This window comes from Lissotriton vulgaris, chromosome 2_1, assembly GCF_964263255.1.
Source record: "Lissotriton vulgaris chromosome 2_1, aLisVul1.2, whole genome shotgun sequence".
In the NCBI taxonomy this organism is placed as follows: Eukaryota; Metazoa; Chordata; class Amphibia; order Caudata; family Salamandridae; genus Lissotriton; species Lissotriton vulgaris.
In genome coordinates this window covers 668,045,818-668,189,996 of record NC_141687.1, presented here as the reverse complement: position 1 = coordinate 668,189,996, position 144,179 = coordinate 668,045,818, and the positions used below count along the sequence as shown (strand labels likewise).

The following is a 144,179-nucleotide window of genomic DNA, read 5'->3' as shown; positions in this document are numbered from 1 at the left end:
CCAAGCTCCAATGAATCGACCCTTCTTGTTACAGTAATCGATAGTGATGACCAACAAATTGTGATCTGCACTTCGTGCTACAGTGACGACAATCTGAGTTGACCGCCAACGTGAAGCTCCATCAACGACCGTCTGTGATGCCCGAGAGGATCTTCTTGCTATAGCAATGACCATCCGTGACGCTCTCCTTGAGGTCTCCTTACCCCATGAACTGGACTCTTCCTGCTGGACTTTGAGACAGTAACTTTTTCAGCAGGACTAACCTGGTTCCTGTATCTAGCCATCTCTCCATTGTGGTCAGAATGAACTGGTGACATTGCCCCGTTCTAGCATGACTAATGACCGTGGGTGGCGATTCGTGCTTTTGGCTATACTTCTCTAAATTTTTTAAATTGTATGTCTCCAGTTCTACTGATTAGACTTTTTTGCTCTCAAATTATGTATTAAAGTGTTCTATTTTTTTTCTAAATTGGTATGGAATTTTTCTTGCGTTTTGTTTTCCTCTTATTACTGTTTGTGTGTTGCATAAAGACTTAACACATTCCCTCTAAGTTAAACATGCCTGCTTTTGTGGCAAGCTACCAGCGGGTTAAGCACAGGGTGATTTACTGACTGTTAAGGTTCGCACTGACAGTAATTGTAGTTGTTGCTTGAAAAGGGTATTCAACCCCCTCAATCAATATCCCATTTTCCTGCATTGGTGCTCAGTGGTGGGATTCAGTACTTGTATTTGTTCAGTGCCACTCAGTGATAACGGGTAACACAAACATCTAAAAAATAATCTGACATCAAATCCGGTAGTAACTTAATTGTCTTTATTCGATCTTCCAAAGGTAGATCATAAAAGATACACAAGCGAGGTCATACAATAAAAACATTAAAATTAGAATTCCTTCAATAAAAACTTTTGGCAACATTCATATAAAAGAATAAAAAAATACATAAAACTTAATTCAGAAATCTCAATTATGAAGGTGGCAACATTTTTGTGCAGAAATACCTGCACCCCCCAGTAGCAGCCTTAGGGAATTTAAAGTGCATATGGCCAACTGCAGCATCATAATAAAAATAAAACCAGCAATTCATTATACAGGAGGGTATATAGATTATTGTTAAAAATTCATGCTACTTCTTTGTGCTAGAATGCACTTCAGAAAACTAGTAACTGAAAAACGTGTCACAATCATTGAGTTGCTGTAAAAAGAATAGAGCGTCGTTACACTTCGAAAATGTATACCTACGCAACAACGGTAATAAAAACCTCCTTGTATAAGGCTGATAATATTTGCAGAAAATATAAAATGTAATAAAGTTTGACTAGATTGCTCGTCACATGGGCAATTGCTAATGCAAGTAGAGGAGTATTTGAAAGCATATAAGCCAGCGGATGGAACCTAACCTAAATCTGGCTAATAAGGTTCTCTCATACACGTTTGTCACATATAAAAGATATGGGGCAATCTTTGGTGCCATCTGGATAATGCAATAATCCCTAACCAGGCATTGTCCACTTCTGTTAACTCCCTTGTGGAATGTCTATGCTTGACAAAACTATCCTGTATCCAGTATTCATCCTTTTTCAAAATAGTCTCAGGGTGCTCAAGCAGATGTAATCAACCAATGGCCAGTAAGCAGTCTTTCATGTATATTAGCCAAGAGATTGCCAAACCACGGACACAAAGTGGGCAATCTCTAATAACTGCCCAGTTGAGATCAGCTATCTTGCTTGCCCATATTGCACACCAGAGGGCCAAAGGAGCGGCATTAATAGTATCCTGCACATAATACATGCCTATCTCCTGGTGCAGGGAAAAGTGCAGGGTCGAGGGGGAACGCCCAGTAACCGAGGGCAGAATCAATTTTGCTCCTTCTGCATAACCCCCACATCCGTGCATCCCAAATACCGATCCCATAGGTTAAGATTGGCAGACATTTCAGATTATATATCTCTAGAATTGGTGCAATAAGTTTTTTGCCAATAATAATAGCGAGCAAAGAGGTAGTGCTTACTGCTCGTGTGTAGCAAGTTATCCTATTTTTGATGCAAGTTGACCAGGTGCACCTGTCTTTCTTTCATGCACCTGTCATCAAACCACATACCAATGTTTTAGCAATGCTAGTCTCCAAATCCAGATCTCTCATAAAACCTAACATAGCTTAAAATCAGGCTCTTAAGGACAGGAGAACCTCATCGTCTGTATATAAAAGCACGGGCAAGGGATTTTGCCCGACACAAGGAGCATCCATCCCAACGGAAGCCATTGACCTGTCCAGCCTGTTTGTGTATAACTGTTTAACAGAAAGAGAATCGTGGCATGAACACATTCCTGATGCACCCCACACTCAACTATGAAGGAATCTGTGCATTCACCAGCATTACTGAATCTTACTACTCCTTTAAGATCATAGTGTAGGAGACTTCAGAATGCAACCGGTGCTCAGACATAATATCGAGTCCAAAATATAGATTGAACAAAATATCGACAGGACAGAATATAGATATTCAAAATATCGTTTTTAAGGTAAGTGATGTAATATCGACTGTTAAAAATATAGAAAGTTAAAATATCGAAGTATATAATATATATAGTTAAAAATATCGATTTTTTAATAATATCTAATTTTTTATAGTGTTTTTTATGTTATAATATGTGTGAAAAGTGTGTATTTATGTTATAATTAATTTTAATTAATGATTTTTGTTTTTATAATTATTGCATAATTTAACTCTGTAGCGGGTTGTGGGTTTATAGGGGAATAGGGTGGGAAGTAATTTAATTATAATTAATTAAATATGTAAATTTATTTATTGGTAGTAATTTTTAATTAATTGTTAATTAATTTATATTTGTTAATTAATTACATTTTAATTGGTAATTCATTTTAAATAATTGATTAATTGGTAATTATGTACATTTTACTAATTTATTTTCTGTAGCGGGTTGTGAGTTTATAGGGGAATTGGGTGGGAAGTAATTAAATTATAATTATTAAATATGTAAAATTATTTATTGGTATTTATTTAGAATTAATTATTAATTACGTTTTTATGGGTAATTATTAACATTTTATTTGCCAATTAATTTAATTTAATTGATTAATTGCTAATTATGTTAATTTTAATAATTTATTTTCTGTAGCGGGTTGTGGGTTTATAGGGGAATAGGGTGGGAAGTAATTTATTAATAATTAATTAAATAATAAAATGTATTTAATTGTATTTAATTCGAAATAATTGTTAATTAATTTTTAATTATTAAATAATTAATTATTAATTTGTAATTAATTTGTATTAATAGGTAACTAATTGAAATAATTAATGTTAATTAGTCATTTTAATATATTAATTATTATATTATAATAAATTGTTAATTATTTTTAAATAATTTTTTATAGATATTAATTTATAATTTGTTTAATAATATATGAAGTATTTACTTTCCCTAATGTTGTATTCTCTGGAGTGGGAATAGTAATTTTAACCCTTACGCTATCCAAAGCTTTCCCTACTGTTGCACCCATTGGAGTGGGAATAGTCTATTTTACCTCTACGCTATCCAACGCTTTCCCTACTGTTCCACCCACTGGAGTGGGAATCGTAATTTTAACCCCTACGCTATCCAACCCTTTCCCTACTGTTGCACCCACTGGAGTGGGAATAGTAAATTTTACCTCTACGCTATCCAACACTTTCCCTACTGTTGCACCCACTGGAGTGGAAATAGTAATTTTAACCCCTACGCTATCCAACCCTTTCCCTACTGTTGCCCTCTTTGGAGTGGGAATAGTAATTTTTACCCTTACGCTGTCCAACGCTTTCCCTACTGTTGCACCCACTGGAGTGGGAATAGTAATTTTAACCCCTACGCTATGCAACGCTTTCCCTACTGTTGCACTCTTTGGAGTGGGAATAGTAATTTTTACCCTTACGCTATCCAACGCTTTCCCTACTGTTGCACCCACTGGAGTGGGAATGGTAAATTTTACCTCTACGCTATCCAACGTTTTCCCCTACTGTTGCACCCACTGGAGTGGGAATAGTAAATTGTACTTCTACGTTATCCATCGCTTTCCCTACTGTTGCACCCACTGGAGTGGGAATAGTAATTTTAACCCCTACGCTATCCAACGCTTTCCCTACTGTTGCACTCTTTGGAGTGGGAATAGTAATTTTTACCCTTACGCTATCCAACACTTTCCCTACTGTTGCACCCACTGGAGTGGGAATATTCATTTTTACCCCTGCGCTATCCAACGCTTTCCCTACTGTTGCACCAACTGGAGTGGGAATAGTAATTTTAACCCCTACGCTATCCAACGCTTTCCCTACGATTGCACTCTTTGGAGTGGGAACAGTAATTTTTACACTTTTATTATTGTACGTTAATAATATTGGATATTATTTAATTATATTTTGTTACTATATATATATATGTTTTAACAAATATGAATTACATTTTTTTTATAACTTTCATTAATTATTTAATTATTATAAGTTAATTTAAGTATTTTTAAATGTATTTTAGTAATTAATTTTTAATATTAATTTAATTTAACATTGTTTTTAGTAAAGTCGATATTTTTATAAACTCTATTTTAGTAAATGATATTTTTAACTCGATATTTTAGTACTTACCTGTTTGTAGATAGAAACTCGATATTCTGTCTGTCGATATCTTTTCAACGATATTTTTGATGGTCGATATTCTGTCCCTCTATATTATGTCAGTGATACAATGCAACCAGCCCCCATCAACACCTATACTCTCTAAAATAGACCATAGCTTGGATCTGCATACATAATCAAAAGCACTCAACAGATCCATAAACGCCAGGTGTGTAGAGATACCCTTGGGGTATTTATATTTTGCCACGATTAGATGGAGAGTGAGGCACTGTTTGATGGTCCCGAGCCCCTTTCTGAACCCATATAGGGCTTGGGAGAGGATATTGTTTTTATTTATCCAAAGTAAAAGCGATCAAATTCAGTTTTTTAAAATTTCTCCTTGATTGGCATGAGGTATGCTCCCATGAAGGCCAATTTACTCACGAAGGTTGGGCTGACCCCTGAAAAATATCGCATCAGGTTCAGGGACAGGCAGAAGTTGTCAAACCTGTCTTGGGTGGATTTCGTAGACAAGCGCCAAGATGCTCCTTCCGGAGCGAAAGTTTGCGCTTTACAAATACCCACAAATATCAAATATCAGTATTTCACCAAGGTATTGAGAGGTTGAGCAAAAGGCCTTAAAGTAGGTGATTACAAGAGGCTGTATGACCTAAATCTGAGACAGCACATGCTCAGTACTTGCTTTACAGAGTTGCACCAATACCTGATTGAAAGCTTGCTCACTTCACCTAGGGAGCTTGCACAGGAAGTAGACGTCTGGGTCAGCATCAGATTGTCCAAGAAGGTATCCAGGAGTGATCCCAAAAAGGGTGATTCAGGTTACCCCCAGCATAGTGAGGGGGAGGTTAAAAGTGACACAAACCAGTGCCAGAATCAGATCCGATGAAAGGGTTCCCATGCACCTTCTGAGAATCCTGGAAGAGATTCTGGCTGGCAGTACTGTAGTTGGGAGATACCCTCAGAGAGTGAGCTTGTGATCCCTGAAGGTAGGAGGTTGTCACTTCCACCATGTCACGGTAAATGGGAACTCTGTCACTCCTTTAAGGAATATTGATGCTGGTAACCCTGGAATGTAGTGGGGAGGTGACCCAAAGGAGGGTTGTAGTCAGTCCTCAGATGCCCATTGATTGCATGCTGGGGAATTAACTACCACCGGTATTGGAGGGGCTCCTGCCCAGGGTGCCCTAAAAGCTCAGGTTTCTCAGGATACCAGTTTCAAACAGAGGGTACAGAAGCCCAGGTGGAAGGGTAAGGGGGGGGGTCCTCTGTCCAGCCTCAGGTTGGGGACAGACGTCTGATCCAGGTGGTGGAACGGGCCACAATACTTGTTTGGCCACCTTGGTACTGTCTGTCTACTGCTGAAATTAGCATTAAAAACTTCACAGATGGGGGTCCACAGGGGAGGTGAAGTGTTCACCGTGGGTCAGTCCAGTGGCTCAGGAGTGTGTTGACAGAGGGACCAACTGTTCTTAGAAGGGCATAAAACAGACAAGGGTCTCTGCAGTATAGCGCCATTGTCCATGTTCTATCACCTAAGCACATGGCACTTTAAAAAATGCAAAAAAGTGAATTGTTCAGAGAAATTGCAAATTACCACCAACTTGAAGTTGGTGGTAATTTCGATTCCTTAAGGCCTAATTGCACTTTTTCTGTGCTTCCTACATTGCATTTAAGGAATAGCAATTTTCGATTCCTTAAGTGCAATCACCAAATAAGGAATCACAGATTTTGCGATTCCTTCTTTTGCGAGGCAGTTTTTCTTTTATACATATCACTGAGCCGAATTGCGATCGCAAACGCTGAAATTCTGTGAATTTCAGCATTTGCGATGGCAATTTGGAATGATACATATGGCCCTCGATAGTTATTTTCAAGCATTATTCGCTAATATTCAGTCCTGGGTATCTGGATTCGAATTTCAATTGCAAATTAAAATGCAAACGCCTCTATTGCGATCAACTCTGTCATTACAAATATCGTTTCTTCAAAATTATAAATGACAATGATCGATCAATCCGCATCAACTTTAAAAGATTTGCTTGGGTCAATATATTCTCTGATATAAACGGTAAGTTTAGTAAAACGCAATACGGGTCACAAAATAAACAAATCCCCAGCATTAAATGCACATTAAGAATCCATTAAGAATTATGTTTGTAAAAAGCATGTATTTTGGATATGACATAGTGGTGTTAACAGGGAAGTGGATGCAAATATAATTTAAACTAAACAGAAAACCCAAACCAAAAATCCTAAACCAACAAGAGCTAACTTGCACAGGAGCATTCTATATCCATCTCGTCTCCAAGCAGTATATACCCTAGCAAATGCATAACAAAGATTGCACAACACAGCCTACTTTGCCAGGATTAAGGGTTGAGTTCAGTGCCGTTGAGCTGAAACTGCAAGTGCTCGCTTTCAGGGGCCCAGCATCCACTCCAGATTATAATGACAAACAGGCCCTACATAGAAAATCTGGATTTTTTTGAATGGGTATTAAATTTATGAAGGCAGATTATGGAGTGGAATTTGAAACTTAAAACTACACCCTTATCTGGACAGCTCACTACAGACAGAGGGTCAGCTTTCCATGGTCTCAAGAGCAAAATTTGAGATCGTGAAAATTTTGAAAATTGACGATGTCTGAAAGCAGAATAAATTGAGTAGGTTCATACTTGCCCATATGATGGGCAAGTATGAACCTACTCAATTTATTTCATTTCCCATGATACCCGAAACCAGATAATTTGTTGATGTCTTCATCTCAACTGGAATAGGTTGAGGAAGAACAGTACTTGTCATACATACTATTACACCACTATGCAATGATGGTGACTAGACTACTGCTTCAAAGGGAATTGAGAGCGTTTTGGTGATTTTCCTAAGGTGCTCTCCAATGTTCAGTATTCAAACGAGATATTGAAAGATCCAAAACACTATTTTGAGACTAAACTCAGGATTAGTGACTGGATGAACCACAATCTGGGATGAGTTTAAGGCTTCATCTGGAGGATGTGTGTCTGTAGGCAAACTGGGATAGTCAAATTTATCTGTAGAAGATTAGATAGGTCAGAGATTAAACTCAGGTTTAGAGGATCAATTTTGTAACAAAAGTGAGAATTCAACACTAGCTGAAATGATATACTTATGGTGAGGTGCAACTGAAAGACTAATGGCTAGCCCTTAAAGATCCAATACAGCTATCTGGGATTTACTCAGCTAAAGATTGGCTGACTTCTGGGAAGGCACCTGGCTACGACAGCCTAATTGCTGAAGTTATTTTGTAAGGCATATAAGACTTTGTTGGGTCCATAACTGTTGGCGCTGTAAGAGAAATACTTGAAAGTGTGGTGATCCCTGCCCCCCACCAAAAAGGCATCTGTCATAGTGCTCTTGAAAACTGAGAACAATAAATTGCCATGCCAATCTAGCCTATGCCTGCTATTAATTAACCCAGATAGTAACGTTTTAGTATTTGGCCAACACATTGTAACCATTTTTGAGGCAGATGGTGATGCATGTACAATTCAGATTTATACTTTTAATATCGTCATACAATGTCTGGGGCCTTTTCCCTGTGATGCACCAAATAAAGCCAAATATATCAGCACCCTCAATATTTGTGGATATAGAGAGGTCATTTGAGTATTTTGCAGAGGCCTTTTCGTAGAATGGTTAAGAGAATTGCAGTGGGTGCCGCCTTTTTACTCCTTATCAATCTGTTATATGCCAAACTCACTGCTAAAATAAGGATCAATGGTTATTTACTCTCCCCAGTAGCAGCTGGTAAGATATGCCAATTATTCTTGCTCCTTATTTCCAAACAATTGAGCCATTAGAATGCAAGGTTCATTAACTCTATTCCCACCCACAGGGGTATAACATTCTTCACTCATTGCCTGTTAATTTCTATGTACACAGTTGACATTATGCCAGTCGCTAAACAACCTCCCTCACTAATTTGAGATATAAAAGTTGTAATTTATTCTAGAATTTGTATCAACTTGGGCAAATATCCCCAGTGACTGAAGCTAAAAAAAAACAGTAAACACTCAATATCAACTAAGATAGTGCACTGGCTCTGTTAAGTAACTCGGGGTGAACATCCACAGATTGCTAGAACTGGTTGCTGCTGATATTTTTGGGCTGGTAATGGAAAAACTATGCAAATTGATAGATGGATAGAGCTTCCACTATCGATAGTGAACAGGATGTCTATTATAAAAAGATATTTGGCAAGGATGTTTATTACTAGAATCATCCCATTCACAAGTAGGTTTTTTGCTGCACTTAGTTCGCAGATGATTAGATTGTTGTAGGGTTCCCATTTGGTGGGGGTATTTACTGTCCAGGTGTTAGAACGATATCTTTATGTAGCGCGACCCTCTTTGTAATCTTTTGTTGTCACCCTGTACCAGGAACACCGTATATCGTGGGAACATGGTAGAATGGAAAGTAGAATTCTGCAGACGATATTGGCTACCCAAACACCTCTCAAAAGGAGATTTAGAGACCACTGGGATCTAGGAATTGGGCTTAGTACAAATTCACCAGACTGTACATGCAACCCTTCTGCATCTGGGTAGTACTCCAATAATTCCACTTACTTTTGTGGTGCTATTTGAAAGTTCACTACTAAAATTAGAGTTTATACATATAGGGCAATTGCATCAGCAGGGTGCCTCTATAAGTTTAAACCCATTTAAAGAGGAGGGAGGTTCCAATCCTCTAGACTTAGTCAGATATCCCTCGGGATCTGGTTCGCTGTATAAAACTCAATAAAATAAAAATTAAAAATAAAATATAGTTCTGTACATACAACACATTACCCACTTGCTGTTCTCCCTCAGATGATCAGATACTAGACTCAAGGCTCTTAGTGACCAAATTGGATAAAATGACTATCACTCCATGGACAGACATAGCGATGAGAGACCAGAAACAATGGAAACCAACCTTAGCATAGTTGCCAACTGTCTTGTTTTTGCCGGGACAGTCCCGGCAGGTTGGCTAACGACCCGGATAATTCACTATCCTGGGACAGTCTTGGCAATTGCATTTCCAGCCCTGCCAATTGTCTTGCAGGGAATTGCGATGTGAATTTCAGACTTTAGGCCAAAGTAGCCAAGTTGGAAAAAGTCTCCAATGCAGCTTAATGGGAGAATTTTTCCAGCTCAGCTACTATGACCTTAGGTTAGAAATTCCTGTCTCTATTCCCTGCAATTCTCTATTTATTGAGTAGACAATATAATCTGCACTATGATAAGTAGTAACTTTTTCGAGTGCCTGGAGACCAAGTGAGGCAACACTTTGGGGCAAAACTCACCGGCAGAAGGTCCAACAGCAGCCCGTCTCCCTCCCGCCGCAGCCATTCAAACGCGGCCGCAGTGCGGAGGGGGACTACATTACCCAGCTTCCCTTGCGGCAGAAGAGGAAGCCGCCTGCCGCATTCTCGCGCCAGGAGGCGCTATAAAAGACCCAGAGACCCGGTGGAGCGGGGGAACTTTTTCGAGAGCCTGGAGACCAAGTGAGGCAACACTTTGGGGCAAAACTCACCGGCAGAAGGTCCAACAGCAGCCTGTCTCCCTCCCACCGCCGCCATTCAAACGCAGCCGCAGTGCGGAGGGGGACTACATTACCCAGCCCTTGCGGCGGAAGAGGAAGCCGCCTGCCGCATTCTCGCGCCTGGAGGCGCTATAAAAGACCCAGAGACCCGGTGGAGCGGGGGAACTTTTTCGAGTTTCTGGAGACCAAGTGAGGAAACACTTTGGGGCAAAACTCACCGGCAGAAGGTCCAACAGCAGCCCGCCTCCCTCCCGCCGCCGCCATTCAAACGCGGCCGCAGTGCGTAGGGGGACTACATTACCCAGCGTCACTTGCGACGGAAGAGGAAGCCGCCTGCCGCATTCTCGCGCCTGGAGGTGCTATAAAAGACCCAGAGACCCCGCGTCGCGGGACGCGCCCGGGCGAAGCCCGGGCCAAGGGCGGGCCCTTTTGAGCCCGTTAGAGGCCGTTTGTGACAGGACCGGGCTTCCCACCCCCCTTGGGGTTGACCTATGCACCCCTTTGCCAAAAGGAAAGACAGTTGGTCCCTGTATGGTGCTGTCCTACCTGGGCATTGAGTTGGATTATGTGGCATGGAAGCCCAGTTACTGTTGAAAGGGAAGCTAACAAGGTAGTGATATCGGACACCATGTCGGCTAAACACAAGGTTCTGGCAAAGAGGGGCAAACTTTCTGGGACATTATACATTTCAAAAGAAAGTTCTATTTCATATGGATGAAATAGCAGTGGGGCCGGTCGCCATGCTGGTTACACACAAGTTTCTGTCAAAGACGGACAAAGTTTCTGAGACGGCTAAATTTCACAAGAAAGTTTTATTTCACATTATTAACATAGCGGTGTGGTAGTTGGAATCAACAGTCTATAACGTATGTGCAGGAGCTGAAATTATTGCGGGTTTGGTGTGAAGATTTTGACATTTGAGGGCATGTTAAGAGAACGGCATGTGGCGGGGAGGACAAGAACATCACAGATGCTTTCTCTTGTTCACAGTGGGTGATGTTCTATAGGAAGCCCACTGTTACAGAGGATACAGGGGAGGTCCTGCCTAGTAGGGAGCAAAGGAGCCAAAAGGCCGGATGAAGGATTGAAAATGGGAACAGTAAAGTAACCCCCGACGAGACCAATGAGGATTTGGACTTAGGAAGCATAGAGACCCACACCACAGAGGGGGATACACGTAATTGCTGCGAAGCAACTAGTAATTTGTTAGCAAAAATTGGGGAACTCTTTAGATTTTACATTTCCCCAATAGAGACTAGACTCTCAAATATAGAGAAACAATTGGCTGGGTTGAATGCTCCGTCCAAAAATATTCCTAAGACCGCCACGAACACATCTAACCCTGGGCCCACTCCAACGGGCGGGAATAAGATTAGAAATAACAACACTGTAGACCCAGGTGCTAAGAAGATGATAGCACAAGTGTTGAACACTACCGCAACAACAAAGACACCAGCAGCCCAAGCAAACAAAAACTCAATTAAACCGACAAACGACTCTGCACCTCCCCAACCCACTAAACAAACAGTAAGCCAACCCAAGACAACTCCAACGCTCCCCGATAAAGATCAGAAGAGGGGAGAAAAAGAGCATAGATGCACGGTTAATCTCCCTCCAGAGGCAAGTTCACTGGTAGTAGTCATGACTGGGGTTCCAGAGGTGGCAGATCATATTGTCGAAACTAGTTGGTCCCTGAAAAATAAAGTACAACACTGGCTCAATGTCAACCGCCCCTTACCATTACACTGTACAAGTAGGATTCTAACAGTGCGCAGAGTACCCTGGATAGGAAAAGAGCGTAAAACTATCCAGGGTGACTGTGTCATAATCAATTTCGAGGACCCCGGTACTGTAGACTATATATGCTCCTGGAACACACAAGGCTCCTACAAACATATAGAAACAAAACAACTCTCTTTTTTTCTATCCCCCCAGGAGTCGTGTCTGGCCAAGTCATGACAGGAACTGGAGTAGACCGGGCTATCAAGATTGGGGTGAAGAATGGGGAAGTTGGGGAGGGAACATGGGAAGCTGGGGAGGAAACATGGGAAGAGATGTAGGTCTCATGGACAATTTCATGGTGGTTCTGACCTATAATAGATACAGCTGTCTAGAGATAGGCGATTGACTGTCATCAGCCATCAATCCTCATAAAGAACAGGGAGGCTCTAGTAATCACGATAGGGGAAATAATTATCTGTTTAATGGCCACCAGCCGTCCAATCCGACTGTAAAGGAAACAGATGGAATAGTATCCCCAATAAAGGGACTGCCGTCCCCTACACGGATATATAACAGACGGGAGACGATAGTACCAACTATAAGTAGTTGAGAGGGTACAGATAGCCCGCTACCCGCAAGGAAAATCTCCTTTGAGGGGACTGCAACCATTGAAAGTACTATAAACGCCAGATCTAACATACTTAATGCACCAACTAAATTTAATTCTGACCTTGCGATCCTCAGCTGGAATGTGGCTGGACTGGAGCCAAGATTATCCGATCCAAACTGGTTAAAAAATTTCTCCGACATAGATATAATCATGTTCCAGGAAACATGGGCCACCATCAACTTGCACATTGAAGGTTTCCACTGCAATAGTATAACTGCAGTCAAACCTGATTTTGGCAGACCGATGGGTGGACTGCTAATTGGCATCAGGATCACTGCAGGTGGTAGTATTAGGGTAATTCCCACTAAAAGCCCAAATATCCAGATCATCGAATACAGAAGAAAGGTTCCCTTTTATGTAATTAACTTTTATAATAACGACTTCTATTCAATCCCAAACAAAAATTTGACCGAACTTTCCAAAATTCTGAGCGATATAATTGAACCCCCAGAAAACAATACAAGCAAAAGGATTATCTTAGCTGGGGATTTTAACGCAAAAATTTCCAATTCGGATCAACCAGGGTTAATCACCCGAAGCGACCGTGCAGAAAAAAGGGGACAAGAATTGGACTTGCTTATCCGTGAACATATGTTAACTAACATCATGGATGCAAGCCCCACCCCCAATGATAATTATGTTCCTACATTCAGAGGTAGAGAATATTCCTCAACCGTAGATTACATTTTTATGTCACCCGAACTCATTGACAGTCTCACGGTGGCTAAGGTTATTGAGACTGCATTTGGGGATCACAATGCACTGGTTGCAAACATCAAATTAGGGCCCATGCCAGTATTTAAAAGCACTGTGGGGGCCAGAGATATAACCCCTGCCACAAATAATTTAAGATTGAAATGGAGGAGGGTGGACAGTGTTAGCATAACTAATCAGCTCACAACCGAACATCAAAATTTAATAGATTCATGTACACTAGTTGATGGGAATCACCAAAGGGTGATCTCAGATTTTACTAATCTGTGCAATGTTGTAAAAACACTTTTAACAGTTCCTAATCGCAAATCCAACACGGACCCTAAGTGGTTCGATAACAATTGTTCAGTTGCAAACAGGGCTCTACGTAAGGCACTGAATGCTAAGCCTAGATGCCAAATTAAGAACAGGGAGGCAAGAAAGAGGTATAAATCCGTAATAGGGAAACGTAAGGCAATTATTTTGTCTGAACGCTGGGAGGAGTTATCAGACTCAGCTTCAGGGAAAAAAGGTATACCTTTTTGGGCTGCAGTAAAAAATATGCGTAACATGGAAACACAAATGTCAGTAATAAGCTGTACCATCTCCAGCCGCCAGTGGGAAGACCATTTTTCCAAAGTGTATGCAACACCATCAAATGTCAATAACAACTTTGCCCCAGGCGATTTGCGCCCTTTGGAGATCAGCCTAGGAGAGGTTAGCGCGGGCATTAAACAAAGCCTCGGTAAAAAAGCCCCTGGGCCAGATGGCCTCCCAATAGATATTATTAAATGGAAGCCTGAACTTTGGGCACCCATTCTGACAAACGTATTTAACAGCCTACCTCTAGTGCCAATACCCGATACATGGTCCACAAGCATAATAGTGCCCATATATATAAAAGGAGAGAGAACAGACCCAATAAACTACAGACCCATCTCGCTGCTGGATAATACCCTCAAAATTCTGGGACGAGTATTATATAACAGAATCAATGAGTGGGTAGACGATACAGAGATCTTAGATTCCTGCCAAATGGGGTTCAGGAGCAAGGTTGGAACAATCGAGCAGTGTTTAAATTTAAATTTAGTAATCGGCAAATACACCATTGCTCGGTCTGCACCACCCTACCTAGCATTTATGGACTTATCGTCCGCATTTGACCTAGTAAATAGGTCTAAATTCTGGACAATCCTCCTGGAATATGGTTTAGACAAACCACTTGTACACTTTCTTGCGTATTTGCACACTGACACAAGGGCACAAGTAAGGATCGGGATGGGGGGAAGTGTCAGATCCAATAAAGGTAGAAAGAGGAGTCAGGCAGGGGTGCGTTTTAGCACCCCTGTTATTTATTATCCATATAAATGGATTAAACAAATCTTTGAAATTGGCAACGACAGACGTCCCGAAAATAAGGGGGGGATTGCTACCGACTCTGCTTTATGCAGATGACGCGGTGCTTATGGGCCTAACCCCGAACGCTTTGCGCAGCTTGGTAAAAGACTTTGCCCAATATATGGAAAAGCTTGATCTTAAAGTAAATAAAAAAAAATCTTTTATTTTGTCTTGTGGCCCGGGTAAGAGACAACTAAGTGTTATTTCAGTGGGTTCTGATAAACTCTATTGCACTAACACTTTTCCCTACCTAGGAATAGTTTTTGCTGCGAGCGGCTCGTGGAGTGGACATTTGGTCCACGCCACGAGCAAGTTCTCAAAATCCATTAATTCTATTCTTAGCCTTCCACGGCCTAAGAAAGTAGATGCCACAAAAGCTATTAAAATTTTTTTTTATCACAATGTGTGCCAGTAGCTACTTATGGGGCAGAGATCTGGGGTCTGGGAAAAACACTGAGCATTCAGACTGAGGAAAACCGCTTCTGCAGAAATATTCTCGGAGCACCTATTTCCTCCTCAGAATACATTTGCCATTGCGAACTGAATCTCCACTACATATCAGATTTTATTGCCTTTAGGCCGGCAATGTTCTGGCTCGCTAGATGGAAGAATAACATGGCTGGACTAACTCAGGACATTATAAGAGACTGCCCTTACTGCGAAAAAGGGATGTTAATCCCCTGGCTTTCTGGAGTTTTTAAAAAATTGAGTAGCTTAGGCAAAGGACACCTTTTCCTTGACCCTTGTAAAATCGGACCTAAAGACAAAATTAATTTTAAATCTGCACTGTACGCACTTTATAGTGAAGAAAGACTGGCAAAGGAATTAATCGAACCAACAATCCAGGCATATGCGAACAAAGATCTGCACACACAGTCAATCCCATTGTACCTTACGCTGCCAATGACAAATTGGAAAAGCTCCCTACTTTTTCGCCTTAGGGCAGGGACTGTTAGATTTCTATTATGTTTTCCATTAGGTTACTCATCCCTAAAATCTGGAAATAATTTGTGCCCATGTGAAGACATGAGCTCGCAAACTGACTTACACTTCTTTTTCTTTTGTAAATTCTATCAAAAATATTTTAAATGGTGTTTAGCACTGTATTTTAAAAAGCACAGACCACTTTCTTTGGAGGAATCGAATTTGATGTTGTTAACTATGAATAATGAAGAGCTGATATTCCGCATTAGCACTTTTCTAAGAGTTATTACCCATGTCCGAAAAACAATGGAGCACACTTAGCAAATTTGCGAATTTTTACTGATAATTGATTTTATCCAATGATGTGTTGCTTTTAAATGATTGTAATCATGTTAATTTGACTTGGGATTGTTTGAATTGCTTTTATGAATTTGCAAAAATTCAAATAAAGGTTTTGAATTGAATTAAAATTGATAAGTAGGCAGACTTAAATTATGCTAATTATGTGTGTTGGGAAGAGATTTTGGGCAGTGGTTTTGTACATTTTCAAGTAAGTAATTGATAGCTGTGCTGCAAAATGTCCCTGGAAATTCTTTCAAATTGTCGCGACACATAGGATGTCACAACGTGGACTACGAAGGAGTGTTTAGATGAAGATGATCAGCAGGAGGTGCAGAATGGGTGGGGTGGGGGGGAAATCTCAACATTTTGTTCATGACATTTTTCTGGGTACTACAGTCGGCAGTCGGCAACAGGAAGGGCAGTGGCTCAGGACAGCCGTGGAGGGCCCGACAGGAGGAGAACAAGGGGGCCAAATGGTGGGCTACAGAATGGACACCGGTTCTAGCACCAGGTAAAAAGAGCAGCTACATTATCAAGGTGGCATCAATGGTGTCAATGGGTATGGATGCTAGGGAATAGCACGCTGGGGTTTGCGAAGCGGCTGTGTAGGGGATGGCAGGTATCAGACATAATAGATGACAAGGACAAGTCGGGCTTAGTTGAGGAAGGAGCCTCGGTGCCAGAGAGCAAGATTGGGTTAAGGTACAAGGTAAGGAGAGTGCTGAAACAGGAAGAGGTTAATGGCGGTGCATGCGGGAGCTTTAATACCGGAGGCTGCACCAGGGAATTTTGTGGGTAGGCATGCAGGTTTAAAGGCCCCAGAAGTACATCATCCTTACCAATTTTTACAGCAGAAGCCACCAGCCTAGTCTTACAACTGGGTAGCTGCAACAGCAGCAGGTGTCTGCAGGAACACAGCAGCACCAGCAGGCGTATGGGCTAGAGGGGGAGGCGGAAGGGAGAGGATTTGGAGCAAAAATTCATACGCCTTAGTAACCTTAACCTTCAAATAATTTGGAGTGTTGATGTCTAATAACAAAGATGACGTCTACTACTGAGGAAAGAGGTATACGTGGTTTCTGGCTAGGGTACAAAGTACGAACATAAGGAGATGGAGCTGAGGATATGAAAGCAGTTAGTGCAGCAGACCATTTGGTTAAGAGAAACAGCGTGGGATTCCCAAGAAAAGAAAAGGTCATTATTGGTTTCACCTCCAATTGTATTGAGCAGGGGTTAGCTCGCTTAACAGCGTCGTACTGGAGGAAGAGGCCTTCTTTGCTTATTCTTCAGTGTAAGTTTTAAAGAGGACAGGGCATTTGGAGGTGACACGCTAACTTGGAGAAATTTTCGTTGGAGGGCAGCCAGTTTCTGCGGAATGCCAGAGGAGGCTGGATAGTTTAGGGCACTCATGGGGGAATTTGGGTGCACTCGTGGCATCAGAGCAGACATCCAGTTTCTGCGGAATGCCAGAGGAGGCTGGAAAGTTTAGAGCACTCATGTGGCATTTGGGTGTACCTTTGGCAACAAAGCAGATAGCTGGACCCATCAAAGGGGCGGTCATTCTAGGACAGTGAGATTGATTCTGTTGCCATTTAGGCCTGGTTACCATAGTGATATAGAAAACCCGAATGGGGATCATAGGTGATTTGGTGTACTGTGGGCACCAGAACAGACCGCTGGACCCAGGTCGGGGGCTGTCAATCCACGGCAGTGTGAATGATCCTGTAACCATTGCGGACTGGTTACCAATGGTGATAAAGCAAATACGCATAGTTCCAAGGGCTGCCAGAGGATGATGGGCATTTACGAGGAGCACTAGGTTGACCTTGGGTAGCTCCGGCAACATAGAAGACATTTTACCCAGAACGGCACTGGCACCCTTGGGGATCATCATTGATCCTTTGGCCATGGAGGCACGGTTTACTGATGGTGATTAGAGCTGACAAGCCCATTACTCGGACTGCCAGAGGATGCTGGGCAGCATAGAAGACAGCTTGATTAGCATGGCACTGTCATTCCTGGGGATTGCCATTGATTTTGTGACCATGGAGGCCCTGTTTATGGATGAGGATTTAAGCTGACAACCCGGTTCCATAGACTGCCAAAGGAGGCTAGACAGTTCTGGGAGCTCAGGGGTGAACTGAGAGTACCTTTGGCAACAAAGAAGGCAGCTGGACCCTGCACGGTGCTGCCACTCCTGGGCATTGTGATTGATTCTGTGGCCAAGGAGGCCTAGTTACCGATGAGATAAATCTAACAAGCCCATTTCCATGGACTGCCAGAGGGTGCTGGACAATTGTTGGTAGCTCGGGGTTGACCTATGTACCCCTTTGCCAAAAGGAAAGACAGTTGGTCCCTGTATGGTGCTGTCCTACCTGGGCATTGAGTTGGATTATGTGGCATGGAAGCCCAGTTACTGTTGAAAGGGAAGCTAACAAGGCAGTGATATGGGACACCATGTCGGCTAAACACAAGGTTCTGGCAAAGAGGGGCAAACTTTCTGGGACATTATACATTTCAAAAGAAAGTTCTATTTCATATGGATGAAATAGCAGTGGGGCCGGTCGCCATGCTGGTTACACACAAGTTTCTGTCAAAGACGGACAAAGTTTCTGAGACGGCTAAATTTCACAAGAAAGTTTTATTTCACATTATTAACATAGCGGTGTGGTAGTTGGAATCAACAGTCTATAACGTATGTGCAGGAGCTGAAATTATTGCGGGTTTGGTGTGAAGATTTTAAAATTTGAGGGCATGTTAAGAGAACGGAATGTGGCGGGAGGACAAGAACATCACAGATGCTTTCTCTTGTTCACAGTGGGTGAGGTTCTATGGGAAGCCCACTGTTACAGAGGATACAGGGGAGGTCCTGCCTAGTAGGGAGCAAAGGAGACAAAAGGATTGAAGATGTGGTACAATTTACTTTGCAGCTGATTGAACAGGGTCAGTCTAGGCTTTAGAGAAGATATGCCCTAATGGCAGACAAGTGTTGTCCAGGAATTTGGGGGATTGAGTTAGGGAATCTAAGAGTGGGATCCCCACTCTGACGTCTGACTCTGGGGGGCTAATTTCAGAGGTTATTAGACATGTATCCGTGATATGCTCTAGAGAGCAAGGAAATGTGCTGTTCTTGACCCTCACGACTGGGATGTTTTGGGGACAATTTTTAGGATGTGAATTATTGGGTGTAAAAGGATAGTTTGGGGGAAGTCTGTCCGGAGCAGCAGATATACAGATTTGGTTGCGCAAGTCTAGGACAGATCAGAGGGGTCTTGGCCGTACTGTTTTGCATAGGTACCCAGTTTCAAATGTTGCCGTGTAAAGTGAGCCACTTCTTTGGGAGAAGAGTTGCACAGCGCAGGGGTCTGTTGTTATGTCACAGTTGTGGGACACAAGGGACAGCTTTTTTACTGTTGGTGGTAGTTCTGGGGAGCTGCTGACACACAAGGTCTTGGGAGGCATGCCTGTTGTATAGACAGGACCCCGGAAGAAGGGAAATGGGGACGAAGCATGGCGGACATGAGGGGCTTTGGGGAGAGGGGCATGAAAATGCTTTTAGCGATATGCGTAGGTCAGGGTGGAGGCTTGCTAAGATATTTTTTTTTCTAAAATGTTATTGTCGTTTTTCAGTTTCAGCTCTAAGTTTGTGTCTGTTTGGATAATTGAGTATTCATTAGTACAAAGGGATGGACAACAGACAAATAGGAGCAGACTCTGGGTCACTTTGGGTTCAACCCCTTAATTCTTTCACCTCTGATCGTATAGTTAAAGGGGGCCTGGATAGCAAGCACCTGCAACACTCTTGGAATAGGTTATTAGTGGGGGGTGAGGGAGTAGATGTCAGTAATTCACTATTATACCAAAGTGCCAATTATATAGCGGGGAAAAGAGGGTATTTTGCTCAGAGCAATGTACGAGGACTTGCAGGGGAGTTACGCCAATGGTCAAGCGCCTGGCTAGATGGACTGAGTTTATTCCCTGGAGGAAGTACCATGGGGCTGTGAAGATTGTGGCAATAGGATAGCAGGGATTGGTCAATGGAGACAGGAAGTTTTTTTGAAGAGTCAATGGATCTGGCTTTAAAATGTGACACAGTGGAATCTTTAGGGGGTTGGCTTCTTTTTTGCCACATGGAGTCATATTTGTGTCAATTTCAGGTTCCCCTTGCAAAGGCTCTGAAGATGCCTTAGGTTTTGGGAGGGGGCAGAAAAAGTTGTAGTTACCCCTTTTTCTGAGTGGCGGTTGGTAGTCAAAGTGGCATGTTTAAGCCAATGTTATTTGTTGTTGACAGAGGCAATCCAGGCTAAAAGGGAACTGGTAGACATGTACACGAGGTAGGATCTTTAAGGTGCATTAGGAAGTTAGGTTAGTTGCAGGTTAATAGTCATAAAGGTTAAAGTTCAAAGGTGAAACGGTAAAATTCAAAGGTGAACAGTCAAAGGTTAAAGTTCAAAGGTGAAAGGGTAAAAGGTCAGAGTAGGAGGTACTGAATTGCAGGTTCAAAAGGTTGTATGGGAAGCCTTAGGGGTGAGGGTAGTTTAACATAGGTAACATCTTGTATAGTGAGGTTGCAGTTTTGTAAGGCATCAGGCCAAGGGCTGTTAATTGTGATGTGCACCTGTTTCAATAAAAGCTGCCTTTTTCACACTATTCTGGTGTCAGTGGTTTGTGCTGCGCCCCATATTCCCCAATAGTCACCAGTCGGCAGTCTCCTCCTTCAGAGGGATGCTGAACACCTCAATCGCTCTGGAGCAGCTAATCGTTGTAGGGCTAAATTCCCTGCTTCATCGGGCCATGTATATTGCCCGTAGGGACAGAATGATGCAGGATAAGGCGATCGGGAGTTGGAGCTCCCTAAATGTGCGTCCTGGCCATGCCCCCCAGGTTTTCGTATTAATGATTTATACTTACTATGTGGTATGCTTTTGTGTATTGGCAAAATGTTGGCATGATATGACTATTACAGGACTTTAGAAACTGACCTTTAATGTTGGGTTATATCATGGACCCGTGGACTTTTGATCATACTAACTGCTGATATATTACATAGATCTCAAAGTAACCATAAACATAGCATGGCCAATAGCTGTACAGAAGTTGTGTGTGTGATTTTCTTGTAACATCGTATTTCTAAATTGTACTTGTTTTCACAATCTAAAATAAAGTTGTAAAAATGTCATATAATAATAAATCTCCTACAACATATGAGGATTAGTTACTTCCTTGTAATTCTACATCTGTGTTGTTGGAAACATTCTGTTGCCACTAGCATCCCAACCTGAATTTGGCCATAGGATGGTAAAATAAAGTATCAGAGTAGTCAAAAAAATTGGGACTCTAGAGCAAATGTCAGTACAAGACATAATGGGGATGTGTAAACTGCTGCTTCTATAAAGGAGCAGTGCCAGATTTCAGTTTTCCACAGTTGTGTGCTTGGCCACATTTACTTAATTTCCTACATATGTTGTCTTTTCATTTAGGTGGGAAAGTTAGGGTAATGCTATAACGGTGTAAGCATTATTTTAATGTTTAATTAGGCATATTTTTGTGAAGTAACGCGTACATATTAAGGAATAGTTTTCCTTAGATCTTCTTATGTGTTTCTTGTTGAAAATTAAAATGCCAGTTTGTTTCCATTTAAATGTAGTTTTATATACTGTCCCCACATGTGTGGCTCATTCTTGAGTTTGATTTCAATGAACGTTTCTACACTGCAGATCTAGGATTGCAAGCAAGTTTTCCATCCACTCAAATCCATATAAATCGTATAAGAAATACATATGGAAATAAATACAAGGAAAACATGGAAAATACGAACTCATTAAAATCAATAATGTAACTGAAAAATATGTAATTTTTGATGTCTAATTAACCAACTAACAACATTTTTGTATTTCTCTCAACTTTATTTTCTGTGTGCAATCAAGTTACAGGCAAAGATATGTGCAATGGAAGAAGAAAAGGTAGATCAATTTAATAGATCAAATTTATTACAAATTAACATAGTTCATCACATAAATCTTACTGTAACATGTAATGTGATAGAAAGATATGAAAGCTTTAGTTTCAGGCTTTGATATGCAACGAAAATATGAACAATATGTGTTTAAATGGAATTCCATTATGTATACTTTTTACTAATATTTACGATATCATTAAAGAAAAATTTGACGAGTGGGGTTATATAAATCCAATATTTGATTTTATCTTTAGGATTCAGAATAGAAAAGTTAAATACATGAAATGTCAACAAGCCAGTTCAACAACAAGGCATTCCAAAAGTTGAAAGTATATCTATTTGAAAGTTAGTAGAGTTTGCTCGGCTCGGGCTAATGAAATGTGCAGTCTCCCTGTCTCGTTTAGACTTGGGGAACAAACAGATTTCCTATAGCTCTGTCACAGGAAAGTCTTTACCAATACTCCGTCCACTACATGACTGTTGGCTCCAGTATGTCAGAAGGCCCACCCATTTTACAGCAGGCCTTACAACTCTGCCTTTTTAGGTCTGGCTTGATATCAGAGTTGTTGCCAGACATGGCTCTTAGAAGCACTACCAGGATAGGGCTTCGGCTCTGCTCACACTAGGAGTACGTTTTGGTTGAGCAGAACTTGTGTGCTTTCATAAAAAAGTGCTTGCCCTTCATGCACCTCTGATCATTTTGTTTATTTATCCAGCTGCCTGAGGTTGAACTTTCAGGGAAACACACATGAAATTGTAATACTTTTAACGTGTTTTAGATAAATAGATAATTCATGTTGTTCATTTTTTTCTGGTAGCATCACAGATGGGGGGTGACTGTCATTATCATTAGACTTCAGTTTTTTGTTTGAGAGCCAAGTGCTACATTCATCTACATGAATGTTTAGTTGTAGCTTGACAGTGCAACTGTCCATCTGAAAAAAGACTTTTCAGCAAGAGTCTACTGAGAGAGATGCTCCACCATATGTCAGTTGTCATGAGTACAGGATTTGATTGGGTCTAATTTATCTGCTTCCACTTTAAAGACTACTTGCATTGCACTTTTTGGCTTGTTTCCAAGTATATTCTCAACACAGTAGGACAGAGTTGGTTGTGAGGGAAAGCTAATGGTCATGGCAATAGGCCTGATATGTTTATTATGAAATGCCATGCTATAGGTACTGTGCCTGACATAGTTAATGTAAAAAGCATATGTTGTAGTCAGTAGACATTTAAGGATGGATTATTATTACACAATATTTACGCCTACATATAGATATTTTGGTTACATGGAATCTAACAGATTACCATAGCAGGTATCATGTTTGCTGTTGTGCACCTGTTTGACAAACTATAGATATAGAAGATTTGTTTTTGAGATTCCTGTGGTGATAGCCTATATATCTGTTTGAAAACGTTATGTACGATACCACAGGTCTGGTCTACATATTATAAATTATTATGACAAAGGCAGCTGGTCTAGCTTATTAATTGTTAAAAGCATATCTTAAAGTCAGTAAACCTTTAAATGTTATGTGTTATTCCATTGTGATACAGGCTATTGATAGGTATTTTGTTACATTTAATCTCACAGATTACTGTAGTAGGCAAGGGTTTAGTTTGCTTCCTACTCTGACAAATCCTCTGCGGTTTCCCTGTGATGATACTTGTTAGTCCCTTTTGAGAGAGGCTGTATATTATTTTAGCTATATTTGTCTACATATTTGTAATGTTGTCACTGTATGCATAATGGTTACTAGTTTATGCACTTAAATAGGCAGATGTTGGGTAGTTTGTAGCCAGTACTAATAGTCAATTGGGTAAAGCCGTGCCAGATTTAATAAGGTTGATCTGTTTCTTATGAAATGTTATGACAAAGCCATTAGGCCTGAGCTACTTATTGTGAAAAACGTGTTAAAAACAATAGGCTTCTAAGGATGGATTTTTATTACACTGTGCTAAAGCTTGTAGGCAGGTATTATGTTATACGGAACTCCCCAAATTACTGTAGTAGACAAAGGTTTCGGGGTTCCTGTTCTCCCGAACAAACCGTAGGGATGAAAGGTATGTCCTACAATAATCCTTGTTAGGCTGTTTCGGGAGAGATAGTATTTTTCTTGCCAAAAGTAATATTGCATGTCTGTACTTTTATGACTATAAGCCGGATGGTTGCCTATGAAAAGTTATAATAAAAGCAGTAAGCCTGAGATATTGATTCTGAAAAGCATTTTTTTTGGTGTTTTTTATATTGTGATCTAGACCCGATACATCGGGTATCAGAGCGCTTTACATGAACATCACTTTCGTTATAGATGGACACATTCATTTTTGTTAGGCACAGTGAAATTAAGTGATTTGCCAGAATCACAGGATGTTGAGGATCGTTGCCAAGACTTGAACCCGTTCCCCAGCTTTGAGGTCGATCGCTGTATCCATAAGTCTACATCCTCTCTCCTGTCCTATGTTATCAATAGGCATTTAAGGCCGGATTGTTATTCTCAATTGAAGCCTACAGATTGTTTTTTTGTTACATGGAGTATCATACAGTAACTTAGTCCTCAAGAGTTTTTCTTGTTAGTTACCCCACTAACAATCCATAGATATAGACGTTTTGCACTGTGAGAATCGTTATTAAGCCCTGTTAGGAGAGAAATAGTATTTTGCTTTATGACTACATACATGATGTTTGCCTTGTGCAAAGCTTAGGCTCAGTAAAATAGGTCTGAACTGGTTATGGTGACAAGCTAATGATCAAAGATGTAGGCTTTACTGGTGTCCAGGTACTTTCTATGCCTGGATTTATAGGTCTGGCTTGTTTGTTATGAACTTATTACAAAGGCAGTAGGCCTGGCTTATGTATTGTGAAAAAGCCATAGGCCTCTGACAGTGCATTGTTATTGCATTATGTTACAGGCCGTAGAAGGGCTTTTCGGTTACACGTAATTTGACAGACCCTTGGAGTTCAGACACAGCACAAAAAGGGGGAAAGTGACCAGACCATACAAGTATCACTCCCAAAACTTGAAGAAGCTCAGTGCCTGAGAGTAGCCTGTGATGATTGTTGTTATGCTCTTTTGAGAGGAGTTGTATGTTGTTTTGTAACTGTTAGTGCATATTTGTAATTTTATAAATGTATGCCTGATTGTTGCCAGTTTAAGAGAGCTTTACTATACCTGGATTGTATATTGTGTCAAGCCATTGGTAAAGACTAGATGCCTCATCGGTTTACTCAGAAAAGTCTGATTCCTTAGGTGTGATATATTTATAATGAAACGTTACGACAGAGCAAGTAATCCTTATTTATTGTGATGCATGTGTTAAAGACAACACCACTATAGTATTACCTTTATTCACTGTCTACACTCTGTAGTAAAAGACTCACTACAGTGACGGTCCAAGTATGTTTATATTATCTATCCATAACTGGACCCACGGCCCGCACAGGTAACTGGCCAGCTCAGTTAGTCCTACCCTGATCAGGCCAGCATCACTATCCACTCTGACCTCCTCTTCCATCTATCCATAATCATATCATAGGCACTCATCCAGCCACTTACACAACACACACATCTCCATATTCTCCTACAAGTTAGCAAATAATTCAGTGTAACAAACTTAACATGCATACCTATTTAACAACACATCCACATTCCCTTTGTGGCTTTCACCAACATGTCACCATGGCAGCACCCAGCATTAACCTTTATGAGGTTTGCATCGCATAGCAAGTTGATCAGTTATGTATCTCTGTGCGACTAATACCCGCAGCTACGTTTGAGCGTCTTCTTATTACTGACTTTCCTTAGGATTATTTCAGATGTCTTGTGCTTCTACTAAACTGCATTGTTTACCACAGATCTTCGACTGAAATACCATGACCTGTGCTTTTGCCAAAGGCAAATTATACTAATGTTGCTCTAAGAATAATTCACTTCTAACACCATCTACATGCCACGTGTTTGCCTAGTTAACATAATGATTATATCATACTGTGTCTATGGTATTGTCATTTTATATTTGGCGATTACATTCAGTTTTTTTTATTATGCTGCCTTAGCAGAGAGACCTTTCCTTTCTCCATTGATTTTTGGGTTCCAACCATAAGTCCAGTGTATGTAATGGAGAACCTTAGTGTCTCCCATGGGGAAGAGTGGAGGGGGATATAAGAGAGGGAAAGGTGAACTCTATGTGGCTTCCTATTTTCTTCAAATAATATCCACTTAATCCGACACAATATTACATTACTTAAGCTATCCTTCCCCTACCCCTCATCGCATGTCCTTCTCAAGGCAAACACTATATCTGTATGGCAGGTGCCGCCTACCACTTGTGTTTTGCTGCAATGCCTCAAGGTAGTAGAAAATCATATTCCCTGGTTGACTTCTAAACTGCTCAAGTATCCACAGTAGATCAAAGATAAACTTCAGAGGTCACATAGATCAATAGGCCTCTTCATAAAATATACATACACACTCCCACCACATATATAAATACCCTTAATCCTTATTGACAAATGACAAATGTTATCAACATTGTTTCCTTAGACATAAAAGGTCTCAATCGCTCTTTAAAAAATGACGTTATTAGACTATTATGCAAAACTGAAAGCCGACTTAGCCTTTCTTCACTAATCCAAAATTAAATATCATGAGGCTTGGCTATGAGGACAGATTGGGTAAGCGATATATATGTGTCTCTGACGCCAAGAGTAAAAGAAATGAGGTGTTTACATTAATTTCCAAGAGCTCCATATAAACTATCTTCTCTTCAGAGAGTGACGAAGGAGGGAGATGATAAATTACAATACAAAATATAGTTTTTCATAATTGTTTATGCTCTGAAAGCCGAGTGTCCGCAAGTGTCCGCAATCCAATTCAAAACTCTGGCTATCTAGATCACACACAAACAGATGCACAACTTATGATCATCATATAAATGTAGTGATGTCTGGAGATGTCGCAACCATACCTGCAGTGAATCTACCTTCTTTTTAGTCCCACATTATGCATTAATTATCTTTTTGTTGCCCCCAGACAACTAAATGTTGTAACAGAGACAACAATTACAAAGTAAAGAGGAGCACTCAAATTTATAACAATTTAGCAAAATGAACTAAGGGTGCAAACTGCTAGACTATGTTGGCTACATAGTACCAAAACAGTGACTGGAAATGCAAGCAGAGCCTACACGCAGGATGCACTGTTCCTGGGAGAAAATTATTCTCACAAAGTAAACATATATACTAATGAATCAAAAGATCTATACCTGGATATTACCAACATAAATTTTATTTTTCACGGTGATTATTCAGTAATAATACTGTGTTTTCAACTCATCTTGCTGATCATGCAATGAAGTCTTTACATGAATCTATGTGGTTCATAACAAGAGCCAAATACAAATATATGTGTGACTTTATAAGCCACTATGCTTCAAGTTAATCCATTTGAAGAAATAACATTAAATGTAGTTTCTTGTTGTCGCCCGATGCATTTCGGGAAGCCCTGTTCCCTTCTTCAGGGGCGAATACCTAGAGCAAATATAATACAAAGAAATGTATGTATCAAAAACAATTCAACTTTATGTTGGTAATATCCAGGTATAGATCTTTTGATTCATTAGTATATATGTTTACTTTGTGAGAATAATTTTCTCCCAGGAACAGTGCATCCTGCGTGTAGGCTCTGCTTGCATTTCCAGTAACAGAGACAACAGCAGAACCCATTCTAATCACAGATGATCATACATGTGTCACCCTGTTCATCCAAAATACACAGAACAATCCACGTAAGAGTTCATGGTGTATGAACCCAGAATTGCTAGAGGATGAATCCATCACCATGAATATAAAATATGAAATACACACGTTCATCAGAAATAATAAAGACTTGGTCTCCTCCCCTGCAATAATCGGGGGTATCCTAAAATAATATACAAAAGGTCTAATAAAAATCCTCATAGCACAGAAAAACAGAGATCAAATCCAAATTAGTTAAACTTGCCAAAGATGTAAGTGACAGAACAGAAACATTGGCATTCCAAAAACAAAACCCACCTAGACACGTTCAAAATATTTTTTTTAAATAAAAATATTTTTTTTATTCGCATTTTGTTTATTGTACAAGTTACGTCAGGATGATCATCTCACATACAATAACCATTTGAATTACATGTATTGTACGCAATAAAATGTTAAATAGGGAGAGCAGAGGAAAGAAAAAACTGACATCTTCTAATACCTGCAAATGAATGCACTGCTGACACTGTCAAAAATGTTAAATATTAATAGAATAAGATTGTCAGAAATATAGCCCATTTATGGACACAAGCTCAAAAATAAGAAAAAAGTATGCCAATTCAGTGGAGCTGGAAACACCCTTGCAGCCTATGTAAAAATAAGAATCAAAATCCAATCTAGAATTTTGTGGCTAAAGATACAAACGTAATAAAGGTAAGGCCAATAGCCTCATAATTAAAAAAGAAAGCCAGGAGTTTCTAAGCAAGATCAAACCTTTAGAATCTGAATAAACCCTTTGATAAAAGTAAATATTAGACTCTGTCAAAGCTATTCCCTCAGGTAAAGTGCTAGGGCCTGACAGCTTCTCAATAAGTTTCTAGAGGACACAATCATTTACCATTTACCCTTTAGAAGCCACCCTCACACACTTTGCATTTTAGGGTAAAATCTCAGGCACAGCAGCTGAAGTGACCATCATAGTCATACCAAAAGAGTATAAGGACTACCAAGATCCCTGAAAATTAAGCCTATATCCCTAATCAATATTGCAGGATGAACCACAAAAAGTCACTAAATTAACCTGCACCTAACCCGGGGTGGATTGGCACAAAAACCAGTCATGCTTAAATTAGAGGCGATGTGTAAATCTTTTACGCAGTACTCAAGCAGTAATACGTGAAAACACAACACAAGAAAAATCCCAACCAATTAAAAAAAATAGAGTACATTGTAATATATTATTTGAAACCAAAATTACAAACATTTATTCAGTAGAACTGGAGTTATGAATTTTTAAAGTCTTTAGTAAAAACGAGTGTATAAAAGATTAAAACGCCAACCACAGACATCTGGTTACGCGAGACCGAGTCAAGGAAGGCTCCGGACAGCAAAGCTGTTATTCCAGGTACAGTAACAGTCTGACAGAGTGCACAGCAGCAGGCAGCTCTAGTAGTGAAATGAAGAGTGGGTCTGAAGGCCCTATTTTTATAGCCTGGTGCCCTTCTTCTGGAAGGTCGGAGAAGCTTCTTGGAAGGTTCTTTGAAGTGAACGGAATTTCCAAGCTGGCTGCAGTGGCAATACAGGGTTATTAGACCTTTTGTGTTAAGGCAGAGCATAGGCTATTCAGGTGTAAGTGTGAGAGTGCTCAGCTCCTCCCCCCATTCTGCCAGCAGATGGCCCATTGAGGCACACCTAATCTTCTGTTTTGTGACTGCCTGGGAGGAATTCACAAAGTCTGTCAGCTACACGCAGGCATGTGACCCAAGACAGGCAAAAATGGCTAGGGGGGCCGGAGCATGACAACTTTCTAAAACTGGCATTTTCAAAATTGTAATGAAAAATCTGACTTTACCATTAAAGAGGGGTTATCATTCCAATTTCATAGGTACCATACATGATATATCCACCTGCTCTCAATTTGGAATTACAGCTTATTAAATATAATAGGGAATCCTCACGTTAGGGGGAGGCCTCACAGTGGTTAAAAACGAATTTAGTTATTTTTCTAATTCAAGGACATGTCAAACTTAAACGTACATGTCCAACCTTTTAATTACACAGCACCTTACCCTCTAGGCTACCTTAGGGGTGGCTTATATGTAATAAAAGGGGTGCTTTAGACTTAGCATGGGGTTTTAAATGCAAATTAGACATGGCAATTTGAAACTGCACTCAGGTTGCCATTGCTGTACTGGGGCATGCTTTAGGGTTCTACGCAAGTGGATGTCACAATAAGTGCTGCAAACTCACTGGTAGCATTTAATTTACAGCGTATATGATATACCACCGTACAAGGGACTAATAAGTAAATTATAAGTGTCAATTAGGTATATGCCGATCAAACAATGTCTAAGGGAGGGATCACAAACACTTTAGCTATGGTTAGGTGCATGGAGTTCTAAGGCCAAGAATGAAGAATTTCAGCAAAAATTTAAGGTAAGTAGGAAAAACGTTTGGGGGAAGACCACCATAAGACAGACAGGTCTAGCAAATATGGGCACAAAAGTATACAGAAAAAGTCTTAGCAAGAAGCCTAGAGAAAATAATTACCAAACTCATCCATATAAGTACGTGGAAGGTATACAGATGCACAAAGGAAGGTATTATATGTAGATTAAAGATGCATTAAATAAACTCCCCCTCTCAAGTGTTGTTGTACTTTAAATTACTTTCATTTATTTGTTTGTAATTCAGTGGTGGAGAAGTTGTAGATAAATAGTTATGATAAACAACTTACTTATTTATGCAGTCGCTTACATACATGTTAAAAACATAGAATACTGTAACTATCAGTAATATGTTAATTTGCTAAGCAGGACCAATAGATATGTTTATATATTTTTTGTACACAATTATTCTACACATTTATACAGAGCAATACACATATATAGGTACATATCTATAGTACAAATAAATGCTTATATACAGAGGGTTATGCAGTATATTTTTGTTTGCGTATGGTGGTTATGTGGGGAAGAGCAAATTCTTGAGTAGTTTTCTGATGATAAGGTAGTTAACCGTGGATCTTATGTTGGGGGGTAAATAGTTCCATTGTTTGGGTTTTTGAACAGAGAAGGATGTGTCTCCCATGGTTTTTTTCTTGTTTGTTGGGATGTTGAGGCAAGGTGCCACTCTAGAGCGGAGGTTCCTTTGTTGAATGTGTTTGGGGATTTTATTCCTGATAAAGAGGGGTCCTGTTCCATGTATCAATTTGTGAGTGTTACAGATCTGCTTGAATGTGGAATTCTGGTAGCCAGTAACCAATTCAGTGCTTTCAAGGCAGGGAAGATGTGTTCTTGCGGTTTTATATGTAAGCGTAGTCTGGCAGCCGAGTTCTGAATCTGTTGTAGACTTTTCATGGTCGTTAAAAATGATCTATGGTAAAGGCTATTGGCGTAAACGAGTTTGGACAGAACAAGGGAGATGATAGCCTGGACCTTGTGGGGAAATCCCAAATGGGGGAAGGTTTGTCGCTGAGTTTTTATATTAACAAAGATTGATCTTGCTAGTTTGTTCACTTGGGCATTCATTGATAGCTTGGAGTCCATGGTCATTCTGAGGTTTCTTACTTCCTTTGATACTTTAGGCTGTGTTCCCCGAACATCAGTCCACAAGGTGAGCGGGTCATAATGTTTCCAATCGGCACACATGAGTATTTCCATTTTGGAAGTATTCAATTTGAGATTGCTCCACGTCATCCATTGAGCCACAGCTCTGAGACAACTGAAAATTGGCAAGTTTTCAATGTCTTTCGGGCATTCCAGTTGAAGGAGTATTTGTGTGTAATCTGCATAGTATAGCACGTGGTGTGAAATTGATTGATCATTGCCGGTAATGACTTCATGTAGATGTCAAAAAGCATGGGCCAGATGATAGAGCCTTGAGGGACCACTGCTTTTGTAAAGTGCGATTTGGAAGAGAAAGGGGGATATGAATGACATTAGTTCTGTTGTGAAGATAAGATGTGATCTAGTCTACAGCAATCCCCTTTATGCCGGCTTCGTAGAGTTTGTGTATCAGAGTGTGAATGGTCAACCGAGAAGTCCAAGAGAAGTTGCGCAGCAACCCCGTTGCGGTCAGCTGTGTTCTTCAGGTAATCCCAGATGGCAAGGAGGGCAGATTCTGTGCCTCTTCATGGACGGAATCCCGTTTGGAAGTCTGAAAGTATGGAATTATTTTCAATGAATTGTTACATCTGGGCGAATGCTGCTCTTTTTATCATTTTGCCCAAGAAAGGTCCATTTGTAATCGGTCTGTAGTTGTCAGGTTTCAGCGGGTTTTCTTCAGTAAGGGGCGTATTTATGACTTTTTGAGTTTTTCTGGTAATATTGCGGTAGTTAAGGAGTTGTTGATGATTCTTCTTACTGGAGTGGCAGCAGAGGTTGTCTTAAAGGTTTGCGGTGGACATGGGTCAGAAGGGCTGCCAGCCTGCTTGCTTTGACCAGGTCCATAAATTCATCATGCAACATATGTTGGAAGGAATGGAGAGGCTGGGTTAAAGTATTCTTGGACTGTTGTATTGGAAAAGGGTCAGCACTGGTGCTTTGTATTTGTTTTAAGTATGAGTCCTACGTGTCTGCTTTGGCTGCGTAAGGATTTGCCAGTTCGTCTGTAAAATCTTGAGTAGTTGATGAGCTTCTTCTAGGCAATTTAGTTTACAAAATTCATTGAGGATTTTTCAGAATTCTTTATTTGCACATTTAGCATTTTTAATTCTGTCTGATTAGTATTTTATATTAGCTTTTTGATAGCTGACTAGTATAATCTGTTAATTTTCTGTAGGCAAAGTTTGTCTTGATTGGTGTTTGTTTTGAGTCAGCATGTTGCAATTTTCTAATTTGATGGTTTATCTCTTGTTCTGTTGTGTGTTTTTTAGTGAAAGTTTCCTGCAGCCACTCAAATAGTTTTTGAACAGAATTTGTGTCTATATCTGTACAGGACGTTAGTTGTGTTTATAAGTGTTCAAAATTGAGTTTGTTCCATGTTCCATAGGTAGATGCACGTCAGGTGGTTTTAGGTGCATCAGTTAGTGTTGTTTCGTGTTTGAAAGCAAGCAAATGGTGATCTGACCATGTGACAGGAGTCATTGTTTGAAAGGTAACTAGTTTTGTATTTGCAAAAATTACATCTAGGATGTGTCCAACTTTTGTTTGTGGCCGATCTGATGCAGGTTCGGTGCATCTAGGCCAGCGATTATTGCTTTCGGGTGGGGCATATTGGGTTTGTCAAACCAAATGTTGAGGTCACCCAGAACACATAGGTTTAAGTGTTGTGTTACCAGGTTTAGAAAAAAGAATATTGAGCAGAGAAAGTCACAGAAAATAAAGTACTGCATTATGATCAGAACCAACGAGATGTTATACATTAACTTGAAGACTGGAAACTAATCATACAAAACGAAGAGGAGAGACAAAAGGGAGGGGAGATAATCCAATTAATACATTTTTCTATGATTTAACAGTGGACACTGCATTGTGAATATGATTTTACACTTTAAAATAGATTCTATATTATAAGGTGAAGGTGTGCTAAAGTGCTATTGCAAGAAGATGAGAGAATAAATACATTATTAGGTGAATACTTTATTTTTCCTTGTTGAATTGAGTTGAAAGGATTGCATGAGTTATCCTACGTTATCATTGGATTTTGAAAGTTATGAATAGTAAAATTACTTTTATTAGTATTAAGCGGAACTACACTAAAGTGTTATGGATTTATGTTTGCCCCCGCACTCCCCCTCGCCTCCTCCTTAGTTTCCTTCTCCCTCCCTTCCCCCCCTCCACTTCTCTTTGCCTTTTATCCCTTGCATAGGAATTTATTTCGATGGGCTTGAGTTAAAGTCATCTTTCTATTATAGCGAAGTCCTGAGGCAAATATAAAGTGCAGTGCTTGTCTCTTGAGGACCGGTATAGAAACCTTGTAAAATAGTCTATTCCTGGTGCTGAAAGCCCTTTATCTAAAGCATAATTGAAGACTTTTCTTTTTCTTTTCAAGAATAAGATTCATGATAAGCTTAACCTTTTACATAAAGTCTACAAACATACTTAAGAAATATCATTGTGACAATAAAAGGGGTGGGGGAATGTTATATCCTGTTTTCTTTTTTACCCCCCGTTGTTGTTTTCTCCCCTACAAGCTGTTATAAATTGATCTGAGTCGACCAGCAGCCCAGAAGTAGTTGCTCACACCCTTCCCTGCTGAGTGCCAGTATTGCCAAATGTTGTTACACGTTGTTAAACGTATTTAAAGCCCCTATGCGTTTGGCATAGGCCTCTTCGAAATTCATAGTGTGGAACATTTAATTCCTCCATGCAGCTAACAATTTTTTGTTTCCAGATATCCAAATGTAAAGAATAAGGGGGTGAGCGATGGATAGAGCTACTGAAACAAAATATTATTGGGCTTGTGTTAATAATTGACTGGCTTTAGAAGCACCAAATAAAACTAACATGTCTTCGGGCAGAATAGGTGTGCACAAGTAAAAAACGTATGAAGCCAACCACCTTTGCCTGCTTGAAATCAGCTATTTGGTACCATGGAATACATTTTATGGAAATTCCCCAGTGTATAGTAGGATAGCCATCTAGAAAGGAATGCGATTCTTTTATAGTTAGCCGCCCAAATTGATTTATTTCCTAGCTCCGAAATTACTTGCCAGTCACTTACTGAGACCTACATTCAATTTTTTCAAATACCCTCGATAGACAAGCAGGTACATCCGGCTCCGCAGCAAGATTCTGGAGAAACCTGTATTAAATGCCAAATCCAAATAATGGGATTATTACAAGTACTCTACTTATCGATTGAGTCGCTGGATTTACATCATTGCATTAAACCTGGAGAAAATGTGTGATCTTAATAAAGCTTAAAAAATTTTGTACACATTGTGGGCCGGCCTGTGCTTGTAGTTCCTTCCATGAAATAATTTTTGCTTGTCTAAAGATGTCAGCGAACGTTTTGAAACCTACGGAGTTACAATATCTAATGTCCTTCTCTTCGAGGGGCAGACCCATATCTATACTGTCCTGAAGCTGGACTAGGAAACATTAAAAGGAGTTTCATAGACTTTTCCCAGTGCATGCATGCGCCCACAGATATCTCGAAGAACTTTGAGTCTAGTATCATTCTCTCTAAAAAATACTTGTGTGCCAGGTGGCCTGATTTAAATTGGATGAAAGTACATCAAATAGTGCTGCCTGATAATAAATATGAATATTGGGGCACGCCAATCCACCTTGTGATTTATCAAGTTGTAAGACCGATAGCCTAAACCTCAGCAATTTTTTATTCCATATAGAGCTCTTCATTACTGAATCTAGTGCCTGAAAAGCTGTTAGGAATTTTTATCGGAACATTAGAGAATAACAAAATTTATAACGGAAGAATCAAAATTTTGAGCATTGATATACGCCCTATTATAGCCAAGGGGAGAAGAGCCCATTTATCAAGCAAGCCCTTGATTTGATATAATATTTTAATGTAATTCAACTGAAAAAGTCTAGAGAAGTTATTCGTAACGGATATGCCAAGGTATCTGATTGGGAGCCTTGCCTTAGGGCGAGACTGTAGTGATGGAGGTAGAGCATCCAATGCAACGTTAAATAGCAAAAGTTCTGTATCTGAAAGAAACACGTAGTGATAGATTCCTTACCTTAGAATTACCCCCATGCGTTGTTATAAACAAAATTGAGGCCTTAACATAGGTACTGTCTCAGAGGCACAAATCCTTTGTGTCACAGAGACAAGCAGGCCCTTTCACAGAGACAGGCAGGCCCTTTGACCTAGATTAGCCCTCATTTCACAATAACGAGCAACAGAGAGGCTATCCCCTTATCTGATCACTGTGTGCTCTGTGCACAGAAGTCGGTCCATCCTAAATACGTACTCTCCATGTCCAACAGGGACTAACCTACATCACAACAAATTCTTGGAAACAGACCAAGACACATCTTCCTCTGACTAACATTACCTCAATCCAAGACACCTTTCCAGTATAAGTATACCTCCCTTTGCCCAAGCAAACCAGAGAAGACAGAGACTTCCAGGGCGACACTCTGCCCGAGGCACTGCAACCTGCGTCATGCCACAGCTCCAGTTGGCAGAGGTCCATCACCCATCTGTGGGTGTCCAGCTCAAGATCAGGATGAAGTCCCACTAAGGTAAAGGGGTTAGACTAACTCCTAGGGGGATTCTTTGCTCTCTAAGACCTACACACATGCTAGGTACACTTAGGTACATCTAGTTAGGCATCATAGGGGTATAGGCTTTATCTTAATGCATTCTGTATTTCATGTATTTGTTCATTACTATTGCAAAATGGTAGAACTATACAAAGCCTTTTTATTTAACTGCACTGCTGGCCATAATTCTCTGCTACTGTCCAACAGTTGTGCAGCACATATAACCAGTACTAGAATAACAACTGTGCAATACATTTTATTGTAAACACACCAACTGTTTCTTCTATGTACTTCTCTGAGATGAGTGACTGAATGAAAAGTAATATATTGTTTCCATGATCCTGAGGGATGTGGGTTTTATGTTATGTGGTTGCCAGAAGCTATTCCCTTCTTGTCTTCAAGTAGTTTCTAGTGGCCTCTGAGCTAGCTGGTACACAGTAATTAAGTTTAATATACATAATGGGGGCATACAGACCTCAGTCCTATGCCAAGCATATCGTGTATGTTATTCCAATGCGCAGAACCTATAAGGGAAATAGGAACTACACTACAGCGTCAGGCTGGATCCGGAATGTTTTCATCCACAGTCTCCGTGCGCATCGGTAGGTGGCGTTGTGCGGCTCTGTGTCTGTCGTTGGTGTTGTGGTCGCCGAGATGACGTCGCGGCAACCTACTTAGACACCGTCCTCGCGCGCTGACGTCACTTCTTTCTTTTTCCACACCAGCAAGCGCAGATCCGGAGGGAGCGGTACGGTACCCCTAAGTTACTTTTTGACTGAGTTTTTTCAAGGCTTTTTGTCTCTTTTTTTTGAGTCAATCGAATCCTGGTGCAGCAGGGATGCCTAGCTTCAAGTCCTGCGGGACTGTCATCGAATGATGTCGGTGAAGTACCCGCACCGCGTCTGTCTTTACTGCCTGGAGTTCGACCACGACCCCAAGTCGTGCTCCGACTGCTGGGCGATGGCGCCGAAGACTTTGCGGGAGCGGTCCCAAAAGTTGCTGGAAGTCCGGCAGTCGACCTCCCATGCAGCTCAAGGTCCTGGTCCTGTGGGAGGTCGAGGGACTAGTTGTGGAGCCGCCACCACCGTTCGTTGAGTTCGAAGTCTTCGTACTCGGGGTCAGGTAAGACAAAGCATTCCAAGAAGTCCAAGAAGCGCCATCGCTCTCCGACTTCTCCTCGCTAGTTGCGCAACACGGCTGATTGTGCGGGTGATGTCTCATCCGCAGCTCCGGCGGAGCCTACGCAGTTGCTGCCAGCCTACCCGCCCTTCAGCGGGTAGGCCGGCAGCAACTCCCGCCATCAGCGACTCCCGCCCAGCTGCAGGAATTTCTGGCAGCCATGGCTCGCCTGTTTGGGCCTTCGGCCCCGCCGGTGCGCCTTCGGGCCTCGTGGGCCCGACTGGTGGTCCTGGCTCTTTACTGCCAGCGGCTCCGGCATCACCGTCGGCTCCGGCTCTGGCGCCGCCGAATCCCCATGGATCTAGGCTCGGATCCTGGTCGATGCCGGTTGACCTTGTGAATCCTCCATCAACGTCAACCCCACTGGTACCACCTCCGTCGTTACCCAGCCCTCCAGAGGAGGTCGACCCCGGTTTCAGCCCCCACCGGCGTCCCTCAATGCCGATTCCGATGCTGATTCCGATGCCGACGGGGGATTTCCTTCCCTATGTCTAGCCTTCTTATTTTCTGCCTGTTCATTAGCCTTCGGAGTAAGGGGAGGACTGGGAGGGGTCTGAGGACCCTCTCATAGCACAATGTGAGCTTGACCCGGACTGGGTAGAGGAGTGGGGGGATGCCAGTTGTCTTGCTACCTCTCCTGACCTTGGCATACTAACTCCACCTATGGAGGAGGTTACAAGTTATGCAGTGGTGTTGCATAGGGCGGCCGAGGCCCTGCGCCTTGGGCTCCCTACAGTGGCCGTCAGGACTATCCTCCTGACAGAAATGATTCAGCCGGCAGCTAACTTTATGGAGCCACTACTGCCTTTTAACGAAGCGCTTTCAGAAGTTCTTTTGTGCACTTGGTCAAGGCCCAACACTTGGGCTCCTGTGGCTAGGAACACCCCACTCCTGAGAGCTTGGTTGTCCAAGCCTCTACGTCCCAGAGCGCATTCCCTACCGCACCTCCGGACAGGGAATCCAAGAAACTGCAGCAGTTCGGTAAAAAAAAAATTTCTTCCGCCAGTTCAGGGCTGCGTGCGGTGAACACATCATGCCTTTTGGGCATTTATTCCCACTCTATGTGGGATACAGTGGCACATGTGCTGCCTCAATGTCCGGAAGAGGTCCCGACAGTGCTCTCTCAAGCTATTGCTGAAGAGAGGGATGCAGCCAAGTTCACTATCCGTTTATTTATTTTATTTATTTAATTTGTATAGCGCTACAGCTACCCACCAAGGGGTTTCCCGGCGCTAGTAGTTCAGAAATGCGTATTTTGCCAGTCAATATCAGATGTTAAAAAGCCACGTTTTTAATGCTTTCCTAAACTTCACATGGCTGACTTCCGAACGTAAGGAATGAGGCATCTTGTTCCAGAGGGATGGGCCTAAGAAGGCAAAGGATCTTCCCCCCATCCGTGATAATTTGATTTTGGGAATAATGAAATTGTTAGCGGTTGCTGATCTAAGGACTCTCGAAGGTAAGTAAGGATGCACAAGGTTCCGCAGATATTTAGGAGCAGTTCCAGTTGAAATTTTGTGCATAAAGCATAAGGATTAGAACCTAATCCTTATTTTCAATTTTCAACCAATGGAGGTCACGGATGTATTTAGTAGTGGGGCAGGACATAGGGATTTTGAAAAGAAGTCTCGCCGCTGCATTTTGTACTAATTGCAGCCTTCTGATTGTAGCTTTCTTTGCCCCTAGGTACAGCACATTACTATAATCTAGCCTTGAAGTAATCAAGGCATTGATGACAGTTTTTTTGGTGCCATCAAGGAGCATCCAGCAGATCTTCTTTAGCCATTTTAAGACTGCAAAACATGTAGCAGAAGTCTTAACGGCTTGCTGGTGCATATCTAAAGATTCGTCAATGATGACTCCCAAGTTACGTGCCTGTGAAACAGGTATAGGAAGAGGGCCCATTTCAGGTGGCCAGTGTTGTGGTCCCCAGGCCTCTCTATTTTTTCCAAGAATAATTAGCTCCGTTTTCTCGCCGTTAAGCTTAAGAAAATTATCCTGCATCCATCCAGCGATCTTACCTAACCCTAATTTTAGCATGGAAGGATGGTTACTTTCGGCTGAAGAAAGAGAGAAAAGGAGCTGTGAGTCGTCAGCATATGAAAACATATTCAAACCTGTCTCCTCAACTAATCTCGCAAGAGGACTCATATACAAATTAAAAAGCAGTGGACTTAAAATTGAGCCCTGTGGTACTCCATGTTTAAGAAGTAAAGTCTCAGAGCAGGCAGACTGAGAAAAAACTTGAAACGTACGATTGCTTAACAGTGACTCAATCCAATTTATGGCTGCGCCATGAATACCTATGGAGGAGAGTGTTCGTAACAGCACCACATGTGAAACAGTGTCGAACGCGGCACTCAGGTCTAATAATATGAGTGCCACAGTTTCTCCTCTATCTATCATGGAGCGGATGTTTTCTGTCACTCCAAGCAACGTCATTTCCGTAGAAAAACCTACACGGAATCCAGATTGTTGTAAAGGAAGGAGATCGTGTGTTTTTATGAATTCCGACAGCACCTGATGCACGTGCTTTTCCAAGATTTTTGAAAAGATAGGCAGAAGGGATATTGGTCTAAAGTTGGAGGGCATATTTGGATCTGCTCCAGCCTTCTTCAACAATGGGTGGACCATAGCATGCTTCCATTCTGCTGGAACGTATGCTTCCTGAAGAGAGGCATTAAGTAGATCTGTAATGGACGTCAATACATTTCTATTCAATTGTTTTAGGACAGAGCAGGGTAAGGGGTCCTTCGGTGAGCCGGATTTGATCGTATTTAGTAAATTGACAACCATGTCAGCATTTAGCGGTGGCCAACATTCTAAGGTTGCATGTCTTTTGTCAATGGCACAAGAGTCCAACTCTTTGGAAGCATCGCCAACTTCCATAATTGGATCACCAGGAATGATCGTATTAAGCTGGTGTTGATCTTTTTGTGCGAGCTCTATGCCCTTATGAATTTTGTCCACTTTGTTGACAAAGAAGGAAGCTAACTGATCACACTGTTTTTTGTTTAAATCGGGTGGTTTTTGAACAGTGTTAGATCCTGCAAGCTCTTTTACAACATTAAACAATGTTTTTGATTTGTTTAACGCCTCCGTAATTGTCATACAGACATAGTCTGTTTTTGCTCTTCTACATAACATCTGATAGTGCGTCAATTTAGATTTATAAGTTTGTTTGGCTTCCAGGGAATAGGTTTTCCGCCAATTGCGCTCCGCACTTTTGCATTTAGTTTTTTCTTCCTTTAGAGTGTCATTAAACCAAGGGGCAGGAGGATGACGGGTATGGCCTCTTAATTTTGTTTTAGGTAGGCAAGAATCAATGGCTGTCATGAGCCAATTCTGTACTGAAAGAGAAAGGCTTTTAATGTCTGATTTTGTACATGGGCCATTAGTTTCAAGAAAGGCATTTAAAGTATTAATGTCCAGCTTTTTTCACTTCCTAATATATTGAGCAATAGTTGATATATTTTCGTTTTTACCTAAATTAGTTTGAATGGAAAATTTTACTAGGAAGTGATCAGACCATGGGATGGGAAGGGCAGGGAATGTAATCATATCCAGGATATTGGAGAAAATGGGATCCAATAAGTGCCCTGCACGATGCGTGGGTCCAGTATTTTTCAAGATTAAATTGAGGGAGGCAAAATCAGAGATAAAGTCAGTTGCGATTGTACAGTTGGCATTAAAATAAATGCAAGGAGCTGGGGAGGTATGCTGAGTGCTAACAGTGTGGAAATAACAATTTAGACAAGTTTTAAAAGTTTTCAAAATCGGCAATTAAAATGCAATTTTAAACGATGGTAATTCCTAGTATCAGCTAAAGTAAGCAGCGTTTCTAAGGGAGCGAGTAGAATACTGTGCAATGCTGGCAAAACGCTTTCTAAATCACGAGCCTGCTTCCTAGGGGCTCCTTAAGTAGTGGAGAGCTAGAGCCTAGACATCACCGACTCGCTGGGCTGAGCGATTTCCACGACAGTGGCGCTCCGTCGCTACTCCTGGCTGCGGACAACTGGTTTTTCTGGGGATGTCCAAAACTCTCTGATGGACATGCACTTTGATGGCATTCGCAACAAAGCAGATAGTGTGTTGTAGCGCTTTAAGGACTCGCGGGCTATGCCCAAGTCCTTGGGCCTTTCCGCCACACGCCCTCCACTGCCTTCTACTTTTCTCTCCTTTTGTGGCCATGGAAGGGGCGGCCAACACTATCCCTTCAGAGCCACAGGCCTGCCCAACAACAGTGTCAGCGTGGCCTCGGAAGTGAGACCAGCTGGGTCAGGGGGCCAGCGGATGGGTCAGTCCACATCCACCCCGGCCACCACTGCCTCCAAACCTTCCTAGTCAAAAACAGCAGTTGATGGACAGAACGCAGAACAATGTTATACATTCACCCCAGTACAGAGATCTGGGCTTAAATCGATCTTTTTTTTCCTCACCATGCCATTCCTGTTTGAACCCAGCCATATGCAAATCAGTCTTGACCCTGTGCCCTATATGGAAAAGGGGCTTACCAACCACCCTGAATTGAAGGTGTGCGGTCGGAGGCCCGTTCAATCAGGAAGCGGCCGCAATCCTTGGTCCCTTGAAGTCCCACAACTATACCGCGCTCCCAATTGGAGCCTACCCCTCACCCTCCGCAAAATTCCAGATCGCCGCCACCTTGATGCACAATCTACCTTCTAATTGAACGGGCCTCCGACCGCACACCTTCAATTCAGGGTGGTTGGTAAGCCCCTTTTCCATTGTGCTCCCTTGGTCCAACCTTAATCCAACCATCCCTATTCTCATACATGGTTGTCCCTACACAGGTCCACGCCTCAGCCAACTGTGGCAGCTAGCTGTGAATCAGCCCTCCCCGACCAACCGGACACAGCGCAGCAGACCTGCCATTCTCGCGCTGATGTAATTATTTCCCCATCAATTCCTCAACGGAATACTCCCTTACCACTCACCAGGCTTTATTTCAGGCAGACAATAGTTGTCCTGATGATGATCCACTACCTCTGACTGGATCGAAACGCCGTCGACATGATATGTGGGCTTAATACTAGTTCACTATTATGTGCCTTAATTTGTTTTGTTCCCCACATATGTGAAGCAAGTGCATTGTAGAGTTTCTCCTTCTTGCTCCACTTTTTTACATGCCTGAAACACCCTATATGTTTGTATTGTTTTAATGTATGTATAGCATTGTGGATACAGGATTGTGTCCCACTGTTTTACTGTTTTCTTCATATTAATATACTTAACTATTGAATAAATTATAAGTCCGGCTGGACTTTTCTGTGGTCATTATAGTGCACAGTGTTGCCTATAATTATTGTAACCGTCAATTTCTATGTCAAGGACCATTGTCTTCTTTGCTATAGGAACAGTCCAGCCCGAACTGCCAAGCCAGGTCCTCCCTGGACTGGAAACAAGCATCCTAGGATTGGTTTCGGGCTTTCCCATGAGGCACAGGGTCAGACTGATTTGCATATGGCCATGTCTGACCTGGGGTGGCGGAGTGAGCTAAAGAATGATGATGGCTTAAACTCAGATCAGTTGACTGGGGGTGAGTGCTTGCAATGTTCAACACTCTGTCCATTATCCCCTTTGGTTTTGCTTTGTTTGCCCTAAGTTGGCAGGGTATGCCCAGACGTGGGTCCCTTGCTCACTTTGCCACTGGATTCAAGCTAGCCTGACTGATGATGGCTGATTAGCCAGAAACCGGTCCCAGGATGCGTGTTTCGGGTCCAGGGAGGGCAAGGCTTGGCAGTTCGGGCTGGACTGTTCCCATGAGACACAGGGTCAGACTGATTTGCATATGGCTATTTCTGAACTTGGGTGGCAGAGTGAGCTAAAGAATGATGATGGATTAAACCCAGATCAGTTGACTGGGGGTGAGTGCTTGCAATGTTCAACACTTCTTCCATCATCCCCTTTGGTTTTGCTTTGTTTGCCCTAAGTTGGCAGGGTATGTCCAGACTTGGGTCCCTTGCTCACTTTGCCACTGGATTCAAGCTAGCCTGGCTGATGACTGCTGATTAGCCAGAAACCGCTCCCAGGATGCTAGTTCCGGTCCAGGGAAGACATGGTTTGGCAGTTCCGGCTGGAGTGCTCCCATGCGGCACAGGGTCAGACTGATTTGCATATGGCCATGTCTGAACAGGGGTGACGGAGTGAGCTAAAGAATGATGATGGATTAAACCCAGATCAGTTGAATGGGGGTGAGTGCTTGCAATGTTCAACATTCCATCCATCATCCCCTTTCGTTTTGCTTTCCAAACATTCGTAGTCTGTTTTTTCAGGCCCATCAAATGCCAGTGGGTGGCAAGATTCGCCATCACCTCCCCCACTGGCTCACCTTCACTTTGGACAGGTTGGTTGTACAAATAGTCCAAAGGGGGTACTCCATCCCCTTCGAGACAACCCCTCTAGCCATGCTACCCCAGTACCACCGCATGCCAGGGATCACTTGGCTTTTCTTAAACAGGAAGTCGCTGCCCTCTTGGCCAAGGGGGCCCTCGAGCGCGCTCCTGCGCCAGAAGTGGGACGTGGTTGTTACTCCTACTACTTTCTAGTGCCACAGAAGGACAAGGGCCTGTGTCCTATCTTGGACCGCAGGGACGTCAATCGCTTCCTCTGGAAGAAGAATTTCAAGAAGTTAATTCTGGCTCAGGTCTTGTCTGCCCTCAACCCTGGAGACTGGATGGTAGTGCATATTTTCACAATCCCGTCCTACCGGCCCACCGGAGTTACCTGTGGTTTATGGTAGGCCACAAGCACTTTGTTTACCTTGCTCCCCTATGGCCTAAGCAGTGCCCCTCGGGTGTTCACGAAAGTGATGGCCGTGGTCGCAGCTCATCTGTGCAGATCATGGGTTCTAGTCTTCCCCTATCTCGACGACTGGCTGTTGAAGGCAGGCTCGCCCCGGACAGTCGTCTCCCACCTCCAGACTACGGCCAACCTCCTGCATTTGCTGGGGTTCTCCATCAATGTGCCAAAGTCACACCTGATTCCCTCTCAGAAGCTCCTTTTCATAGGAGCGGTTCTGGACACGGCGCAGTTTCTGGTCTATCCTCCTAAACAGCGAGTCCGGCACATCCGAGCTATGATTCCGATCTTTCAGCCCTTGTCCTGGGTTTCGGTCAGAATGACCCTGAGGCTGCTGGGCCTCATGGCCTCCTTCATACTGTTGATCAATCATGCCAGTTGGCATATGCAGGCTCTTCAGTGGAACCTGAAGTTCCAGTGGGCGCAGCATCAAGGGAACCTGTCAGATTACACCCAGATCTTGCAGGGCACTGCACAACAATTGCAGTGGTAGCTCACGAACCGGCATTGGGTCAATGGCAGATCCCTCTCCCTTCCTCAACCGGAGCACACAGTGGTGACGGATGCATCCCTCGTGGGATGGGGAGGCCACATGGGAGAGGCGGAGATCAGAGACCTCCCTATGTTAGGCGGCTCTGCACCTCTGGACATGTCTGGACAATAAGGGCATTTTCCTGGTGGTTTATCACCTGGCAGGTTCACTGAACGCCAGAGCGGACAAACTCAGCTGCCGGTGCATGATGGATCACGAATGGCGTCTTCACTCGGAGGTGGCGCAAGGTCTCTGTCAACGGTGGGAAGAGCGTTTGTTAGATCTATTCGCCGCCGAAAAGAACGTGCACTGTCAGCAGTTCTGCGCGCTGGAATTTCCAAGGCGCCAGCCGCTATGCAGCAGTTTTCGTCGCGAGTGGAGTCGCGGTCTGTTGTACGTCTTTCCGCCTATGCCTCTTTTGCCCGGAGTGCTGAAGAAGATCAAGCTCGACGGGGCCCAAGCTATTCTTATGGCTCCAGACTGGGCACAGAGAGTTTGGTATCCCGAGCTACTCAGTATGACCATGATTCCCACGATCCGTCTGCCTCTTCAGGAGAATCTTCTGTCGCAGCAGCAGGGGACGGTCCTCCACCTGAACCTCTCCAGTCTCCACCTCTTTGCATGGAGATTGAGTGCCGAAAGTTGATTCCTTTCAACTTGCCTCCTGAAGTCTGTGATGCCATTCTGGCAGCTAGGCGTCCCTCCACTAAGTTGGTATACGCCTGCAGGTGGAACAACTTTGTGGCATGGTGCACAGCAAAGGCTGTGGATCCCCTTTCTGCCTCTTTCAGAATTCCTTTTGTTCCTTCTTTCTCTGGCCCGCCAGTGTTCTGCTCTGGGCACTATCAAGGGCTACCTTTCTGCTATTTCAGCCTTTCTTAGGCTTCCTGATCAGCCCTCTCTTTTCAAGTCCCCTGTTGTAAATAGATTCCTCAAAGCATTACTCATCCTTTTCCGCCTATTCCCTTCGTAATGCCTCAGTGGGATTTGAACCTGGTTCTCACATATTTAACGTGCGTTCCCTTTGAGCCTCTTCACAACTGTCCTTTTCGTCTGTTAACTTTGAAGACTACTTTCCTGGTTGCCATCACCTCTGCCAGGAGAGTGAGTGAGCTCAAACCTCTTTCTTGTAAACCTCCTTTTCTGTCAGTTTTTTTGCCCTCCCCAGCATTGAAGCTTTTAAATTTGCCCGAATGCGAATTTGTATTGCAAGTGGTTCTATAAAAAAAATAATAAAAGCGGGGAAAAGGGGGCACCCATGACGTGTGCCTCTTTTGATCTTAATTAGACCTGCTACCCTGGAATTAACCACCAGCTTTGCTTGGGTGCCGTTATATTAGTTGGTTAGCATTGAAATCACCGGGGAGACCGAATTTTCCTAAGCAGAAAAAAAGGTTGACCCAATTTACCAGATTGAATGCCTTCTCTGCATCGATCATCATCATTACCTGATTTACTAAAAAATAATCTGTGGCCTGGATCAGAAACTTAGTATTGGAAGACCTTAAACGCCCTACAACAAATCCAGTCTGATGTGGATGTAATATTTGTTGTGCTGCTGGAGAAACACGGATCGCACAAAACTTCATTTGTAATTTATAGTCTGTATTAAGCAGGCTAATTGGCTTGTAGGAATGCAGAGATTTTGGGTTCTTATACTTTTTAAGAAATGATACTATAATTGCTTCTGAAAAGGTCGAGTGGATCTTGCCCCCACTTTTAATAAAATGAAATAGAGCAACTAAAAATGGAAGAAGTTCATTTGAAAATGTTTAGAAAAATTATGTAGGTAGCCCATCATTACTGCAAGCTTTTGCATTGAAGATTCAACAAGCTTTAAATTGAATGCCCTAGAGAGTTATTGGCTGCAACATCGCCTAATGATTCGATTCACATAGAAGAGGCAAAGTCAATGAGGTGTAGTACTGACTGATAAGGCTCTCAGGTACTGTATATTGACTGGTAAATTTTAGAATAATGTTGAATTTTTTTTTATTTCATCCTGGTCTGTAATGTTCTGGCCTGTGATTGGGTGTTCTAAAGAAATTACTAATTCCTTCTCTTTGTTTAGTCAGTTGACCAGGTAAGAAAATTGCTGATGTGTTGATTCTCCTCAAATATTTTTTGTTGGTGAATGCTTGACTTTTTGATTTCTTCAAGAGTAAAGAAGCCCCAAAGATTTTGTTTTGCAGTGGCAATTGATCCTGGCTCTATCTCGTGCCCATTATTTTTTTTCCCTTATTCTAACTGCATTTTCCAGAGTGGCCTGCTATCTGCTTAATACGTTCCTTATGTTTTCTTGATTATATTGTCATGATCCTTCCCCTTAAGGTTGCTTTAAAATGCCTCCCAAGTAGAGAATAACCGAGCTGTATGGAATTGAGGGTAAAAAAACTCTAAAATAACCAGCTTTGTCTCCTCCACCCAGTCAGGATCTGACAGCAAGGATCTATCAAATTGCCATCTAGATCCATCACTATCTTTTGGGCGAATTTCAACCTCTAAAGAAACAAGGGACTGACCTGAAAATGCATTGGATAGGATCTCTGTTTAGTCCCTGTTTAATGATTTCAATATCAGAAAAAAATCAATTTGTGACCCAGTTTTAACTCCTTGGACACTCATGACGAGCTCAGCTCGTCATGATGTATACCTCCGTACACTCATGACGAGCTGAGCTCGTCATGAACAATGGTAATCCTGAGAAGTCAGCACAGCAGGAAAATAACGCTAGCATTGATGTGGTTAAATTTGAACAAAGAACATGTAAACTGTCTACCTTCTGGGTAATCCTCTCTCCAGGGTTCATTCAGCTGGAAGCTGGCCTTTAATACTTCTAATATATTTTTGCTTTTGGTCTTGAGCTGCTTTTTGTTTTTGTTGGAGGTGGCTTTAACAAGATGTTGTATAAAATGTAAGTCTCCCCAGCAAATCAAAGGACCTACAGCTCCGAGAGCAAGATTGAAAATCCTGACAAGGGTATCTGTTTTGTCACTAATAGGACCATAGTAGTTTATAAAATTAACATTTTGCCCGTTAATTAATACTTTGAGCTATAGCCACCTCCCATGTATGTCTCAAATGTCTTTTCTCACCTACCAGTCGACTTTTCTACTTAAATATATGGTGACTCCCCAAACTGCAGAACTTGCTGACACAAAAATGCATGTGAGCACAAATGTGGGATTCGCAATTTTGGTGTATTACTCTTTAAATGGGTCTCTTGAAAATAGATAACAGCAGGTGTAAGGGAAGCTAGCCCGCTCATCACACTAGCATATTTTCACTTATTGGCTATCCCATTAATATTGCATGACAAAATCCGAATAGTACTTTCTAAAGATAGGCACATTTAAAAAGAAAGACTTTTTTTCCTTGCACTTCGCTTCGTCACCCTTCTTCTTCACTTCACTTATGTTTTGTTTTATAAAATCCAGTAATTGTTTTCTGATTTCCTTCCATCTGCTCATTTTACCACCTAAAAAGTGCTCCCCCCACCACCCTGGTTGTGTCCCCTGAAAACCCAGAGTGCACCCCAAATATGGAGGGGAGAGCCCGTCTCGCTCCCCTCCCTGTGATGTTAAAGCTGTCGGGCCTTGGTTTGGCACTTGTGTCATCACATCAATAGTGACCACCATAACTTGATTCGCCGTCAACAAAAAAAAAATCAACTTACATTTTACATCCTCATCCCAGCCTCACCCCCCGCCTCCCCAATTACTATTTCAGTTTTTTTGTTGGAGAGTCTCTTTCACCTGTTCCACTGAATTTGAAGAATTTGAAACTGTCCTTTGACACGTATTTGGGATCACTGAAATAATATTGAGGGACAGAATATCGACCATCAAGAATATCGTTGAAAAAATATCGACAGTCAAAATATCGAGTTTCTATCTACAAACAAGTAAGTACAAAAATATCAAGTTAAAAATATCGTTTACTGAAATATATTTTTGAAAAATATCGACTTTACTAAAAACAATGTTAAATTAAATTAATATTAAAAATGTATTACTAATATATACTTAAAAATACTTAAATTAACTTATAATAATTAAATAATTAATGAAAGTAAAACATTTTTTATTTCATATTTGTTAAAACATATATATATAGTAACAAAACATAATTAAATAATAGCCAATATTATTAACGTACAATAACAAAAGTGTACCAATTACTATTCCCACTCCAAAGAGTGCAAGCATAGGGAAAGCGTTGGATAGCGTAGGGGTTAAAATTACTATTCCCACTCCAGTGGGTGCAACACTAGGGAAAACGTTGGATAGCGTAGAGGTAAAATTTACTATTCCCACTCCAGTGGGTGCAACAGTAGGGAAAGCGTTGGATAGCGTAAGGGTAAAAATTACTATTCCCACTCCAAAGAGTGCAACAGTAGGGAAAGTGTTGGAGAGCGTAAGGGTAAAAATTACTATTTCCACTCCAAATAGTGCAACAGTAGGGAAAGCATTGGATAGCGTAGGGGTAAAAATTACTATTCCCACTCCAGTGGGTGCAACAGTAGGGAAAGCGTTGGATAGCGTAGGGGTTAAAATTACTATTCCAACTCCAAAGCGTGCTACAATAGGGAAAGCGTAGGATAGCGTAGGGGTTAAAATTACTATTCCCACTCCAGTGGGTGCAACAGTAGGGAAAGCGTTGGATAGCGTAGGGGTTAAAATTACTATTCCCACTCCAGCGGGTGCAACAGTAGGGAAAACGTTGGATACCGTAGAGGTAAAATTTACTATTCCCACTCCAGTGGGTGCAACAGTAGGGAAAGCGTTGGATAGCGTAAGGGTAAAAATTACTATTCCCACTCCAAAGAGTGCAACAGTAGGGAAAGCGTTGGATAGCGTAAGGGTAAAAATTACTATTCCCCGTCCAAAGAGTGCAACAGTAGGGAAAGCATTGGATAGCGTAGGGGTAAAAATTACTATTCCCACTTCAGTGGGTGCAACAGTAGGGAAAGCGTTGGATAGCGTAGGGGCTAAAATTACTATTCCCACTCCAAAGAGTGCAACAATAGGGAAAGCGTTGGATAGCGTAGGGGTTAAAATTACTATTCCCACTCCAGTGGGTGCAACAGTAGGGAAAGCGTTGGATAGCGTAGGGGTTAAAATTACTATTCCCACTCCAAAGAGTGCAACAGTAGGGAAAGCGTTGGATAGCCTAGGGGTTAAAATTACTATTCCCACTCCAGTGGGTGCAACAGTAGGGAAAGCGTTGGATAGCGTAGGGGTTAAAATTACTATTCCCACTCCAAAGAGTGCAACAGTAGGGAAAGCGTTGGATAGCGTAGGGGTTAAAATTACTATTCCCACTCAAAGAGTGCAACAGTAGGGAAAGCGTTGGATAGCGTAGGGGTTAAAATTACTATTTCCACTCCAGTGGGTGCAACAGTAGGGAAAACGTTGGATAGCGTAAGGGTTAAATTACTATTCCCACTCCAGAGAATACAACATTAGGGAAAGTAAATACTTCATATATTATTTAATAATTTAAAAATGAATGTCTATTAATAATTAATTAAAAATAAATAACAAATTTATATATTATAATAATTAATATATTACAATTAATAATTAACAATAATTTTTTCAATTGATCACCTATTAATACAAATTAATTCAAAATTAACAATTAATTATTTAATAATTAAAAATTATTTAACAAATATTTCCAATTAAATAAATTTAAATAAATTAAATTATTTAATTAATTATTAATAAATTACTTCCCACCCTATTCCCCTATAAACCCACAACCCGCTACAGAAAATAAATTAGTAAAATTTACATCATTACCAATTAATCAATTAATTAAAATTAATTACCAATTAAAATTTAATTAATTAACAGATATAAATTCATTAAAAATTACTATCAATAAATAAATTTACATAGGTAATTAATTATAATTAAATTACTTCCCACCCTATTCCCCTATAAACCCACAACTCGCTACAGAATTAAATTACGCAATAATTATAAAAACAAAATTCATTAATTAAAATTAATTATAACATAAATACACACTTTTCACACATATTATAACATAAAAATACACTATAAAAAATTAGATATTATAAAAAAATCGATATTTTTAACTATCTATATTATATACTTCGATATTTTAACTTTCTATATTTTTATCAGTCGATATTAAATCACTTACCTTAAAAACGATATTTTGGTTATCAATATTCTGTCCTGTCGATATTTTGTCCAGTCTATATTTACTATTCGATATTATGTCCAAACGATATTTTGGAGTCGATATTATGTCTGTGCATCACGTATTTGGACTACAGATGCCTGGGATAATTGATTCTTTAATTCATTCAGCTTTGTTCTGAAATCACGTCATCGTCTTTCAGCTGCAGCGGACATGTCGGAATAGATGTTAAACCTAAATGTATCTTCTGTTTGAAATCCCTTCATTTTGTTGTCGGCAGCTAGAATGGACTCCTTTATACAATAGTCGCCAAAATTGACAAGGAATGTGCGTGGATATTTGGTGTTAGGCTGTTGATGGACTGGGACACAATGAGCTCTCATGATCAAGTGAAAGTCACTACTGGACTGTTCACCTGGGATCTCATACTTTTGAATGAGATCTGAAACAAATTCAATGGGCTCTTGCCCAGTTTTCTGTCCATGCGGGATACCCACAAAACTAAATTTTGGCCTCCTTGATCTGTTCTCAAACTCTTTGAACTTAATCTGGATTTCCTCGAGCTCACTATAATGTTTTGATTGACCAAGGTTCAAGTTTTTTCTGGACGTCCTCGAGATCAGAGATTCACTGCTGTGCAAGGGCTAGTTTCTCCTTTAGCTGCGAGATATTTTCATTGATCTTTTCTAGCTAGCCCTTGACTTCTTTGTGGGCTTTTTTCTGTGCATTCCTTAATTGCCTTATTTCCTGCAAAATTTCGCTCAGTGTTACTTGTGATTGGAGGTTATCTATGACTTCTTTTGTCAGGCATTCCTTATTTCTCCCTCACTCCAATTGTACATTTTCTTTGCCTTGTACTCTTGGGTTAGAAATTTATTTTCGAGATTATGGATGCCCCTTAGAAATGTCCTGTGCATTGGTTCCAAACATGGAGACATTGCTTGCCTTGGGCAATGGACTCGATGGAAGAAATTTAGCTAGCAGTTGTACATCTTGGACCTCTGCCGGAGGTTCAGCCACTACCTGTGCTGCTATCTATACCACTTTCTGCCCAAACAGCGGATATGAGGGTTTGGATCCGAAGTTATTGGTTAGTAGTATCACTGGTGCCTCTGGAGAGCAACTATTAACTCAAGCTACAACCTCCTGCAAAGAAGGTCTTTCTAGAAATTTGAGAGCTCCTTGTCTTGACTCGGCGAGCAGCCTGCCTCTCCCGACTGAGGTGAGGCCAGGAGTCTGTAGCGCGAGACGCTGAGATTAGGACTCTTGTTACTCTTCCCTGTATTGGCTTCCAGATTCTCTGGGCCTAATGGGCTTAATGTTTCCATCTGTTTTTAGTCACCCTGTTTTTTCGGTGCTTTGTTAGTCTTGGGATTCTTGGCTGGCCCACCACGTGCAGTCAGCCGCTTCATAATGCCTGCACATGACTAGGTTGAAACTTGTATCAGACTGCTGCTCTAAAGCACTAGAGGGTAACAGAGAGGGGCTGTGAGCAGAGGGGTAGCAAACTGCACTCAAAACCTACGAGGGGCTACCTCCGCTACTAATCTGGCTCGCTGCCCACACTAAGAACTGGAGATATATAGTGCTTTCAAGCCAGCTTCCAGCAGATCTCCCCCAAAAATGCACCAAAAAATAAACCACCTCCTACCTCACCGTCTGAACTGCTAAGTCCAGTCCCAGGCAGATTGTAACTCGAAGCAGCTTCTGAGGTCATAGTAGCAGGACTGTATGACATCTGTAGCAGGAGCCTAGATCTGAATGGATTTTCTCCTCTCCACAAGTGCTCCATAGCCCCGGGTGAAAAAATATGTGGAGGCAGCCAGCACTCTTGAGGCTTAATAGCAAGAACTAAGTGGATGTTGCGCCGCAGTAGGGAATGCCAGAAGTGGCGGCATGAAATAGTGAGAGTACGAGCCCACCTCAGCCCGACTCTGTCTCTATCCATACTCTATCAATACACAGCGAAAAATGAGACTGCTTCCTGTAATTCCTATGACCTCGACAGCACCCGCAGCTTCGTATCTGCAGCCTGATGAGGGATTCCACTGCTCCACTTCGAGCAAACGCGGCGGTCAGCACCGGATGTGGCATGACCACTAGCCAAAGAGCGTGGCAGATCGCTCTTTCCGGTTTGAAACCTTATCTAGAAGTGTGTCTGGGAATGTTGCATTGCTAGGTGGAGGTCTGTAAAGGAGCAGGAATTACCAGGAGGAAGATGATGTAGGATTGCATCTGGTGAAAAGGTCCTCACAATCTTTAATGAAGATGTCGTCTACTTTAGTGATGTGTAATATTTGTCTGAACACAACAGCTAGGCCACCTCCTTTTTTGCCCATACAATTTTTGGTGAATGTTTGATAGCCCATAGTGGAACAGCTTTATGCAGGACTGGAGACAAATATCCCAGCCATGATTCAGTTATGAAGAGTAGACAGTTTAGAGAATATACTTTGGCGATACCGTGACTTTGATTTGTAGAAGAGTGAGCAGTATTTTGTGGCCTTGCAGCAGGAGTGTCCCTAGTGTTACTATTAGCTGTATGAGGATAGCAATTGTGTAGCTTGTCTGTATCGTGTTCGTCGTCCAGCAGGCTAAGAAGGCATTTTGATGGGTCTGCCTGTGTAGATGGTGGAGACAGTGGTTGAGAGTGAGTTGGCGTGCTGTTGTTTTTGTAGTGTATCCTTGTTGTGCAGTAGACATGGAGAAGTGAAGTTGGGAGGTGTGGCACATTGCTTATTTGGTTTGTGTCTGTTTAGGGTTAAAGGTGTATGAGTTAGAGGTTATGGTGCAGCATATGGATCATGTAGTACGGTTCTAAATTGTCCAATTGATGAGAGGCTGTTAAAAGAGAATTGCTGTGTTGCTGTATATGTGTTAGGTGGGGTAGACGAGAGAAAGCTTGGCATGGTGTATTGCTTTTTAAAATCTACCATTGTTAGAAGTTACAGGTGAAAATGTCAGCACAAATTGCTGTTTTTTTCCAACTCAGTTTCAATATTTTTTATTTCAACTGTTACTTTATATAGTAACACCTTAAAGGATCTACACCAATGACCCCTTGCTGAGTTCAGAATTGTGTCTACTTGCATAGCTTTGAGGAATCTACCATCGGTTTCACACCCATTGCTACCACTAACTTGAATCTGGTTGGAAGCATAGAAAATAGGAAAATGTTGAAAAATTAGGTTATTTTACAAAGGTCTGCCTGTTCCTGGAAGCTGGGAAGATGGTGATTGCAGCACCACAAACCCTTGGTGTATACCATTTGCAGGGGGGAGGGGGGAACGACACATCCTGCGACAGCACCCTTTTCCGATTTTCCCCCCAAAACCCACATTATAGAAAATGGACTATCACCAAGAGTTGGTACGGTCATATTCGTGATAGAGGCACATGAGTATCGGCAGACAGAGGTGTTCTACACATGGATACATTTTCCAGCAGCACACGCTGTGACAAAAGATTTCCACTATTACAAAATAGAGGAACCTCCGGATATATACACACCTTTCGAGGACTTTGAAATCCCACTAACTTACCAAGAGCACCTGCTCTGGTTTAATGGCGCCCTAAAACATCAAAATTACATCTACCATCGGTTTCACACCCATTGCTACCACTAACTTGAATCTGGTTGGAAGCATAGAAAATAGGAAAATGTTGAAAAATTAGGTTATTTTACAAAGGTCTGCCTGTTCCTGGAAGCTGGGAAGATGGTGATTGCAGCACCACAAACCCTTGGTGTATACCATTTGCAGGGGGGAGGGGGGAACGACACATCCTGCGACAGCACCCTTTTCCGATTTTCCCCCCAAAACCCACATTATAGAAAATGGACTATCACCAAGAGTTGGTACGGTCATATTCGTGATAGAGGCACATGAGTATCGGCAGACAGAGGTGTTCTACACATGGATACATTTTCCAGCAGCACACGCTGTGACAAAAGATTTCCACTATTACAAAATAGAGGAACCTCCGGATATATACACACCTTTCGAGGACTTTGAAATCCCACTAACTTACCAAGAGCACCTGCTCTGGTTTAATGGCGCCCTAAAACATCAAAATTACATCACCAGGCACGGTCCACTAGGTAGACCAGGAGCCACGTTGCCGGTTCTAGCCAGCTACACAGCACACCCAGACATTGAAACAATGTCAAGCAAAGAACTCTTAGTTAAAATAAAAGAATTAACAAAAGCATATAGAGATTTAGTTCAAATCACACTTGACAGTACAAACTACAGATTAGAACAACTAATTGAAAACCCTGAAAAAACGTTTATCAAAAAAAATCTCAATTCTCAAAAAAAGAAATGGGAGGGTAATAAACAAACTACTCCCAGAGAAAAAACAATTTCAGTCCAGAGGAAGGTCTCCCCAAAGGAGAAATAAATCTCCAGGAGGAGGGGACAAGTCTCCCCAAAGGGAGCCCTCTGAAAAAAGATATAACCTTAGAGATAGGGATAAATTGAGAAAACCTGATAGATATCAAGATATTGATACACGTCCTTCTCGATCTTTTCAGACTTCCTCACAGAAATCGGAAAGAAGAGGACGGCCAGAACACAAGGAAGAGCACGTCAAGTCCAAAGAAAAAGAACCTGCTCATCAAAGTAAAAAATCACAATTTCCCAGGGCGCTAGAGGGCGCACTAGCAGCATGGCCGCACTAATGTGAGGCTCCTGGAGCCTGGAGACCTTATCCGTCATTAATCCTACTTTACCACCATCTGTGCTTACTTTGTCCGTGAATCCTGCTAGAGGCTGGCCTGATACGCCTTCGGTTCAACTTTCATCCATTTTCGACGTTCCTGGCCGAAGTTACAGCCGGTAGAAGATCTGACCGGGCGGTGACCTGGAGACGCCTGCTGCTGCTGGCCGGGCTGCCGATCTACTTGAGACCGCGGCGCACCACGAGGCTCGGTGCTGCCCTGGGCGCTTATCGCCGGAGCGAGTGGACGACTGACAAGGATCCTTCCTCTGCGTTTGGTGAGACGCTGTTCTGCAGTGCAGTGACTATTGCCTATAGAGCCGCGTCGCTGCATGTGGCTCCGGCGGCCGTGTGGAGCGGCGGCCATTGTGTGAGTCAGGTGAGGCGGGGTATTTTACCTGCTCGTGCCCCTGGTTGCTGTGGGCTTTCACCGCTCCCCCTGTTTGCTGGCTGGCCCGCGACTGCCGGCATTGGTTTCCTTGACATTTGATGCGGCGCTGAGTTTGTGTGCAGTCCCTGTACGGGCCTGCTTTACCCTGGTGCACCTATCCTTGTGGTCTGCGTGGGACCGAGGACGTTCAACTTGGAGGGTGCTGTCCTCGGCCTCAATTGCCGGAGCTAACGGGGGGCACTGCTGGCATATGGTGGAGAGATCATTCTGCTATATTTTTATTTTCTCCCAACTCGGGGGTGATGCAACAGCGCTGCGAGGCATTTTTCCGCCTGTTGTGCCTGCTGAACGAAATGCTGTTGATTGTGCTATACATCCAATAACTCTGGGATTTACATTCCTGCCACCTGGAGAGTGGGCTGCGGCGGGGGATTGGCAGGCTCGGTGCACATCTAATTAGCTACAGTGCTGGTGGTCTGCTTCTGAGGTTGGGGGTGTGCGCACGGAGGAGACTGCTGCTGTTGATTGCGACCCCCCTCCTTTGCTGCCCTTGGACTGAACTGTGGATTGGGTGCTCCGTCTATGGTGTTGGTGTCACATGCGTGCTGCGATATCCCTTAAGCCTCCTACGGACAGTGAGTGCTAAGCAGACGAGGGGGAGTCTTTGGCCTGCGTTGCCCTGTGACTGCTGGCCGCTTTGTGTACCGTCAGTGTCCCAGTGCTTGCTTTGGGCGGTCGTAGGCAATTGGGCATGGGTAAACTGGACAATAAACAGCCAAAGCTGTCCTTTGACTCATTGGCGGCCAAGAGAGGATCGCGAAATGCGCAGGACGCGGGGGGCTCCCGCTCCCCCCCCTGCTGTATCCGACGCTGTCCCCCAACATGTTGCCCCTGACTTTCAGCAAATGATGCAGGAAATGAGGCAGAGGTTTGCCACTATAGTGGACAAGGTGGATAAACTGTCATCACGGATGGATGCTGTGGTGCAAAAAAATGGACGTTCATGAGGAGCGTATTACAGCGGCAGAGCAGCGTATTTCTGACCATGATGACACGACGGCTACCCACACAACACAACTGGCGCGTATGGACAATGTGCTCCGGGTCATAGCTGCAAAGAATGAGGAGTTGGAGGCCAGAAGTCGTCGCAATAATATACGCGTGGTAGGTGTGCCGGAGACGACCAATGTGGGTAGGATGGAGACTTATGTGGAAAAGATTCTGCTTGAAGCAATCGGCTCGGAGGCCTTCTCTAAGCAATTTATCGTGGAGAGGGAGCACCGTTCCCTTGGGCCGCGACCTGCTACCGGAACCCCGCCGCGGCCGATTATCGCCCGTCTCCTGAACTATCGGGATCGAGACACGGCTCTTCGTGCGGCTCGCACCACCCGCACACTCTCTTGTGACGGGGTAAACTTTTCCATCTATCCGGACTTCACGCCTGTGGTACAGGAACAGAGCCGTAAGTTCCTGGATGTCAAGAAGAAGCTTAGAGAGCTGCAGGTGGACTATGCTCTATTGTACCCTGCAAAATTAAGAGTGACGCACCAGGCGAAGCAACACTTCTTTACAAACCCGCAACAGGCGGAGGACTTTGTGAAGCAGCTTAAGAGGGAGCGTTCAGCGGGTCGACGAAATGGGGATGATGGGTAGGAGGGGTTCCACTCGGCCAACGAAGATGAGTGATGCTGAACACTGACTGGTCGGTGTCTGTAAATTGACCTTCTGTGGTTCCGCCATAATACCCGCTTTTCCCTCTCCTTTTTGTTGTCTGATCCCGCTGCGGAGGACTGCGGGATGGCTTTATCGCGTACTGCCAGAGGACACTGGAAGAGCGCTGGACTACGGTGGTAATGTACTCCAGCGCCGCCCCCCACACTACCTGGGCCGTGCCTACTGTGACGTGAGGGTCAAAGGCGAGGTGTGGGGGGTGGTTATATGCGCCTCTAGATTACACCCTGAAGGCTATTCCCCATTGAACTTGGCGTTTCTGATGCAAATGTTGGGTTGGAGGGGTTTTGCTGCGGGAGGGAGGGGGGACAAGGGGTCCTGGCAGGTTGGGGTTGCTCAGGTGGGTGGTGGGAGGATGCACTTGTACTGAAGTGCGATGGTCCCTTGGGACTGTTTTTTATTGTTTTACTGTTTTCTACACTGCTATGATCATGACTGCCCCTCTGGACCGGGGGCTTCGACATACTTGTACCATGACAGTCCTCTCTTGTTATGTCATGCTGTGGGATGGTCTTGTGCCTTGCACTCGGATCCGACCCTGCTACCAGTGGGTGGTAGGATGCTGCTGGGTGATTGCTAGGTGGTGTGTTGTGGGTACTTGCCTTAGGCACCCTACATTGCTTGCACTGTTCTTGTTTATGGCCTTGTCTTCTGCGGTAGTGTGTAGCTGGTGTGTGCTGGTTGGGGGTTATCGAGTTGAGGGGGGGATCATGAGGTGTGTTTGTGGTGCAGATTGGGTGCGGATGCGATTGCATAATGTTTCTTTGCTAAGTTGTTCTTCGCCTCGGAGCCGACTTTGGCGCATGAGTGGGTCTGTGTTGATGGTCTGCTACATGGATAATGGCTGACGGCGCGCTGGATAAATTATCAATCATGTAGGCATGGGCGGAAAATCCGTTCCGCTCGCGGATTTTGCGGATTTTCGGGAAATCCGCAATCCGCGAGATTTGCGAATTTCCTGAAAAATCCGCAAATCCGCGAGCAGCGGATTTTGCTCGCACTGCTCGCACTGTTCGCGTGAGTTCGCGCCCCGCGAATAAGTGCGAAATTGCAGAAATATGATCTAAGCAAAACTGAAAGTAACTACTTACCAGGTTCAAAAGTTCAGGCACATCATTAGTAGCCATTTCCTGTAGTGCTTCCTGAGGGGCCCCTCCAGAGTTCAGTTGCCAGTTGCAACTATTATGTGACCCTGCTCTGAACCTCAGAATAGTTACACATATGCCACAAAGGTCCTGAATTACAGCTAAGGGAGACAAGCAGGAGCCAGGCTGGAAGTTAAAATCCATTAATCAGCCCCTAATTCATTATTGTCAGTTGGGGCAGGGCAGGTGTTGTAACTAATTTTGCAACAATGAAAGCACTTAGCAAGTGCAAAAGATCACTAATCAGGGCGCACTAAGGAAGCAGGTGCCAGCTAAAAAAATATTCTGTGACACATTAATCAGCCCCAAATTAATTCAGGTCACTTGAGGCAGGGAAGGTGTGCTTTGCTTTGCCGAAAATAATGTACACTGGACAACCAGAGGGTGTGGTGATGAAACAGAGGGTGGCATGGGTGGGCCAGAGGGTGGCATGAGTAGTCAGAGAGTGGCAGTGGTGACAGAGAGTGGCAGTGATGAAGAAGAGTGTCCCAAACAGGTTGGACACGTAGAAACAACAAGTTCGCAAAACTTGCGACCCGACAGGTAAGTTCGCAAATTGCGAAATTGTAAAAACCCTCGCGAACTGGCAGAAACACGGGCGAACACAAAAAAAAAAAAAATCCGCAAATTCGCGGGAATTCGCGGATTTTGCGGATTGCGAGTTTGCAAATCCGCAAATTCGCGGATTGCCAATCCGCAAAATCCGCTCATGCCTACAATCATGTCCTGGAACGTGCGGGGTCTTAACGATGCCAGAAAGTGTAGGAATGTGTTGGCGTACTTGGATAGACATCAGGTGCAGATCGCTTTCTTACAAGAAACACATCTCCGCCCAGGGATTGACCCTAAATTTGCTAGTCATTGGGCCCTCATTCGGAAATTTTCATCATATTCGTCCTATGCTCGAGGGACTGCTGTGTTGATTAAAAAAATGCTTAATTTCCAGGAGCTGGGGGTGCGGTTGGATCCTGGTGGGCGATATGTGATATTGTGGGGTAGACTTGGTTCAGATACTGTTGTGCTTGTGAACTGTTATGCCCCCAACGTTGACTCTCCTGACTTCTTTATTACCCTCTGGGGCCACGTCGTTGCCATAGATGCCACACATATTATATGGAGCGGTGATTTTAACATAGCGCTTAGGCCTGTGGCGGATAGGTCTGACGGGAGCAACCAATATAACACTCAAGCGAGGGACGTTTTACGGGGCATACTAGAGGAGGCTGGGTTGGAGGATAGTTGGAGGTTTACACATCCTGACAGCAGGGAGGGCACGCACTTCACAACACACGCACGCACTTGGGCGCGATTGGACTATTGTTTTCTGTCACGGGGGCTTAGCGTGGGAATACACAAGGTGGAGCACCTCTCCAGAACTTACTCAGATCACTGCCCAGTTAGGGTTGTTGTGACGATGCCGGGTCTCACTAGACCGCGACCCCCCTGGAGGTTGTTCCCCTCAGTACTGTTAGATCCCATTTTCAAGGCAGAGCTTGGGGAGGAGATAGAGGCGTTCTTTCCCAGGAATAAGGGGTCAGTGGATAGTGTGGAAATGATTTGGGAGGCATTTAAAGTGACAAGTCGGGGGTTAAGATCTTTAAAAGCTGTGGGATACTCAGAGATATTGTTAAGACCATAACGAAATTGGAAGCAGACTTAAAAGCCCTAGAGAACAGGATGATCAGTGATTCGGACCCGGAGCTCAGTCATACGTTTAGAGGCAAGCTATCGGACTTTGAAGAAGAGGCTGCTAGGGAAGTGAAATATAGAGGGAAGTATTGGACTGCTAGGAAATACTGTGAAGGTGAAAGACCGGGTAAAGTGCTCGCTGCCCTCACAAGACACCCACGTTTTAGCACTGGGGTCCTAGAACTAGCACTGAAAGATGGCACCCGGTGTTAGGATGCGATAGGGATCCAGAAGGCCTTCATGCACCACTATGAACAGCTGTACTCTACACAACAGACGGGGGAGGTCAGATATGGGGGCTTCCTTGACGATCTTGCATTGTGTTGACTTTCTGATGGCCATAGGGCCTTTCTCGGAGGGCCCCTGGAAGTGGAGGAAATAAGGGACGCCATAATGTCTCTGAGTAATGGAAAGGCGACAGGTTTGGATGGACTCCCTGCCGAGTTCTATAAATGTTATGTTGATGTTATGGCCCCGGTGCTTAAGGAGGTCTTTGAGGAGTCTCTGGAGGTAGGGATTCTGCCGGGATCGAGGAGGGAAGTGGCAATTACGTCCCTACTAAAACCTGGCAAGGCCCTCTGGACACAGATTCCTACCGTCCCCTGTCGCTGCTTAATTGCGACGCAAAAATTTTAGCGAAAGTACTAGCGTCGCGGCTGTCTTTGCTTATGCCCACTATAGTGCTTCCGGATCAGTCCGGCTTCGTGCCGGGGCGTGCGACCACCCATAATCTTCGTACTCTCTTCTCTTTACTTCCGACTATAGATCCTGAGCTCCCTGTTGCCGCAGTTTTTCTGGATTTTCAGTGGAGAAGCGTGGCTCAGTGGTTAGAGGCGGCAGACCCGGAAGCTGAGTCGGCCGTGGACCAGGGTTCGATTCCCCGCCTCGGCGGGTCTCGGGCTCAAAAATTCCACGGAGTCGACAATTCTCGCTCCGGTGCCTACTCGACTCACGGGGTCACACTCTGCGACTCTGGGCAATAGCTTGCTTAATCTCCACTACGGCCCCTCGCGGCGGGATGCCTGGCTTTCACCTTGTGGATACCCGGCTGGGATATCTCACAGGGGAATACCAGGACGGGTTCCCTAAGCAAGCGCCTTGGGACCCCTGGGTTAAAGTGCGCTATATAAATCGAAAGACATTTACATTTACATTTACATGCTACGAAAGCATTCGATTCGGTGGAATGGAATTACCTCGTCGATATATTGTGTAGAATGGGCTTTCCTAAAATATTTATTGCATGGGTGAAATTACTGTACACCCAACCTGTGGCCAGAGTGATAGTTAACGGAACTCTATCCCCTCAATTGCCTATAACGAGAGGTACTAGACAGGGCTGTCCTCTTTCCCCACTTTTATTTGCCATCGCCATAGAGCCACTAGCGTGTCGAATCAGGCAATTGCATAAACACAGTGCGTTTAATTGCTTTCAATGCCAAATAGGTGTGTCACTTTATGCGGACGACATCACCTTGTATGTGAAGGACCCGCAGGTGAATCTAAATCCGATACTGAGGGAGCTTCTTGTTTTTGGCAGAATATCCGGTGTGCACATGAACTGGAAAAAATCACAATTCTTCCCGCTTACGGCGGCTGTTGAGAGATTCCAGCTGGATTACCCCCTAGAGTGGTGCGATACCGATCTCCGCTATTTAGGTATAGTGATCTCACTTGATAGAGAAGAGACGATTAGGCTCAATTACGTAGTCGCTATCACTAAGTTGGCTGACAATGTCACGTGGCGGATGTCCTTGCCGCTCTCTATGGCGGGCAGAGCTTCACTGGTGAAAATGGTGGTACTCCCACGCTTCTTGTATCTGTTTCAGAATGTCCCATATCACCCCGGCGCCTATTTTTTTAAAAGCCTTTGGTCGGAACTCCTTAGATTGTTCTGGGGGGGCAAGCAACTGAGGTTGAAGTGGTCCACTTTAACATTGCCGTATGACAAAGGGGGGTTTGATGTACCGGATTTTGAGGTATATTATCTGAGCGCTCAGGCGCACTATGCCTATCACTGGATGCGGCCCACGCCCTTTATGCCGCAGATAGCAGCTGAGGAATGGATTGTGCATCCCCTCTCACTTGGTGGTATGGTACTGGGGAGAGTCAGTGATGTGGAAACGCAGTCCACCACGGTGACGTGCACAATAGATGCATGGACTCGTATTGCAAAGGCTCTGGGAACCATGTTGCTTTACTCACCGGCGTTGCCACTTGCGTATCACCCTAAATTGTCACTGCTGCAGGAAACGGGGTTTCAAACTATGTGCAAACTGAACAAGATATCCACGTGGGGTGACCTATTTCTCGAAGGTACTCTTCGTACGAGAGATCAATTCTTCCGTGAGGAACGGCCCTCCCCCTTAGACGTTTTTTATTACGTACGGCTTCCGCAGGGGCTCCGTGCTTTGCTGCCACAGTTTCCTGATGAGCCTGGGGTAGCCTTGCCACTGCATGCTCAGCTGGTGTCTGATGGTCGACATCTGGTCTCGAAGTTGTACAACACCATTAGGACGCAGCGAGAGACTCCGACTAGTCATGCGCGTGAACAGTGGACTCTTGAATTGGGCGTCGATATCACTGATGAGCAATGGGTCTATTGTTGTGGCGTCACTGCCAATATTTCATTTAGCTGCCGGCTAAAGATAATACACTATAAATTTGTTCCGAGATTTTACTACACTCCAGCTAGGAAATTCAGATTTTGCCTGGCAGAGGATGATAGATGCGCTCGGTGCCGGGCGGAGGGGGCTGGCTTTCTTCATTTGGCATGGGAGTGCAATGCGATACGTGACTATTGGGTCCAGGTTCACGATGCACTGCAAATCATGACTGAGGAGGCTATGACATTTGATCCCCTGGTTATGCTGTTGGGATACACGAAGGAAGTTCCGGTGCCTTACCGCAGGTTTGCAGATGTGGCTTTATTACTAGCGAAAAGAAGGATAGCCTGTAGGTGGGGAAGAGGCAGGGCTCCGAAATTTAAGGACTGGCTGGATGATATGGTGTATTGTCAGGATCAATATAATGTATATGCTGACTTGATGCCTGTGCGGTGTAGGCCTAAGGACTTCTGGAGCCCACTGCAGGTTTACTGGCTGACAAAAGCTGCACAAAGTGCGGACTCGGATAGTGATAACCAGGGTGGCGTGCTGTGAGGGTTGTCCTCTTTGCTGAATCTGCACTGCCGTGATTGAATGGCATGATCTATTAATATGCGCATTATCTACACCGGAATGCCGTGATGGATGTGTGGCGGCTGCTGACTTCTGATACCTGAAGAGGTGCTGGCTGCTGTTGTCCGCTGTGTTACTAATAACATGTGCCTTCCTAGGATTCTTGCTGACTGATAGGGGTTGTCGATATTTACTGTTGCTGTACATTATGTGGTACACTATGCTGGGATCCTATCGGCTGTACTATTCCCCCCTTTTCTGTACCTTGGTCCTGCTGTACAGTGCTAATTGCCTTATATGTTGACCCGTACTCCCAATTGTAATATGTACTGCCCAATGTGAAGAACGTTCTCCTTTATTTTTTGACTCTAACATTGTGCCTTCTATTCTTGTACCCAATCTGTATGTGCACTACTGTATGGTTTTTGCTCTAATAAAGGTTTAAAAAAAAAAAATCACAATTTCTCAGAAAGAAGGTAGCAAGTATTAAAATTAAACATGCTGAGGATTCTGAGGACACAACTGAAAAACGGAGAGTGGGCCCAGACAATGCTAGACAGTGCAGCAGAAGTGACCATAGCTCGCAAGATCCTGATGAATCTTCTGGAGACAGTGGACACAAATGAATACATTCAGTTGGAAACTGCAGACACACGAGTTAGTGTGCCCCATAAACTATATGAAATAACACTACGTATAGAGGGAGATAAAACTAGGAAAATAAAAGGTCTCTTTTTGGAGAAACTTTCTAAAGGCTATGACATCCTGTTAGCTGAAAAAGACTGGCCACCAGAGCTTGTCAGGAAGTGCCCTCATGGCGAAGAAATGATTATGCCTGCCTTCTCAAATCATATTCCAATTCATAAAAAATACACATATGCAAGAATTAGGGCAGTGACCCAAGCTCCTGCTTTATATAAGAATCATGTAGGATGGGATGAGGAGTCTCCTCCACACAAAATCCAGTTAAAAAGTCAACCCACTGCAGTACCCAGTTAAACAAGAAGCTAAAAAGCAAGTCAGGGAGATCTTAGATCAACTTGAATATCAAGGGGTGATTGAAACATGCACCTCACAAATGAACAATCCTTTGTTTCCTGTCTCCAAGCCAGAAGATTCATATCGCCTAGTTTTGGACTACATACATTTAAACTCCTGCTGCAGAACTTTTGCAGTACAAAACTCCCACAGTGCAGCACTAATGAATAACATTGTGCGCAAAAAATATAAAACAACATTAGATATCTCTAATAGATTCTTCTGTCAAAACATTGCACCTGAAAGCAGGTATTTGACCGCTTTCTCAATAATGGGGTCGCAAAAACAATGTTGCCGACTCCCACAGGGATTCAAGAATAGCCCAGGATTATTCTCAGCAAGGGTAATAGAGTTACTACAAATATATGATGATGAGGCATTATCATATGTCGATGACATCTATCTTACAGACGATGACCTGGAGACTCACTAAAAAAGAGTGAACACCATAATACTTAGCTTCGCATCAGAGGGTTACAAATTCAACTTTAAAAAGTCAAGAATTGCCCATCTAACAGACCTATTTTTAAGATATGAATTATCAGGTGAAGTCAAAAGCCTGGCAGACAACTTCCTAGAGAAGTGTGCAGTACTCCAAGCACCAAAAACGCTGAAAAATTTACAACCAATACTAGGCTTCCTGAATTTCGGTAGAACATACATTCTAAATTATGCAGAGAGGGTTAAACCTCTCTATGAATTAATAAAACTTAATTTCAATCCAATAAATTGGACTCAGAAACACACAGAAATCTTAAGATCACTACAAACAGACATGTTAGCTAAAACAAAATTGCAAACTCGCGACAACGTACGCAACCTTGTAATCCGAGTCATCCCAGGAAGATGCGGATTCACATACCTGACCTCTAGTGAGGGAGAAACGGTACCTATAGCTTACAAATCACACGTGTACACTCAAGCTGAAATTAAATTCAGTTCTACAGAAAAAATTCTGACTGCGGTTCAAAATGCTGTAGCAAAAGAAAGAGCCCTAGCCCAAGGCAAGAGAATAACTGTTTATACAGCAGAATCAGCCCATGAGGCATTAACAAGTCCACGCAATCTGAATACAGTGGCATTAGATCCAAAATGGATACAATGGGAAAATTCTCTTGCTACAGAAGACGTGAAATACTATTTTGACCCGAAATTGAAAAAACTAGATGATCTAGAATATGAACAAGAATATCCTCTGCCAATTGAAATTCTTCCTCTCGAACAATATACCTGCGTAATCTATATGGACAGATTCGCACAACACTACGATGTAGATAAAAAATCCTTCAATGCAGCGTGCGCGATTGTTAAAGGTCGCTGGCGCTCTGGTGAATTCAGACCTATGATTACCAAAACTGAATCACTCAGAAACTGTTCAGCTGAACGAGCTGAAAACAGATCTTTGAAGATGGCGCTTGAAAATGCCGATCGCGAATTCCCCACACTAATAGTGTGCGATTCGCATTACTGCGTCAAGTCATACAACAGTGACATGCAGACATGGAGCAAAAACTGTTACAAAGATGACACAGGTGCCACAATAAAGCATAAAACGCTTTGGAAACAAGTAGTTATTTTACAGAAAGAACTACAAAAGACTCACGTGATACATACACTGAGTCATCAACGTGATGGCGTTCACGTTGCAGGGAATTCATTGGCTAACAGAGCCGCAGCAGAAGCGGTTCAACTGGCTTCCGTAGCCACAAAAAAGCGTTCTAAAAAACACATCGATGGAGAAACCATGCTGGCGGTAAAAGCCTCATTAAAAGGCGATTATGCAGCATTACCTCTCAACTATCCACTCAGTAATACATACATAATTGATGCAAACTTCGTTCCTTTTGCTCAAATCCCTGGAGTGGGGGATAGAGTAATTCCAAACACAAACCGGAGAGTTTTCTTGATTGAAGACGCACACATGGGACTGGGTCCGAGGCACCAAGAGATCTTGAAATCTCTAATAGAATGACAATCAGAATACTGGTGGCCGGGGATGAGCTTGCAAATTTACAAATTTGCAATGGATTGTCCAGACTGCAACAGAGATCACAGTTGTGAACCGGACCAGACTATTGCCAGGATACCTTTATTAGAAAGCATCAGGCGATCTATACGCAGAAATCCAGCCGGAGAAATGCGTCCCCATAATTATGAAGACAAAATTCACTTGAAAATGTAGACCCCAGCGCTCGGCTGACGCCAGAACTGTTATAAAAGATTTGCGAGTCTTTATCGGCACATACGCAATTGGCATGCTACATTCTGACCAGGGTCCTGCTTTGCTCTCGAGCTTACAAAGAGGCCATGACCAGCATGGGCATTGCATTGCGGTACTCTTCTTTTTTCCATCCTGAGGGAAATGCGGTAGTGGAAAGAAAAAACTGTGACATAAAGCAATCTATAACGGCGAGGGTATTAGGTTCGGGTGATGGGTGGGTCAAACATTTAATAAGTGTCCAACGTAGTCTTAATAACAGGCCAAGAAATTCTCTAGGAGGTATAAGTCCGTATGAACTTTTGTTTGGTACTAGAATGATTATCCAGGATCTGGATCGTCAAATTTCAGTGGTGGAAGAAAAAACCTTTGATATCAAAGATCGTTTGGCTGTTTTACAGGACTTGAATGAAACAAGAAAGAGTCTAAGATACACCAATCTACAACGATGTAGCATCAGAATGTACAAATGTAACAAAAGAAAATGCAAAGATCAATGGAAATCCGAAAGCAATCCCACCAATTGACAGAACAGCATCTGGCTATTTTATCAACTTTGATGAATTTTCCGATGATCCAAGTGAACATGGGGACAAGCCAGCAACAAAAACTTTCAAAGAAAAAATAACTGAACTTTTTCACCAACTAAAAGAAACATATCTGATTTCACCATGGATTGAATTTTGGACTGTGTTAGGTGTACTTTTCCTCCTGCTTTTGGCTCATCATAGTTTTATACTTGGGTAGATTCATTGATGGAAAATATAGTACAATGGACACTGCAAGTCAGAACATCAACTTGGTCCTAAAGTCTCACAGATCCTCTCACATCGAGAAAAGAGAACTATCATCAGTGAACATCACAGCCAACCCAAAACCTGGAGGTATAGCATGGGACAAAACTGACTATGATATGTATGGCCTGATTGAGCTCTTAAAGTATCCACACCAGTTTAAGGTTTCCTTAAGTGACTTTGTGATACCAAGTAGTTTCTCTGATAATTGGGACTTTGAAAATATTAATAATATGATGGCAGATTTAGTAATGTCAGCTAAATTCACAGAACATGATTATTTACAGGGTTCATCAAATTATGAAGAATTATACTGTTACAATCACTATGGTCATCACTATTTGCATAAATCTTCTCTACCTAGAAATGTTTTTAATTATAATCAATGGGAACATTTTCCAACTCCGCCAAAAGGCAGCTCGAAGACATTCTATGAGAAATTTCCATACTTCTCAGGGTTTAACAATAGTGATCCAGAAACGTTTTATTTTAAAATGTTAAACAAAACAGGAATGAAAACAATGTTGACAAATACTAAATTGATTTATTCTGAAAAATTTTATGACAAAATGTCTACATTTGGTTTTGAGTTCTGGAAAAATAACATTGAAACAAAAACCATCTGGGGTACAAAAGATTGGCAGGTACAAGTTCTAGAATCATTATCAACAAACTACTTGTCTTGGCTTAGCTAAGATAAAAGACTTAAACAAACCGTCTATTCCGAAGCCCATACCTGATAGTAATAGCACTACGGATGTGGAAATAGACGTATCCCATATTTTTCACCAAAATAGAACAAATCCTGATTAGAAAAAAAGGTTGATCTGGCCCACAGACACAAATTACTGTCAAGATAGATTACTGAACAAAAAACAGGGGTTCAAACTGACCAGGCCAGACCCAAGATACTCCCAGAGACAACATCCAGGGATAGTTACAACATACAGTTTAGGGAAATTATGACTACAGAAATCCACACTGGCTGAAATTAAGCAACACTTGACTTTACTTAAAGAAGGTGCTGACTTGCGAGATTTCATAATGGGACCTTGCAAACAGCGTCAAAAACGTTTCATAGCGGCCGGTATATACGCTGCATACAACGAAGCTTGGAAAGTAATGCAAATTGAAACAGCAGAAAAAATACGAGAAATTGATTGTATAAATTTGGAAAAATATTTTTCTGTAGTGGACAATGGGTTAACGACTCTGTCTTCCAGAATATATTCACTGGACAGTATTGTATATTCTGCCTTTGATATAATAGAGCAAGACTTGCTGATGTTACAACATGGTCAGTCCCAATTGCGTTCTATTGTACAGCTAGGCTGGACGTTGCAAAACCTACATTCAGGCTACGTGCCATGGCATCTAATCAACATTACGTCATTATTTTCTATCTTTAACCTTACTGATAAACAAATCAGTTTGGCACAAAAAGGAGCAGATTATATGATTCTGAGCATTGAAAAACTTGAGAGATTACCATTGACAATGTCAGAGAGACCTGTCATTGAATGGATAATACATGGAACAATTACAATTCCGATAACAACTTTCCAGTTTAAATATTGCCAAGAATATATACCAGCTGGCCAGTATGAAAGGTTGGGTAAAGGATACATCAAATCAACCTGGGATTTACCTTACACACACAAATGTTATAGTGAAGGGAAAAATGAGGTATTCCTTAGTGGCAATAATTGTAAAAAATCACTAAGCGGTACACTTCTGTGTCAAGATATTAACTTGCATTGAGCTTGCGAAGGGTCTTCAAATAACCTTTCATGTCACCTGCAAGGCACTCCTGCAACAGAGATAGAAACATTCTTCAGACAGCTTTCCAACGGGAGCTACGTTTTAATAAATGACCACAGCTGTTGTGGAATGGTGCCAGGAGAATGCTATCTCGTAACTGTTACTTCCAGGGTTGTTTGCTGTATGCAAGTATTGTATCCAAACAGCAATCCAGACATGGAGGCGGCAATATGGCCTTATGTGAATATCTCTTCTATTTGAATTGATACTTTAAGCAGAATGAAGTCTATTCTTTTACAGACTACAGTACCTCTGACCTCGTCCAAAGAAACGTATGATCTGCAAATTGCAAAGACAGCAGCAGAGATAAATACCCTTTTATCGATAAATTGCCCAGTGCATTTCGTAGAAATGTTAAGTCAAATCTTAAACATGTCTGATACCAGTGGCATCGCACATGTATTTAAGACAGTTTTTTCGGGACTGTTAGCACCCTTTGAAACAGTTCTAGGCATCTCCCGAATTTTGTCCATTCTGTCTTTGGCGGCCTACCTTTAATTTTGGGACTCGTAGCAGGAAGTTTATTTTTGTTCCTTCTGCTCCGGTATGGCAAGCCAGTCCACAGACAAGACTCCAGCAACAATGGAAGAAATGATCCTAGCAATACGATACCGAGACCGTATCACTAAGGTCCTCGGATTGGACCGGCTAAGAGATCTGAGTACAACCTGGTTTCTTTCATTCAGACCAATCTGGCAGGATTGCATTTTACCTGTGCTTCGATGTCTGCTATGCGGAGAAGACTGCGTGTAGGACGTCTGTCTTACACTACCATCAGCAGTACCAACAGATATCGACGCTTTGCTTTGTCCAGTAACGATTCATGCAACGTGTTGTCCCCAGCGGCTACCTATTCTGATGACGGCATTCGTTGATACTTCACCATTACGAGTAAGTGGCGGTGAAGTACGAGAAGAAAGCAGCACCAAACAGGTACAACCTTCTGTGAGCATTGCTGATCCAAACATCGATGATAGCAATCACGCACAGAACTGCACAGTTACAGTATTTTCAAACTTGGTCGAACTTTCACCTGATGTTGTAGACCAATTTTTTGCGAGTCTGTCTGATATGATGTTCTCTCCTAACAACGAGAATAACCTTTAAAAACAATGAGCACACAGCGTTCCCTGAACTCTGAATTCGGCCTTCAGTTTTGATAAACAACGCTACTGAAAACATTTGGAACAAATTTTTCCCCAGAAAGCAAAATCATTTTTCCACTCCAAAATATTTACTTTTTTTGGCACATGGTACTCTGCTTAAAGTAGAACTATTCTTAGAGAACAGAGCTTCTATTTTTAGAGACGTTAGAGACAATATTTACCTCAGCCTCTAGCACATGTACAATATCGTATAAATATGTGATGAAATAGTCTCGACCTTTGTTTTTGTATGTAGAGCCATTTCATGTGTAATTTTCGCAATTAATTCAGCTGATATATATATGCATTTAACTGAATGATAACCCTCCTTGAAAAGCGTACAGTACCAATACTCATTTACGTGTATAAACCATACACCAGTTCAAATGCAATTTATGTATTTTGGAGTGTGTTGGAAAACACACATGCATTGTTATATGTTTATATTGCTTATTATTTAGTAATGATGGACATTAATACGTGGAGTGGGTGTTGTTTTTCTATCTAGGACCCTAATTCGATATTCCCGATTCATGCCCTTATGTGGTTTTAACAAATAATATCCTTATAAAGGCATAAGAATCATATCCATATTTAGTAATCGCCCATGCAGTCCAAAACATGGCAAGGCTACTTCCATAGACTCCTAGAAAGCAAAACGCGTTCTTTAAACAAACCAAGCCTCCAGCAGCCCGGGAAAACCCCCTGCTTTTGTTTTGATTTGCACAAGAACTCCTGAAGTCCAGAAAGAACTGTTAGTTCTTAGTGACGTCTTATGTCCAACCTTACGTCAAACCCGGCACCTTTCAGGTATAAATATACCAACGTTGCCTTAAGCAAACACACGGTGGTTGGGAGCAGAACGACGTTCTACTTGCCCGGAAGCCCAGCTGTTATGAGAGCCGAAGGAAACCGCCCCTCCCCTTGACGCACTGAGAGAGACGCTGTCTTTTTCTCCAGCCGAGAAAATCCAGCTCCGGTGTTCCCAAGTCACCCTCGCGGGTTGCTGGGAGATCGAGTCCTGAGAAGCGAGATACAAGACCTCCTTCATTCTATAACCAAGGTACGGAGCTGATTAAAACCTTAGAGAGAATTCTTGATTCCGATACTTGGCAAAAACTTAACTTAAAACTGCAAATTTACTTACTCCTTCCCACGTATTAGGCTTAGGTCAGGTACACCGGGGTAGGCGTATTTAGAAGCACCAGTTGAGTTCGTTAGTGAATGTTTTTATGTATGTATATATTTTATCCATTTTAAAGTATCATAAGGCTAAGAAACCATATCAATGCTTTTACAGTATTATTTCATAATACTACTTTTACTGTACGCACTTTACTTTATAATAAGTATTGCAATTGTGGCAATTCATTTCTCTTGCATGAGAAGAAGACTGCTCAATAAAATGACACCTTTTTATTGAAAACCCCCATCTCTCTATTTCTCTGCACTCTGGTGGAACTAAGCATGCACGATTGACTGAGTGAAATAGCTGTCTATTGTTTTCACACGACTCTAGAGATACACTCTTTATTCTGGGGGAGCAAAGTTGTCATGTTTTTGCGGTTGTCAGAAACTAATCCCTTCTTGTCTAAATCAGGACGGTTAACCCTTTCCTGAACATACGAGAAAGTTTCTAGTGACCTCTGAGCTAGGTGGCAAAACTAATTAAGTCTAACATAGTCAGTAGAGACCTAGATGACCTCAGTCCTACGTCTACACTGCTGTTTATGTTATTCTAATGCGCAGAGCCTATTGGGAATATAGGAACCACACTACACAACGAACTCCCGGTCAAACCTATGGAAGTCCAACCTCCGGAGCTTTCCAGTGGTACTAGCTAGGGATGCAGGCTGGCACACAGTTGATGGTGGGTGGCTTGGCTCTCATGGTTGGCCCCGGTGACCTTTTCTAAGTTCGGAATTAGAAATGCTTGCAGAGCTTTTTCTTGCTGGGTCCCTCAATGCTTTTCACTAGGCTGGATTTGGTGTTGGTTTGCCAGCTTGGGTTTCCGCCTATGCCCAATCAAACTCTGGAAGTCGGACCCCTGGAGCTTTTCAGCCGGAGGAACCTGGACAGCAGGCCAACTCATGGTTATTGGTTGTCGGCTTGGATGGCCAGAGTGAGTCGGTCCACTTATGGAGCTTTTTACCAAAGTTGCTCCAAACTTCTCCAAACCTCGGGAACTTCTTCCTGAAGTTTTCCAAAGGGTCTCAAAGTGTCCATAAATTACTCCAAAGGTCTGGAACCTCCAAGATGGTCCTTGAAATGGACTTCAGTTACCACAATCCACTTGGACAAACCCTTTCAAATTCACTGGTAGTTCTCCAGGCTGGGTATTGTTGGTGGTCCAGGTGTGCTCTGTTAACCTTCAGCTTGCAGGGAGTCCACTGTTTAGTTCTTTTGAAGCAAGGTAGTCCATAGAACTGTAATTCCAGATTGTACAACAGGCACAATCTTCAGTCCAGGGCCTGGTTGGTTCAAATCAAATTCCTCAGCAGGGACCCTTCTTCTCCCAAGTTTGAAGCAGCATAATCTGAGAGGTTTGTCCCTTTCAGATACTTATTCCAAGTTCTCTGGGTCAAGAAGGAAGACACTCCTGTCCAATGAGGTGCAGGGCAATGCTCCAGGGTATGACTACATCCTCTAAAGTGTGGCATTATTTTCCCAAAGAGAGCTCAATTTCTCCAAAATTCATCATGGCTGACTTTCCAGCAGAGGGAGCAGAACGAACTAAACCAGCCTACAGGATGGCTTCATCTACCTAGGTCTACTCCCCTTACATCTGGGAATTCCTCCTTAATCCCCCAATCCGGCTGTGGGAGAGGTGTAAATGAAAGTGATTTTACCAGCTTGTCTCCTTCTCTAGAAGAGCATTGTTTACTACCCCTCCTCCTGGCTCTGGCATTCCTATGCCCAGCAACCTCTACTCCCAGACAGGCCTCCTAACTCCAGGGATATTTACAACAAGGGGTGGTGAGGGACAGAGTCTCTGAATTAAACAGAATACTCTCACCCCGTCAAGAGATCAGGGCTAGATCCAACACCGTTTTTTAGCTCACTGCACCATCCCAGTTTCAGAACCTGGCTGTATGCAAATTAGTCTGTTCCTGTCCCAGTGCATGATGGGAACAGGGCAAAACAAACTACAAAAGCCAATTCTTACACTGGGAAGGAAACAAGCTACCGGGGACCGGTTTCTGGCATTTCAGCCTCTTCGGCCCGGCTTGCTTGAATCCTGATGGTGCAATGAGCAAGGGACTCACATCTGAGTATACCCTTCCACGCTTAGGGTGGATAAAAATATTTACAACAAGGGGTGGTGAGGGACAGAGTCTCTGAATTAAACAGAATACTCTCACCCCGTCAAGAGATCAGGGCTAGATCCAACACCGTTTTTTAGCTCACTGCACCATCCCAGTTTCAGAACCTGGCTGTATGCAAATTAGTCTGTTCCTGTCCCAGTGCATGATGGGAACAGGGCAAACCAAACTACAAAAGCCAATTCTTACACTGGGAAGGAAACAAGCTACCGGGGACCGGTTTCTGGCATTTCAGCCTCTTCGGCCCGGCTTGCTTGAATCCTGATGGTGCAATGAGCAAGGGACTCACATCTGAGTATACCCTTCCACGCTTAGGGTGGACAAAAATATTTACAACAAGGGGTGGTGAGGGACAGAGTCTCTGAATTAAACAGAATACTCTCACCCCGTCAAGAGATCAGGGCTAGATCCAACACCGTTTTTTAGCTCACTGCACCATCCCAGTTTCAGAACCTGGCTGTATGCAAATTAGTCTGTTCCTGTCCCAGTGCATGATGGGAACAGGTGATGGATCAAGCCCTGATCTTTGGACTGGGTAAGAGTGGTCTGCTCAATTCAGACACTCTGTTCATCACCACCCCCTTTTGTAAATCGATTTTGGCCACTATAGGTGTGGCAGGGTATACTCAGACATGAGTCCCTTTCTCACTGCTCCATCAGGATTCAAGCAAGCCGGGCCGAAGAGGCTGAAATGCCAGAAACCGGTCCCCGGTAGCTTGTCTCCTTTCTGGTAAAGAATTGGCTTGGTAGTTTAGTCTGCCCTGTTCCCATGATGCACTGGGCCAGGGACAGACTGATTTGCATATAGCCAGGTTCTGAGCTGGGATGGGGCAGTGAGATAAATAACGGTGATGGATCAAGCCCTGATCTTTGGACTGGGTAAGAGTGGTCTGCTCAATTCAGACACTCTGTTCATCACCACCCCCTTTTGTAAATCGATTTTGGCCACTATAGGTGTGGCAGGGTATACTCAGACATGAGTCCCTTTCTCACTGCTCCATCAGGATTCAAGCAAGCCGGGCCGAAGAGGCTGAAATGCCAGAAACCGGTCCCCGGTAGCTTGTCTCCTTTCTGGTAAAGAATTGGCTTGGTAGTTTAGTCTGCCCTGTTCCCATGATGCACTGGGCCAGGGACAGACTGATTTGCATATAGCCAGGTTCTGAGCTGGGATGGGGCAGTGAGATAAATAACGGTGATGGATCAAGCCCTGATCTTTGGACTGGGTAAGAGTGGTCTGCTCAATTCAGACACTCTGTTCATCACCACCCCCTTTTGTAAATCGATTTTGGCCACTATAGGTGTGGCAGGGTATACTCAGACATGAGTCCCTTTCTCACTGCTCCATCAGGATTCAAGCAAGCCGGGCCGAAGAGGCTGAAATGCCAGAAACCAGTCCCCGGTAGCTTGTCTCCTTTCTGGTAAAGAATTGGCTTGGTAGTTTAGTCTGCCCTGTTCCCATGATGCACTGGGCCAGGGACAGACTGATTTGCATATAGCCAGGTTCTGAGCTGGGATGGGGCAGTGAGATAAATAACGGTGATGGATCAAGCCCTGATCTTTGGACTGGGTAAGAGTGGTCTGCTCAATTCAGACACTCTGTTCATCACCACCCCCTTTTGTAAATCCTAACTCCAGGGGTCATTTATCACCTCTTCAAACAGCCAGTCCAATCCACTTACCTCTGACAAATCAAGGCAGGGCACTAGAGGGCTGAATTGTGGCTTGCAGACAAGAAAGTCGTATAACTTCTTGTCTGTACATTTTAGAATAAATTCAACAATACCACATTGTTGCATTTATAATTAACATTCTTCTGAGTCCTTTAATCCTAGTTGTATGGCTTTCGTTTCTCCAGTTAATAATTAATAACCTCTTGCAATGTTAACCTATGGGCTAGGGGTCTGCAATGGAAAAAATACCTGGCCAATTTCTCCAATAACAGGGCCTACATAAGGATCCTCCTTATACCTACAGGACCCCCCACCCCTAGGATACATAGGACAGACTTTAGGGTTTCTGATTACATCAAAATATTGCAGATCCTCACTTCACAGTGCTCCTAGCACAAAAGCCAATTTTGAGAAGCACTATACTAAAATGTAGGCGGTGAAATGTGCAATTTCACTAAACCCAGGGCATGTAACACTCATTTTAAAAGGGTCCTCCTTGTAGATGCCTGACCTCTAACCCCTGGGACACCTAGGGGAATCCCTGGGGATACCTAATGTGGCCCAACATTGTAGTTGATCAATTTGTAAGTGCCCTAAACCCAAAAGTCAAGATCGGGCACAATTTGCATTTTAAAAGCAGTCCTCCAACACAGGCCTGCTTTTACACTGACCTCAGGCTACAACAGTGCACACATGCAAGTGCAGGAAGGGCTGCTGGCCTCTAAACCACTATGCCCTAATATATACTAGGGACTTAGTTTCAATCCCCATGCCCTATTATGTACTAGGGCCGTATAGGAGAGGTCATGTCAATCATGGAGGTGCCCTAACCCATGGTGCACCCTAGTGTATGTAGGTATTGTTACTGTATTTGTAAGTGTCTCTTTCAACATAACACTGGCCCTGGGCCTGGTTAGTCAGAGGCCAGGGTAGGTCAGAGTCAGGTACCACCAGTACCAGTCAGCAAAAAGTTGGAGAGTGCCCAGGGCACAGATGGCTTTGCAACACTAGAGAAGCACAAACCCAGAATTTAAAACATAACACCATGGTTGGGGGTTCTCTTTAATAATCAGAATTGATTTCCATCCTAATGAGTCCATTTCCCAACCTTAGGAAAATGAAAGACTTGGTAAAAATCATAAGGTTCTAATCTATACCTTGCAGTTTTCATGCGGCTCTTTGACGACGGTTAATAGCTCACTGTTCAATGTTAGGATTTTTACTTATAAACTGCAAATAGCAAAAGAATCTCAGACAAAAGCAGCAACTCATTGACCTATTCTCATTATATGCATTTTGTGATCTGAGTGGTACACGTTCTTTGCAACAGGCATACCTTACCATGAGTCAAAACCTCCAGTAGCCAGACCCCTGATCTCTCTCAATAAAGATCATTAATCACCAAAGTTACCGTCACATTTTTATTGTTGCCTGAAAATTGCTGGAGACCAGGAATGCAGCAGCAGGTACTTTTCAAACCATAATGCACTTACAAACATGACACCCTCACCCGAAGTCAGCGACCTTTTTTGCTTGGTGCATGAAGATGCAAGATTCATATACATGTTTTTTTACATTTGGTCTGATTACTATGTGAATGTAAATAACAATAAAGCATACATGCAACTGTGACTACATGCCTGCTTTTCTTAATATTTCACCTCAAAACTATGCGACTGTATTTGTTTAACGGGCGGTGATTTGTATAGGTACAAAGCTTTATTTCGATATAAAATATCTTAAAAAGCACTTTTGCAGTTAAAAATACAATTCATTTTTTTAAAAAACATTAAGGGAGCACTTAAACAGGAATACAACAATAAAAAATCATTAAACCAATTACAGCTTTGAACAAGGTTAAAAAATGGTCGCCTTATAAGATTAACGTAAGTCTTTCAGTCTGATCACCCACGCCCAGCTAAGGAATTTAGCCACCCCACAAGCTAGGGTGGTGTTAGGATCTGTCTGCAAAATTCTAAGGGCAGAAGAGTGATTCTTGGTCTCAAGCTGGCGGCAAACAGGTTTTAACCATTTTGACCTAGATTTATTATAAGCACGACATACAAAGAAAAAGTGTGGGATAGTTTCAGGTTCATCGGTACAGAACGGGCAATCGACAGATTTTGGTTGGGCGCTTTCCACTAACAAGTGCGTTCATGAACCGGAAGAGTTCCCAGTCTGAACTGGATGTAAAGTGCCCTGTCTCTGGGTTTCCTAATGAAATCCAGGTAGGGTTCAAGACGATGTACTGTCTTGTGTAAGCGGAACTCATCTGTCAGTCTGCCCAGGTTGGTATCTCTATAATCTTGGGCATCAACCCATCTCCAATAAGCTCTCTTAATTTCCAGTTTTGACACCGATACACCTGACCCCCATGCAATATTAAAACCGATAGCCAATAAAAGCTTCTTTACCCTAGTAAGCCAAACAATTTTATGGGACCCCTGCATATTCATGACTTCTCTTAGTCCATCTGTATAGCTAGATAGCTCGGATGTGCGCCACAATAGGCCCAGTAGAGAAGTGGGTGCAAAGTAATAAGATCTTTAATTGATCGGCGTCCCATATCGCACTGGAGAGGCTTGGTTGGAGTACCCCTAGGTAATGAAACGAGCTCTCTAAAAAACTTATTTTCAGCTGTAACAAGGGGATCAACATTGTTGAAACTCCAGAGCTCAGCTCCATACAATGCACTACCTACTGCTTTTGCAGCATAAATCTCCAATGCAGGTGCTATGGGTCTAGATAATGAGGCTCTGTGATCCCTCCCAATGACTCCCAGAACACGCTTGTGATTTAAGGCCATTTTCTCAATGTATGGGTGCCATTTCAATTGATCTGATATCCTTATCCCTAGATAGTCAAATATTTTAACACGCTCTAGGGGCACCTCATCAAGTATAAGCGTAGATTTGGCTTTCCTACTAGGGTTAAAATAAAGGAGCTTGGTTTTAGTTGTATTAATTACCAAGCCCCTTAGGTTACAAAAAGTACAGAAACGATTTAAGAGCTTCTGGAGCCCCATTGGTGTTTTAGATACCAATAACGTATCGTCCGCAAAGAGCATGGCAGGGACTTTGACACCAGCCAGAGTGGGCGCGTCAGCGTCGATTTCAGATAAAAATGAAACAACCCCATTAACACACAACGAAAAGAGGGTCGGCGCCAGGACGCATCCCTGGCGGACACCTCTGTTTACTGGGATTTTATCCGTTTTCTGCTCCTGTGTACCCCACCAGATGCATGCATAATTTCTACGGGTGGGCGGGAAGCTACGCTCCGTGCACGGAGTGTGCGTAGTGCCGGCTTCTACGCATTTTGCGTAGCAGGCATAGAATTCTGCACTACGCACTCTCCTCAGACGGAGCGTAGCTGGCCGCTACCCGCCTCCCTCCCGCCCTCCCTAAATACTTTAAATTAAACATGTAAAAGAATTAAAAAGGCACTTACCTTGCCCGCCGCTGCCCGCCGCGTCCCCGGGGCTCGCTCTCTTCATTGCTGCCGTCTTGTGTACTAATGCGCATGCGCGGGCGGCCGCGCATGCGCATTTTTTGTGAGAAATGCGCATGCGCGGCCGCCCGCGCATGCGCATTAGTACACAAGACGGCGGCGATGAAGAGAGGGTGCCCCGGAGACGCGGCGGGCAGCGGCGGGCAAGGTAAGTGCCTTTTAATTCTTTTACACGTTTAATTTAAAGTATTTAGGGAGGGCGGGAGGGAGGCCTGCGGTGCGTAGTGGGGCTACGCGGAGTGCGGAGGTGGGCGTAGTTTCTCGCCCACTTCACGTAGCTCCGCGAAGCCCCACTACGCCCACTACGCCCAGGGTTAATAATTTCCATCATGCATACGGGCCAACAGATTCAAAATGGACAAGGGGAACCCCATCTCCCGCAAAACTGTCCACAGGTGCTCTCTGGGAACCAGGTCAAACGCGGTCTTTAAGTCTATAAAGGCCAAATACAGACCGCCCTTGCCAATCGTTACTATCTTCCAGTGCAACAAAACCAGCCTAAATGCCTGGTTGGCAGTGCTTGTGCACGCCCTGAAGCCTGCCTGGAATTGGGAGATGATGTTGTTCTCTCTCCCCCATGAAAGGATCCTCTCCAAAAGAACCCCGTCAACCACCTTCTGACCGGCATCAATTAGGCTGATTGGACCATAGTTGGCAGGGTCTCCCCTTGATCCCTTCTTATAAATTGGGATCACCTCGGACCCTTTCCAAGAACTCGGAACCGGAGACCCCTGAAGAAGGGCATTAATCATAAGGGAGAAGAACTTAGCCCATTGATCGATATTGGCACGGAATAGATCGCCTGGAATGCCGTCCTGGCCCGGTGCCTTCCCAGATACAATTTTATTAATGGCTGCCTCAACCTCTTTTTGCCCTACAGGGTCAATGAAGGATGAAATGTTTGTCATGGGTGAAGGGTCATATTCAAAGAGCCCACTTTTATCTACTACCCCAGCCCCTTCCTACAGTCTCCTGAAGTGGTCAAACCATTCCCCATCAGTAATATGATTGGGTATTGGATCAGTGTCGCCACCTTTTGAACTTCTGACCATAGCCCAAAACCGCTCACCATTCTTAGACTGACTAGCCAACTTCAACTCCTCCAAGTGAGTGTCATCCCAAGCCCTCTTTGCCACCAATAATACTCGCCTATACTGGAATCGGGCTAAGCGAACCTCAACGGCATCGCGAGTTTTAATGGCTGATATTAATTTTGATTTTGCCCCCCTGCAATCCTGATTGTACCACTTGGCTGCAGGTTTCCTGCTCCTGGGTTGGCTTGTAACCAGTGCTGCGTCGCGGGGGCCCCGGCCCGGAGGCCCGGCACTAGCACCGCTGGTGCCCCGGGGTAGGGGTCCCGCCGCGCGTTGCTGCATGTTGCTGGCCCGTCCCTCACGTCCTGTTTCTGCTCCTGCGCATCCTGCCCCGGAGAGGGAACCTCTCCGTGGGGATCGCTAGGCCTGCGGCCGAATGGAACCTGGCGGAACGGACTCAATGTGGCCCTTCCTTGCGGATGGTAATGGCGGAAGCTGCGGCGCTTCATGCGATGGTGAGGGCCCAGGTCAATCATTGGCTGTCGGCAACAGATGGAATCATAAGACCGGGAACGAGCCCTGACTTGCTCTTTGAGACCCGGCAGCCGACTTGCCCCCTGTTGGAAGCCCTACTGGTGTGTTTGGACCCAGTGCTGGAAGCTGTGCCTGCCCCCGAAGAAACGGAATTCATCGTGTGTGCTGAGATTGGTGACTCTCTTAAGTTCTCGGAAACATCGGTCCTACAGTTATCGGAGCATTTCACTGCTTCCCCCATCCTGGACACTTTTGGCCCACACTTTGATCTGTGTCGGAACGAGTCGCACCCCCTCCCCAATCGGTCTCCCAATATGGCGGATGGAACGATGCTTGGCTTCGGGGACGGGGAGGGACATCGTTGGTGCAAGCTGTGTGCTTTGGGACCTGCTATTCCTCTCCTAATTGCTGACTCAAGCTCCGGCTGCTTCTGTGTGAACTTTGACTTTCCGGGGATGTGGCTTTTCTTATCCGAGGGACACGGCAACTTTGTTAGACGGGGCCAAGGCTGAGATTGTGGGTTGAATCGTTTACGATGGATCTATTGGTAACGGGACTGCTTCATCAACAGACGGATTCCGGGGCGGGGGGTTTGTGGTTCCCCCCGGGGTATTTTTGTATGGTGGACAACTCTACTTATGTTGGCTTTGGGGGGCCCTTTGATAGGGCGGGGGGGAGAGACCGGGAGCGCATATGTAATGTAATGTAATGTAATATAAAAATGTAATGTAAAAAGGATTTGTAGAGCGCTGCGTTCACCGGACGGTTTCTTGGCGCTGATCACTAACCCAGGGGGAGGCAGAGGGGGGACAAAGAGGAACCTTATGTATAAGCACCGCGGAAAAGGTGAGTTTTTAGGAGGGACCTAAAGTGAGGGTAGGAAGAGGAGAGTCTGAGGTCCAAGGTAGAGAGTTCCAGAGTGAGGGGGCCAGAAAGGAGAATCTAAGGCCTCCGTGCTTTTTACGCCTAAACCTTGGTGTCTTGAGGAGAGCGTGATGGTAGGAACGGAGGAGTCTGGGGGGGGCGTACGGGTGGAGAAGAGAGGAGATGAAAGAGGGGCCGATGCCGGCCAGGGATTTATGGGTAAGGCAGCCAAGTTTAAACTTGCAGCGTTCCGACACAGGGAGCCAATGAAGGGCTTTGAGGAGGGGACGGACGTGGTGATGTTTTGGTTGACGATAGATTAGGTGGGCGGCCTGATTCTGAATTAACTGAAGTCTCCTAATTTGGTATTGCGGAATGCCTGCGTATAGGGCGTTGGCGTAGTCGATCCGGGAGATGACTAACGCCAACAACGCCAGGGTGAGAGCTTCAGTGGTCAGGAAGTGAGCTATTTTTCGGATTTTTCTGAGCTGATGGAAGCAGGAGGATACTGTGGCGCTGACCTGATGATTCATGGAAAGATCCTGTGAGATATAGACCCCCAGGCTTTTTACTTTATCAGCGGGACTAGGGGGGGGGCCAAGGGAAAGGGGCCAGAAGGTAGAGTTCCAGGGATTGGCTGGGCCTCCGACAAGAACGAGCTCCGTCTTGTCGGGGTTAAGCTTGAGGTGGTGAGCGCCCATCCAGTCGCTGATATGACAAAGGGTGGACTGGAAATCCTGGGCCGCTTCCTGCGAGTCAAGGTTGAAGACAAGCTGAATGTCATCTGCATAGTTAAATGCAGTGACATTCCTTCCCCGGAGGGAGCGGATCAGGGGGGTAAGGTACAAATTAAAAAGGAGAGGAGACAAAGACGTGCCCTGCGGGACTCCGCAGGTGAGTTTCATCCTATCTGCCGAGAACTGGGAGATTCGAACAGATTGGTGGCGGTTCGTCAGGAAGGAACGAACCCAGTCAAGGGCTGTCCCTCCAGTACCAGCCTCCTTGACACGATCGACCAAGATGGATGTGGTCGACCGTGTCAAAGGCTGCCGACAAGTCCAAGAGGATTAAGGCTTGGCTGGTGTTAGAGTCAGCGCCTCTGCGGAGTTCCTCCATTACAGAGAGAATGACCGCCTCGGTTGAGTGGGCTGGTCTAAACCCAGCCTGTTGAGGGTCCAGGAAGTTGGAGTCCTCAATAAAGGAGCTGAGGATGCTGGTGACATATGACTCAAGTACTTTGCTAAGGTAGGGAAGGAGGGAGATGGGACGGAAGTTGGCCATGATTGTAGGGTCGGCGCTGGGTTTCTTCAGGATAGGTACTACTTCCGCATTCTTAAACTGACTGGGAACCTCACCGAGCAGAAGGGAGTTGTTCAGGAGGGCCAGTGGAAGGGTGGGGCAGGCTGAAAAGGCAGCCCGGAGAATCGCGGGGGGGGCAGCAGTCTGTGGGGGAACCAGAGGAGACTTTATTAAGTAGAGTGATGAAGACTTCTTCTGATATGGGGGGAACTGAGTCAGGAGATGAGGGTTAATAGAAGGTGCCGCCTCAATGAGGGGTATAGCCGGGGGAGTGGAGGAAATGCTATTTTTGATTTTGATAATTTGTTCTATAAAAAAACAGTTGAGGGAGTCGCAGAGTGCTTGAGACGGAAGAGGTTTGAGGGTTACCCTGTCCGGGTGTGAGAGCTCATCTACGATTGCAAAGATATCTTTAGATTTCTGCGCAGAGTTGAGGATTTTGGTGGAAAAGTAGGCGGTTTTAGCGGCTGATATTGCTAATTTGTACTCTCCCAGTAGTTTTAGAAAAAGTGGTTTCTTTGAGGGATCGTAGCTTCTGCGCCAGCGGCGCTCGGCCTGGCGGAGACCAAGTTTTAAGGTTTTGAGACTGTCGGAAAACCAACGATGTGCGTCGTGGGGGCGCTTAGATCTAATTAATTTAAGGGGGGCAACCTTGTCGCTGGCATGTTCTGGCCATTCGACGAGTGCAGCTTCTTGGGAGTCAATGGGGCCAAGACTGGCCGATACCGAAGATGTTAAAGAGGTGATGAATAGATCAAGGTCTGCTTTGTTCCAGTTGCGAGCATGGAGGCTGGGGCCTCGGCTGCGAGGGGGGGGGGGGAGGGACCAGAAGGAAAAAAGAAATTAAGTGGTGGTCGGACCAGTGGCAGGGTGAGATCGTGAGCGACTTAATTTCGAGGTTATAGGTCCACACCTGATCAAGGATATGGCCCTTAGAGTGAGTGGGTAGATGAACGTGTTGGATACCATTAAGCCCAGTTAGTAGATCAGTGAAAGCCAGGGATTGGGGGCTTTCATGGGTATCTGACAGCCAATAATTAAAGTCTCCCAGGACTAGGAGTTTAGAATTGTTGATGGTAAGTTGAGAGAGCAGGTCACCAAAATTCGAATAGAAATTAGGCATGGATTGAGGGGGACGGTATACCAGAACACAGGTAAGGGGGGAGACAGAAGATTCGAGTCTAATTCCCAGACAGTCCACCTGAGGGATGGTGAGGAGGGAAAGGGAAGTGAACCTGAGGGAGAGATTGATAATGGCAGCTACGCCGCCTCCTAGTTTGCCAGCAGGCCTATTGGCATGGAGTATGTAGTACCCCGTAGGGATGGCTGCTAGAATGTCGGGGGAGGAATCATCATTCAGCCAAGTCTCAGTTAAGAGAAGAACGTCGGGTTGGTCTGAGTCTAGGAGGTGGAAGATGTCAAGTTGGTGTCTGACAAGTGAGCGAGTATTAAGGTAGATAACTGCTAATTCCATATTAGCGGGTACCTGAGCGAGTGGGGGTTTAGGAGGAGGAGGAAAAACTGAGGGTTCAGAAGTGAGAAAGGACGGGAGGGACTGTAGCTCAGGAAAGGTACTGCGAGCTTGATAAATACCTAGTTGTTGCAGGCGTGTGGAACTGGTGGTGTCCAGTGACCGAAGTGAGTGCAGTGCAATCAGGTCCCTGGGAGTGAAGGTGGTAGTTTGGGCAGAGTGACATGGCCCGGGCCCCGTCCGGCCGCGGACGGGCGCAGACGGGCTTGTCTTAGGCGCGCCCGCTGCGCACGTCCGCTGCGCTTCCGGTATGGACACATCTATATGGAAGTGAGAGGGAGGTTGGAAAGGTGCGTGGCCTAAATAAGTGGGCGTGGCCTGATCACGCGAGAGAGGCGGCAATTATGATCAAGGCTGGCCTCGCCCGCCCGCTGCAGCGCTGAATCGGCTGTTTAGGGGGTCTGGGAGTGGCCAAGATGAGTCCTTCGTTTTAAGCAGGCAGGTAAACAGTGTATTCAAATCACACAAGCAACAGTTTTAAAAAGAACAAAGTAACGTGGCTCCCGGCTGTGCCTCAGGAGTGAAAGTGAATCAAGCGAGCGCTAGTTCTCAGCGCTTAAATGCGCTTGCGAAAGGGGCGTGGCCTAAATAAGTGGGCGTGGCCTGATCACGCGAGAGAGGCGGCAATTATGATCAAGGCTGGCCTCGCCCGCCCGCTGCAGCGCTGAATCGGCTGTTTAGGGGGTCTGGGAATGGCCAAGATGACCCCTCCTCCGCTTCCCCGTTAGGTGGGGTTTCCTTTCTTTCTCTTTTTTCTCTTCTTCTTCTATATTTCGGGTTTGGTTCTCGGGCGACAGGCACACTGCTGGGGGGGGCGCCGTAGTCATCTGCAGGGGTGCAGGGTGGAGGGTTGGGGGAGGGGATCTTTCGTTTTTTAATGTTTGCTTCTATCGCCTTTTTTCTCTTCTCTTATCTTTCTTTGTCTTTTTCTTTTCTGGGTCAGTGCAGTGGGTTTCCTTTGGTATCAATCCCTGCTTTTTCATCTGTGCCTCAATTTTCGTGGTGTTTTTTGGGTCTTAGGGCAGGTAACTGCAGGCGCGAATTGACCGTAATATTTTTTCGCATCCTGACCTCTTGTTTCAGCGCCATTGATTTGATCGATTACTGTTTATTGTCGATACGTTTACTATTCTGCCTGCCATTTTCGCTGCGGGGAAATTGTTCGGCACCTGATCCTCCATCTTATATTATAAAATGAAAACCTCATATATACTGTTTTTCTAATTGTGCTGTTCAGTGGCCAAGAGTACGCTAGCATGGAGATTCTGCTCCCCGAGGTGCTGCATGTGATTAAAATTGCTCCCTGTTAATCTAACTGCTTAGCGGCCGGCCCCCGGGGTTGTAGGCCCATACTTGTATTTGGTTTAAATGTCAATAAAAGAACAGAAGTGAAAACATTTAACATCTTTTTATGACATTTGTAATAAAGCTTGAAACATTGACAGAAAATATTTGAACCAGTTGTTGTTGAATGGTTGCACAGATTGATGCTGTGGTGGCGCTGAGTGATGTTGTTTTGGGGACAAGTGATGCTGTGGCGTTCAGTGATGCTGTTGTAGTGCATAGCGATGTTGTGGTGCCCCTGAGTGATGCTGTAGTGGTGCTGAGTGGTGCTGTGGTGGTGCTGAGTGGTGCTGTGGTGGAAGTGTGCGCTGCCGGCTGGTGGTGTGTGTGCCTGGTGGAAGCGTGCACTGACAGCTGGTGGTGTGTGTGCCTGGTGAAAGCGTGCACTGACGCTGGTCGTGTGTGCCTGGTGAAAGCGTGCACCGACGGCTGGTGGTGTGTGTGTGACTGGTGAAAGCGTGCACTGATGGCTGGTGGTGTGTGTGTGCCTGGTGGAAGTGTGCACTGACAGCTGGTGGTGTTTGTGCCCGCCGAAAGCGTGCACTGATGGCTGGTGGTGTGTGTGTGGCTGGTGAAAGCGTGCACTGATGGCTGGTGGTGTGTGTGTGTGGCTGGTGAAAGCGTGCACTGATGGCTGGTGGTGGTGTGTGTGCCTGGTGAAAGCGTGCACTGACGACTGGTGGTGTGTGCCTGGTGAAAGCGTGCACTGACAGCTGGTGTTGGTTGTGCCCAGTGAAAGTGTGCACTGACAGCTGGTGGTGTTTGTGCCCGGTGAAAGCATGCACTGACGACTGATGGTGTGAAACTGTGTACTGACGGTGTGGTTGTGGGTGTGGTTGCATGTGTGGTTGTGCTTGTGTGTGTGGTTGTGTGTGGTTGTGTGTATGGTTGTGTGTGTGGTTGGGAGTGTGGTTGTGGGTGTAGCTGTGCTTGTAGTTGTGCATGTGGTTGTGTGTGTGGTTGTGTGTGTGTGGTTGTGTGTGTTGTGCTTGTGGTTGTGTGTGTGTGCTTGTGTGTGTGTGGTTGGGGGTGTGGTTGTGTGTGTTTGTATGGTTGTGTATGTGTGTGTGGTTGTGTATGTGGTTGTGTGTGTGGTTGTGTGTGTGTGTGGTTGTGTGTGTGGTTGTGTGTGTGTTTATAAAGACGTTTTAGCTTTCAGAAGTAAGCAGCTCCAAGGCAGAACGCCTTTCTGTATAACAACTGTATCACATGTTGGATATTGAACAGCGCAGGGTGTCACATATCTAATATCAACAAGCATGCCTTTGATCGCATTAATTAATGTATTTAATGCAAGGCACAGGCAGTCACAGAGTTCTATATTAACGTCAACACAACACGGCTGTCCGATAGCAAGGTCCGAGGAAATGTGTTCAAACTAGTGGATGTGGAGACAAACAGGGAATGATGCGTGTTATCACCAATTTAAATGGCACTTACCTGTGGAAGGCACCTCGCGAATGGTGTAATCACTGTGAGTGCTGTGGGTCTTGCGTATCAAAGTGTACAAGATATCTATCTAAGTCTTCAGCTACAAAAGCAAACTAGAATAGGAAACCCGTAAAAAATGGTAAATTGCTGTCCCATTAGCTAGCATTCTTTTGTTTTCTGTAATGAGGAATAACGAGAGCACAAGATGACTATATATACAAGCTACTTTCACCCGATGTTAAAGATCGGGGCCTTTGAGAGTCAGCATTTTTAATGATCGGTATGCTATGATAACAGTTAAGGCAGTGGTAGGATGCACCAAAATCGATTCGCCAACGCCACAATTGTAAGGTAATTTAAAAATCCAAAAAGACAGTAAAGCTATTATACAATTATGCTTACATTTACCATGTGTTTTCCATTTCTTGACATCAATGCATGTGTTGCGGTGTGCAGCAGCGGTCCTGTAGAATGTATTGTTTGCATGTATTTGCTGTTGGCCATATTAAGTGTGTCGTAAGTCACTCGGGTGCCTTTGTGTTACCAGAAGCCATTACGATCTACGACCTACGATCGCTGGGTGTGGTGGGCACTGGCAATTTCCTTGGCTCACCTTTGGGTCGTATTACCACCCATCGCTGATGCTCAGTGGTGTGAGTAGGTGTGTGCGCTGGGAAGACGAGGCAGGGACGCGCTTCTGGCACATTGCTGCACAAGAGAAACTAGGGTTTGCACCATTAAAGCGCTGTGAAGATATACCCCGGAAGTCCACTCCCGCCCTGACATTAGGACTGGCTGAGTGGGCGGCTGTCAAAACGATAACGTAAAGAACACTGTCTGTGGAGCAGGGGGCGGCGCCCCAGCATAATGCGTGGAATGTTTACATCGATAAACTGCAGGCTAAAACACACGAGAGACCCCCTGAGAGCTAGCTTGGTGACAGTATGGAGTGCTGGCAGAAGTGAACAGCACAAGCAATATGGCCGCATACAATGCAGCGATCGTAGTGCGTAGCGTATGCCACTCTTGTGTACATGACGGAGCAACAGGTCAGCAGTTTCAGTGGGTGATGGGTAAAGCACTCACTTGGATATAGCCTTTCTCTTTACGTAATGTGACTTTGAGCGAGTTAAACTAACAGTACTTAGTAGCAGAATTAGGGTGGCAGAATAAGCCTGTTTAGAAAGTCTTAAGGGCATTCTTGTTTAAAGCAAGGTCATTGAGTAACATTCCGTCAAACAAGACATGCATGGGAAGTGGGGGGCGGCCGGGAAACTGAAAGTACGGCCGGCCGGCCGGCCATGAATAATCTTGGGAGGAGAAGCCGCAGAGCACGGCCGGCCGGCCGGCCGGCCATGAGTACTTAGGGGAGGAGAAGCCGCAGAGCGCACGCTGGGAGAAGCCCTTTGATGTGGAACAAATGCAAGAATAGAGAACAAATGGGAGGGGTGGGGGGGGGGAGCAGGAGGTGAGCCTGAGAGTGGCTGAAGCAACATTGGAGGGCAGAAGTAAATGTTTACCAGAAGCTAGAGAACAATATAGATGGTGCAGGGAGAGCAAACATGCAATAGCAAGGTGGAGCTTGAGAAGGACGCAGACATAAAGCAGCGTGGGTTGGGGGAGCACACTAGGGAGAGCGCATCATGGAAGGGCGCAGGGGAGAGCCACACGGGCGAGACAAGGCAGGGAGGAAGAGAAGCCTTACTAGGTAGGCAGATGAAGTAAACCTGCGCTTTGGCGAGCTAAAACAAACAGAAACATGCACTGGAATTTTGTGCAAAGCATCGCAGACTGTCAAAAAATAACCACTGTGCACATTATGTGGTGGGGCAAGCTCGTATGTGGTGTGCGAGGCGGGCAGAAAGGACGGCCGTGGGAGGTGGGAGGGGGAAAGATGCTGATGTCAGATTAGCTGCGGAGCGGATCTCTTTCAAGTAGCTCATGGCGTTGAGGCCGTGAAAGTTAAAGCAATTAGGGGGGAGGTGGGAGGGAGGCTGATAGGCAGAAGGCTCGGGCAAGCTCGTGCAAGAGGACGTCCACTTCTCGAAAACCGCTTGTTGGGAACCTTTAAACCGCAGAGCGCACGCTGGGAGAAGCCCTTTGATGTGGTGTCACAGCCTGGCGGCGGTGAACAAATGCAAGAATAGAGAACAAATGGGAGGGGTGGGCGGGGTGCACGCGCATTTTGAGAGGGGGAGCAGGAGGTGAGCCTGAGAGTGGCTGAAGCAACATTGGAGGGCAGAAGTAAATGGGTACCAGAAGATAGAAAACAATATAGATGGTGCAGGGAAAGCAAACATGCAATCGCAAGGTGGAGCTTGAGAAGGACGCAGACATGAAAGCAGCGTGGGTTGGGGGAGAACACTAGGGAGAGCGCATCATGGAAGGGCACAGGGGAGAGCCAAACGGGCGAGACAAGGCAGGGAGGAAGAGAAGCATTACTAGGTAGGCAGATAAAGAAAACGTGCGCTTTGGCGAGCTAAAACAAACAGAAACATGCACTGGAATACGGTGCACATTATGTGGTGGGGCAAGCTCATATGTGGTGTGCGAGCCGGGCAGAAAGGACGGCCGTGGGAGGTGGGAGGGGCAGAGATGCTGATGTCAGATTAGCTGCGGAGCGGATCTCTAGCTAAAACAAACAGAAACATGCACTGGAATATTGTGCAAAGCATCGCACACTGTCAAAAAATAACCACGGTGCACATTATGTGGTGGGGCAAGCTTGTATGTGGTGTGCGAGGCAGGCAGAAAGGACGGCCGTTGGAGGTGGGAGGGGGAGAGATGCTGAAGTCAGATTAGCTGCGGAGCGGATCTCTTTCAAGTAGCTCACGGCCTCGAGGCTGTGAAAGTTAAAGCAATTAGGGGGAGGTGGGAGGGAGGCTGATAGGCAGAAGGCTCGGGCAAGCTCGTGCACGAGGACGTGCACTTCTCGAAATCCGCTTTTTGGGAGCCTTTTGAGAGCCTTGGGGTTAAGTAGTGGTTTAGCTGCATTGGACTCGCATACTCATTCCTGCGGAGTGGAGTAGGCGAGACCTAAAAAGAAATAAGTGCGTACTGACATTTATGTTGTGCAGATCTGTAGAGCACACTATCACCAGGGAGGGTAGCCTAACGCTAAACAGCTGCATGGCAACCAAAACTAATAAGATACACGTGCACCACGAGGGTTGTAATAAGCAATTGATGTGTGATGCTTAAAAATGGGATGCTACTGGTGCAAATGTCTACTTTATTTTCAATTGTTTGCTGTTCTATGTAGCGTAAACTCAGCCCAGGGGCATTGGAACAGTTTACAAGACAACCCAGTAACATTAAACTTAAACAATGCCAGAATTTTTTTGGGGGGGGTGAATTAAGTGATTTGCCCACAATCGAACCTGATTACTCAGTTGCAAAGTCTGCAACTCCAGTCTCACCACCACATCCTCTCCCCAGTTGACATCTGACAAAATGTATACAGCATTGCAATATATATATATATATATATATATATATATATATATATATATATATATATATATATATATATATATATATATATATATCTATTGGTACTAGTACTTCAAGGCCTCAGACAAGTGCAGCGTACAGATGTCCACACAGGAGACTTTTCTTTTTCCTCACCCCTCACAGTGTGGAGAGTTATCACCAAAGTCACGTTAATGTTTCTAAACGGAAAGTCACTTAAGTGAAAATTGACTTGTTCTTTTCTAACCTACGTTTTTTACCCTACCTCTAGGTCGCCTAAATAGAGCAGGACCCCTTGGCCCTCTTTTTCATCGACCCAGAGAGGTTGTATTTGCCTTCTTCAAAGTGAATGAGCATGTGTTATTGTGTAGTACTTTGTTGAGGTCCTGACGAATCGCCGGTTGGCGAGAAACATGTTGACCACATCAGGGGGTTGAGTTAGTCTGCTGTATATTTATACGGTCTTTAGCTCCCCTCTCACCCCTTTTAACCAGGGAATCAGCCACGTTAATAAAAGTCAGTGTGGACTGATTACCCTTTTTAACTTCCATCCACACTTGCACAGACTACACTTCTTTCATCCTCACACACACCCACTGTCGGCAAGGAACAAAAGAACCCCGCCAAAAGAGTGCCTCCGGGTGCTCCGACAGACATTGCAGCGCCGGTCTGTCGAGGGGCAGTGAGTCGATGATGACACTGGACACCCTCCAGTTAGGGTGTGTTTCACACCTAATACTCTGGGTGTGTGAGGCTCTCTAAGTTCCGACAAGGGATCCCTTCCAGTCACCTCACTTTTGATACCAACTCCTCCCTCCTTGTTGTCACACTTTTCCTGGGGAACTTTGTACTCTACTGTTTGCACACAGGAGACTACAATGCAGATGAAAGCTTGTTGGAATGTATTACAAACAGTTGTGAGGATACAAGGGTGCTTGAATGATGAAGTTGCAGTCTACTTAAAATAGAGGGCCTCATACTAAAACAATGGAGACGGAAAGCTGCAGTTGCACTTTCCCAACAGATGTCACCACGGAAGAGTGCAATGGGGTAATATCCCTTCCTGAGTGCATCCTTACACTTCGGCAGCACAAGTTATGCAAACGAGAGCATTGGAATCTTGAAAAAACTCACACAACACTGCTTTGCACCTAGGTCCAAGTTTTCCTCAATAAGTGCAATAAACAAACATTAACTTCTGCAAGATCACATTTGCCATGATTAACTTCCACTATCAAACTTTTTTAGGCATTCGGATGATCACCACAATGGAGAATGCCAATTACACAACTATTACAGAATGACTAACATCCTGGAATTTTTGCACCCAGTGAATACATACAACTGCAACACACGTGTATAGGAAAGCGAAAGGGCTGAAAAGCTACTGTGGTTCCTCAAACTGGGACATGGGTCTCTCTCAACTCAGAAGCAATTGCTTGAAATGGCAATCAATGCATACAGGGTGTGGCTGTAACCTAGGCATCTGCATATGTGGAGTGGAGAAGTGTGGCTCACTGGTTAGAAGCGGCAGACCCTGATGCAGAGGTCTGACCCGGGACCAGAGTTCAATTCCCGACGCGCCAGGGTCTTGGGCTCAATATCCACGGACTTGATGATTCTCGCCTCGGTGCCTACTCTAATCATGGGTCCCACTCTGCAACTCTGGGCAATAGCTTGCCTAATCTCCACAACGGCCCCGAAAGCGCTGAGATGCCTGGCTTCACCTTAGGGGTGCCCAGTAGAGGGCATCTCACAGGGAAAGCCAGGAAGGGTTCCAAAGCGGTATACAGCGCCGGGATGCCTGAAAGGTGATAGTGCGCTTTACAAGTATACATACATTTACATTTACATATGCACTCTTACTACTCGAATGCATTGCACTCGTTATCCAAAAGGATAAACACACCAAAGCTGGTTGATCCTGACGAGTCAACATTGCAACTTATAATGTATGTTATGTGCTATGGAAATAGTTGATGACACCTGACTATAGATAGGGACTAGCAGTTACTGGGAAGTACAAGTGCCTAAAAAGTTCTATTTTTGGGAAACTTTTTTTTGGTGTATGTACAAATGTGCAGCAGGAAAAACGCAGTCCCTCAAACAGAAGGCATTTAAAAGACTGAAGTTGGCTTGCCCACTGACCTATAAATTGTGATGTGCTGGGAGTGAGCATTATTTGAGTGACATGAGCAGATAAGTGACAAACGTGTGTTGCTTGAGAGCCTCTCTACATGTATGTACTTTTGTATGTTTTTTGGGGGGCGTACATGAGGCTGGAAAGACACACAAAGCAGTCTTTAGGCCAGATTTTATTTTTATTATAATCTGTGTCAAAGACGTGGTTGGTTGCAAGCAATCTAACACCCCCTCCTCCCCCACAAGCACTTCAGTCCTGGTGCTAGGCCTGGTGGAAAACCAAGTGTATCAAAGGTATGTTATTTTTGGCTCGAATGCCTCTTTAGTACCAAGCATGTCAAATCTACAGATGATCTAAAAGGTCATTAAGAAATGTAGAAATTGTAGGTTTTATCATTGGTTCATGGCAAAGACTCGTCTACGCATTATGTAACGTTTAGCAAGTACATTATAGGGATACGACATTGCCTCGTATCATTTGAGCCATGTTAAAATGGGCCCCGCCATTACAATAATGAGAGATATCCTGCAATCGCAGCTTCCGCACTTCTGCATGAAGTGCTTCTTTGTTTGACCAAGGTACCAGACAAAAAGACCGAACCCTCCAAACCACAGCACATTTCAGCACCAAATACTTCTCAATAGAAAAGTAATGAGAATATGGTTGGAATTGTGGGCATCTGGCATTAAGTGGTGTGGTGATGTTGCAAACCTTTTTTAAAAATATTGACGATTATTCAGTTTGAAAAAATTAAACGTGTAAGATATACTCCGATTCATAATATTTGCGTTTAACACATTTGTGAATGCAAATCATACGCAAACTTAGTTGACCACCTTCTCTACTGAGTAATAATTAAAATGTGTTATTCGCGAGACAACCAGGAAGATTCTCTTCAACATTTGTCTATCACATGGACAGGTATTTGATTACACTTTCACTAACGCCATATAATCAACATATTCTTTCCTCATTTGGAACCCAGCTACCATGCTCTGCCAGCAGTGGAGATTTGCCTAAACGAGCCTTCACGGTTACTTTTCTGTGGTAAGGAGACATAAAAAATGACAAATGTTGTTAAGACCCTACGGGTCTCCATGGTTACAATGTTTTGCTGTCATTAGAGAAATGACAATGTTAAGTTAATTATCAAAATCCAGAATGTAATCAATGACGCCTTCAAGAAATATAACAGTCCAGCTGGTTATTTTAACAACAGGGTCAAAGTAATTTACAAACCCCACGACGAGAGACAGAGAAAGAGTGATGTGTAACGCCAATAGACTAATGTGATACACCGCTCTGTTTTGGCTAGAACAAAGTACAACACTGTCTATCGAGAATACCAAGTTACTTTCAACAGGGAGAAAAGGACAACGGAATTTCAAAGGTTATCATAAGTTAAAGTTCCTTTCATACATTTAAATGACAGAATCATGGGTACTGTAAAATCAAAGGCACCGTTTTTTATAGGTGCAACTGCTTTCGAAAAGAGTCACAAGGGATCTGTCATGCGCGCTGCCTAAGGGGGGCTCCGCGGCTTCTTTCTGCCCCCAGGGGCTGCCCTGCCGCTGCTCTGCAGGGTGTGCTAGGGTCAGGCGAGCGCCGGTCTGTGTTACTCTGCCGTGCAGGTGCTGCTCCTGGGCCTCAGCCACCACCTCTATGATCCTCCGCTGCGGCGCCAGTAACAACATGGCGTCAACAACAACGCCAGCGCTCATTCAAAACGCCGGCACGCCCAGCTGGGATGGTGGTGACGTCAACGCGGCGGTGAAAAGACATTTGGTATGATGGGCCATGCAGTACCTGCACCTTGAGCTGCTGGTGCGTCTAGTGTGTTTAAAAGAGAAGAAGAACTTCATGTCCCAGAGCTCAGTAGAACGGTTTTGAATTCCGTGACCCCGTGAACAGAAAGAGTGTTGGGTGAGTCCTGGCCTGCAGTTTTTCCGGGGCACAAACAGGCATCCACTTCCTTCATTACAGCTGATCGCAGCAAAAAAACAGAAGTGGATGCCTGCTTGTGCCCCGGGGGGACTGACATAAAAAAATAAGCGCAAGTCCCTCGCGCTGGCAGCAGGGGGGAGGAAGAGAGGAGGGGGCCTGCGCCTGATTCCCTTGCGAGAGCGAGCCAGGGGCACCATATGTTTGAAAGTTAATTGCAAGCATATGGTGTCCAAAGCTCGCTCCCGCAAGGAAATCGCCACACATGCATGCGTTGCCATTGAAGGCAATGAGACGCGTGCATGTTTTGGCATGAAAAGGCGCATCGATGACATTAGGTCTCTCTCCTATGCAGCGCATGAGCGCTGCATAGGCAAAACCTAAAAACCAAGAATCACTCTCAAAAAATTACGACTCCCCAAAGAAACTTGGGGGCCTAAATCTCCCAGTCTACCATAGATTTCAAACGGCTTACCTAGAGAGACAAGGCCTCTCTTTACCATTGAGAAGAACCTCGCCCTACCACTCTTGCTCATCTATTTTATTACCAACAAGAAGACAGTGACGGAACGCTACTCAATCTTTCTTTCCAGCACAGCACAGGTCCTTTGGAAAACTGACAACAAGCTAATTAATACAAATAAAATACTCTACCTTAGCCTCGCTATGGTATAACAATAACTTCAAATTGTAAGGCAGGAGGCTGTTCCTTGAGAAATGAGCCCAAAAATGCATCCTCTTTGTAGGGGACCTGGGCATACACTCAGACCTTATACTATTATCGCACCTCAAACTCAAATTAGAAAAGACAGATTTAGACCACCTTCTAAGGATCAAATCCATTATCGCTGAGCATAAACCCCCGAGAATACCAGACCTCCCAGACTCACTGAGGAATCTAGCTAGAGGGAGACATATTGCTTCCAAACTTTATTTCACTCTGATAATGACACCTACCATCCTCACAAAATCAATTCAAAGAAAATGGGAAACTGTTCTGGGCAAAATAAATTCCTCACATGAAAAGGCCCTAAACTGGCCCTCTGATTGATCTAACCTGACAACTAATAAAACAGCAACGTCCCTAGTGCAATTCAGACTATGCACGGCATCCACACTTTTCAAACTTTGTCTTTGAGACTCAGACAACTGCTGGAGTTGGGGAAAAAATAAATAAGATCTACAACACATGCTCCTCGCATGCACATTCTCTAATACATTTTGGTCTGAGCTTGGTGTAAGCATCTTACAGATCCTGCACACAAGCTGGACTGCTGATCTCGCCTCAAAAGCACTGGGTGCACTTCTCATGGAAATAACCCACCATCTAGATCATGGGTACTCACAAACTTTCTCTCGGGGGCCAAATTTACAGTGTGGTTTGTGTCCGAGGGCCGCACCGGTGGTGGCGGGGGCAGTGGAGGAGGGGGGGGCTAGAGCAACCAAAAAAAAACCTGTGACCATGAGGTTGATCATAGGTCCCTTCAGCGGACGCCTTCGTCCACTGAGCCACCAGACCCGGCATACACACATCTCTCTCGCTCTCTCTCTCTCTCTCTGTCTCCCTCCCTCCCTCTCTCTCTCCCCCTCTCTGTCTCCATCTTTCTCACTCACACTGACTGTCTCACTCCCTCTCACTCCCTCTCTCCCTCTGTCTCGCTCACTCTGACTGTCTCATTCCCTCTCTCCCTCTGCCTCACTCCCTCTGACTGTCTCACTCTCTCTCTCTGTTTCCTTCTCCCTCACTCTGTTTCCCTCTCCCTCACTCTGTTTCTCTCTCTCTCTCCTTCCCTCCCTCTTTCCCTCCCTCTCCCTCACTCTGAGGTCTCCCTCCCTCTGTCTCCTTCCCTCTGTCTCCCTCTCTCTCCCTCTGTCTCCTTTCCTCTGTCTCCCTCACTCTGAGGTCTCCCTCACTGTCCTTCCCTCTACCTCCCTCTGAGGTCTCCCTCACTCTCCTTCCCTCTGTCTCCCTCACTCTGAGGTCTCCCTCTCCCTCCTTCCCTTTCCCTCACTCTGAGGTTTCCCTCTCTCTCCTTCCCTCTCCCTCACTCTGAGCGATGAAGAGGAATGTATTCTGTGGGACATATCAGTTTAAATCTTACAATCATCTTGTCGTAATGAAAAGACCTTTCCAAATTATTGTCTCATACTTTGCGAATTAGTCCAGTTTAGAAGGGTGGTGGATAACTCATTAAACTCCTACTTGCAAACCTCACTGAAGACTAGGATCGTACATTTCTAACCACTTACCACCATAGATCTCAACCCCGCACCAAAGCACATGCTTAACAGGCCTCCTTCCCACCCCCTATATAAGAAATACACACCATACTAAAATCCCTTTCAGACACCTCTGATGCTCTGCACATGAAGACCAAAACTGACTAAATCAGGGATCCCTCTTCACTTAACTTGGCATACTGTAGCAAACCATTGCTTGGGAAATAGTATGAACTAGAAAAAGTATTTACTGCCACCGTTGATCTGGTCAAAGCTGTCAATAACTCGTTGCAAATGCATATATCGAGTGGATAGTGGGTTTAGAATTGGAAATGGCTTTATCAAAATGGACGAACATTAACCAACGTTAAATCAAATAACTATTAAGGGTATCAGATATGGCAACGAAGTAAAAGTATTTTTCTTATATGCCAAGAATGCATTTGATGTCAAAAGGGGAATAGATCTTTAAATGGACAACATAGGTTAATTCTCAGGTTTTTGTTGAAACCATCAGGAAATTTATAATGCAAGTGAATTCATCAGGAATGAAGTAATATTTCAGCTATTCAAGCCTCATAAATGTTTGATATTTATTTTGTATCACATAACCAGCTGGGGAAATCAAACTAGCAACACAGCAATCGGACAACACTACAAATGTATGAAATACATACTTGCTCACTGATGAAAGTAAAAAACTCCCAAGTCCTCAGCCCTTTTCTTCACAGGGCATGGAGCGCCATTCTCCTTAGCGGAAGTGTCAGAAGCATGTGCCACAGCACAATTATGAGGCAAAAGTGCATCGGTAGCCATGCACAACCTACTGGATATGATCACACCAGCTAATAATCAGTGATTATCTGCCATATTCCGACATAAATGTTTGATGGTCCAGCCGCGAATGGCACCATGCTTTTACATGAATGGGGCTTTGATAGAAAGTAACCAAGTTAGCAAAGTCAAGATGGTAGGCAGGCCAGTAACTCGCTAATCTTCTGGTAACCACCCCTTGCTTGCCCTCACTCTTTAACATTCACATTTACTAAGGCACTAACAACTATCAAGAACATATTTTAGAACACGTTTTTTCTGTTGGATATTCTATCTAACCTCAAGTTAATCACAAAACATATACTCCCTTCCAAAGCTGGATTTCTGAAGCTTTCCCAAACTTAAAGCTAGGATATCCAAACATGGTCCTCTAAAATACCCAAACATGTTATCCTTAATAAGGAGGGTAAATACCTCAGGTCGTGTGATATCCAAAATGTACAAAGCTATCAACATGAGTGGTACCAAATCACCTACCCTTCTGTAGAGGAAATTGAGACTCTGGCATTGTGCCCTCGGGTAGACCCACTCCCTCAGTCAATCTGTGGGATAAATTATGTGAGGAAGCACTGACAAACTCATGCCCTCCCATTCTCAAGCAAAATTATTGGCAATAAAAAATGTATTACATTTTTAGATGCGATTGCAATATCAGTAAGGGAGGTGCTGAGCACATGTTCGTTAGCTGCAGGCTTATTAGACCATACTAGGAGCAAATCTCGATATGCCTCAATAACATCTTCAAATCTCATATAATGCTAGACTTCCCAACCATAATACTAAGTCCGCTGGCACCAGCTCGACCTATTTCTTTCAACTCAGATGACCTATCCTACTTGATCTACTATTACCAATTGCAATCAAACGTATTCCTTGCTAATGGAAATAAGCCAAAAACATTTTAATCCGTATTTGGTGGGCATGGGTAACCCACTTATGAAGAATACACAAAAACTCACATGAACCATATAGAGTACCTACATTATTCACCAAATGTATGGAGCTGACTAGATGGCCTCTTAACAACCACCACACCAAGTAGTTTCTAGTCCACGAGGTAATACTAACACAGTCTGAAATGCTTCCGGGAAATGTAGCACAACACGCATACTTTGTCATGATGCTCTTCCTCTCCCTTTCCTCCTGGTTCTAACTCTGTGTTACTCTCCTTCAAGATATTTTTAACACCAAGACAACGCTTTACATCGCTACATGGTATACAAAATCAGTTCACATTACCGATAACTGTTGAAATAATGCCACAGTGTCTAATCTACCTGAGTATGACTATTGGACAGCTGACAAGCTTGAATCACCACTGTTGATTATCTACATTATACTCTCTTATTAACAATCTGGATATTACTGATATTACCATTTATCGTCACCCCACAGCCATGTATCTTGTATTTTCTCTTCGATCTGTTTGCTTTCAAAATGCATATGTCTGTGTTTTTTTGGTGGTTGTGTCTGAGGGTGAATGCAGGAATGAGTCAACGGATGGATGAGTGAAAGACATGAATGACGACTTATTAGCTCCCTAAACCAATCAATTATACAAAAGGCAGTTTTATTCGTATGCCACACCCACTCGCATTGCCAATGCTTGTTTCGTATCAGCGACCGCCATAACCGGATTGGCAATCGTGCACAGGAAAACAAAATAATGAGCATCCGGGCTATTGATTTTTTTGTTTTGCAAAAAGAAACAAACTGCTTATCAAAATAGTCCCAGCAGATACGGCAGGGATCTCTATCACGACAGAGAAGGCTATCTGTCTTCTGCAAGTAGCTCAAATTCACCACCTCAGTGAATTACGCCCTTCATAAACGACCCTGTGATAAATGTTTTTTCTATTTGTATTTACAATGCAACTTCTTCTAGCTCATTCAGATCCATAGTCTTGGTAGCACCCACGCTCTGCTTTTAATAGCACACTTACTCGAAAATATGCTTTTGATAATGAAGTCTGCAGCAAATACATTATTAAAAGACCTGTAGCTCCACTGGAATCTCTTGCTAAGATCTAAAATCATTAAAAGGTCCACTTCTGGTAACATACAGACTTCCTCATGCACTTGTTTTTGGTATGACACAACTCAAGTGCAGCTCCTTTTCTGATAATACATAAACGCACACATTGCTCTTTTTCTTGTAATACCGACTCACTCATAGTTCTGCTCCTCATAACAGACAGAATCATTCAGAGTGCTGCACCTGATCATAAGTATTCTTACTCCAAGATTGTACTTTGATAATACCTTGTGGCCCCCAAATGGAATCTGACATGGACGAACAAATTAAATGGTTTATATCTTTCAAGTACCTGATGGAGTATACGGCTGAAAGATAACCTGTTCCAACATGATACCAATGTAATGGTTCATACAAAATCACTGCTCTGCAAAAGTAAGCATGTTCTTCACCACGAAAACATTCACCAGAGTCATGGAAAACGAGTCTGATTGTACCACTCTACACAAAGGGCAAGATATCCACAAGAGAGTCTTATAGACTAACAAATGTGATCAACATTGAAGAAAAGTATTCACCAAAATTATAATGAAATACTTGGACAAATGGACGTAAGAAAACTCCACCTTGACCCCAGTACAATGCGGCTTCAGGTGCAGCCTCTCTGCTATATACATAATAGTCATCCTGCAACACATAGTCTGTGAATTCTCAACTTAAAATAGAATGCCACTATTTGCTTCTCTGGTCTTCTAACAGGCCTTTTACCTGGTAAATAGACAGTTACTCTGGAGCATATTGATAATCATGGTCCTTCCATTGGTCTTTCTAAGAATGATCAAAGTCTGTACACAGGCACCAAATCCCATTTCCTGGCAATACTAAATGAAGAGAAACAGACCCACCAGTGACAACAAAGGGGTCAAGAATGGCTTCAAGAATGCTTCACAATCTTCACTCAAGTAAGCCTGCCTACGAGTCTTGAAAATACGAGCTGATGACTTCGCTAAGAACAGCCATCGTATCTCTGCCTGTATATCTGACTGACCCTAACATGGAGGCTGATCGTGATCCCTAGAAGCGCGGCCCTACGTGGAAAGCCAGCCACTTCAGCTAAAACTAAAGATCACTGCAATCTGCTATTAAATAGGCTTAATTGGATCTGATTTATAACTGCTAACCACTGATTTCGGCCAATGTATACCTGCCTGACTGCCTTCCTGACCCCGGCAGCCGATCGAGAGAGAAACAGCGACCAAAGCTCCGTTCTCAGTCAGCACCAGATTCTCACGTCTAACATGGGATGGAGCCCAGCATGACCTCGGGATCGACCCGGGGATCCAGCATGCTGCTTCCTCCACGACCATCCGGCCGTCTACCCCTATGGACATCCCTTCAGACCCAAGTCCACCAACCTTGAGTGCAACTCCACCTGAACACCTGGCTGAACGATGGAAAACATTTCCTGCTCTGTAAATATGTAATATATATTTGTCTAAGCCTCATTGCTGAGTGAATTTGTGATTTGTATATATATATATATATATATATAGGTATATATATATATATATATAACTCAAACCACTGTTATATGTAGTAGACCTTTGTACTAACTACCAGTACTTTGTGATTTCAGAGTTTATCTGTTTGTATCTCTTCCTTGAGTGACTTTACAACTTGTACATTTGCAATTTTTTTCTGTTTATTTCTCTTATGTAACTCATGTAATCCAAAGTCCTTATGTAATACAACTGGTTCTTTTGTAAAGCGCTCTGACACCTTCGGGTAATGTTCGCGCTTTATAAATTCGTATTAAATAAATAAATAAAAGGCTGCATCCTGGCCCCACTCCTATTCAATCACCACACAAATGATACATCCAAAGCAGTTCTGGATGTCTTCACAGAAACCCCGGGAATTCATAACATCTAGACTCCATTGCTTCTGCACGCCTAGCATGCACCCAAAATCCATGGTAATGATTTGGGGACCCAAATCAAAGCAAACAAATCTTAGTAAGCCTCTTCCCATGAGAAACCAGCCTATCAAAGTTATGAACACCTTCAACCAGCTTGACCTGACAGTGTCCAGCCAGATCTCCTGGAGAAAATGCCTGGATGACACACTAGCAAGAACATAAGATTAGTGGTGGTTGACTTTTAAAGGTGGTGGGCGTAATCCTTGGTGGGAATTCCAAATATCTTTTTCTTGAAGGGTTCTCTCACACTTTCTTGCACCAAGTTTACTGTCTCACTCTGACTCACTCAGTCTCACTAGTTCACACAGTCTCACTCATTCTACTCTTACCCACTCTCTCATTCTACTCTTACCCACTCTGTCTCTCTTAGTCTCACTCATTCTAAATTACTCAGTCTTACTGTGGCTCAGTTTCAAACACAGTAAAATTCTGTTACATTCACTGTCATTCTCATTCATTTACTTTCATTCTCACTCACTCTGACTCATTCCTTCTCTGACTCCCTCTCACTTTAACTTACACACAGAGTCACACAGACATGCTCACAGTGCTGGAATGGCGCAGGCACCCTCATACACCTGTGTCAGCAATAAAACAATGTCACTAGCTGCCTCGGTTTGTTGCTGGACCCGAAGCGGGTGTGCATTTTATTTTTATTATGTCAAGAATTTATAAATATTCACTCTTGATATAATAAAAATGGACCACGAAACAAGGAGAGTGTAGTTGAGCTGTGGAGCCCATCAAGGAGAGCCGCCACTGGTCCAGAAACACCTATCCATCAACCCAATCAATACACTCAGTCATCTATCGTTTCACTTATCCATACCCCTTACACCCATTCATCCATCCATCCATCCTTTTGCTCTCATCCATCCACCCTTTCACTCCATCTATCCATCCTTTCACTCCATCCACTCATCATCCTCCCTTTATCTTATCCATCTATCCACCCTTTCACTCAGCCATCCAGCCTTACACCCATCCATTCACCCTTCGTCCCATTCATTCATACATTCCCCATTTACCCTTTCACTCACTCATCCATCTGTCATCCATCAATTCATCATATCGCTCATCCATCCATCTATCCTGCCTTTAACTCATCCATCCATTGTTTTACTCAGCCATCTTTACATCGTTCCTTTCCTCATCCATCCTTTCACTCCATCCATCCACCCACTAATCCATCAATTTACCCTTCAACTCATCCATCCTTTCTACCATCCACCCATCCTTTCTTTCATCATCAGTCAACCCATCTTTTCACTCCATCCACCCTTCCTTTCACTCATACACCCTCTCTGCCTTTCACTCTTCTATTCTTACATCCATCCTTTCACTCATTCATCAATGCATCTATCCATCTTCGATTACATCCATACACCTATCCTTCCTCCCTTTCACTCACTCACTCAACCTCCCAGGTGAATTATGAACCTTTGCCTGCTGAATTTCAGACAGAAGAGACCCATCAAGAACCATACCCCCGTAGCTGCTAAAGTGTGTGGGGTAGATGCAAGCTCTGATGCACGCAGAAGCTTAACTGCACACTTACCTCTAAGTCCCCAAGTGCAATTGTTGTCTGCAGTGGGTTACTTCACTCTCTTGGGCTTCTATGATTAAAGTTAGGAGCACTCTGTTGTGCTCAGCTCCATGATGTTTTTTTTCAAAATAAAAGCAAATGCAGTTTTAATCACGTGTTACTGACAAGAGAGCAGCCCTCTGCAACCCTCCCATAGCCTGCCCCTCTGTGATGACCAACAAATTGTTGCCACCCCCTCCCAGCCTGCCGCACTCCAGCCATAGAAGTGGATGGAGTTTTGTAACTCCTCCTAGGGCCACTATTTAAGCGCCACAAAAGCAATTCGATCACTTGCTTTCTAATTCAACAGCGCCTCTCCTGTGATGTCACTGCTGTAGCTTGTGCCTGCAGGTTGAAGAAAACCTTGCATGGCTGATACTTGTGCAGTAGGACATCTGCAAAGTTCACTGGAGTTTACCCCAAGAGTTTCAGCACAGTGTCTCAAAGCAGTGATTTATTTTCAGCTGCGCTGTGTTTAGTGCCCTATTCTTGCCTCTCCCCGAGGGTGACACGCCAACGGCCCTTTTGGCCATGAACACCAGTCCCCATTGCAAAGATAGGGCTAAAAGCTTAGTCAACTCTTAGAAATAAAAGGGTAACAACCACAGTCATACTGAAAAAAGACCCGGGATATGATATGCATCCATCGAAGCGAGATCTGTAAGCCTCCCAGCGCACTATGACATCACTCAATCATGGTTTTGTAAAGTGCATTACTCACCTTTGAGAGTCTCAAGGCACTGAGGGTGGGTGTGGGCAGCTCCGTTGGGGTTATTCGAAAAGCCAGGTCATGAGGTACTTCCTGAATTGGTGCAGTGTCGTGCTAGGTCAGAGGTAAAGGGGGAGTGCGTTCCAGAACTTGAACGTGAGGTAGAAGGATCTTACACCTGCTCTGGTCCTGTAAACATGTGGGACAGTGGCTAGGGAGAGGTCGGCTGAGCTGAGGTTTCTCTTGGGGGCGTGGAAAGAAATTTCCGTTGTTGAGTTATTCGGGTCCGTTGTGTGAAGGGCCTTGTATATGTGTGTGAGCAGCTTGAAAGTTATTCTTCTTTTGACGGGAGCCAGTGGAGGAAGCGCAGGTGTTGGGTGATGTGGTTGTGCCGTGGGATATCTAGGATAAGTCTGGCTGCAGCGTTTTGGTCTGTCTGGAGTTTGGGGAGGAGTTTTTAGTTGCCATAGTCCAGTCTGTTGGTGATGAGTCCTTGAGTGTCAGTTTTCCAGGAGTCAGAGGTGATCCACTTGAACATCTTGCGGAGTATGCGGAGGGTGTTGACTCATGCTGAGGAAACAGTGTTTATCTGGCGATTCATGGTGAGTTATGAGTCGAGTATGATGCCGAGGTTACGTGCATGGTCCATTGGGGTGGTTGGGTTTCCGAGGGCAGTTGGCCACCAGGTTTCATCCCATGTAGAAGGGGTGGAACCAAGGATGAGGACTTCTGTTTTCTCTGAGTTGAGCTTTAGGCAGCTGTTTCTCATCCAGGTCGCTCCGGCTTTCATCCTTTCTTGGAAGCTGTGCATAGTGATGTCAGGTTCCTTGCTGAGGGAGAGGAAGAGCTGGGTGTCATCGGCATAGGAGACGATGTTGAGCCTGTGGTTTCTGACGATGGTTGCGAGGGGGCCATGTAGACTTTGAAGTGTGCGAGGCTGATGGAGGATCATTGGAGTACTCCGCATCTGATCTCTGTTTGTTCAGAGAGGAAGGGCTGGAGTCTTATTCTCTGTTCTGCCTGATAGAAATGAAGGTATCCAGTCTAAGGCCTGGATGCCAACCTCGTGGAGCCTGATGGCTAGTGTGCGGTGGGAGATGGTGTTGAAGGCTGCTGAAAGGTCCAGGAGGATGAAGTCTGCCATATGGCCTTGGTCAAGGAGGGCTCGGATGTTGTTGGTGGCGGCAAGGAGGATGATCTCGGTGCTGTGGTTGATGCGGAATATGGATTGAGAGGTGTCTAAGATGTTGTTGGTTTCTATGAAGTGTGCTAGCTGGGTGTTGGCAGCCTTTTCAATGACTTTGGCTGCAAAAGGAAGCAGTGAGATTGGCCTGAAGTTCTTGCGGTCCGTTGGGTCTGTGGTTGGCTTCTTTAGGAGGGGTTGACTTCAGCGCACTTCCAGTTGTCGGGGAATGTGACTGGCTCAAGAGAGCAGTTGATAGTTTGACGTAGCTCGGGTGCGATGGCACTGGTGGTCCAGTGGAAGATGTGCAGCGGGCAGGGTCAGAAGGTGCCCCGCAGTTCATGCTCTTCCTTGTCTTTAAGGTGTCTTCTGTGGTGAGAAGGGTCTGTTGGGTGGCGTCATTGGGGGCGGGGGTTAGGGTGGTGCAGTGGTCTTGGTCGTCGAAGCTGTTATAGAGTGTCTTGATCTTGAGGTGAAAGAAGGAGCTGAGTTTGTTGCAGAGGTCTTGGGAGGAAGGCACAGTGCTTGTTTCGCTGTTGAGTTTGGCAAATTTCTTTATGATGTAGAAGAGTTCCTTGGAGTTGAGGGTGTTGGAGAGCATTCTGTCTTGGATGACGTTTTTCTTTGTTGATTTGATGAGTTGGTGGTGTGCTGTGATGGCTGTTTTGTAGGTGGAGCATCTTTCCGGGGTTTTACTCCACGTCTACAAGTCTTCTCTAGTCGTCGGCAGGAGAGCTTAGATTCTTGGAGATCCGTGGTGAACCAACCTGCCGTTGTGTTGGTGTATGTCATAGTTGGAAGTGGAGTGCCGGTTAGGGCGGAGGTGAGGTGTTCTTTGGAGACTTGGTTCCAGCTTCTGCGGGGGAGGCTGTGCAGGTGCTTGTGTACAGTGGGTTTCATAAAGGAGAAATGGATGCAGGGGTAGTCTGTCCAGAGCAGTTCTGTGGTGTGGCTGAAGCAAATGTTGTTTCCTCTGGCGAAGATGGGGTCGAGTGCGTGTCCTGCTGTGTAAGTGGGGGTGGAGACAAGTTGCTTCGGTCCTATATTGGTTAGGTTCTCTAGGAGGACGGCGGTGTTGGAGTCGCTATGGTTGCCCAGGTGGAGTTTAGGTCTTCAAGTATCAAGTAGTCTTTAGAGGCAAGGGGGTGGGGTGCAATGAGGTCGGCGATGACGTTGGTGAAGGGGGTGTGGGGTCCAGGAGGTCTGTAGGCGAGTGTTAGGCGGAGCTTCGTTCTGGGGTAGGGCTGGATCTGAAAGTGGATGTGTTCCATGGGGGGGGAGGTGTCGTCCGAGTTGGTGGTTATCAACCGAGGGAGCTTTTGTGGACGATGGCAAGGCCTTCTCCTGGGCTTTTGGGGCACTCTTTTCTCAGGATCTTGTATCCGTCTGGGATGGCGGTTGCGATGTTTGGTGCAGAGCTGGCGTTGGTCCAGGTCTCTGTCAGGAAGGCAACGTCGGGCCTGTGTGTGTTGAGGAGGTCCCAGATTTCTACAGAATGTCTGTGCAGGGGGCGTACATTAAGGAGGATGCAGCTCAGTGGTTTGTCTGCAGTGGCATCCCCTGGGTTGGGGGTTGCTGCCAGGGTCCAGAGGTGGGTGAAGGTGCGGCGGCAGGAGATCAGGCCTGGGGTGTTGCTCGTAGACATCAAAAGAAAGTTGAGCTTGAGAGACAACACTTGGAGAGAAGCACTCAAATCTAAGAATACCACCATTCTTCAGGTGTCCAAGTCACTGACAAGCTTCAACAAGGACCAAGTACTTGACTATTCACTCACCACCAATTTTTTTCAATCAAGTGCAAAAAAGCACCATCTGTTCCCCTGTAAAAACTCTGGTCTTTGGATACAATGCAGGGCAATGATCCGTGTTCTGATTGAGACATCCTAGGAAATCAATCCCCTTATAGGCCACTTCCTGGAGTAGGCATTGCATCTAAGAGAGAAATAACTGAAAGCACCTCAGAATGTCTAAAGACTCTTAAATATCTACAACTCATATTCCAACCCAACGACAACATTTCACTTTGGGGACGCAATTTTACAGCCAACACCATGCCATCACACAGAAAGCTGCATGTGGAACAAACCACCCAATTCTCATCATCACCTCTCTCACGACCCCTCTGGAACACAGTTCTCTCTGAAAGAGAGGCGAACTATGTAAGATATGAAAAACCCCTAACCAAAACTTCTTCACAATCAGACCATGCAGCAGGTCCAGAATGGTGGAGAAAACCCCTAACCACTGCAGTCACACAGATCAGCCATGTTGCAAACTAAGCATGTGAACACTCACTTACTGAGCTTCCACTGTCTCTACTAACCGGTTATACCACCAAAAGTCTTATCCACCACAGGTAAGAAAATGGCTAAATAAAATAAAAACACCCAACTAGTTTTCCTCACAAACATTATCCAAATAACCCAATCAGCTAATTTATCATCTTCAATATGCCTTTGTAAAATAACTCACTACCAAACTTACATAATACTCAAAACACTGCTCTCTTCTCTTGCAATACTGTTGATACCTACTCTTCCATACTGTATGTACTGTACTTTTGATGAACTACTAACCTTGTCTATTTCTCTAATATGCTTTACATTTTTGTACAGGAAAGGCCAGAGGCCGACAGTGTTAAATGAAACGTAAATACGCACCACCAATATCAAACACAACCTATAGCACCATATTCAATACCAACATTAATGCTGCCAGTAGTACCTGTAGGATGGCCTGTAATGCCTCTAAACACCAGCAGTAGCACTACAAATACAGCAGCACCAGCATCACCAGTACAGATACCGCACCTAACAATCCCACACCACCACACCAGCACTACTTTCCCGCCTCCAATACTGCACCTCCACCAATATCACACCTCCACCTGTACCACAAATAACACACCCACCAGCAAGAACACCACCTCCAATATCACCAATGGGCACCAAGATGCCACCGACAAGACCAATACTATTACAATACCAATCCAGCACTGCTACTACATCACCACAATACCGCACTAAGAGCAGCACTTTCATTACCACCCCCATGGGTAAAACAACCAACTCTAACACCACTATTACCTCTAAAATGTTCTCAGGCAATTTCACACTGCCATCACTAGAACTATCAATACTCAGGGACATAGCCTCAGGGGTGCTGTTTGAGGTTTTACACCCCCCCTAATAAATGTATTTTTGGATAGCTCGGTACAGGTGCTTTCAGTCTGGTATGGTGAGATGTCTGTTGGATTTCACTGGGAATTTTTACACACAAACGCAAACACTTCCTCTCTGTTTTGAAAGTCCTCAGAAATATTCGTTATTTGCAAAATATTGTGTTGTCTCTCTTAGTACTCATGCCAGGCTAAGGTCCTCTCCTTTCCTTCTGCCCTAGGCCCCTCTCATGCACCCTACTTGTCTTTTAATGTATTTAAACATTATATACCAGTTTGATTGTCAGGGGTGGCTCCTCGACTAAGGTGGAAGAGCGTCGTCCCACTGGTTAAAATCCCCCCAGTGAAAAATAAAATTGTAATAAACATTATTACATTTTATATTTCATTGGCTCTGCAAACCCAGATCCAGAGCCGGATCTCAGGACCGGTGCGGGCCAGATCTGAGAGGAGTGAATGGGCTGCGCAGTTTAAAGTGCGCATGTCCCTTTGGCCGCCGTCTTGCGACGGCCAGCCAGACATGCACACTTTAAACTTCTCAAGATGGCTGGGTTGAGACTGAGCGAAAGCCTCCAGTGCTTTTTGGAGTGATGAGAGAGTCTGCTTCATCCAATCCTGGTACTGCTCTCATACATCATGAAAGCAGTGTCAGGATTAGTTAGGAGACTAGGCTGGGGCTCACTGGAGGAGAACGAACACCAAAGCAAGGACGGAGGTGAACTACTTTTATTGCCTGTTTTTTAATGTATATTATGTCTTCATGTATCCCTGAATCGCCGACATGCATTACATTGCCGTTTTAAAGTTAAACATTTTAGCTTCATTATGATAATGTAATGCATGTCGGCATGAAATTAATCTATTTAACTGCTTTGCCCAGCCCAGCACTCTCCATTGCAGACAGCCTCCACTGCTGATTGTCAGAAAATCTGAAGCGCACTCCCACCCCAATCTTACTGACCAAGCTACACCCCTGAAAATACTACCACACCACCAATACCACCACTAATACTAACAGCACCCCTACCACAATGCCACTACCACTTGTCATTGCGAGGGCCAATAAGTCTGGTCTAATTGTGCTGTTGGATGGAATTATATGTTAACATGCCCGTGTTTCCGTCCATTGTCACATTAAGCCATACCAATAGACTTTTGCCGCTGTTTATTTCAAAGTCCTAATTAGAAAGGGGGGAGCTATTATGGTAACGAGTTTCGAAAATGCCTGTTTCTCTTGAAGACCACAGCACGCAAACTACATACTGTGTCTCTTCTCAAGAATATTATAACTTTCTGTGCATATATTTTTCAAGGGTCAATACAAGCTCGCTGCAGAAACGAAAGAAAAGGAAATTACTGGTCTCAAGGATGATCTAAAAGCTTTGCAGGTAAAAGAGCTTTATTGAACGTCGTATTTAATGTTAATTATTCTGTACAATTTAAGAGTACATACAGACAACCATTTTCTAGCCTAAGATTGTTTTTACATTAGTGATACCTTGTTCAAGATTTCTGCCATTGTTAGGCAAAGTATCCCAAAATACTCTTCACGGGTTTTACTTTTATAATTTCTTCATATTATCACTCTAATCCAGAAGGAGCATTTAGTGTTTCAAAAATTACTATCACAATTCAATATAAAAGTCCAAAAGAAGATCTTCGAGATGTATGATGTCAAGTTCCTTTCTTTATTCAGTCAAATCATCAATATCAGCCAACTTGAAAAACAGTTAATACTTTTGACAGCCAACGCGTTTGGTCCGCATCTGGGACATCATCAGGGCTGTAAAGTAAAGAGTTCAAAATCCGACCATAGACATCCATATTGTACATCACAGTTTATAAACAAATAAACAAATGCAGATGGTATCGACTGGGGCATGTGACTCCTACTCTGTCAATGTAATATTTAAATAAATATCCACTTTTTATATTATTATCGTACATCTATCCATTCTAAAAGCCAATCCAAAGTGATTTTCATCCCCACTCATTGGTACATCTTAAATATGCCCGTGACGCATGTAAGCAACATAAGCGATATGATTCCATAACAGGAACAGAGTTTCGTTTTTTAGTGATGAAGGGTCCAGTGACTTCGCTCAAAACGAATAATATAAATTGTGGGTTTTAAAATATTACCTTGACTTGAGGTGTTGCAGTTAGAATAGAGGAGATAGACACGGGCGGACCAGAGAGGGAACGTTCAGAATTAGACCTTGTTTGTTGATTGGAGGATGGAAGTTTCAGGGCAGCATGCACACTCATTGGACCAGGCAGCGAAGGTTTAGGAATGTAATTAGCAGACATGAGAGGAAAAATCTCGGCCCTTAATAGACGAACTGCGGCAATTGGAGGGTTGTGATTTAATACTTAGTGTTTGTGGTTTCTGATTGGTCACTTGGGGATTTAAAACCAAGCTTGGCGGGCTCTAGGACTCATTCCGGATTTATCGAGCCGGCAGGGGGACGCCTGAAGATATTTTGGGCCTGAATGGAAAGAGGTATGGTTGTTCTAAGGCATCACAGGCTTCATTTTATTAACAAGACGTGTTTTCTGAACTAGGGGGAAAGGTTGATCTGTAATATTTTCTTGGTATTATTGTTGGTTTTGATATACAGGAATCTTTTGAAGAATCTGGGAACTCAGAAACATGACTTATGGCATGAGAAGTGTAAACTAGCATATGAAAGAGGTGAGCATAGATGCATCCTGATATATTTATTTTGTATATATAGAGAAACAAGGGTTTTCATCTTAATGACAATTATTCTTCTGGTATGCAGATTAATTTAGAAATATGCTGAAGATTGAGAGCAGTATTTTGTGCTCACAAGGAATTCGATCATCTGGGTAATGGTTTTAGTTTTGGAATTCGAATAAAAATGGACTAAAAGGTGAGGTGATGGGGAATGGAGTTGTATATATTTTGTGTCTAGCTGCCTAATAAAGAAACAAGCGTTTTCATCATACAGATAATTACTCCTCTTGTATGTAGTTGGATTTACGTATACGTTGAAGATCGAGAGTTGAATTTTGTGCAAAGAGGGAATTCGATCATCTGGGATACGGCAGGGGCGGCTGGTGACATTTAAAAGTGGTGCGCCGTAAAATGATAATCATACTGCACCGTAGCGAGCGAGCGAGCCTGAACCCCCTAAAGAGGGTTCGGCGGGATTTCCCCCAAGAACATTTTTTTAAAAGCGTGGACAAATGGTGCATTTTGAAGCAAATTTGAGAAAGCAGGAAGGTTAATAAAGCAATTGTGAAAGTGCCTTTTGGTACATTAATAGATGTCATAACATAGGTAGCTGCTTATTCAGTATAACCACAGAGCTTCATACATTCCGTCCTATTACGCTGAATTCAGAAATCACTATTACCCAATTCAGCGTACTAATTTTATCATGTTTGGAAAGATGAAATGCTAAGCCGTGCCAACCGTATTTGAACCTGTGACCTTCAGACTATACTTAGATCCCTGCAGCATTATAGTAACACACTGAGATACTTTAATTTTAAATAAAATATTTGGGAGTATTAATTAGGGGTGGGCAGAAAACTACGCTCTGACAGGGTAGTGAATGAAGCCAGCCACACCTGCTCCCTGGGCCCGGTCCAAGCTTCCGTAACCCTAGCCAGGCCGGGGAGAGCCTCCGCGGGCCTCAATGGAGCCCTGTCCCCAGCGCCCGGACCCTCTGATGGCTTGCAGGACGGGGGGGCTCACGCACCCCGGGGCCGGACGGACGGAGCTCAAGCCCCGGGCCCGGTCCCAGCTTCCGAACCCTAGCCAGGCCGGGAAGAGCCTCCCTGGGCCCCGGTGGAGCCCCGTCCCCAGCGCACGGGCCCTCTGATGGCTTGCAGGATGGGGGGCTCGGCACCCCATGGCCGGCCGGACGGAGCTCAAGCCACGGGCCCGGTCCCAGCTATCGAACCCTAGCCAGGCCGGGGAGAGCCTCCCCGGGCCCCGGTGGAGCCCCGTCCCACGCGTTCGGAACCTCTGATGGCCTGCAGGACGGGGGCTCACGCACCCCAGGCCCGGCCGGACGGAGCTCAAGCCCCGGGCCAGGTCCCACCTTCCGAACCCTAGCCAGGCCGGGGAGAGCCTCCCTGGAAGCCCCGTCCCCAGCGCACGGACCCTTGGCCGGACCCAAGGAGGGTTAAGCCCAGGCCACGTCCACTCCCCGACTGCCTGCCCAGGGAGCCCATTTTTCTCGACTATTAAGCCCCCACGTAGTGGGGCTTACAGAACTCTGGGGAGGCACAAAAGTTGGAGTTAGCCCGGCCGCCAGCCCGCAGGGCCATCTGGTCACCCAGCCCGCAGGGCCATCTGGTCACCCAGCCCACAGGGCCATCTGGTCACCCTGCCCACAGGGCCATCAGGTCCCGCAGCCAGGTGACCAGATGGCCCGGGACGACCGGGAGGCTGTCGTACCCAGTCGCCCTTGCAGTCCGGCGAGGGTGGCCAGGCGTACCAAAGCAGGTGCTCTGGAGCTTCCTTTCCCCGGGTGGCTGCTGCTCACCTCCCTGCCCGGGAGCAGCGGGCCATCTGGTCACCCTGCTGACCCGCAAGGGATGGTGGCCCCCATCCCCGCACCCCGGTGGGGCAGGGACAGGAGGGGGAGGACCCCGTGCCGAAGGGCACGTGGTGGAGACAGGAGGCGGGCGGGCCCCGGGGCTGCCTTCCCCCTCTCAGCATGGCCAGACCTCACGGAGGTCTGCCTGAGCAAACTTGGAGAAAAAGGACCATCAGCAAGGGGCTGAGAGGCAGGAGTGTCCCCGGGCCCCTGGGGGCCCCGGCGGGCTGCCCCGGTCCTGCCTTCCCCTGATTTAGAATCGCCAGACCTCACGGAGGTCTGACTGACCCTCTCCCTAGTAATCCGGAGGAAAATTACCCCCCTTTCTTATAATCCGTGCACACGAGGGGACAGAGGGGACCTAAGGCGCGCAAGTACCCGACCTCCTGGAGCCCTCGCTGGGATCCGGGAGGCAAATGGCACCTCATCGGGACTTCCAGGGAAGTCCAGCCATCTGGTCGCCCCATAGGAAAGCATTGCGGGCGACCACATGGCCGAGGGGATCTGGGCGACCAGATGGCCGGGCACGAAAGGGAAGCCGTCTGGACACCCTGTGCCCCAACCAAGGAGTGAGCGGGTGCCGGGGCATGGCGGACCTGAGGCCCAAGGCCCCAGCTGGGCCCCAGCCATGGAGGCTGCCAGGGGGCCCCCACAGGCCCTCCAACCTGGGGCCCCCGGACACCTTGATGAGCAGGGGAGGCCTGCCCGGGCGCAACAGAACCCCAACCCCTTGGCAGTGCAGGGGGACAGGGCCCAGGGCCAAGGCCCGAGCACCCGACCCGGGGCCCGGCGGGGCTCTTGGACCCAGCCGGGGCTCCCAGGCCCAGAGGCGCAGGGGAAGCCTACCCCGGGCCCTCCGGACCCCGTCCCAGGCACCCTGCTTCCGCGGCAGGACCCAGGACGGAGCCCCAGGTTGGGAGGCCACCCTCCCCGGGGCCCCTCAGGGGCCCCTGGACGGAGCTCCTGAACCCAGCCAAGTAAGGGGAGGCTCCCCGGGCACAATGGATCCCCGTCTTGGGCTTCGGCAGTACGGCAGGCCGGGGGACAGGGCCCGGAGCCGGGGCACCCGACCCGGGGCCCGGCCGGGCCCCTGGCCCCAGCCGGGGCTCCCAGGCCCGGAAGCCGCCTGGACCCTCCAGACCCCGTCCCGGGCACCCTGCCGCGTGGCAGGACCCAGGACGGACCCCTAGGTCAGGAGGCCACCCTCCCAGGGGCCCTCAGGGGCCCCAGACGGAGCTCCTGAACCCAGCCAAGCGCGGGGAGGCTCCCCGGGCACTACTGAACCCCGTCCCGGGCCTTTGGCAGTGCAGCAGGCTGAGGGACAGGGCCCTAGGCCAGGGGACAGGGCCCTGGGCTGGAGCACTCCACCTGGGGCCCAATGGGGCCCCTGGACCCCGCCAGGGTTCCCAGGCCCTGAGGCGCAGGAGAAGCCTCCCCGGGCCCTCCGGACCCCGTCACGGGCACCCTGCCACGCGGCAGGACCCAGGACGGAGCCCCGGCCGGAGCTCCTGAACCCAGCTAGGCTCCCCGGGCACAACGGAACCCCCGCCGTCCCGGGCATTGCGGCAGGCCAGGGGGACGGGGACCCCAGGTGCGGGCCCTCCCGGACCCTATCCAGGGCATCCTGCCACGCGGCAGACCCAAGTACGGACCCGGGGCTGGGGCGGCATCCTGGCCCGTCCAGCTGCCGGCTGAGGACCGCTAAGCCGAGAGGGGTCCCAGAGTACCTTGTCCCTAGTAATCCGGAGGAAGGCTATCCCTCTTTCTGGAAACAAGTGCACACCATGAGACTCAGGGGACCCTAGGTGCGTACGTGCCTGACCTCCTGGAGCCCTGGCTGTGATCCGGGAGGCGAGTGGCACCTCATCAGGACTTCCAGGGAAGCCCGGCCATCTGGTCGCCCCATAGTAAAGCATTGTGGGCGACCAGATGGCCGAGCGGAGAGGGGCGACCAGATGGCCGGGACCGAAAGGGCTCCCCATCTGCCCATCCCGAGGCCTTCGTGGTAGGGCTCCAGCCTGCCCACGCACCGGGGCTGCAGGGCTCCGGGGCTGCAAGGCTCCGGGGCTGCAGGGCTCCGGGGCTGCAGGGCTGCAGGGCTTCAGGGACTGCAGGGCTCCGAGCTGCAGGGCTCCGGGCTGCAGGGCTCCGGGGCTGCATGGCTCTGGAGCTGCAGGGCTCTGGGGGATGCAGGGCTGCGGGGCTCGGGGCTCCGGGGTTGCAGGGCCCGGGACCCATGGAGCCCGACCCGAGTACTTTGCCACGCTGCAGGCCGGAGGAGGGAGCCCCGGACGCCTGGGAGGTGTTGCCCAGGAACATAGCCCATCTGGTCCCCGGCAGGGAACCACCAGCCCCGGGAGGGTGTCTGGGCATACCCGTGCCCCTAGTAATCCAGAGGAAAATGACCCCCCTTTCTTGTAATCCGTGAACTCGAGGTGACAGAGGGGACCCAGGGCGCAAACGTGCCCGACCTCCTGGAGCCCTGCCTGGTATCCGGGAGGTGAATGACACCTCATCGGGAATTCCAGGGAAGCCCGGCAATCTGGTCGCCCCATAGGAAGGCATTGGGCGCGACCAGATGGCCGAGGCGAGAGGGGCGATTAGATGGCCGGGACTAAAATGACACCATTCTGCCTTCCCTGAGCCTCCGCGGGAGGGCTCCCGCCTGCCCTTGCTGGTTTCGGGGGCTCCGGGTCTCGGGGACTGCAGGGCTCCGGGGCTGCAGAGCTGAAGGGCTCCGGGGATGCAGGGCTCCCGGGCTGCGGGGCTGCAGGGCCCTGGGGCTCCGGGGATGCAGGGCTCCCGGGCTGCGGGGCTGCAAGGCCCAGGGGCTCCGGGGCTCCGGGGCTCCAGTGTTCCAGGGCTGCAGGGCTCCGGGGCTGCAGGGCTCCGGGGCTCGGGGACTGCAGGGCTCCGGGGATCCAGGGCTGCAGGGCTCCCGGGCTGCAGGGCTCCCGGGCTGCAGGGCTCCAGGGCTGCAGGGCTCGGGGGCTGCAGGGCTCCGGGGCTCCAGGGCTCATGGGCCCCAGGGCTCACAGGCTCCAGGGCTCCTGGGCCGCAGGGCTCCAGGGCCCTGGGGCTCCAGGGCTCCGGGGCCGCAGGGCTAAGGGGGGCTCTGAAACCCCACGCTGGGCCTCAGGCACGGGGAGGACGGCCTGGGACCCATGGAGCCTGTCCCGGGTACTATGCCATGCCGCAGGCTGGAGGAGGGAGCCCCGGACGCCTGGGAGGTGTTGCCCGGTCATCGTCCATCTGGTCCCCGGCAGGGAACCGCCAGCCCTAGAAGGGTGTCCTGGCATACCCTTGCCCCTAGTAATCCGGAGGAAGGCTACCCCTCTTTCTGGGAACCCATGCGTGCCGAGTGACAGAAGGGACCCAGGGCGCCAATGTGCCCGACCTCCTGGAGCCCTGGCTGGGATCCGGGAGGCGAATGTCACCTCATCGGAACTTCCAGGGAAGCCCGGCCCTCTGGTCGCCCCATTGGGAAGCATTGGGTGCGACCAGATGTTCGAGTGGAAAGATGCGACCAGATGGCCGGGACCGACATGACGCCAACCTGCCTGCCCCGAGCCTCCGCGGGAGGGCTCCTGCCTGCCCTTCCAGGGCTCCGGGGCCGCAGGGCTCCAGGGCTCCAGTGCTCCAGGGCTCCAGGGCTCCGGGGCTCCAGCACTCCAGGGCTCCAGGGCTCCGGGGCTGCAGGGCTCCGGGGCTTCAGGGCTCCGGGACTCCAGGGCTCCAGGGCTGCGGGGCTCCATGGCTGCAGGGCTCCGGGGCTGCAGGGCACCGGGGCTACCGGGCTGCAGGGCTCCGGGGCTGCAGGGCTCAGGGACTGCAGGGCTCCGGGGCTCCAGGGCTCGGGGACTGCAGGGCTCGGGGACTGCGGGGCTGCGGGGCTCTGGGGTTGCAGGGCCCGGGACCCATGGAGCCCGTCCCGGGTACTTTGCCATGCCGCGGGCCGCAGGAGGGAGCCCCGGATGCCTGGGAGGTGTTGCCTGGGAACACAGCCCATCTGGTCCCAGCAGGGTACCGCCCGCCCGGGAGGGTGTCTGGGCATACCCTTGCCCCTAGTAATCCGGAGGAAAATTACCCCCCTTTCTTGTAATCCTTGCACTCAAGGTGACAGAGGGGACCCAGGGCGCAAACGTGCCCGACCTCCTGGAGCCCTGCCTGGGATCCGGGAGGCGAATGGCACCTCATCGGGACTTCCAGGGAAGCCCGGCCATTTGGTCGCCCCATAGGAAAGCATTGGGCGCGACCAGATGGCCGAGGCGAGAGGGGCGACCAGATGGCCGGGACCGAAATGGCGCCAATTTGCTTGCCCCGAGCCTCCGCGGGAGGGCTCCTGCCTGTCCTTGCAGGGCTCCGGGGCTGCAGTGCTCCGGGGCTACAGCGCTCCGGGGCTCGGGTACGCAGGGCTCCGGGGCTGCAGGGCTCTGGGGGCTCCAGGGCTCGGGGACTGCAGGGCTCTAGGGCTGCAGGGCTCCGGGGGCTCCAGGGCTCCGGGTGCTGCAGGGCTCCGCAGCTCCAGGGCTCGGGGACTGCAGGGCTCCGGGGCTGCAGGGCTGCAGGGCTCCAGGGCTCGAGGACTGCAGGGCTCCGGGGCTGCAGGGCTCCGGGGCTCAGGACTGCAGTGTTCCGGGGCTGCAGGGCTCCGGGGCTGCAGGGCTCCCGGGCTCCAACCGGCCCGGGGAGATCAGGGAGTCTGCCCAGGCACAAGGGACCCCTGTCCCGGGCACACGGACCCTCAGGACGTGCCTCCGTTTCCACTTTTTTTTTCTCAAATTCTGCGTAGTGTGCGTAGTGGCACTAGGCCCAGCCCTAGTATTAATACAGCTTTCCCAGATGATCAATGCATATACCGCAATGGAAATAAACAAAAAAGGTCAAAGAAATCGTTATACAGGCAGTTGTAACACAGGTGAATGCTCAAAAATCGAAAGAAATTCTGAACAAGAAAGAGAAGGGATCTGTCTGTTTATAGCAAAACCTTCGCACACCGCAAGGTTTCTCCCTTCTAACAGCTGTCCTGCTAGTGGCCGCAGTGCGCCTTGAAAGATACTTCAGTGCGCTGTGCAGCACAGTGAGTGAAGTGAATGTATTTATCATAGTTTGAACAGAATGACTCAGAGGCCAGAATGTTTCAGTCTCACAGTGAGCTGAAATACACAGGAGGCTGATAGAGCACCCAAGGCCCAAGCTGAATGCACTCAACAACTGGCCCCAGGGATCTCGAACCCCTCCAATGTGCCCCTCAAACTAGGATTCAAGGCGCTACACGTCCTCCAGGGCTCGACAAATCTACTCGCCCGGTCGCATTTACGAGGGATAATGGATGAGGACGAGCTATTTTTGGGTCCTACTCGCCCTTTCCGGCAACTAGGAAGACAAACTAACTTTTGTCCTCTGTCTTTGAAAACGGAGCAAAAGTGACAAGATAACAAGATTTAAAGGCATTTTTTATTGCTCACAAAGGGACTGAGCAATAAAGAGGCCTTTAAATCTTGTTAACTTGTCACTTTTGCTGCGTTTTCAGAGACAGAGGTCAAGTAGGTTGCGGTTGAGTCGAGGGGATTTTCCAAGTTACTAGACCTGCAGGACTAGTACAATTTTTCAGATTTGTCAAGCCCTGTCCTCATTCCAAGTCAACAATTCCCCCCCTTGGCTCCAGTACATAAGCAGCCTGGACTGGGGACACTCAGCTCTTTGACGCATTGTATTCCCAATCTGAACTAAAATCATGTTAGGTCAAACTGAAAAGAAGGCTACCTATGCAGCCTACAGTCGAGTCAGACACCTTGCTGTTCAATTATGCATTTTTATATAGCGCGCTGCGCGGACTTTACCCGATGGTGTCAGAGTGCTTCACAACAATAGGAACAGTAATGATACTACATATGAGGAGAAAATTACAAGTGAACAAACAACGTACAACAGCAAACGTTAAGTTACATGAGGCGAAAAGTGATAAATGTGAGCAAACAAAATACAAGAGGTAGAAAACGGTACAATTATAGGAGGAAAAAAGTGACGTCTGTGCAGGTTCGTTACAAAGGTATAATACAAAGTACTTGAACTTCACACTACAGCAGTAGTACTTCTAAAAAATGCTGGGCCTGTGTCCAGTTCTGCCAGGCAGGGAACGAACCGAGACTGAGAGTTAGTGTCTGTCTGCAGGCAGCCACGTGGTCAGTCGAACTGCGCAGCACACGAGCCCTAACAACACCATGACACTGGGCCTGTCCCAGCCAGCAGCAGCGGGCAATGGCACGGTACAAACACTCACCTTTTTCAGCCAGGCCGGGACACCCCCTGATCGCGCACAAATCAGCTTCTGCCTGGTGGTATCTATTCCCCCCCAGCTGCCTTTCCATCCAGCCCCCGGCCCCTCTCCGGGATCCTCCTGTCCCTTAGCCATCATGGTAACAAACATTGGTAAACTAAAGCCTCGGAGTTGGCCTCCATTCGATTCATGCCTCCCCCGCCCCGCCCAAATTGAAAAGATAAGAAGGCTACCTATGCTGCCTACCAGCCACAGAGTCGAGTCAGAGACACCTGTTCACTTGAACTTCTAGCTGCTGTGTACAGTACAGTACTTCCAAAAAACGCTGTCCGACCAATTCTGCCAGGGAACGAACGGAGAGACAGACAGAGTTATGTCTGCAGCCACGTGGTGAGTCGGACAGTCGGACTGCGCAGCACACGACACAAGCCCTAGTAACGACGAAACACCACTGGCTACACACACTCAGCAGCCAGCCAGCCAGCAGTGCGCGCATCCCCAAATGGCCAATCACTGCATGGTTTCACATGAAGTCACTCAGTGATTGGCCATTAAGTGCGGTTGAGGCAGTGTGTGTGCTACCACCCATGCGCGGCATCCAATGATGGGTTGCCTGCACTTCTGCGCGGTGGAACAGCCAATCCTGGCGCGCCAGGATTGGCTTTGTTGGGGCACAGTCACTACTCGCCCTTTGAGACCCCGGGGGCTGCGGCAGGCAGCGGCACGGCTGCTGTAAGAAACAGCACCCCCTTGGGGCAACTCTAAAGCTGAACCGCGCATGCTCAGGCTAGTTACAGACCAAATTTTCACCTGCGCAGACTGAGTGTGGACTGGACTGTCACTCAAGCTGCAGCAGCCCAGCCTAGCCCCACTCCCTGATCACTCCTGAATGCTCCGGGTGTGTCCCGATTCCCGGAGATACAGTAGCGCTGCTCCGCTATTTCTTAGTGTGCACTACAGTGCTTGACGACGGTGCGTCCCAGGCTTAGTGGGACTACGCCCCTACGCCCCAATGGACGCACCATGACTTGGATACGGTCTAGTTTTTGGAAAGCGAATAACTAGGGGTTAAAAGGTGAGCCGAGGTTTATTCAGGTATATGTGTTTGTAGTGGTGTTAAAGTAATAGAGATGTATATATTTGCAGTTTATTAAGCTAATTTAGGACATGATATATATTTTTTTGACAGATAAATTACTTTTTGAACTAAACAGTTGTAGTAAAACTCAAGATATACGGTGCAAGATTAGATAATGACCAAGTGGATTCAAATTGGTTGAAGGTGAGATTTCTTAGCTTTAGTTTTTAGTATAGTATCCTTCCACCCAGGAGAATGCCTTCTTTGCATACACTTTCAATAGTTATGAGGTTTAGAATAGGCCTAGGCAATAAATGCCGTTCCGCTCGTGGAATGTGGGTAATGTCGCGTTCCGCGGAGAATGCAAAATTGCCCAAAATTCTGCGTTCCGCGGCTTTGCAAAATGTTTGCATGTTCGCGTTCTCAAAATGCGTGTTTGCAACATATCCCCCCCCAGCACGCAAACAGAGATTGGGAACAGTAAAAAAGCATTGCAAACAAGCAATCCCACGTGTTTGCGGAATTTCTGCTTGTTCGCGGAGATTTTTTACCGTTTCGCAGAGATTTGCGTAACGCGATTACTCAAATTCCGCCCACCCCTAGTTTAGAAATAAAGGGAAGTGCTCAGAATTACAGAATATAGGGGAGTTGATAGCAAGGGATATACTAAGACAGATATCTAATGGTTGAAACCTAATATCTGCAATAATAAATGGTTTTTTTGCTATGTTTTGTTTCTTTCCATTGTACAAATGTAGCTTTGTTATGTTGTCTAGATCAACTAAAAGTTCTAAGATTGTTATATGGGCAGAGTAGGAGTTAAATGCTCCAGTGGATACCATCCGCATTTGTTTATTTGTTTATAAGCTGTAATGTACATTATGGATGTCTATGGTCGGATTTTGATTTTGTACTCTTTACTTTACAGCCCTGATGATGTCCCGGATGGCGACGAAACGCGTTGGCTGTCAAAAGTATTAACTGTTTTTCAAGTTAGCTGATATTGATGATTTGACTGAATAAAGAAAGGAACTTGACATCATACATCTCAAAGATCTTCTTTTGGACTTTTATATTGAACTGTGATAGTAATTTTTTGAAACACTAAATGCTCCTTCTTGATTGGAGTGATTGTAGCGATTAGTGGTTGGTGACGGTGAACCCCAAGAAGTTCAGCGTACCCATGGCAAATGAATAGGTTGTAGATAATCAAAAAATAGCTTTCCAGTGCACACAGGGTTTGACCCCCATCGTCTTGCTTAGCTTTGAACTCTCCGGACTTCGCAGGCCACCCCCCTGAATTTATTGCCCCTGAATCTACTGCTAACATCAAACGGTACTCATCAGTACAATTAAAAGAACTTAATATTGGTGCCAAGGAGGCGCACTGTCTCCCTCTGTCGTTGCCTACTAGGTTGTCTCCTGGCTCAGCACAATGTCCCACATGCACTTTTACTCTTCCCACCCCTCGCCCTGCTGCCTACTGTGCCCCATCCACTCATCGGACCCACTTTTTCGTGCGGCACTCAGTAATGTTCGATCTCTCCCTAAACACAATCTGGATATTATGGAACTCATTACCAGCCAAGATCTAGATATCCTGTTCATCACAGAGACTTGGGGCGATGCCTCCTCCGGTCCTGATTTTTGTTCGGCTACTCCGGAGGGCTACTGTGTGACCAGACAGGATAGACCTACGGGGAAGGGTGGCGGGCTAGCTGTCATCTACAAAGCCCTCTACTCTACAAAAATAGGACCTTTCCACCTCCCAGATTGTGAGGCAGCTAGTTACTCCATCTCACTCAACAACAATCAAGTGTTCGGAGGTACTCTCTATTGCCCTCCTGGCTCTCGCAAACGCTTTCTTGCAGCCTTAGAGGCACTTATTGAGCCTCTTGTGGAAACTCGGCATTACACCATATTAGGAGATTTTAATTTCTATCTCGAATCCCCCAGAGATAAAGACACCATTCAAATCATCACCGACCTGCAAGCGGTGGGACTCCATCAGTTAGTCTCCTCCCCCACCCATCAAGTAGGCCATACTCTTGATGGTCTGTTGACCAATGACCCTGACATTACCCTGCATGCGGTCCTCCCCTTGACATGGTCGGACCATGCTGTAGTGATGTTTGCTATTAAGGCCCACATTCCCAACCCACCCCAGTTCAAGGCCCATACCCCTAAGATTACCCGAGCATGGAACAACGCGGACATACCTGCTACTCACCCAGACTCTCTCAAACTCCCTTTATAAGGGCACCTCCAATCCGGTCACAGCATCCAACCTGTACCAGGATTGGATTCAGGATGCCTGTAACTTGGTAGTACCGATCAAAACGACTTTTCCTAATCGCTCCACCCCGTTTGCCCCATGGTTTACAGAGACAGTATTGCAGAAATCTTGAGAGACACTGGCATAAGCAATACAACCCTCAATACAAACATACTTACAAGGACGCACTGTCCATATATAAGCGTTCTATTGCTACACAAAAAGGTATTTTTTATTCATCTCAAATTGAGTCTGCCCAGAATTCCACTAAGAAACTGTTTCAGGTAGTTAACACCCTTTCCACTCCGAAAACATGTGATGTTATAGAGGCATCCCAAGATCTCTGTAATTCTCTTGCTGATTTTTTCGCCACCAAGGTCACGAAAATATATGCTGCTTTCACCTCCTATCTTCACCCTAATGTTGCCATCTCCAGCCCCCCCCTATGCCCCCCCACTCTTTCCCATTTTCATAATGTTTCCTCTGAACAGATCAGTCAACTAATTGCGTCCATTAGGTCAGGCTTTCTCTTAGACCCCTGCCCACCGGCCATACTTAAACGTATGCCGGAGGTCATTAGGCCTCCTCTCACGTAAATCTGTAACTCCACATTCCTCACAGGTTTTTACCCCCCTGCGTAGAAAAAAGCTATCATTAAACCTCTTCTCAAAAAACCTTCCCTTGATCCTATGGCATCAATCAACTACAGACCCATAGCTTGTCTTCCGTTTCCCGCCAAGATCTTGGAAAATCTTATGAATAGACAGCTATCTGAGTATATCAATCAAAACCATCTCCTAGACGATACCCAATTTGGATTTAGACAAGGTCATGGCACAGAAACGACCTTGATAAAAGCCACGGATGAAATCAGTGCAATTCTGGACCAAGGTGGGGCTGCGGTTCTCATGCTTCTAGATCTTTCCGCCGCCTTTGACACGGTCGATCATTCCACCTTGATCGACTGTGTCTCAACCTTGGGGATCAACCATTTGGCAAAGGATCTCCTTGCCTCATTTCTCTCCGACCGCACTCAAACCGTGAAGCTGGGCTCTTTCTATTCGCCCATCTTCACTCTCCTGTGCGGGGTGCCCCAAGGATTCTCGCTGAGTCCAACGTTATTCAATATATACGTCTCGGACTTGGCGAGGGTGATTAAATCATATGGGCTGAGCCTAACCACCTATGCCGATGACACCCAGCTAGTACTAGCTGTGCATAACGATGGAGCAGCAGTCACGTCTAAACTCCAGGAGGGTATGCTAGCCATAAGCTCTTGGATGTCAAATAACTGTTTAAAATTAAATTCAGAGAAGACGGAGGTCATGACCTTCGGCACCCTTTCTCCTGGGTGGTCAGCCATCTGGTGGCCCAATGAAATGAGCTCCCCCCCCAGAACCTGTTGCCAAGGTCAGAAACCTTGGAGTAATGTTTGATGATAAACTGTTATTCCATCATCATGTAAACAACGTCTACATCCTAAAAAAAATTAATAAGCGAATGCCTTACCTCCCTGCTTGGGCAGGAAAAACCCTCATTACCACTCTCATCTTCTCTAAGATGGATTACTGTAACGCCCTCCTTCTCAATGCTCAAGAGAAGGTCCTGAACAAACTCCAGTCTGTTCAGAATGTGGCGGCCAGGGTCCTGCTCGGCATCCCCAAACACAATTCCACCACTACGGCCATACGACATCTTCATTGGCTGCGTGCCAGAAGCCGGATTAAGTTTAAGGCGCTTTGCATCGCTTACAAAGCCATCCACAATTCAGTTCCTCAGTTCCTCAAGAACACCTTTCTTATTTATGCCCCCACTAGATCCCTTCGCTCTTCCACTGCCTGTCGCCTAACCAGTCCCACGTACAAAAACGTCCTCTTGGGGAGACAGGCGCTTTCTAGTTGCCACCACCAGACTCTGAAATACCCTTCCTCTCTCCATCAAAACCAGTCCCACCCTCACAATCTTTAGGAAACAACTGAAAACCTGGCTCTTTAATCAATGATTCCTCTCTAGCGCTTCCTTGTCTGGAACTACAGTCCCATGCGCCGAGACACCCTAGGGTATTTGCGCGCAATACAAATTACCTAAACATAAACATAAACTTAGTTTCTTTATATTGTTTGGATAGACTTATAGATGTTATGATTAGGGTCCAGTTGGGATCATGCTTAGCCTGGGCACTCCCAAAAAGGTGGCTCACATCCCCAGGTCATTGCATTTCATGAAACAACATTTGGTTGGCCTCCATTTGACGCATTGTTACAGAAATGTTTAGAAGTTAAGCATTTTAAAGATTATAGCCAAACCGATTGGTGAAAAGTATGATAAACACTGCATTTTGGGCGGGTGAGGTGAAATAAAATGGACCTAGAGCCACAACATTTCTTCTGGCTAGGGTGGCCTTTTCTCCAGGGGCAGAGGAGTGTCGCCTGACTGAATCAGTCAGTGAAAAATAAAATTATACTATAACAATATTATCAATTTTTTCAGCTAACTGACTGGTCCTGGGAGTCTTGGGCGGGCTTGTCAGGAAGGAGGAGTGGTATTGTGCACTGTAAAGTGCGCATGATGGTTTGGCCAGCTGTCTTAGACTGGCAAAACCGTCATACGCACTTAGGTTTCTCCAACCCAGGTGTGTTGCACAGCCAGATTGGAGAAACAGCACAGACTCGCAGGTACTGTCTGAGCGGCAAACCAAGCCGCTCAGACTAATCCTAGCGCAGCTACCATGCTATCGGGAGCAGGGCTGGTATTGGGTGGGGAGCCTGTGCTGATGTGCTAGGGATTGCTGGGACACCATAAGGAGAGAAGAGGAGCACCGACGCGTCCGCTGCAGGACAGGTAAGTCTTTTTTTTATAAACTATATCTGCTCCCCTTACTCTCCTCCCCCTCACACACACACAGCCACTGCTCTTGTCAGCTTATTTTACCAGCCTAAGTGATATTTTTATGTCCTGGTCGGTATGAAAATTAGGAAAATCACCAAAAGCTGTTCCTTTCACCAGTATCTACTTTAAACAGTAAATGGTAAAAGCACTTTATAATGTGTTCTAAAGCTAACTTCATTGTCGTGACTTATAGCTAAACTAAACAAATGCAGGTAAGCCATGTTAAAAAGGAACACAGGTGTTTTTAAGTAAATAGTTGTTTTTTATTATTTTGTTCCATCCTTCGCAGAAAACATGGACAAATAGACTGTATTATTTTTTATTGCAGCTTTAAATAGCTTTAACACAGCCCAAGAGCGTTGGAGCGATTTACGGGAACACCAGTTTGCATTTCAGAAGATCAAATTCATTTTTATTTTAGGCACGGGAAGATTGATTGCCCAGAATCACAACATGCTGAAAGGAAGCCGGGACTCAAACTTAGTTCCCAAGTTTCAAGGTCAGCAGGTCTGACCCCAACATCTCATCATCGGTATTTTTAGGGGCGCGCCTGCGGGAGTATATGCTAGTGCATGCATCTTCTTTAGACCAAACACAGTCCGATTCCATCTAATCAGTGCACATGCACTGCTTCTGAAATAATTCATGTACTACTTCTTCCTCTCCCTTTGCCTGCTTTTCTTTCTCATTTATTCCTATTAAACTTGTCATTTCTGTTAATTCAGAATCACTTGATATGCTGACATTACTGTTAGATCTGGGGGTCTCTAGTTGGCAATGGTATTCACCTTTGTCCAAATAGGGACCCTTACTTCTAAGTCAGGATAAGGGGATTACACTCCTTACTAACCCCTGGTCACCCCCTTGGTAGCTTGGCATGAGCAGACAGGGTTATCTCAGAGGCAGTGTATTAAGCATTTGTGATTATACAAAGTAATACAGTGAGAACATTACAGATGGACACAGCACAGGTTTTATAAAAAATAAGTATTCTTTATATAGACTTAACACAAGACCACAAACGAGAAAATTCCACAATACTACACTTAAGATTGCTTAAAGATGATAAACGTTGCTTAGTTCAAGTTGATGATAAATGTGCCAAAGTTCTCAACAACGTGCCTGGATGCGTAACGCAAAGTAAACAAAAGGCTTGAAAAAGGGGAGATCCTTCGGTTTCGTGATCCGGGGAGATGATGTGTCATGCCTCAATGCTTGTGCAGAGTAGGGGATGCGTCGTAATACTTACCGGTGCGGAGGTGATGTGTAGATTCTCGGCCTGTGGACCCGTTGCGGTGCGCATGATGGTGCCTTGATGCGATGCGATGATTCGGTTGCAATGCGAGAAGATGGCGCCTTTGACGCGGCGAAGCGATGACAATGCGTAGACGCCCTGACAGTCTTGCGATAACTCTGTACTTTGGAGCCGTGACAGGCCCTGTGACACGCTACTCCGGTGATGCAATGGTGACTCTCTCGATGGCGTCACGCTTCTCCGGTGATGCGACAGCACGCAGTTTCGATGAACACACGCTTCCAGTGAAATGCGGTGAAGGCTTGCTTCTCCAGCGATGCGACGATTGCGGCTGAGGCGGTGAAACGCTTCTCCTCGATGCGCTGCACTTCCAGCTCCCGCCGACACGCAAATGCCTGGAATCAGAATTTACAGCGAGGAAATTCGGAGAGAGCTGGAGATTAAGTCTTTTGTCCCTGAGACCTCCGGAGGAGGCAAGCACAGTTCAATCCCTTGGACAATATTCTGTAAATGATGAAAATCCTTAAAAAGTTCCTATTCTTTCCTTGGCAATGAAGCAACCAATGCAGGCCAACCCAGCAGACAGCACACTGGCAGAGGGGCAGTAAAACTCCTGCAGCTTCCTTGGTTCTTCTCCTTGGCAAATGGTTTCTTGTTCCAGAAGTGATCTAATTTCTTGGGATCAGGGTCCCAATATATACCCCAAAATTCTTTGTTCTCTGAAGGCAGAGAGACCTCTGCCTAGTCCAAACCAGTTCCTGAGCACTTTGTTTACATGACTTTCTTCTTCCTTTCACTGTGCAGGGCAGAGACATCACCGCCCCACAGGAGGTGGATCCAGCACAGGGGAGGGAAGATACAGCTCTGGAGCACTTTGTTGACAAGATTCCTTCTCTCCTTTCACAGTGCAGGGCAGAGACATCAGACAAGCCAAAGGAGGTGGAGCCAGCATTGTAAATGGAAGGCCGAGCCCTATTCAGGTCCCAGGTGCAACTCCTCCCTCCTATCTAGATGCAGATCTCTCTATTCACCACTGGGCTGCCGCAGCCTGTCTCCTGGAATCCCCCAGCCCTGTCACTCACAAACCCAGACACGGAATATACAACCTAGCAGAGGCAGGCCTGGACAGTTAGGAAAGAAAATACTTACTTTCTAAAGGTGGTATTTTCAAACACAGAATATCAAAACCAACTTTACTAAAAGATGTATTTTATCATTCTGAGTTCAGGCACGCTAAATTCGAATTTCTACCATGTTCTCTGAGTCAGTTAGGATTATAAGAATGTAATAATCTAACTGCCCATTCTAGCCTATGGAGAACAGGTAGCCTTCAACATTGAAAAACGAAAATGGCTGTAATTCACTACTAGGACATGCTACACACATCAGAGTATGTCCTACCTTATACTTACAATGCACCCTACCCTGGGGCCGGGTGTCTAATATGAAGCAAAGGGAAGGGTTAGGGACTGGCAAGTGGGTGCACTTGGCCAAGTCGACATGGCAGTGCTAGACCGCACACAGGCCTTGCAATGGCAGGCCTGGGACCCACTTTACAAGCTCCTTCCATGGGTGGCACAACCAGTGCTGCAACCCCACCAGCAGCATTTGATTTACAAGCCCTGGGCACACATGGTGCAATGTACTAGGGGCTGACAGATAAATCAAATAACCCAATCATGGAATAACCGAATAGTACATTAATTTAACATAGGGAGCACTTGTGGGGAGAACTACCCTTCCCCTTGGGAGTTCTCTTCACTAAGGCGGAAAAATCTGGACAGACCATCAGCATTGGCGTGTTCTTTACCTGGGCGGTGTTCCACTGTAAAGTCCATACCCTGTAGGGAAATGGACCACCTCAACAATTTTGAGTTCTCACCCCTCATCTGCATTACCCATCTGAGGGGCCTGTGGTCAGTCTGAACCAGGAAGTGAGTCCCAAGCAAGTACGGTCTCAACTTCTTCAGTGCCCAGACCACAGCAAATGCCTCATGCTCAATTGCACTCCACCTCTGTTCCTGTGGAAGTATCCTCCTACTGACGAAGGCTAGAGATTGGTCTAGGCCCTCTTCATTAATCTGTGATAGAACAGCCCCCACACCATACTCTTAAGCGTCTCTCCGTACAATGAATTCTTTTGAGAAGTTGGGCGCCTGAAGCATGGGTGCTGTGCACATGGCAGTCGTCAGGGCGTCAAAAACCTTCTGACAGGTGACAGACCAGTTCACTTTCTTGGGTTGCTTCCTGGAAGTCAGCTCAGTCAAGGGTGCAACAATGTTGCCATACCCCTTGACAAAACTCTTGTAGTACCCCGTGAGTCCTAAAAAGGCTATCACCTGTTTCTGAGTCGTTGGGGGTTCCAATGCCAGGATGGTATCAATCTTGGGTTTTAGGGGCGCCACCTGGCCACTTCCTACCTGGTGACCCAAGTAAACCACAGAACCCTGCCCGTTTTGGCACTTACTCGCCCTGATCGTGAGGTCTGCCTTTCGCAGTGCCCTCAACACTTCCCAGAAGTGGTGCAGATGTTCTTCCCAACTTGAGGAAATATAAATTTTATGGTCAAGAAATGTTCCCTAACGTGTACCCCACCGTCTCCATGTACGAGCTTAAAGTGCATGTAACTTCCCTCCTGTGTCAGCTATGAAGACGCAAATACATTTGCGTCCAACGTTAACATGTCCTCTTTCAGATCCACCCTGAACGGGTTGAATATTCCGTTCCTAAGTATGCCATGCCAACGTCTTTTTGTGGTGTACTTTACACGTTTTTCAGCTCTGGCGAAGTAGGCCCTGAATTCTGCCATCGAGCCTTTTCCTGCCTTCTGACTCTGAACGCCTCAGCCTGGGCTGCCTCTGTACCCGTGACCTCTGCCTTACTCCCTGCGCGGCTAACGGCGCTTAGCTCAGCCTGCTGCCTGCCAAGACTGTATTCAACCTTCGAATTATCTGCTCCGCTCCTCAAACATACATTCCTGCCTACTAGTTCAAGTAAACATCCTTCCAGCTGCAGAGCAAAGGGCCCGGCCTCACTGTCTCCGTGCAAGTAATTCATAGCTTCTGTTACCATGGTAGGCCCATGCCCCCTCGCATCTCATGCAGACACGTAGACGCTTATACACGCACTCACAGTCAGTATAGAATAGCCTCTGCCCAAGAGACCTTTCCCTCTAGATAATATGGTTCCCAAACATCAGATATCAGATATGATATAGGTACGAGTTGATCTGACATGCCAGACTTCTGTCTCTTTCCGCTAGTGTAAATGTCAAGTCCCCTGCACCCTCCAGCTCTACGTCAATCACACGTCATGCAGCTGCGCGCGCATCCAGACCTCAGATTTCTGCTGACATTGCAAGATTCTGCTATGTACCCACCTACTTGTGACGCTTACATGTGACGTTTCTTGTTCACGCCTAGTTCACGCCTTTTTGATTACGTATTGCTAACACGTGTGTGTTGTTATCTTGTTTCTCTCAGCTGTTACGCCTACTGTATTGGTATTCATTATATGGTTTAAGTATAAAAGTTATGTCTTGTCAATAAAGTATGCTCTATCCCTTCCTGCACCCCAGTGGTGTCAGGAACCCGATATCCGGTACCAGAACCATTCCTTTTTAAGGAATAAAACCCCTAAGAACTCTAACACCACGGACTCTGCGTCTTTCTTTCCGATTGAGTTATTTTTGTTTAAGTACTTACCTGCATAGAAATTAGGACGGTAAATCAAATATTTACCACATTATTTTGGCGCCCGAACAGGGACCCCTCTCCCACCTTACGCGCCGGTTGGTGCGTTGCAACCTTTGCCCCCTGCCATAAGTCAAGACGGACAATTACGCGTACCCGCAGGATTTCCTGTATCTCCCTCTGGCCCACGGAGGTGACGGAGACTGCGATCAGCACCCAGACGAGGCGGTGAGGAGTGCGGAGGATCCTTACCAGAGCCTAGCCGAAAGAAGCAAGGTCCGAGGTTTCAAGAGGCCCACCAGTTTCCGAAGTATCCACGTGTCGAGTCGAGTCGAGTCCAGTCCGGTCCAGTCCAGTCGAGTTTTCCTGAGGCCTTCTGTTCCGTGCTTCCAGGTGAGTACCATTGCTGGGACGTATCTAGACGGGTGCATTATTATGTATCCGGTAAAGACGGGTTTGGGTACACAAACGCGGTCTGCACTGTTTTAGACAGTGTATCTGTACTGTTTAGCAGTATATCAAGCATACAAGTTCTTGCACTGTCCTCAACAGTGTATCTGTGCTGTTTAGCAGTACATCTAGTATCAAGGGTAGTGATATATGTTCAAAATGTTTTCATGTGATTAATGTCGTGGTATGAGTGACTGTTTGATGTACATTATTGTGTTTTTGTGTAACTAGCTGTGTTCAGAGTAAGTAACAAGTATCGAGTATCCAGTACTAAGCAACAAGATGCCGTTCTTCAATAAACTAAGACAGATAGGAACTAGGAAAGGGATGCTAGAGGAAGAAATTCCTATCCCCCCTAGGGACACTCCTGGAAATTTTATGTACCATAAGCATGGCTTAGATGCCATATTGTATCTAGATTTATGGGCCGATTATACTAAGCACCTAGACGAGAGACACAGATGGCCCGTTACAGGAACGTGGGATGCCGAGTGCATCGTGAAGGTAGAAGAAGCGCTATGGAAAAAGAAAGCCAGACAATCTCAGAAAGACGCCATAGAATTTTGGCGTAAAGAATCACATAAACGTGCTGGAAGAGCACTCCGTAGAGAAGACAGACATAGAGAAGAGTCGGATAGAGTCCGAGAAAACGAATTAGTTAATGAAGGGATCCGAGTAAAAGCAGAACAAGTAGACCGCATGCGAAACAATCTTGTAAATGGTATGTACTTAGTGGCCGAGGGTTTGCCTGAAGCCACTTCAGAAATACCGAAAGATCTGCCGCCACCATTGGTTCCGACTAAAGTAAATCACAGGACCACCAAAGACATATTCCTTGCTTCCTATCTAGACGATGTAGCACCCGCTTATACCAATCCACGTGCCCGCGTCCCGCCTACTGACGGTGACGGGGACGGAGGTGGCAACCCGCCTCAAGACCATATCCCGCCATTGCCGCAACAAGGTTCCCCCGTTCGACAGCCTGCTCCACTCGTTCCTCCACCTCCACCACTTCCCGCACCTAAAATTAATATACCGAATCCGATTGCGCCTGATCCCAGTAAGAGACAAGTTCAGGTACACATACAGACTCCACAGAGAAATAATGCTCAAGCCTCTGGTTCAGGAGGTGCGACAGGGGGTCTCCAGACCCCGCCAGCAACACACAGATTCAACTTAAGGGACCTGCTGAAGCAACATACACCCCAATCACCCCGTCTCGACATACTCAAAGAACCCCTTCCAATTTGCAGATACGATCCAGTACCCGGTAAAGACGATAGAATGTTGATAGCATCACTACGCTTGCAACAAGCTACAGATTACCTAGTGTTATTCCCAGGGATGGCTGATCATCTAGATAGAATATATCATTTTGTCCAGACTGGGGAAAATCCCGAAAGTATTAAGGAGGCCCTGGCACACCAGAAAGTTGACACTCAAGCATATGTATTACGTTTTTTCATAAATTGCTTAATAAGAGACCGAGACAGGCCTGGGGTAGACCAGGAAGAAATGGAAGCACTAAACAAGTGGGGTCAAAATATAGCCGACGGAAAGCATGATAAAGTGAATTGTATATCGAGCATGTACAAGAGAATCAGAAAGGCAGTAATAGAAATACACGAAAAAGAAAAAGAAAGTGACAGGAATGACTCCTCCGAGGAGGAAGGACCTGAAGAACCAGATACGACTAAAGAAATGATAGCGTATGTAGGTAAGGGAAATTACCTTAGGAAAGGCATTCGTCCAGAGAGCAAGAGAGTTTTTCTCTCTGCCATATCAAAACCAAGTTCTCCTGAACATCTGTTTCAAGTTACCGATAAAATGCTTCAAGAACAAATGGGGTACCATATACTCAATTCTATGGATGAACAAGAACTAGCCCGGTCAGCAGTACTATGGGCTGACAATACTAACACGTACAATGATGATACAGTAGCACAGACATTTCTGAACCTTTCCCCAGACGAGCAGAAATTAGCTGGTATATACATGATTCAGCATCTCATCACGTTATACAGACAACAACATTCTGATCCAGGTCCCTTACCGGATACATTAGAAGCACTACTTATGAATAGATGGAGAGGCCTATGTACCAGATTAATTCAAATAATTCTAGAACAACGACGTAAATATAACGCTTTCTTAGGCCCACAATATGTTTCAGCTCAGCCACCAGAAAGAAAAATGTGTCACTTTGAGCATTTCGACAGACAGAATCCCTTACGAGAAGTACACCCAGTTATGGGTACTAATAACACCTTGGAACGTGTGTTTGTGTACACACCTTTAACAAAGTTAGAATTGTTAGAAATGAAGAAACTAGTACCCTGTCATGATAAAGACCCTGCAGGTTTTCACAGAGAACTTAAAGACATGTTACTCATGGGAGATTACACGTATACAGACATTATGAAATTGTTAAAAGTGCTGCTGCCTACTGGCATCTACGAGAAACTCAAGGAAAAAGAATGGGAGGTGGGAGATAAAAAGATTATATGGACTGAAATAGAAGACGAGGAAAAAGGTCGTACCCCAGGGGTAGGCCTTGGGGACAAAGCTAAAGCCTTACCAGGTCTAATAGTACAGGTCTTGCCAAGATTATTGACAACTAAAAAGGAAGACGGACGCAATCTCAGCCTGTAAACAGAAACACGATGAAGATACCAGTGACTTCTATTCAAGATTCGAGAAATGTTTCATTATTAATAGTGGCCTAAAACCAGGTAGCGAGTCGTACCCGCATCTTTTTGTAACAAAGTTAGTCGAGAATTCCCTGACATCAGTTAAGAACCGTGTATATAAAGTTGAAAGTACATGGCAAGCAAATACGCCATCCCAGATGTTACAAATGTTACAATACCACCAGAACAGAATTAGAGAAGAACAGGATCACGAACAGAGACGTATGAAAGACACAAAAATGAAAATGTTAGTGGCCCAGTCGGTTCCAGCCGACGGCCAGAGAAAGGGTACGACCCAGACAGGTAATTCAGCAGCTCCCGTTAAAGGGACATGCAACTATTGCAAACAGCCAGGTCACTACGTACATGAATGTCCAGTCCTGAAACACAATATAGCAACAGGTAAAACTAAAGAAAGACCGCATCCGCCTAGACAAGACCAGGTCCAGCAACAGACTTCACAGAATTCCCAACCTATGCATGCTTCACCACATACAGCACAGACCGCAGCGGTATCACAGCCACAGCCACAGCCCATTGCCGCGACACAGCAAGTTTCACGACAGATGAACCAGTATGCCCAATCTGATTATCCCGATTATCAGCGATACACATGAAACAGCCTAGAGAGGGAGGTTGGCTTGCCTCTTATTGAGATTCCTGTAAATCAAGAGGGTCCTTACGTACACAGTCAAGTATTGGGAAAAGACAGAAAGTTTTTAATTGACACAGGGGCAAGCCGCACAACAATCAGCCATAATGAAGTCCCAGGGGCACCCCTCTCAGGCTCACAGAATGTTTCCCTTGGCTTTTCAGGACAGCCTATTGTAAATGAGGTATCGAAACCAGTCCCCCTGGCTGTGGGTCCATTATCACGCATTACAGACTTGTTACTCACGAAATCATGTCCAGAAAACCTGTTAGGTATCAAAACATTGAAGGCTCTAGGAGCTGTGATATGTTGTTCTCCGGAAGGAGTTAGACTTTTTCTGCGTGACTTTAAGGGTCACTATGTATTACGAGAGTTTGATGTCAGATTGAAAAATGTACCGAAGCACCTGTGGGCACAAGGCCCGACCGATGTAGGTTGCATGCACATCACACCATACCGTGTTACACTCAAACCAGGAATTGTTTTGCCGCGAATCAGACAATACAAGTTACCACCCGATGCTGTAGTGGCTTTACTGGAAATCATTGAAGAGCTCATTGCCCAAGGAGTGGTCGTAGAAACCGACTCCAATATCTGTAATTCCCCTATCATTCCGATTCTTAAACGTACTGATCCCAATGCACCGCCAGTGTATCGGCTGGTGATTGATTTACGAGAACTGAATAAATGCATTGTTCCACAGTACCCTGTGGTTCCCGACATCTCATCCCTATTGACCGCTATTGATTCAGAAGCAGCGTTCTTTACTGTAATTGACCTCAAGAACGCCTTCTTCAGTGTCCCAATTTGATCCAGAGAGCCAATACCTCTTCGGATTCAGTTTAAATGGACGAAGTTTCAAATTTTCACGCGCACCTCAAGGATTCACAGAAAGCCCCAGCATCTATAGTCAAGCACTGAAAAGACAACTTGATTGTATCCAAATGCCAGTTAACACCGCCTTACTACAATACGTCGATGATCTGCTGATCACCGCACGAAGTGAACCCGAATGTGAACAAGCATCACTGACTGTTTTACATTTTCTGGCCGACAAGGGACACAAGGTGTCTCCTTCGAAGCTACAATTCTGTGTTCAGCAAGTTGTGTACTTGGGTCACTTGCTGTCCAAAGTGGGGAGACAGCTCACACCTGACCGCATCCAGTTAATTATAAATATGCCACAACCCCAGACACAAAAGGAAGTGCGGGCCTTTATAGGCCTCACCTCGTACTGCAGACAATGGATTCCTCAATATGCATTTCTAGCTAAACCACTCATTCAGTTGACAACACAGGAGGCAGCGACTTCGACTGCCCTCCCTTGGACTCAGGAACATACACAGGCCTTTGAGGAATTAAAGAAAGCTTTATGTCAAGCACCAGTTTTAGCGACACCATGTTACAGCAAACCTTTTACACTTTTTGTTACAGAACGTGATGGTACAGCGTTGTCTGTCCTCACTCAAGATCAAGCAGGTTCACATAAGCCTTGTGCTTATTTTTCAAGTACATTGGATTCAGTAGCCCAGGCGCTCCCTGCATGCTTAAAGTCAGTTGCAGCGACAGCCTTAGCAATCAGACAGAGCGACTCAATCGTATTAGGACATCCATTAACAGTACAAGTTCCACATTCTGTAGAGGTTCTTTTAAACCGAACCCAGACTCAACACTTGACTATAGCACGACTGACAGGTTATGAATTGACGCTATTCCAGCCACATATAGAAATCAGACGCTGTAACATTCTGAATCCTGCAACATTGTTACCCTCGATTATGACAAATTCAGCCCCGCATGATTGTATAGAGATCATTAATGCAGTAACAAAGCCCCGACGAGACTTAACAGATGTTCCACTGACAAATCCAGACCTGACACTTTACGTGGATGGTTCATGTATGAGAACAAACACAGGAGAATTAGTGGCCGCGTATGCAGTGACCACTGAAACTGAAGTCAAAGAAACATATCGTATTGATACACTGTCCGCTCAAGCAGCAGAGCTCATCGCTCTGACCCGAGCCTGTATACTAGCCAAGAACAGAAATGTTAACATATACACAGATTCACGTTATGCTTTCGGAGTCGTACACGACTTCGGAGTGTTATGGCAAGAACGAGGTTTCCTGACCTCTCACGGTGCCAAGATCCAACACGGTCCCCTCATTCAAGCACTATTAGAAGCAATACATCTGCCTTCAGGCATATCCATCATGAAGTGTAAAGCACATACTAAAGTTACAGATTCCATTTCCCAGGGTAACGACCTGGCAGACCAAACAGCAAAACATACAGCATTGACTCACACCCAGACAACTGATGTGACAAAGACAATAGTGCCGACACATTGTATGACAGTTAGGGATCCCACACTAGACATAATAGATATTCAGACACATGCTACTCCAGATGAAATCAAGAAATGGACTGAACTAGGAGGGATCCAGACAGATCAAGGATGGATGACGAAGGGAAAATCTACATGGTTTCTCCCCGACTCTATGGTTCAAGTCATAATAAATACAGCACATAGTCCAGCACACCTAGGAGAAAAAGCTATGTTAGACAGTTTACAGAATCTATGGTACAACAAACATTTACGAGCAGCCGCAAAACAGAAAGTGCGTACTTGCATGATCTGTTGTCAGTTCAATCCAGGTAAAAGCGTCCCTGTAGAGCAAGGTGGATTTCATCCTCCTGATCACCCTTTTGAAGTCCTCCAGATGGATTATATCCAGATGGACCGTTGTCGAGGATTCAAGTATGTCCTCGTAGTTGTTTGTGCACTTTCACGTTGGACCGAAGCATATCCAGTCCCAGATTACACTGCCCCGACCACTGCCAGGCAGCTGGTTCGAGAATTCTTCCCACGGTACGGCTTGCCTCGTATCGTGTACTCAGATAACGGACAGCCATTCTCATCCGAGCTCATGAAGCAGGTTTCACTTCTGCTAGGATATCAGTGGAAATTCCATTGTGTCCGACACCCCGAGGCAGCTGGCCTTGTAGAAAGACATAACCAGACACTGAAAACACGCCTTGCTAAAATATGTAAAGAGAAAGGGGTCGACTGGATAGTCGTCCTGCCAGTTGCACTGTTCTATATGAGAATGGTTCCCCATTCGAGATCAGGACTATCCCCGTATGAGGTGGTCTTTGGCCGACCACCAAATATGTGGGGGACGCCCATGCCTAAGAAAATTACCGATGTTGATTGTAATATGCTGACAGATTACCTTGCCTCCTTGATGTCTGCACTCCAATCATGTCGTTCACAGGTTGCCGCAGCCTTTCCCGACAACACTGATGTAAAGCCACACGACGTCCGTCCCGGTGACACTGTGTTGATTCGCAACTTCGACAGAAAAAGCCCGCTGGAGCCCCGCTGGAAGGAGTCGAAGATCGTCCTTCTGACCACGAGGACGGCAATTAAAGTGGAGTGCCGAAAAGGGTGGATCCACATGAGTCATATTAAAAAATGTAATGAACTGTTGCCAGAGACTGACTCGTCCACCCCCTCAAAGGGCTGCCTCGATACTAGTGACTTTAAAGTTCCCAAGAGAGAGAATACTCCCCAAGAGGAGTATAAAAAGAAACTACGGTCTAGCAAGTCAGACAGTTTAATTGTTTAAGTCCTCCCCTAGGTGAATCGGTTAAATTAGTTTCTGACATGTATCCCCTAGACCGAGATAGAGAGAGAGAGAGACAACTCAAGAAACGTGCATATTGTAAATCACTCCGTAGTCACTGTATAGTGACATTATTGGTTATGTTTTTTCTAAGTCTTGTGATTATTGTTACCAGTATATTGCTGCCTATATATTACCCTATCTTCAAGCGTGAACAATCTGCTTACAATGTCACTGCCGAACATTCTTTTAGCGAATTACCCCCTCATGAATTATCTTACAGACTTGCGCTGCGCAACAACACATTCATTAGTATGTTACATCACTCCCATCAGACTAATAATGCTACAAACTGTTGGATATGTGGCCGACTCCCTCCCTATCAGAAATACAAGGGAGTTCTGCCCCTCTTTCCGTACCCGTTCACACACAATGGCTCATGTGGAGCATGGTTTAGAATAATTAATTCCTTAGATCCTGATATTGATGTTTTCGAAGGAAATTGGGTTTGGGGAAACCTGAACTTAGTTCTGCTTAACGCCTGTTATCCCGACAAAAAGGGACTTCCTACTAGAATAGGAACTGATCTAGAAAATGAAGTATATGGATTAGGTAATTATACAATTAACCTTATGATTCTTACTGTTGAATCCGAAGCTGCACCAGTTCTCCCTGCTATGTCAGTACTACCAGTCACAGGTGACTTATGTGTTAGAAAGAAGGGTTCAGTTCACTTAGGTCATAGTAAATGTACTACTGTGGTCGAATTCAGTGATCAAGGCAAGTCTTCCTTTAGAGCTACTCATCATTCCTACTTTGTTTGTGGCCATACCGCATACATACGCTTACCTCCAGATTGGGATGGTACCTGTTACATTGCATTCCTTCTGCCACCTGTTTTTCTAGCCCCTCCTGATTACCACAGAAATACAAATCTAGTAAAGAATAGACTCCGAAGAGATCTCCCGATTGTCGACTATACCGAAACGGCATGGGAGCAATATACAGACTTCAATAAAGGTTTCTTCCCCTACTTAGGTACCGTCTTTAATAGTAAACTGATACGAAGATTAACTAGAACACTCGAAGCAGTAGTGAATGAAACTACCTCCGCTCTAGGCAACTTAACAGAGGAGCAATCTGCCATGCGGGTTGTGGTTCTCCAAAATCGTCTTGTTATTGAAGTCATCCTAGCAGATAGGGGCGGAGCTTGTAAGGTCATCGGGTCAAGTTGCTGTGTTTTCATTCCAGAAAACGCGCCAACAGTATATAAAGCTATCACACGTCTTCATAAAATTGCAAGTTTGATACATCAGAATCCAGGCACCTGGACTTGGTCCGGTTGGTTCTGGACAACATTGACCGCTTGGGGATGGAAGATCCTATCCTTCCTAGGCATTGCCCTTGTCATAGTATTCAGTTGCTGCCTGTGCCTACAGTGTGGGCCAGCGATTTGTGGTCTGTGCGCCACTTCATGTATTCCACATTCCAGTTTTCACTCAAAACGCGAAAAGAAGAAAGAAGAGCAAATGATGTTACAAGAACAGACTGATCGATTTATGAGGATCGATATATCATGAAGGGTCCGTAGGGAACAAGGAGGGAATGAGGAAATATAAATTTTATGGTCAAGAAATGTTCCCTAACGTGTACCCCACCGTCTCCATGTACGAGCTTAAAGTGCATGTAACTTCCCTCCTGTGTCAGCTATGAAGACGCAAATACATTTGCGTCCAACGTTAACATGTCCTCTTTCAGATCCACCCTGAACGGGTTGAATATTCTGTTCCTAAGTATGCCATGCCAACGTCTTTTTGTGGTGTACTTTACACGTTTTTCAGCTCTGGCGAAGTAGGCCCTGAATTCTGCCATCGAGCCTTTTCCTGCCTTCTGACTCTGAACGCCTCAGCCTGGGCTGCCTCTGTACCCGGGACCTCTGCCTTACTCCCTGCGCGGCTAACGGCGCTTAGCTTAGCCTGCTGCCTGCCAAGACTGTATTCAACCTTCGAATTATCTGCTCCGCTCCTCAAACATACATTCCTGCCTACTAGTTCAAGTAAACATCCTTCCAGCTGCAGAGCAAAGGGCCCAGCCTCACTGTCTCCGTGCAAGTAATTCATAGCTTCTGTTACCATGGTAGGCCCATGCCCCCTCGCATCTCATGCAGACACGTAGACGCTTATACACGCACTCACAGTCAGTATAGAATAGCCTCTGCCCAAGAGACCTTTCCCTCTAGATAATATGGTTCCCAAACATCAGATATCAGATATGATATAGGTACGAGTTGATCTGACATGCCAGACTTCTGTCTCTTTCCGCTAGTGTAAATGTCAAGTCCCCTGCACCCTCCAGCTCCACGTCAATCACACGTCATGCAGCTGCGCGCGCATCCAGACCTCAGATTTCTGCTGACATTGCAAGATTCTGCTATGTACCCACCTACTTGTGACGCTTACATGTGACGTTTCTTGTTCACGCCTAGTTCACGCCTTTTTGATTACGTATTGCTAACACGTGTGTGTTGTTATCTTGTTTCTCTCAGCTGTTACGCCTACTGTATTGGTATTCATTATATGGTTTAAGTATAAAAGTTATGTCTTGTCAATAAAGTATGCTCTATCCTTTCCTGCACCCCAGTGGTGTCAGGAACCCGATATCCGGTACCAGAACCATTCCTTTTTAAGGAATAAAACCCCTAAGAACTCTAACACCACGGACTCTGCGTCTTTCTTTCCGATTGAGTTATTTTTGTTTAAGTACTTACCTGCATAGAAATTAGGACGGTAAATCAAATATTTACCACAAACTGGAGCTGAACACTGCAATGTCATCCAGGTAGGCGGCACTAAAATCCTCTAGTCCAGCCAACACCTGGTTGACCAACCTCTGAAAGGTGGCAGGGGCATTCTTCATCCCAAAGGGCATAACCCGGGATTGGTAGTGCCCATCTGGTGTGGAGAATGCGGACCTCTCCTTAGCCCCATCAGTCAAGGCGATCTGCCAGTACACAGACGTCAAATCAAACGTGCTGAGGTACCGTGCAGCCCCTAACCGATCAATGAGCTCCTCAGCTCTGGGGATGGGGTATGCGTCAGTCCTGGTAACTGAATTGAGCCCTCTGTAGTCCACACAGAACCGGAGTACAGGTGTGGCACCAGGCGTGGCAGTCTTTGGGACCAAGATCACCGGGCTGGCCCAAGGACTGTTTGAGGACTCAATGACCCCTAAAGCAAACATTTTAGAGATTTCCTCCTTAATGTAAGCCCTGACTTTGTCAGTCACTCTGTAAGCCTTGAGCTTCACAGGAGGACTGTCTCCAGTGTCCACATCATGGACGCACCACTCTGTGACACCAGGAACCAAGGAAAATAGATCAGAGAATTGCCCCAACAGCTGGCGACAATCTTGCTGCCTATCAGGGGTCAGTGTGGCAGAGAGCCTGACACAATCCACTGACCCATCTTTCTCTGTTGCAGACAGGTGGTCAGGAAGAGGCTCGGTCTCCTCCTCCATTCCATCATCCGTTGCTAGGAGCATGCCCACTTTGGACATTTCGAAATGGGGCTTAAGGTGGTTAACATGCAGGACCCTCAAGGGGTTCCTGGGAGACTGCAAGTTCACCAGATGAGTGACATCACTCTTGCGCTCCACCACCTCATATGAACCGGTCAACCTGTCATGGCCACAGGGGCCATGACCCAAACTTTCTGTCCAGGTTGAAGCTCAATCAGAGTGGCATTCTGATCGTACCACCGCTTCATTTCCTCCTGACTGGCTTCCAGATTCTATCAAAAGAGAAGAGCCGCTTCATCCGCAGGTCAGCGGGTTGCACAGCCGTATACACATATTGTATCAAAAAATGATGCAATTTAATCCAAATTAATCAATTTTCATCCGTATTTATTTCTCTTGTTTTCACTTTTCTTGTAATTTGTTCCATTCTTAATAATTACGTCAAAAGCAGAACTTTTTTCACAGTTTTTTTGGATGTAAGTAATTCAATGTATTGCCCATCCAATGCATTTCGGTTCTCTAAAAACCTTCATCAGGAGTGTCTGTAAAATTTATAGAAATATACACATTAAGTTTCATTTGCATCCCTCAACTGCTGTCTCATAATCCCCCACTTCGTTATGCTGATTATATTAAACATTTTATGTCACCCATGTTTGTGCTAAACCCCTATGTCCACCCACGCTGTGAGTGCCTTCCCTAGTCAGAACCAAATAACACCACCGCCCGAAAACATCCTCATTCTGTAACTTATATGGTGATTAGAACGAACCCGTCCCCTTTACAAACGTACCGCTTCTCTATCCTATCATCAGTTCGCCACCTAGTCCTACCCCTTGCATACCTGATTTGTACATTGCAGCGTTTTAACCTCCTCTACCGTCCTCGTAATCGCTACTAATGAGCATGCAGTTCGTCCCAGATTCAAATAGTTGTAATCCTCCCCACCTCTACAGTCATAGGTGCAAAACTGCCCACTTGTCCTGTTCCACCTCCCGTTCTCACTCTGTGGTTCCTTTGCCTTCACCAAACTCGGTTCCCCACAATCCTACATTAATCTTGTAGAAACGCCCAAATCAATCTCCCCTGACAAATAGTGCATTGTTATAACATAAAATCCACAACAATTCAACATCTAAAATATAAATCCGTGCATCCTCCGTGAAATACAAGTGAACTGTCCTTATTGACATATATCTCTACAACAAGTTGAAACGGCTGCTTTTGACGTACTCCACGTTGTTAATGTTTACAAGTTCAATTTTATCATTTCCTGACGGGGTGCTGCCGGAAAGTGAAACAGTATTTATGACAACACTATGAAAAGTCATCCGAAGCACACCCTCACTGCTATTTGATTCCAAATGTTTCAGTGATCCTTTTAATCGTTTTGGCGTGCATGCACCCGTGAACGTGCGCCGTTTCTTTTCGCACCTAGGCATCATACTATCAAAAGAGAAGACCCGCTTCATCCGCAGGTCAGCGGGTTGCACAGTCGTATACACATATTGTATCCAAAAATGATGCAATTTAATCCAAATTAATCCATTTTCATCCGTATTTATTTCTCTTGTTTTCACTTTTCTTGTCATTTGTTCCATTCTTAATAATTACGTCAAAAGCAGAACTTTTATCACAGTTTTTTGGGATTTAAGTAATTCAATGTATTGCCCATCCAGGCCTATACTAGAACATTTTACTGAGTTCGTTTCCACTTTAAAACCAGATCTTCAATCTCAATGCATTTCCGTTCTCTAAAAACCTTCATCAGGAGTGTCTGTAAAATTTATAGAAATATACACATTAAGTTTCATTTGCATCCCTCAACTGGTGTCTCATAATCCCCCTACTTCATAATGCTGATTATAATAAACATTTTATGTCACCCATGTTTGTGCTAAACCCCTATGTCCACCCACGCTGTGAGTGCCTTCCCTAGTCAGAACCAAATAACACCACCCCCCGAAAACATCCTCATGCTGACACTTATATGGTGATTAGAACGAACCCGTCCCCTTTACTAACGTACCACTTCTCTATCCTATCATCAGTTCGCCACCTAGTCCTACGAAGTGGGGGATTATGAGACACCAGTTGAGGGATGCAAATGAAACTTAATGTGTATATTTCTATAAATTTTACAGACACTCCTGATGAAGGTTTTTAGAGAACCAAAATGCATTGAGATTGAAGATCTGGTTTTAAAGTGGAAACGAACTCAGTAAAATGTTCAAGTATAGGCCTGGATGGGCAATACATTGAATTGCTTACATCCCAAAAAACTGTGATAAAAGTTCTGCTTTTGACGTAATTATTAAGAATGCAACAAATGACAAGAAAAGTGAAAACAAGAGAAATAAATACGGCTGAAAATGGATTAATTTGGATTAAATTGCATAATTTTTAGATACAATATGTGTATACGGCTGTGCAACCCGCTGACCTGCGGATGAAGCGGGTCTTCTCTTTTGATAGTATGATGCCTAGGTGCGAAAAGGAACGGCACACGTTCACTGGTGCATGCACGCCAAAACGATTGAAAGGATCACTAAAACATTTGGAATCAAATAGCACTGAGGGTGTGCTTCGGATGACTTTTCATAGTGCTGGCTTCCAGATTCGCCTGAGCTAGATCTCTGAATCGCCGAGTCTGGTTCCTGAAGGCCAGCATGTAGCTATATACATCCTGGGGAGGTTTCCGGGGAGATTGCTCCCAGCCTTCCTTGACCAGACTCAAAGGTCCTCTTACCGGGTGACCATACAAAAGCTCAAAGGGGCTGAACCCTAGGGACTTTTGTGGAACCTGACGGTAGCAAACAGAACGTATGGCAAGAGGACATCACACTTACGCCTCATTGGTTCCTCAAGACCCATGATCATGCCTTTGAGGGTCCTGTTGAATCTTTCAACCAGCTCATTTCCTTGTGGGTGGTAAGGAGCGATGAACTTGTAGGTAACACCACACTCCTTCCACAGAGACTTCATATAATTAGAAATGAAGTTGGTACCTCGGTCAAACACTACCTCTCTGGGGATCCCCACA

At 45.3% G+C, this 144,179-nt stretch overlaps 1 long non-coding RNA gene across 1 annotated transcript; it reads left to right on the top strand.

Annotated features, from left to right (window-relative positions):
• Positions 1–35,616: 35,616 nt before the first annotated feature.
• LOC147730946 (uncharacterized) lies at positions 35,617–121,107 on the top strand. The gene is made up of 3 exons (XR_015308614.1): positions 35,617–35,796; positions 109,464–109,538; positions 121,014–121,107. It is a non-coding gene; the product is annotated as an uncharacterized LOC147730946 (long non-coding RNA).
• The last annotated feature ends 23,072 nt before the right edge of the window (positions 121,108–144,179 follow it).